General features: G+C 39.5%; 4 protein-coding genes, 1 long non-coding RNA gene and 34 other non-coding genes across 46 annotated transcripts in view; 12 read left to right on the plus strand and 27 right to left on the minus strand.

Moving 5' to 3' along the window:
* The first annotated feature begins 450 nt into the window (after positions 1-450).
* On the plus strand, positions 451-521 carry trnag-ccc (transfer RNA glycine (anticodon CCC)). Its single transcript has one exon. It is a non-coding gene; the product is annotated as a tRNA-Gly (tRNA).
* A 3,018-nt stretch (positions 522-3,539) lies between these two features.
* trnag-ccc (transfer RNA glycine (anticodon CCC)) lies at positions 3,540-3,610 on the plus strand. Its single transcript has one exon. It is a non-coding gene; the product is annotated as a tRNA-Gly (tRNA).
* A 782-nt stretch (positions 3,611-4,392) lies between these two features.
* On the plus strand, positions 4,393-4,463 carry trnag-ccc (transfer RNA glycine (anticodon CCC)). Its single transcript has one exon. It is a non-coding gene; the product is annotated as a tRNA-Gly (tRNA).
* Positions 4,464-5,872: 1,409 nt separating this feature from the next.
* On the plus strand, positions 5,873-5,943 carry trnag-ccc (transfer RNA glycine (anticodon CCC)). The gene has a single exon. It is a non-coding gene; the product is annotated as a tRNA-Gly (tRNA).
* Positions 5,944-6,880: 937 nt separating this feature from the next.
* Positions 6,881-6,951, plus strand: trnag-ccc (transfer RNA glycine (anticodon CCC)). Its single transcript has one exon. It is a non-coding gene; the product is annotated as a tRNA-Gly (tRNA).
* Positions 6,952-7,888: 937 nt separating this feature from the next.
* trnag-ccc (transfer RNA glycine (anticodon CCC)) lies at positions 7,889-7,959 on the plus strand. Its single transcript has one exon. It is a non-coding gene; the product is annotated as a tRNA-Gly (tRNA).
* A 2,767-nt stretch (positions 7,960-10,726) lies between these two features.
* Positions 10,727-10,797, plus strand: trnag-gcc (transfer RNA glycine (anticodon GCC)). The gene has a single exon. It is a non-coding gene; the product is annotated as a tRNA-Gly (tRNA).
* Positions 10,798-12,151: 1,354 nt separating this feature from the next.
* Positions 12,152-12,222, plus strand: trnag-gcc (transfer RNA glycine (anticodon GCC)). The gene has a single exon. It is a non-coding gene; the product is annotated as a tRNA-Gly (tRNA).
* Positions 12,223-13,572: 1,350 nt separating this feature from the next.
* Positions 13,573-13,643, plus strand: trnag-acc (transfer RNA glycine (anticodon ACC)). The gene has a single exon. It is a non-coding gene; the product is annotated as a tRNA-Gly (tRNA).
* A 35,110-nt stretch (positions 13,644-48,753) lies between these two features.
* LOC103910817 (uncharacterized) lies at positions 48,754-56,653 on the minus strand. 2 transcript variants are annotated; one of them, XM_073948727.1, is made up of 3 exons: positions 56,614-56,653; positions 56,016-56,165; positions 48,754-51,494 (listed from the first exon to the last, which is right to left on the minus strand). In XM_073948727.1, the coding sequence occupies exon 3, from the start codon at positions 51,329-51,331 to the stop codon at positions 50,204-50,206; it is 1,128 nt and encodes a 375-aa protein (XP_073804828.1). In that variant the 5' UTR covers positions 51,332-51,494; positions 56,016-56,165; positions 56,614-56,653; the 3' UTR covers positions 48,754-50,203. The 2 variants fall into 2 exon arrangements, with proteins under 2 accessions (XP_073804828.1, XP_073804829.1); XM_073948728.1 differs by having other exon boundaries at positions 56,438-56,653.
* Positions 56,654-57,246: 593 nt separating this feature from the next.
* On the plus strand, positions 57,247-64,637 carry znf1078 (zinc finger protein 1078). Of its 2 annotated transcripts, XM_073948745.1 has the most exons (4): positions 57,247-57,297; positions 57,735-57,886; positions 62,601-62,641; positions 62,727-64,637. In XM_073948745.1, the coding sequence occupies exon 4, from the start codon at positions 62,732-62,734 to the stop codon at positions 63,728-63,730; it is 999 nt and encodes a 332-aa protein (XP_073804846.1). In that variant the 5' UTR covers positions 57,247-57,297; positions 57,735-57,886; positions 62,601-62,641; positions 62,727-62,731; the 3' UTR covers positions 63,731-64,637. The 2 variants fall into 2 exon arrangements, with proteins under 2 accessions (XP_073804846.1, XP_009299032.1); XM_009300757.5 differs by lacking the exon at positions 62,601-62,641.
* Positions 64,638-66,190: 1,553 nt separating this feature from the next.
* On the plus strand, positions 66,191-72,964 carry si:dkey-220a11.5. 5 transcript variants are annotated; one of them, XR_012402644.1, is made up of 20 exons: positions 67,161-67,298; positions 67,399-67,503; positions 67,618-67,808; positions 67,887-68,028; positions 68,387-69,022; positions 69,099-69,140; positions 69,238-69,435; positions 69,503-69,622; positions 69,694-69,741; positions 69,873-69,953; positions 70,031-70,108; positions 70,245-70,342; positions 70,572-70,632; positions 70,738-70,788; positions 70,888-70,932; positions 71,140-71,204; positions 71,948-72,146; positions 72,298-72,486; positions 72,578-72,666; positions 72,753-72,964. It is a non-coding gene; the product is annotated as a si:dkey-220a11.5 (transcript). The 5 variants fall into 5 exon arrangements; XR_012402642.1 differs by lacking the exons at positions 70,245-70,342; positions 71,948-72,146 and having other exon boundaries at positions 66,967-67,808; positions 72,753-72,813; positions 72,902-72,964; XR_012402646.1 differs by lacking the exons at positions 70,245-70,342; positions 71,948-72,146; positions 72,298-72,486; positions 72,578-72,666; positions 72,753-72,964 and adding an exon at positions 71,328-71,880 and having other exon boundaries at positions 67,161-67,503.
* Positions 72,965-73,788: 824 nt separating this feature from the next.
* Positions 73,789-73,861, minus strand: trnak-cuu (transfer RNA lysine (anticodon CUU)). Its single transcript has one exon. It is a non-coding gene; the product is annotated as a tRNA-Lys (tRNA).
* A 1,196-nt stretch (positions 73,862-75,057) lies between these two features.
* Positions 75,058-75,130, minus strand: trnak-cuu (transfer RNA lysine (anticodon CUU)). The gene has a single exon. It is a non-coding gene; the product is annotated as a tRNA-Lys (tRNA).
* Positions 75,131-76,996: 1,866 nt separating this feature from the next.
* trnan-guu (transfer RNA asparagine (anticodon GUU)) lies at positions 76,997-77,070 on the minus strand. The gene has a single exon. It is a non-coding gene; the product is annotated as a tRNA-Asn (tRNA).
* Positions 77,071-77,842: 772 nt separating this feature from the next.
* On the minus strand, positions 77,843-77,916 carry trnan-guu (transfer RNA asparagine (anticodon GUU)). The gene has a single exon. It is a non-coding gene; the product is annotated as a tRNA-Asn (tRNA).
* A 350-nt stretch (positions 77,917-78,266) lies between these two features.
* Positions 78,267-78,340, minus strand: trnan-guu (transfer RNA asparagine (anticodon GUU)). Its single transcript has one exon. It is a non-coding gene; the product is annotated as a tRNA-Asn (tRNA).
* A 534-nt stretch (positions 78,341-78,874) lies between these two features.
* trnak-cuu (transfer RNA lysine (anticodon CUU)) lies at positions 78,875-78,947 on the minus strand. Its single transcript has one exon. It is a non-coding gene; the product is annotated as a tRNA-Lys (tRNA).
* Positions 78,948-79,115: 168 nt separating this feature from the next.
* Positions 79,116-79,189, minus strand: trnan-guu (transfer RNA asparagine (anticodon GUU)). Its single transcript has one exon. It is a non-coding gene; the product is annotated as a tRNA-Asn (tRNA).
* Positions 79,190-79,541: 352 nt separating this feature from the next.
* trnan-guu (transfer RNA asparagine (anticodon GUU)) lies at positions 79,542-79,615 on the minus strand. Its single transcript has one exon. It is a non-coding gene; the product is annotated as a tRNA-Asn (tRNA).
* Positions 79,616-80,386: 771 nt separating this feature from the next.
* On the minus strand, positions 80,387-80,460 carry trnan-guu (transfer RNA asparagine (anticodon GUU)). The gene has a single exon. It is a non-coding gene; the product is annotated as a tRNA-Asn (tRNA).
* A 350-nt stretch (positions 80,461-80,810) lies between these two features.
* On the minus strand, positions 80,811-80,884 carry trnan-guu (transfer RNA asparagine (anticodon GUU)). The gene has a single exon. It is a non-coding gene; the product is annotated as a tRNA-Asn (tRNA).
* Positions 80,885-81,416: 532 nt separating this feature from the next.
* On the minus strand, positions 81,417-81,489 carry trnak-cuu (transfer RNA lysine (anticodon CUU)). The gene has a single exon. It is a non-coding gene; the product is annotated as a tRNA-Lys (tRNA).
* Positions 81,490-82,690: 1,201 nt separating this feature from the next.
* On the minus strand, positions 82,691-82,763 carry trnak-cuu (transfer RNA lysine (anticodon CUU)). The gene has a single exon. It is a non-coding gene; the product is annotated as a tRNA-Lys (tRNA).
* A 168-nt stretch (positions 82,764-82,931) lies between these two features.
* On the minus strand, positions 82,932-83,005 carry trnan-guu (transfer RNA asparagine (anticodon GUU)). Its single transcript has one exon. It is a non-coding gene; the product is annotated as a tRNA-Asn (tRNA).
* Positions 83,006-83,357: 352 nt separating this feature from the next.
* trnan-guu (transfer RNA asparagine (anticodon GUU)) lies at positions 83,358-83,431 on the minus strand. Its single transcript has one exon. It is a non-coding gene; the product is annotated as a tRNA-Asn (tRNA).
* Positions 83,432-84,195: 764 nt separating this feature from the next.
* trnan-guu (transfer RNA asparagine (anticodon GUU)) lies at positions 84,196-84,269 on the minus strand. The gene has a single exon. It is a non-coding gene; the product is annotated as a tRNA-Asn (tRNA).
* Positions 84,270-84,619: 350 nt separating this feature from the next.
* Positions 84,620-84,693, minus strand: trnan-guu (transfer RNA asparagine (anticodon GUU)). Its single transcript has one exon. It is a non-coding gene; the product is annotated as a tRNA-Asn (tRNA).
* Positions 84,694-85,227: 534 nt separating this feature from the next.
* trnak-cuu (transfer RNA lysine (anticodon CUU)) lies at positions 85,228-85,300 on the minus strand. The gene has a single exon. It is a non-coding gene; the product is annotated as a tRNA-Lys (tRNA).
* A 1,443-nt stretch (positions 85,301-86,743) lies between these two features.
* On the minus strand, positions 86,744-86,817 carry trnan-guu (transfer RNA asparagine (anticodon GUU)). The gene has a single exon. It is a non-coding gene; the product is annotated as a tRNA-Asn (tRNA).
* A 771-nt stretch (positions 86,818-87,588) lies between these two features.
* trnan-guu (transfer RNA asparagine (anticodon GUU)) lies at positions 87,589-87,662 on the minus strand. Its single transcript has one exon. It is a non-coding gene; the product is annotated as a tRNA-Asn (tRNA).
* A 534-nt stretch (positions 87,663-88,196) lies between these two features.
* Positions 88,197-88,269, minus strand: trnak-cuu (transfer RNA lysine (anticodon CUU)). Its single transcript has one exon. It is a non-coding gene; the product is annotated as a tRNA-Lys (tRNA).
* Positions 88,270-89,712: 1,443 nt separating this feature from the next.
* On the minus strand, positions 89,713-89,786 carry trnan-guu (transfer RNA asparagine (anticodon GUU)). Its single transcript has one exon. It is a non-coding gene; the product is annotated as a tRNA-Asn (tRNA).
* Positions 89,787-90,557: 771 nt separating this feature from the next.
* Positions 90,558-90,631, minus strand: trnan-guu (transfer RNA asparagine (anticodon GUU)). Its single transcript has one exon. It is a non-coding gene; the product is annotated as a tRNA-Asn (tRNA).
* A 532-nt stretch (positions 90,632-91,163) lies between these two features.
* Positions 91,164-91,236, minus strand: trnak-cuu (transfer RNA lysine (anticodon CUU)). The gene has a single exon. It is a non-coding gene; the product is annotated as a tRNA-Lys (tRNA).
* A 1,017-nt stretch (positions 91,237-92,253) lies between these two features.
* On the minus strand, positions 92,254-92,327 carry trnan-guu (transfer RNA asparagine (anticodon GUU)). The gene has a single exon. It is a non-coding gene; the product is annotated as a tRNA-Asn (tRNA).
* Positions 92,328-95,150: 2,823 nt separating this feature from the next.
* Positions 95,151-104,791, minus strand: LOC141381861 (uncharacterized). Its single transcript, XM_073949029.1, has 3 exons — positions 104,648-104,791; positions 97,333-97,986; positions 95,151-97,300 (listed from the first exon to the last, which is right to left on the minus strand). The coding sequence occupies exons 1-3, from the start codon at positions 104,730-104,732 to the stop codon at positions 96,777-96,779; spliced, it is 1,263 nt and encodes a 420-aa protein (XP_073805130.1). The 5' UTR covers positions 104,733-104,791; the 3' UTR covers positions 95,151-96,776.
* Positions 104,792-126,556: 21,765 nt separating this feature from the next.
* The window catches only part of LOC103909906 (NLR family CARD domain-containing protein 3-like), a 46,591-nt gene continuing 30,906 nt past the window's right edge, over positions 126,557-142,241 (minus strand). For both annotated transcript variants that reach the window (XM_073948281.1, XM_073948282.1), the window contains one exon: positions 126,557-128,215. In XM_073948281.1, the coding sequence (XP_073804382.1) occupies positions 127,689-128,215 (527 nt within the window). In that variant the 3' untranslated portion in view covers positions 126,557-127,688. The remainder of the gene's footprint in view (positions 128,216-142,241) is intronic.
* Positions 136,850-142,241, plus strand: part of LOC101885465 (uncharacterized) — a 10,935-nt gene continuing 5,543 nt past the window's right edge. Inside the window, exons 1-4 of the long non-coding RNA XR_002458205.3 lie at positions 136,850-136,899; positions 137,626-137,767; positions 140,583-140,649; positions 141,509-141,659. This is a non-coding gene — a long non-coding RNA (uncharacterized lncRNA). The remainder of the gene's footprint in view (positions 136,900-137,625; positions 137,768-140,582; positions 140,650-141,508; positions 141,660-142,241) is intronic.

The raw sequence follows: 142,241 nt of genomic DNA on the forward strand, positions 1-142,241 counted from the left end.
TTGCCTGCCACGTGGGAGACTCGGGTCTGATTCCTGGCCAATGCAAGTCCTGTTTTGTGTTGCTACTCTTCCAGCTCTGGGTAACAGCCTTGCAGCAATCACACTGCACTAGGACAATAGTATGAGCATATCAGCATTGGTGGTTCAGTGGTAGAATTCTCTCCTCACACGCGGGAGACCCGGGTCCGATTCCCGGCCAATGAAATTCCTATTTTGTATTGCAAATCTTCCAGCTCTGGGTAACAGCCTTGCAGCAATCACACCCCACTAGGACAGTAGTATGAGCATATCAGCATTGGTGGTTCACTGGTAGAATTCTTGCCTGACACTCGGGAGACCCGGGTCCGATTCCTGGCCAATGCAAATCCTGTTTTGTGTTGCTACTCTTCCAGTTCTGGGTAACAGCCTTGCAGCCATCACAACCCACTAGGACAGAAATTGAGCATATCAGCATTGGTGGTTCAGTGGTAGAATTCTCGCCTCCCACGCGGGAGACCGGGGTCCGATTCCCGGCCAATGCAATTCGTATTTTGTGTTGCTAATCTTCCAGCTCTGGGTAACAGCCTTGCAGCAATCACACCCCACTAGGACAGAAGTGTGAGCATATCAGCATTGGTGGTTTAGTGGTAGAATTCTCGCCTCCCACGCAGGGTACCCAGCTTTGATTCCTGGCCAATGCCATTCCTCTTTTGTGTTGCTACTCTTCCTGCTCAACAGCCCTGCAGCAATCACAACCCACTAGGACATCAAAAGAAGCATATCTGCATTGGTGGTTCAGTGGTAGATTTCTTGCCTCCCACGCGGGAGACCCGGGTCCGATTCCCGACCATTGCAATTCCCGTTTTGTGTTGCTACTCTTCCAGCTCTGGGTAACAGCCTTGCAGCAATCACAACCCACTAGGACAGATCTATGAGCATATCAGCATTGGTGGTTCAGTGGTAGAATGCAAATCCTGTTTTGTGTTGCTACTCTTCCAGCTCTGGGTAACAGCCTTGCAGCAGTCACACCCCACTAGGGCAGCAATATAAGCATATCAGCATTGGTGGTTCAATGATAGAATCTCGCCTTCCACGTGGGAGACCCGGGTCCGATTCCCGGCCAATACAAATCCAGTTTTGTGTTGCTACTCTTCCAGCTCTGGGTAACAGCCTTGCAGCAATCACATCCCACTAGGGCTGCAGTATTAGCATATCAGCACTGGTGGTTCACTGGTAGAATTCTTTCCAGCTATGAGGGAGACGTGGGTTCCATTCCCAGCTGATGCAATTGCTGTTTTGTGTGGCTCCTGTTACAACTCTGGTTGACGGCCTTTTAGCACTCACATAACACAAAGGCAAAGAACAACATGGGTCAGCATTGGTGGTTCACTGGTGGAATTACTGCCTGCCATGCCGGAGACTTGGGTCGGATTTCTGGCCATTGCAAATCCTGTTTTGTGTTGCTACTCTTCCAGCTCTGGGTAACAGCCTTGCAGCAATCACACCCAACTAGGACAGCAGTATGAACATATTATCATTGGTGGTTCACTGGTAGAATTCTTGCCTGCCACGCGGGAGACCAGGGTCCGATTCCTGGCCAATGCAAGTCCTGTTTTGTGTTGCTACTCTTCCAGCTCTGGGTAACAGCCTTGCAGCAATCACACTGCACTAGGACAGTAGTAAGAGCATATCAGCATTGGTGGTTCAGTGGTAGAAGTCTCTTCTCCCACGCGGGAGACCCTGGTCGGATTCCCGGCCAATGCAAATCCTGTTTTGTGTTGCTACTCTTCCAGCTCTGGGTAACAGCCCTGCAGCAATCACACCCCACTAGGACAGAAATACGAGCATATCAGCATTGGTGGTTCAGTGGTGGAATTCGTGCCTGCCACGCGGGAGACCCGGGTCCGATTTCCGGCCAATGCAATTAGTCTTTTGTGTTGCTACTCTTCCAGCTCTGGGTAACAGCCTTGCAGCAATCACACCCCACTAGGGCAGCACTGGTAGAATTCTTTCCTGCTATGATGGAGACCTGGGTTCCATTCCTGGCTAATGCAATTGCTGTTTTGTGTGGCTCTTGTTACAACTCTGGTTGACGGATTTTTATCACTTACATAACACAAAGGCAAAGAACAACATGGGTCAGCATTGGTGGTTCAGTGGTGGAATTCTCACTTGCCAGGCTGGAGACCAGAGTCCGATTCCCGGCCAATGCAATTTCTCTTTTGTGTTGCTACTCTTTCAGCTCTGGGTAACAGCCTTGCAGCAATCACACCCAACTAGGACAGCTGTATGAGCGTATCAGCATTGGTGGTTCAGTGGTAGAATTCTCGCCTGCCACGTGGGAGACCTAGGTCCGATTCCCAGCCAATGCAAATCCTGTTTTGTGTTGCTACTCTTCCAGCTCTGGGAAACAGCCTTGCAGCAGTCACACCCCACTAAGGCAGCAATATAAGCATATTAGCATTGGTGGTTCAATGATAGAATCTCGCCTGCCACGCGGGAGACCAGGGTCTGATTCCTGGCCAATGCAAATCCTGTTTTGTGTTGCTACTCTTCCAGCTCTGGTTAACAGCCTTGCAGCAATCACACCCCATTAGGACAGAAGAATGAGCATTTGAGCATTGGTGGTTCAGTCGTAGAATTCTCGTCTGCGACGAGGGAGACCCTTGTCTGATTTCCAGCCAATGCAATTACTGTTTTGTGTTGCTACTCATCCAGCTCTAGGTAACAGCCTGGCAGCAATTACTCCCCTCTAGGACAGCTGTATGAGCATATCAACATTGGTGCTTCAGTGGTAGAATTCTCGCTTGCCACGCGGGACGCCTGGAGTTGAGTCCTGACTAATACAGAAGTGGTTTTATGTGGCGTCTGTTCCAGCTCTGGTTGATGGACTTTTAGCACTCACACAAAGGCAAGGAACAGGGTAGGTCAGCGTTGGTGGTTCAGTGGTAAACTTCCCGTTTGTGACGCGGGAGACCTGTGTCTGTTTTCTGGCCAATGCAAATCCTGTTTTTTGTTGCTACTCTTCCAGCTCTGGGTAACAGCCCTGCAGCAATCACACCCTACTAGGACAGCAATATAAGCATATCAGCATTGGTGGTTCAGTGATAGAATCTCGCCTGCCACGCAGGAGACCCGGGTCCGATTCCTGGCCAATGCAAATCCTGTTTTGTGTTGCTACTCTTCCAGCTCTTGTTAACAGCCTTGCAGCAATCACACCCCATTAGGACAGCAGAATGAGCATTTCAGCATTGGTGGTTCAGTGGTAGAATTCTCGCTTGCCACGCGGGACACCTGGAGTCGAGTCCTGACTAATACAGAAGTGGTTTTATGTGGCATCTGTTCCAGCTCTGGTTGATGGACTTTTAGCACTCACACAAAGGCAAGGAACAAGGTAGGTCAGCGTTGGTGGTTCAGTGGTAAACTTCCCGTTTGTGACGCGGGAGACCCGTGTCTGTTATCTGGCCAATGCAATCCTGTTTTGTGTTGCTACTCTTCCAGCGTTGGGTAACAGCCTTGCAGCAATCACACCCCACTAGGACAGTAGTATGAGCATATCAGCATTGGTGGTTCAGTGGTAGAATTCTCGCCTCCCACGCGGGAGACCCGGGTCCGATTCCCGGCCAATGCAATTCCTATTTTGTGTTGCTAATCTTCCAGCTCTGGGTAACAGCCTTGCAGCAATCACACCCCACTAGGGCTGCAGCATTAGCATATCAGCACTGGTGGTTCACTGGTAGAATTCTTTCCTGCTATGAGGGAGACCTGGGTTCCATTCCTGGCTAATGCAATTGCTGTTTTGTGTGGCTCCTGTTACAACTCTGGTTGACGGATTTTTAGCACTAACAGCCTTGCAGCAATCACAACCCACTAGGACATAAGTCCTAGTGGGTTGCAAGGCCCACTAGGCCCGCTAGGACATAAGTACAAGCATATCAGTGTTGGTGGTTCAGTGGTAAAATTCCCCTTTGTGACGCGGGAGATCCGTGTCTGTTTTCCAGCCAATGCAATTCCTGTTTTGTGTTGCTACTCTTCCAGCTCTGGGTAACAGCCTTGCAGCAGTCACACCCCACTAGGGCAGCAATATAAGCATATCAGCATTGGTGGTTCAGTGATAGAATCTCACCTGCCACACTGGAGACCCGGGTCCGATTCCTGGCCAATGCAAATCCTGTTTTGTGTTGCTACTCTTCCAGCTCTGGTTAACAGCCTTGCAGCAATCACACCCCATTAGGACAGCAGAATGAGCATTTCAGCATTGGTGGTTCAGTGATAGAATCTCGCCTGCCACGCAGGAGACCCGTGTCTGTTTTCTGGCCAATGCAAATCCTGTTTTGTGTTGCTACTCTTCCAGCTCTGGGTAACAGCCTTGCAGCAATCACACCCCACTAGGACAGTAGTATGAGCATATCAGCATTGGTGGTTCAGTGGTAGAATTCTCGCCTCCCACGCGGGAGACCCGGGTCCGATTCCCGGCCAATGCAATTCCTATTTTGTGTTGCTAATCTTCCAGCTCTGGGTAACAGCCTTGCAGCAATCACACCCCACTAGGGCTGCAGCATTAGCATATCAGCACTGGTGGTTCACTGGTAGAATTCTTTCCTGCTATGAGGGAGACCTGGGTTCCATTCCTGGTTAATGCAATTGCTGTTTTGTGTGGCTCCTGTTACAACGCTGGTTGACGGATTTTTAGCACTAACAGCCTTGCAGGAATCACAACCCACTAGGACATAAGTCCTAGTGGGTTGCAAGGCCCACTAGGCCCGCTAGGACATAAGTACAAGCATATCAGTGTTGGTGGTTCAGTGGTAAAATTCCTGTTTGTGACGAGGGAGACCCTTGTCTGATTTCCAGCCAATGCAATTACTGTTTTGTGTTGCTACTCATCCAGCTCTAGGTAACAGCCTGGCAGCAATTACTCCCCTCTAGGACAGCTGTATGAGCATATCAACATTGGTGCTTCAGTGGTAGAATTCTCGCTTGCCACGCGGGACGCCTGGAGTTGAGTCCTGACTAATACAGAAGTGGTTTTATGTGGCGTCTGTTCCAGCTCTGGTTGATGGACTTTTAGCACTCACACAAAGGCAAGGAACAAGGTAGGTCAGCGTTGGTGGTTCAGTGGTAAACTTCCCGTTTGTGACGCGGGAGACCTGTGTCTGTTTTCTGGCCAATGCAAATCCTGTTTTTTGTTGCTACTCTTCCAGCTCTGGGTAACAGCCTTGCAGCAATTACACCCCACTAGGACAGCAATATAAGCATATCAGCATTGGTGGTTCAGTGATAGAATCTCGCCTGCCACGCAGGAGACCCGGGTCCAATTCCTGGCCAATGCAAATCCTGTTTTGTGTTGCTACTCTTCCAGCTCTTGTTAACAGCCTTGCAGCAATCACACCCCATTAGGACAGCAGAATGAGCATTTCAGCATTGGTGGTTCAGTCGTAGAATTCTCGTCTGCGACGAGGGAGACCCGTGTCTGATTTCCAGCCAATGCAATTACTGTTTTGTGTTGCTACTCTTCCAGCTCTGGGTAACAGCCTGGCAGCAATTACTCCCCTCTAGGACAGCTGTATGAGCATATCAGCATTGGTGGTTCAGTGGTAGAATTCTCGCTTGCCACACGGGACACCTAGAGTTGAGTCCTGACTAATACAGAAGTGGTTTTATGTGGCATCTGTTCCAGCTCTGGTTGATGGACTTTTAGCACTCACACAAAGGCAAGGAACAAGGTAGGTCAGCGTTGGTGGTTCATTGGTAAACTTCCCGTTTGAGACGCGGGAGATCCGTGTCTGTTTTCTGGCCAATGCAAATCCTGTTTTGTGTTGCTACTCTTCCAGCTCTGGGTAACAGCCTTGCAGCAATCACACCCCACTAGGACAGAAGTATGAGCATATCAGCATTGGTGGTTCAGTGGTAGAATTCTCGCCTCCCACGCGGGAGACCCGGGTCCGATTCCCGGCCAATGCAATTCCTATTTTGTGTTGCTAATCTTCCAGCTCTGGGTAACAGCCTTGCAGCAATCACACCCCACTAGGGCTGCAGCATTAGCATATCAGCACTGGTGGTTCACTGGTAGAATTCTTTCCTGCTATGAGGGAGACCTGGGTTCCATTCCTGGCTAATGCAATTGCTGTTTTGTGTGGCTCCTGTTACAACTCTGGTTGACGGATTTTTAGCACTAACAGCCTTGCAGCAATCACAACCCACTAGGACATAAGTCCTAGTGGGTTGCAAGGCCCACTAGGCCCGCTAGGACATAAGTACAAGCATATCACTGTTGGTGGTTCAGTGGTAAAATTCCCCTTTGTGACGCAGGAGATCCGTGTCTGTTTTCCAGCCAATGCAATTCCTGTTTTGTGTTGCTACTCTTCCAGCTCTGGGTAACAGCCTTGCAGCAGTAACACCCCACTAGGGCAGCAATATAAGCATATCAGCATTGGTGGTTCAGTGATAGAAGCTCACCTGCCACACGGGAGACCCGGGTCCGATTCCTGGCCAATGCAAATCCTGTTTTGTGTTGCTACTCTTCCAGCTCTTGTTAACAGCCTTGCAGCAATCACACCCCATTAGGACAGCAGAATGAGCATTTCAGCATTGGTGGTTCAGTGGTAGAATTCTCGCTTGCCACGCGGGACACCTGGGGTCGAGTCCTGACTAATACAGAAGTGGTTTTATATGGCATCTGTTCCAGCTCTGGTTGATGGACTTTTAGCACTCACACAAAGGCAAGGAACAAGGTAGGTCAGCGTTGGTGGTTCAGTGGTAAACTTCCCGTTTGTGACGCGGGAGACCCGTGTCTGTTTTCTGGCCAATGCAAATCCTGTTTTGTGTTGCTACTCTTCCAGCTCTGGGTAACAGCCTTGCAGCAATCACACCCCACTAGGACAGTAGTATGAGCATATCAGCATTGGTGGTTCAGTGGTAGAATTCTCGCCTCCCACGCGGGAGACCCGGGTCCGATTCCCGGCCAATGCAATTCCTATTTTGTGTTGCTAATCTTCCAGCTCTGGGTAACAGCCTTGCAGCAATCACACCCCACTAGGGCTGCAGCATTAGCATATCAGCACTGGTGGTTCACTGGTAAAATTCTTTCCTGCTATGAGGGAGACCTGGGTTCCATTCCTGGCTAATGCAATTGCTGTTTTGTGTGGCTCCTGTTACAACTCTGGTTGACGGATTTTTAGCACTAACAGCCTTGCAGCAATCACAACCCACTAGGACATAAGTCCTAGTGGGTTGCAAGGCCCACTAGGCCCGCTAGGACATAAGTACAAGCATATCACTGTTGGTGGTTCAGTGGTAAAATTCCCCTTTGTGACGCAGGAGATCCGTGTCTGTTTTCCAGCCAATGCAATTCCTGTTTTGTGTTGCTACTCTTCCAGCTCTGGGTAACAGCCTTGCAGCAGTAACACCCCACTAGGGCAGCAATATAAGCATATCAGCATTGGTGGATCAGTGATAGAAGCTCACCTGCCACACGGGAGACCCGGGTCCGATTCCTGGCCAATGCAAATCCTGTTTTGTGTTGCTACTCTTCCAGCTCTTGTTAACAGCCTTGCAGCAATCACACCCCATTAGGACAGCAAAATGAGCATTTCAGCATTGGTGGTTCAGTGGTAGAATTCTCGCTTGCCACGCGGGACACCTGGAGTCGAGTCCTGACTAATACAGAAGTGGTTTTATATGGCATCTGTTCCAGCTCTGGTTGATGGACTTTTAGCACTCACACAAAGGCAAGGAACAAGGTAGGTCAGCGTTGGTGGTTCAGTGGTAAACTTCCCGTTTGTGACGCGGGAGACCCGTGTCTGTTTTCTGGCCAATGCAAATCCTGTTTTGTGTTGCTACTCTTCCAGCTCTGGGTAACAGCCTTGCAGCAATCACACCCCACTAGGACAGTAGTATGAGCATATCAGCATTGGTGGTTCAGTGGTAGAATTCTCGCCTCCCACGCGGGAGACCCGGGTCCGATTCCCGGCCAATGCAATTCCTATTTTGTGTTGCTAATCTTCCAGCTCTGGGTAACAGCCTTGCAGCAATCACACCCCACTAGGGCTGCAGCATTAGCATATCAGCACTGGTGGTTCACTGGTAGAATTCTTTCCTGCTATGAGGGAGACCTGGGTTCCATTCCTGGCTAATGCAATTGCTGTTTTGTGTGGCTCCTGTTACAACTCTGGTTGACGGATTTTTAGCACTAACAGCCTTGCAGCAATCACAACCCACTAGGACATACGTCCTAGTGGGTTGCAAGGCCCACTAGGCCCGCTAGGACATAAGTACAAGCATATCAGTGTTGGTGGTTCAGTGGTAAAATTCCCGTTTGTTACGCGGGAGACCCTTGTCTGATTTCCAGCCAATGCAATAACTGTTTTGTGTTGCTACTCATCCAGCTCTAGGTAACAGCCTGGCAGCAATTACTCCCCTCTAGGACAGCTGTATGAGCATATCAACATTGGTGCTTCAGTGGTAGAATTCTCGCTTGCCACGCGGGACGCCTGGAGTTGAGTCCTGACTAATACAGAAGTGGTTTTATGTGGCGTCTGTTCCAGCTCTGGTTGATGGACTTTTAGCACTCACACAAAGGCAAGGAACAAGGTAGGTCAGCGTTGGTGGTTCAGTGGTAAACTTCTCGTTTGTGACGCGGGAGACCTGTGTCTGTTTTCTGGCCAATGCAAATCCTGTTTTTTGTTGCTACTCTTCCAGCTCTGGGTAACAGCCTTGCAGCAATCACACCCCACTAGGACAGCAATATAAGCATATCAGCATTGGTGGTTCAGTGATAGAATCTCGCCTGCCACGCAGGAGACCCGGGTCCGATTCCTGGCCAATGCAAATCCTGTTTTGTGTTGCCACTCTTCCAGCTCTTGTTAACAGCCTTGCAGCAATCACACCCCATTAGGACAGCAGAATGAGCATTTCAGCATTGGTGGTTCAGTCGTAGAATTCTCGTCTGCGACGAGGGAGACCCGTGTCTGATTTCCAGCCAATGCAATTACTGTTTTGTGTTGCTACTCTTCCAGCTCTGGGTAACAGCCTGGCAGCAATTACTCCCCTCTAGGACAGCTGTATGAGCATATCAGCATTGGTGGTTCAGTGGTAGAATTCTCGCTTGCCACGTGGGACACCTGGAGTCGAGTCCTGACTAATACAGAAGTGGTTTTATGTGGCATCTGTTCCAACTCTGGTTTATGGACTTTTAGCACTCACACAAAGGCAAGGAACAAGGTAGGTCAGCGTTGGTGGTTCAGTGGTAAACTTCCCGTTTGTGACGCGGGAGAACCGTGTCTGTTTTCTGGCCAATGCAAATCCTGTTTTGTGTTGCTACTCTTCCAGCTCTGGGTAACAGCCTTGCAGCAATCACACCCCACTAGGACAGTAGTATGAGCATATCAGCATTGGTGGTTCAGTGGTAGAATTCTCGCCTCATAAGTCCTAGTGGGTTGCAAGGCCCACTAGGCCCGCTAGGACATAAGTACAAGCATATCAGTGTTGGTGGTTCAGTGGTAAAATTCCCGTTTGTGACGCGGGAGATCCGTGTCTGTTTTCCAGCCAATGCAATTCCTGTTTTGTGTTGCTACTCTTCCAGCTCTGGGTAACAGCCTTGCAGCAGTCACACCCCACTAGGGCAGCAATATAAGCATATCAGCATTGGTGGTTCAGTGATAGAATCTCACCTGCCACACGGGAGACCCGGGTCCGATTCCTGGCCAATGCAAATCCTGTTTTGTGTTGCTACTCTTCCAGCTCTGGTTAACAGCCTTGCAGCAATCACACCCCATTAGGACAGCAGAATGAGCATTTCAGCATTGGTGGTTCAGTCGTAGAACTCTCGTCTGCGACGAGGGAGACCCGTGTCTGATTTCCAGCCAATGCAATTACTGTTTTGTGTTGCTACTCATCCAGCTCTGGGTAACAGCCTGGCAGCAATTACTCCCCTCTAGGACAGCTATATGAGCATATCAGCATTGGTGGTTCAGTGGTAGAATTGTCACTTGCCACGCGGGACACCTGGAGTCGAGTCCTGACTAATACAGAAGTGGTTTTATGTGGCGTCTGTTCCAGCTCTGGTTGATGGACTTTTAGCACTCACACAAAGGCAAGGAACAAGGTAGATCAGTGTTGGTGGTTCAGTGGTAAACTTCCCGTTTGTGACGCGGGAGACCCGTTTCTGTTTTCTGGCCAATGCAAATCCTGTTTTGTGTTGCTACTCTTCCAGCTCTGGGTAACAGCCTTGCAGCAATCACACCCCACTAGGACAGTAGTAAGAGCATATCAGCATTGGTGGTTCAGGCAGAATTCTCGCCTCCCACGTGGGAGACCTGGGTCTGATTCCCGGCCAATGCAATTCCTATTTTGTGTTGCTAATCTTCCAGCTCTGGGTAACAGCCTTGCAGCAATCACACCCAACTAGGGCTGCAGCATTAGCATATCAGCACTGGTGGTTCACTGGTAGAATTCTTTCCTGCTATGAGGGAGACCTGGGTTCCATTCCTGGCTAATGCAATTTCTCTTTTGTGTGGCTCCTGTTACAACTCTGGTTGACGGATATTTAGCACTCACATAACACAAAGGCAAAGAACAACATGGGTCAGCATTGGTGGTTCAGTGGTGGAATTCTCACTTGCCACGCTGGAGACCTGAGTCCGATTCCCGGCCAATGCAATTTCTGTTTTGTGTTGCTACTCTTTTAGCTCTGGGTAACAGCCTTGCAGCAATCACACCCAACTAGGACAGCAGTATGAGCATATCAGCATTGGTGGTTCAGTGGTAGAATTCTCGCCTGCCACGCGGGAGACCCGGGTCCGATTCCCGGCCAATGCAAATCCTGTTTTGTGTTGCTACTCTTCCAGCACTGAGTAACAGCCTTGCAGCAATCACAACCCACTAGGACATGAGTACGAACATATCAGTGTTGGTGGTTCAGTGGTAAAATTCCCGTTTGTGACGTGGGAGATCCGTGTCTGTTTTCCAGCCAATGCAATTCCTGTTTTGTGTTGCTACTCTTCCAGCTCTGGGTAACAGCCTTGCAGCAGTCACACCCCACTAGGGCAGCAATATAAGCATATCAGCATTGGTGATTCAGTGATAGAATCTCACCTGCCACACGGGAGACCTGGGTCCGATTCCTGGCCAATGCAAATCCTGTTTTGTGTTGCTACTCTTCCAGCTCTGGTTAACAGCCTTGCAGCAATCACACCCCATTAGGACAGCAGAATGAGCATTTCAGCATTGGTGGTTCAGTCGTAGAACTCTTGTCTGCGACGAGGGAGACCCGTGTCTGATTTCCAGCCAATGCAATTACTGTTTTGTGTTTCTACTCATCCAGCTCTGGGTAACAGCCTGGCAGCAATTACTCCCCTCTAGGAAATCTATATGAGCATATCAGCATTGGTGGTTCAGTGGTAGAATTCTCGCTTGCCACGCGGGACACCACGAGTCGAGTCCTGACTAATACAGAAGTGGTTTTATGTGGTGTCTGTTCCAGCTCTGGTTGATGGACTTTTAGCAATCACACAAAGGCAATGAACAAGGTAGGTCAGTGTTGGTGGTTCAGTGGTAAACTTCCCGTTTGTGACGCGGGAGACCCGTGTCTGTTTTCTGGCCAATGCAAATCCTGTTTTGTGTTGCTACTCTTCCAGGTCTGGGTAACAGCCTTGCAGCAATCACACCACACTAGGACAGTAGTATGAGCATATCAGCATTGGGGGTTCAGTGGTAGAATTCTCGCCTCCCACGCGGGAGACCCGGGTCCGATTCCCAGCCAATGCAAATCCTATTTTGTGTTGCTAATCTTCCAGCTCTGGGTAACAGCCTTGCAGCAATCACACCCCACTAGGGCTGCAGCATTAGTATATCAGCACTGGTGGTTCACTGGTAGAATTCTTTCCTGCTATGAGGGAGACCTGGGTTCCATTCCTGACTAATGGAATTGCTCTATTGTGTGGCTCCTGTTACAACTCTGGTTGACGGATTATTAGCATTCACATAACACAAAGGCAAAGAACAATATGGGTCAGCATTGGTGGTTCAGTGGTGGAATTCTCACTTGCCACGCTGGAGACCCGAGTCCGATTCCCGGCCAATGCAATTTCTGTTTTGTGTTGCTACTCTTTCAGCCCTGGGTAACAGCCTTGCAGCAATCACACCCAACTAGGACAGCAGTATGAGCATATCAGCATTGGTGGTTCAGTGGTAGAATTCTCGCCTGCCACGCGGGAGACCCGGGTCCAATTCCCGGCCAATGCAAATCCTGTTTTGTGTTGCTACTCTTCCAGCTCTGGGTAACAGCTTTGCAGCAATCACAACCCACTAGGACATAAGTACGAGCATATCAGCGTTGGTGGTTCAGTGGTAAAATTCCCGTTTGTGACGCGGGAGATCCGTGTCTGTTTTCCAGCCAATGCAATTCCTGTTTTGTGTTGCTACTCTTCCAGCTCTGGGTAACAGCCTTGCAGCAGTCACACCCCACTAGAGCAGCAATATAAGCATATCAGCATTGGTGGTTCAGTGATAGAATCTCGCCTGCCACGCGGGAGACCCGGGTCCGATTCTTGGCCAATGCAAATCCTGTTTTGTGTCGCTACTCATCCAGCTCTGGGTAACAGCCTGGCAGCAATTACTCCCCTCTAGGACAGCTGTATGAGCATATCAGCATTGGTGGTTCAGTGGTGGAATTCTCGCTTGCCACACGGGACACCAAGAGTGTCACTTCTGACTAATACAGAAGTGATTTTATGTGGCTTCTGTTCCAGCTCTGGTTGATGGACTTTTAGCACTCACACAAAGGCAAGGAACAAGGTAGGTCAGCGTTGGTGGTTCATTGGTAAACTTCCCGTTTGTGACGCGGGAGATCCGTGTCTGTTTTCTGGCCAATGCAAATCCTGTTTTGTGTTGCTATTCCAGCTCTGGGTAACAGCCTTGCAGCAGTCACACCCCAATAGGACAGCAGCAGGAGTATGTAAGCATTGGTGGTTCAGTGCTAGAATTCTTGTCTGCCATGTGGGAGATCCGGGTTTGATTCCCTGCCAATGCGATTCCTGGTTTTTGTTGCTACTCTTCCAGCTCTGGGTAACAGCCTTGCAGCAGTCACACCCCACTAGGGCAGCAATTTAAGTATAACAGCATTGGTAGTTCAGTGGTAGAGCTCTCACTTGCCACGTGGGAGGACCGGGTGTTCGATTCCTGGCCAATGAAATTCCTGTTTTGTGTTGCTACTCTTCCAGCTCTGGGTAACAGCCTAGCAGCAATCACACCCCACTAGGACAGCAGTATGAGTAGTCAGCATTGGTGGTTCTGTGGTAGAATTCTCACCTGCCACGCGAGAGACCTGGCATCGATTCCCAGCTATTACAATTGCTGGTTTGCTTTTTTACAAAAGCTCTGGTTGTCGGCCTGTTAGCACTCACACAACACAAAGGCAAGAAACAACATGGATCAGCATTGGTGCTTCAGTGGTAGAATTCTCGCCTGCCACGTGGGAGACCCAGGTCTGATTCTCGGCTAATGCAAATACTGTTTTGTGATGCTACTCTTCCAGCTCTGGGTAACAGCCTTGTAGTAATCACACCCCACTAGGGCAGCAATTTGAGTATATCTGCATTGGTGGTTCAGTGGTAGAATTCTCGCCTACCATGCGGGACACATGAGTTCAATTCTTGTCTAGTGCAGTTGCTGTTTTGTGTGGCTCCTTTTCCAGCTACATGTAACTGCCTTTCAGCACTGACTCCCCACAAGGGCAAAAGAACATATGTGCCAGCGTTGGTGTTTCAGTAGTAGAATTTTCGCCTGCCTTGTGGAAGACCTGGGTCTGATTGCCAGCCAATGCAGTTGCTGGTCTGTGTTGCTACTCTTCCAGCTGCATGTAACAGCATAGCAGCAATCACACCCTACAAGGGTAGGATAACATGTGTTTCAGCATTGATGGTTTAGGGCTCTATCATATGCGCAGCGCAACAGTATTTTGCTAGTTTAAGCTTGACACAAGAGTCGTTTTGAGGCGTTGCGCTACGCTGTTTAAATAGCAAATGCATTAGTGCTCACATGTGCACCCAAAGGCGTTCTGGTCTAAAAAAAGAAGGTGTTCTGAGGCGCACTGCTGGCGCGTTGCTATTTTGAGAAACTAAAACATATTTTTCATTAGACCAAAACAAACCCGGTCTAAACACCTGCACAGAGTTGCACCTTGCTTACACACTGCTTAATATGCACAAGAGAGCAATAGGCAAATATCTTTACATATGAAAAAAATTTAATATTAAGGATATATATAGGATATAATAAGAATAGATATAGGATATAAATATTAAGGATTAAAATATTACAAAACATATTATTTTCTAGCCTACATAAATATGAAAAATCACAGCTTTTATGTCTTCTTCATCTCGGGAGGCTTTTTCAGTTTATTCATAACAATTTGCTTTTGTATAATGTTATTATTATTAGCAGTATTATTTATTATATCCATATTTATCTTTGTTTTATTAAAAACAAGCTTACATTTGCCCACCTGTCAGGTTTTAAACCATATGGGGCACAGCATGTGTTTTAGGATATAACTCAGGTTTTTGAACACACTTCGTTATTGTTGTTCATTTATTAGTTTGCTGAAAATTAGAACTGAATTTAGAAATAGTTTTGAAATGAATATTTGCGCTTAACAAATACAATTAATTATTTATAGACTAATTGATGTCTGTGCGTAAAGGTTTCCATATCCAAGAGCGAAAGTGAAAGTAGATCATTTATCTCTCATTCTCACGCAGTAGATGCTCTGTTTAACAGTTTTCTTTTTAAAAAAAACAGTTAACTGTTTGCTTGTGAAATGCTCAGTTTTTCCACTTAGACTTACTTTGCATCCTGTAAATAGCAAATGTGCTTATGGCGCAACGCAGCTGGCTCTTAAAGGTAATGGGAGATGAGGCTCTAATTGGTTTGTTCTCAAAACACACCTATAACTCATTAAGAAAATAAACTCAACCCTTTTAGACCATGCGCCTTGGCGCAAAGCGGATTTTCCCGTCCTTAAATTATCAAAAATGCATTCTGACACATCCTGAAAGCGTTTGCACCCTGCATTTTGCGCTCTGCGCATGGACCGTCAAAATAGAGCCCTTAGTGGTAGAAATCTCGCCTGCTATGTGGGTGACCCAGGTCAGATTCCCGGCCAATGCAGTTCCTGTTTTGTGTTGCTCCTCTTCTAGCTGTGTCTAACAGCCTTGCAGCACTCACGCCCCACTAGGGCAACAGCATAATTTTATCAGCGTTGGTGGTTCAGTGGTAGAATTCTCACCTGCCACGCGAGAGATCGGGGTACAGTTCTTAGCCAATGCATTAAAGCACCCACTCCCTAAAAAGGCAGGGGAACATGCATGACAGCAGTGGTGGTTCACTGGTAGAATTCTCACCTCCCATGCGGGAGACGGGTCTGATACCCGGCCAATGCAGTTCCTGTTTTGTGTTGCTTCTCTTCCAGCTACATGTAACAGCCTTGCAGCACTCACACAACACCGATTCCCATTCAGTGTAAGTCCTGTTTTGTGTTGCTACTCTTCCAGCTCTGGTTGACGGCCTTTTAGCACTCACAACACAAAGGCAAGGAGCAACATGGGCCAGCACTGGTGGTTCAGTGGTAGAATTCTCACCTGCCACGTGGGAGATTCGGGTCCGATTCCTTGCCAATGGCAAAATAATAAGCAGGTCAGCATTTGTGGATTCGGGTAGATTCCTGGCCAATGCAATTTATGTTGCTCCCCTTCCAGCTGCATGTAACCGCCTGGCAGCACTCAGAGCCCACAAGGGCAGGTGAACATGTGAGGCAGCATTGGTGGTTCAGTGGTTGAATTCTCGCCTCCCATGCAGGAGACCCGGGTCTGATTCTTGGCCTATGCAGTTCATGTTTTGTGTTGCTCCTCTTCCAGCTGCATGTAACAGCCTTGCAGCACACACACACCACAAAGGCAAGGAAAGACATGTGTCAACATTGGTGGCTCAGTGGTAGAATTCTTGCCTGCTTATAGCCGTACCCCCCTGGGAACAGTAGAGGACACTAGTGAGCGATTCAGGGAGTGAACAGCTGCAGTTCGGAAAAAGGGTCTCCTTCATTTTGGAATTTTTGTTTTGTGTTTGTTTGTGTTGTTTTTGTGGAGTGAAATAGAGTCTATTTTATTTTATTATTTTAAACCACAGCAGCATCTTGCTAACTGGAGGGTGTTTTTTTTTTTTTTTTTTTTTGCACTTTTCCTGGGCATAAAATGGACGGTTCTTTGGCAAACGAAACTGGGCTGGATGGAGGGGCAAGAATGGTTAATGACAATGGACTGGACGATAGACAACGAGCTGGACAAAGGAAAAACTTGGTGGAAGAAAATATTTAAAAGAAGTAACAGTAATAGTGAATGCCGAAGAAGTAAATGAGGTAAGAGCTGTGGACATCATTAAAGCAGTGACAGACAAGTGTGGTCATGGGAAGATTCTGGCTTTGAGACCAAGGCAAGGAAAACAGTTTGAACTAACTATGGAAAAGCAAGAACCATGTGAGGAATTGATCTATGAACTGTTGATTAAGGAAATGAACTGTTAAAATCAAAGAGCTGCAAAACAGGGATTATGTTGTTTCTTTCGTGCACCTGCCAGTCTATCTTGATGACAGAGAAATTTTAGAAAAATTAGAAGGATGGGGAGTTTATCCCATATCAAAAATAAAAAGAAGAGTTTACACAGGCACTGACATTGAGGACGGAACAAGGTTCCTAGAAGTAAGGTTCCCTAAGGAGGTGGCATCATTGCCATATAGCACAAAGCTGGAAACAGCAGAAGAGCAGCAGTACTTCAGGGTAATGCACAGCCATCAAGTGAAGACCTGTAGGCTGTGCATGAGCCCTGAGCTCCTGTCAATGTGTGGAATGTACTAAAAAGAAAAATGGAAAGATGCATAGAAAGACTGTACTGGTATTTTAAAGAAGATATGTTACCAAGCTTTTATGATGTGTTTAATGATGAAGTGTATAATGTTTTAAATGGTTTAAAGTGGAAGATGCCCAAAGAGGATATTATTTTATGAAGAATGTTTATTTTAATGTATTTGTTTTGTGAAATTTCTGGAGTTTTTAAATGTTAATGTAATGTGATGATTTAAAAAAAAAGCACCTGTTAATGGATTGCAAAGATTTTAAGTGCTATAAATGTGAAGAAAAGGGACACTTTGCAAGGAATTGGTATACTGTCAAATGTCCAGAATTTATACAATTTATAAACAAGTGTGAATGTTGGATGGAAGGAGAGGAAGGAGGGGGAGCAAAACAAGAGGACGGACAGGTGCATGAAAGAAACAAGGAAGATTTAAAAACAAGGGTAATGGAGGAGGAAACAAACAACATAAGGGAAGAGGAAAGAGAAATGTGAACAAAAAACAGACGTCAGAACAAGAACAGTGGACACACATGGAAATAACTGACAGTCTTAAAAACTTTTTAAATATGGTGGAAAACGATGAACAAAATAAGACTGATCAAGCCGAAGAAATGGAAAGTAATGGAGAAAAACTGACAAATTATGTAGAGAAGAACAAAGTGGAAAGAGGACTAATAAGAAGAAGAACAATAAATGTAAAACAAAATGTGGACAGTGCAAGAAAAAAGATGTTGACAAAGGTGTGAATAAAAAATGTAAATAGGTATGAAGTGTAAAGAGGGCTGGAAGAAGATGATGAGAAATAATGTTTTTTAAACCATTTTATTTATTTTTAACATGATTTTAATTTGTGTTTCTTTTTATAGAAGGGGCTGTTAGTTAAGTGACAAAAATGGGTATGCAGATGTAGAAGATGAGACTAAAAATAATGGTTGGTTTTAATATTTTAATATCTTTCATTACATTTTTTAACATTTTATCATGGAATGCAAGAGGTTTTTTAAATGTGGAGAAATCTGAAAAAATGTGTTATGTAAAGAAGCTGATGTGATTGTTTTGCAAGAAACAAATTGGAAAAATTAAAGTGTTGAAATGGTTCAAAGTAAATGGGATGGTCAAATATATTTTAACAATAGAGAGGATAAAGTGAGTTGTGGAGTAGTGATTTTAATAAAAAGAGTTACATATGAAAAAGAAAAAGTAATATTTGAGGATGGAGTTGGGAAAAGCATGGCGATGAAATTAGTAAAAGGTGAAGATAATTTTATAATTTATAATATTCATGCACCCAATGAAGAAAATGAAAAAGTGAACTTCTTTAAAAACGTTAGTATAAATGTAAATAATGGCAGAATGTTATTGTAATTGGAGATTTTTATAGCTGATCACAGAGATGAAGGAAACATGGGTAATACAAGAAAACTTATTAAATCAATTAATGTGTGATTAGTGTGTTAAGGCGCATTGTTGATGCCTTGCTATTTTGAGGAACTAAAAAAAAGTGTGTAATAGACCAGCTGAAAGCAGTGCATATATCTTTACAAATGAAGACGAATTAAAGGATTAAAATATTACAAAAATTATTATTTTCTACATCAATATAAAACACCAGTGCCTTCATCTTGGGGAGCTTTTATTTCAGTTTATTTAGACAACTTGCTTTGTATAATGTTATTATTATTATTATTAATTATATGCATATTTATATGTGTTGTATTTAAAACAAGCTTAGATTAGTCCACTTGAGGGTTTTTAAAATATATGGGGCATAAGAACAGGACGTGTGTTTGGATACAACTCAGTTTTCTGACCACACTTCTATATTGTTGCTTATTTATTCGCTTGTTGGAAATTAGAATTGAATTTAGAAGTAGTTTGGAAACAAATTTTTGCGCTTCGCAAACGAAAATAACTATGTAGGCTTATGAATGTCTTCAGTGGAGTGTGTAACACCGTTTTCTTATCAAAAGATATTTGAGTGGCAGTTCTTTAAAAATAGATAAGTGGGATGTAGATGTGGAGATTTATATATTTTTTTAAAATTCAAAATACTGAATAAAAATATTAATTTTGAATTATTTTATGAGACTCAAGCACCACTGTGTACACCTGAAAGTAAAAAAAAAATTAAATAGAAAGTAAGTAAACCTATTTGTAAATATTGTTAATTAGGGGGTCAAGCGCGAAGCGCTGAAACCCTATTGTTTTTGTTAAGATTTTTAGGGGGTCAAGCGCGAAGCGCTGAAACCCTATTGTTTTTGTTAAGATTTTTATTATTATTATTATTATTATTATTATTATTATTATTATTATTATTATTATTATTCTGCCGAAGTCACTATTGCCCAGACCAAACCGTAAGGCCGAGAGAGCTGAAACTTGGCCAGATGGTAGTACCCCGGTACACTACGTTCTGGCCAAAGATCAGCCAAATCAGACCATAGGTGGCGCTATGACGCCAAAAAAACACTTTTTGGACATTTTTGGCCGCTATACGTTCACCGTTTGTCGTAGACTCAAAAACTTTACATTTTTTGAATCCTTGGGTTAACCTGAACAAAAGTGTATACCAGAAATTTTTGCTCTACGACGCACCGTTTTCCCGCTACATCGCGATTTGTCCGAAACCTACTTTTGCGAACTAGTCCTAGGTTTTACACTCAATCTAAACCAAACCAGCTCTCAAATGTTCTCTGGACACTGACTATCAATAATTATCAAAAAAAAGTTGACATTTTTATTCTCACGCGAAACAGTGCACAACAATGTTCAATGCTAATTGAAGCTAAATGCTAATTGGAGCTATAACTTTTGAACGAAATGAGATATCATCACCAAACTTGGTGCACACATGCATAAGTTCAATTTGAGGTGACACTGCAAAACCCGCAGACTTTAGCCACATGGTGGCGCTATAAAGCTAAAAAAACATAAAAAGTACTCTAACCTTACAGCCGTTAGTCCGATCAGCTTGAAATTTGGCATGCAGTGTCTTTGACCAAGTTGTCATAACATACTATAAGGACATTGGCATATCTCAAAAAACATGGCCGCCATTGGCCAATTAAAATTGAGCAGCCATTTAACAAGGTTAACGATGAGTGATCAAAACGAAACTCGCTGGGCATGTTCGACTCATGGTCCTAGAGGTCTGTAAGAATTTTGAAAGAAATCGGCCACTAGGGGGCGATTTTACGTATTTTTAGTGTGTAATGGGTTGTGTATCACACAACCTTTTGCGCAACCACAAAAAATACATATCATATGATAGGCCTGCTCATACCGAACAGTTTGACACTCAAATCACTGCTGTCACTTATACCGTTCGTTAAATATTCATCAATATAGGAAAAACCTACTTTTGCGAACTAGTCCCTGGTTTTTCACTCAATCGCGACGAAACCACTGTTGTTAGAATCTCTGGACTGTGTAGATCAATAATTATCAAAAAAAAGTTGAACTTTTCACTTTGGCTAGATGTAACAGGCTAATTTACAAAAGGGGCTTGTCCACACGAACCTACATGCCTGTAAACCAATAAGGAAAGCCCAAAACATCACAGAAATTGGTGAGCACATGTGGCATATCAACAAGATGAAACTTGAAAAATTTTGTGAAGATCAAACCATAGGTGGCGCTATAATAGCAAAAATAGTCTTTAAATAATGCTAAATCGCTTAAAAATAAAGTAAATGTGCTTCATTTACACACTATTTCACAAAAAACACTCAATCTACATATCATATGATAGGTCTGCTCATACTGAACAGTTTGACACTAAAACCACTGCTGTTACTCAAACTGTTCATTAAAAAACCATCAATATAAACAAAACCTACTTTTGCGAACTAGTCCCTGGTTTTTAACTCAATCGCAACGAAACCAGTGTTGTATGAACCTCTGGACTGAGTAGATCAATAATTATCAAAAAAAAGTTGAACTTTCCATTTTAGATAGCTGTAACAGGCTCATTTACAAAAGGGGCGTGTCTACACGAACCTACATGCCTGTAAACCAATAAGGAAAACCCAAAACATCACAGAAATTGGTGAGCAGATGTGGCATATCAATGTGAATAAACTTGCAAAATTTTGTGGAGATTGGGCAATAGGTGGCGTTATAATAGTAGAAATGGTTCTAAAAACATGCTAAAATGGCTTAAAAATGCAGTAAATGTACTTCATTTACACACTTTTCACTGAAATGATTTATAAGTTATTTTTTTGTCCATCTTGGATGTTTAAAGGTCTCAAAAACACATATTTTCAATATTCTATCATTTTAGCCACTATAACACAGACTTTTAACTGTCACCTACCATTTCTAACCACTAGATGTCACAACAAGACCACTTATTTATTGTTCATAACATTTGCATACCTTTGCTGTTTTACATTTTTTGAGTTTAAAGTCAGGGAAATTGCATTTAGGATCATTCTGAATCATATTTTGACCTGATGCAAACACTGTTATGCATTAAACATCTAATTTGGTCCCAGTTAACCTCTTCATAATAATTCTAATAGGCAAAACTGGTTCTATAATTAAACACCTTGTTTTAAAACATGTAAAGAAAATCACAACTGTGGCTTCTAGATGGCAGTAACAGACCACTTATTGTTTATTTTACTGCTCTATAGCAAAGAATGTGATGTAATGTTATGTAATGCATTCTGAATCCCAAACTGACATGGCATGAACACAGTTAATGCATTTAAGACCAAATTTAGTCAAAGCTTGTCACACTTTTTACTCTGTAGATTTTTAATTATTTTAATAAAATACAAATTTTTCATTTTATACAGTTAGAACATGCTCAATTATAGAAGGGATATGTTTATGCACACCTAAATGGCTGTAATCACATAAATAAATTACACCGTGGCCACTAGATGGCAGTAGGAGATCACTAATAGCTAATTCACTGCTCTTTTGTCATTTTTATTAAGAAGAGCTAAAATAGCCATAACTCATGAAGGAATTAAAATATCTTCACCAAACTTGTTACACATATGCAAGAGGTCAGTCTAAGCACATAGGATGAAACACATAGACATTGGCCACATGCTGGCGCTATACATTGTAAAATCACTGTATCTGAGTAACCATTTATCTGATTAACTTAAAATTTGACATGCCGTGACTTTGTCTAAGGTGCCATGACTCGATCTACACATTATATCATAGGGCTGCTTATACTGGTCACTTTGACATAAAAGCGGTCACTCGAAATGTTCATAAGAAATTTGTCAATATGTAAAAACTGATGTTTCATTTCTGGAGTGTTTAATCAAACGTTTGTTAGCTCAATCTATAAACTCTAACACTCTAATCGTATATTTCATTGTCAAATAAACTACTTACAGGCGTCCTAACTGCTATATGACCTTACCCTGCTAAACTGCTTGACCCCCGTTAATTGCTGCTTGCAGCTATATTTATTATTATTAGGGGGTCAAGCGCGAAGCGCTGAAACCCTATTGTTTTTGTTAAGATTTTTATTATTATTATTATTATTATTATTATTATTATTATTATTATTATTATTATTATTATTATTATTATTCTGCCGAAGTCACTATTGCCCAGACCAAACCGTAAGGCCGAGAGAGCTGAAACTTGGCCAGATGGTAGTACCCCGGTACACTACGTTCTGGCCAAAGATCAGCCAAATCAGACCATAGGTGGCGCTATGGCGCCAAAAAAACACTTTTTGGACATTTTTGCCCGCTATACGTTCACCGTTTGTCGTAGACTCAAAAACTTTACATTTTTTGAATCCTTGGGTTAACCTGAACAAAAGTGTATACCAACTATTTTTGCTCTACGACGCACCGTTTTCCCGCTACATCGCGATTTGTCCGAAACCTACTTTTGCGAACTAGTCCTAGGTTTTACACTCAATCTAAACCAAACCAGCTCTCAAATGTTCTCTGGACACTGAATATCAATAATTATCAAAAAAAAGTTGACATTTTTATTCTCACTCGAAACAGTACACAACAATGTTCAATGCTAATTGAAGCTAAATGCTAATTGGAGCTATAACTTTTGAACGAAATGAGATATCATCACCAAACTTGATACACACATGCATAAGTTCAATTTGAGGTGACACTGCAAAACCCGCAGACTTTGGCCACATGGTGGCGCTATAAAGCTAAAAAAACATAAAAATTACTCTAACCTTACAGCCATTTGTCCAATCAGCTCGAAATTTGGCATGCAGTGTCTTTGACCAAGTTGTCATAACATACTATAAGGACATTGGCATATCTCAAAAAACATGGCCGCCATTGGCCAATTAAAATTGAGCAGCCATTTAACAAGGTTAACGATGAGTGATCAAAACGAAACTCGCTGGGCATGTTCGACTCACGGTCCTAGAGGTCTGTAAGAATTTTGAAAGAAATCGGCCACTAGGTGGCGATTTTACGTATTTTTAGTGTGTAATGAGTTGTGTATCACACAACCTTTTGCGCAACCACACAAAATACATATCATATGATAGGCCTGCTCATACCGAACAGTTTGACACTCAAACCACTGCTGTCACTTACACCGTTCGTTAGATATTCATCAATATAGGAAAAACCTACTTTTGCGAACTAGTCCCTGGTTTTTCACTCAATCGCGACGAAACCAGTGTTGTTAGAATCTCTGGACTGTGTAGATCAATAATTATCAAAAAAAAGTTGAACTTTTCACTTTGGCTAGCTGTAACAGGCTAATTTACAAAAGGGGCGTGTCCACACAAACCTACATGCCTGTAAACCAATAAGGAAAACCCAAAATATCACAGAAATTGGTGAGCACATGTGGCATATCAACGAGATGAAACTTGCAAAATTTTGTGAAGATCAAACCATAGGTGGCGCTATAATAGCAAAAATATGCTAAATCGCTTAAAAATAAAGTAAATTTGCTTCATTTACATACTATTTCACAAAAAAACATTTGATTCACATATCATATGATAGGTCTGCTCATACTGAACAGTTTGAGACTAAAACCACTGCTGTTACTCAAACTGTTCATTAAAAAACCATCAATATAAACAAAACCTACTTTTGCAAACTAGTCCCTGGTTTTTAACTCAATCGCAACGAAACCAGTGTTGTATGATCCTCTGGACTGAGTAGATCAATAATTATCAAAAAAAAGTTGAACTTTCCATTTTAGATAGCTGTAACTGGCTCATTAACAAAAGGGGCGTGTCTACACGAACCTACATGCCTGTAAACCAATAAGAAAAACCCAAAACATCACAGAAATTGATGAGCAGATGTGGCATATCAATGTGAATAAACATGCAAAATCTAATGGAGATTGGGCAATAGGTGGCGCTATAATAGTGGAAATGGTTCTAAAAACATGCTAAAATGTCTTACAAATCCAGTAAATGTGCTTCATTTACACCCTTATCACTGAAATGATTTATAAGTTATTTTTCTGTCCATCTTGGATGTTTAAAGGTCTCAAAAACACATTTTCAATATTCTATCATTTTAGCCACTATAACAGACTTTCAACTGTCACCTACCATTTCTAACCACTAGATGTCACAACAAGACCACTTATTTATTGTTCAAAACATTTGCATACCTTTGTTGTTTTACATTTTTTGAGTTTAAAGTCAGGGAAATTGCATTTAGGATCATTCTGAATCACATTTTGACCTGATGTAAACACTGTTATGCATTAAACATCTAATTTGGTCCCAGTTAACCTCTTCATAATAATTCTAATAGGTAAAACTGGTTCTATGATTAAACACATTGTTTTAAAACATATGTAAAGAAAATCACAACTGTGGCTTCTAGATGGCAGTAACAGACCACTTATTGTTTATTTTACTGCTCTATAGCAAAGAATGTAATGTAATGTAATGCATTCTGAATCCCAAACTGACATGGCATGAACACAGTTAATTCATTTAAGATCAAATTTAGTTAAAGCTTTTCACACTTTTTACTCTGTAGATTTTTAAATATTTTTTCATTTTATACAGTTAGAACATGCTCAATTATAGAAGGGATATGTTTATGCACACCTAAATGGCTGTAATCACATAAATAAATTACACCGTGGCCACTAGATGGCACTAGGAGATCACTAATAGCTTATTCACTGCTCTTTTGTCATTTTTATTAAGAAGAGCTAAAATAGCCATAACTCATGAAGGAATTAAAATATCTTCACCAAACTTGTTACACGTATGCAAGAGGTCAGTCTAAGGCCATAGCATAAAACTCGTAGACAATGGCCACATGATGGCGCTATACATTGTAAAATCACTGTATCTGAGTAACCATTTAACTGATTAACTTACAATTTGACATGTCGTGTCTTTGTCTAAGGTGCCATGACTCGATCTACACATTATATCATAGGGCTGCTTATACTAGTCACTTTGACATAAAAGCGGTCACTCGAAATGTTCATTAAAAATTTGTCAATATGTAAAAATCGAAGTTGCTTCTCTGGAGTGTTTAATTAAACATTTGTTAGCTCAATCTATAAACTTTAACACTCTAATCGTATATTTCCTACTTACAGGCGTCCTAACTGCTATATGACCTTACCCTGCTAAACTGCTTGACCCCCGTTAATTGCTGCTTGCAGCTATATTTAGGGGGTCAAGCGCGAAGCGCTGAAACCCTATTGTTTTTGTTAAGATTTTTATTATTATTATTATTATTATTATTATTATTATTATTCTGCCGAAGTCACTATTGCCCAGACCAAACCGTAAGGCCGAGAGAGCTGAAACTTGGCCAGATGGTAGTACCCCGGTACACTACGTTCTGGCCAAAGATCAGCCAAATCAGACCATAGGTGGCGCTATGGCGCCAAAAAAACACTTTTTGGACATTTTTAGCCGCTATACGTTCACCGTTTGTCGTAGACTCAAAAACTTTACATTTTTTCAATCCTTGGGTTAGCCCCAACAAAAGTGTATAGCAGAAATTTTTGCTCTACGACGCACCGTTTTCCCGCTACATCGCGATTTATCCGAAACCTACTTTTGCGAACTAGTCCTAGGTTTTTCACTCAATCTAAACCAAACCAGCTCTCAAATGTTCTCTGGATACTGAATATCAATAATTATCAAAAAAAAGTTGACATTTTTATTCCCACTCGAAACAGTACACAACAATGTTTGATGCTAATTGAAGCTAAATGCTAATTGGAGCTATAACTTTTGAACGGAATGAGATATCATCACCAAACTTGGTAAACACATGTATAAGCTCAATTTGAGGTGACAGTGCAAAAACAGCGGACTTTGGCCACATGGTGGCGCTATAAAGCTTAAAAACCATAAAATGACCCTAACCTTACAACCGTTAGTCCGATCAGCTTGAAATTTGGCATGCAGTGTCTTTGACCAGTTTGCCATAACATATTATAAGGACAATAACACATCTCAAAAAACATGGCCGCCATTAGCCAATTAAAATTGTGCAGCCATTTAGCAAGGTTAACGATGAGCGATCGGAACGAAACTCACTGGGTATGTTCGACTTATGGACCTAGAGGTCTGTAAGAATTTTGAAAGAAATCGGCCTCTAGGGGGCGATTTTACGCAATTTTAAGGTGTAATGGGTTGTGTATCACACAACCTTTTGCAAAACCACACAAAATACATATCATATGATAGGCCTGCTCATACCGAACAGTTTGACACTCAAACCACTGCTGTCAGTCACACCGTTCGTTAAATATGCATCAATATAGGAAAAACCTACTTTTGCGAACTAGTCCCTGGTTTTTCACTCAATCGCGACGAAACGAGTGTTGTTAGAATCTCTGGACTGTGTAGATCAATAATTATCAAAAAAATGTTGAACTTTTCACTTTGGCTAGCTGTAACAGGCTAATTTACAAAAAGGGCGTGTCCACACGAACCTACATGCCTGTAAACCAATAAGGAAAACTCACAACATCACAGAAATTGGTGAACACGTGTGGCATATCAACGAGATGAAACTTGCAAAATTTTGTGAAGATCAAACCATAGGTGGCGCTATAATAGCAAAAATAGTCTTTAAATAATGCTGAACCGCTTAAAAAAAAGTAAATTTGCTTCATTTACATACTATTTCATAAAAAACACTTAATCTACATATCATATGACAGGTCTGCTCATACTGAACAGTTTGACACGAAAACCACTGCTGTTACTCAAACTGTTCATTAAAAAACCATCAATACAAACAAAACCTACTTTTGCGAACTAGTCCCTGGTTTTTAGTTCAATCGCGACGAAACCAGTGTTGTTAGAATCTCTGGACTATCTAGATCAATAATTATCAAAAAAAAAGTGGAACTTTTCACTTTGGCTAGCTGTAACAGGCTAATTTACAAAAGGGGCGTGTCCACACAAACCTACATGCCTGTAAACCAATAAGAAAAGCCCAAAACATCACAGAAATTGATGAGCACATGTGGCATATCAATGTGAATAAACATGCAAAATCTTGTGGAGATTGGGCAATAGGTGGCGCTATAATAGTGGAAATGGTTCTAAAAACATGCTAAAATGGCTTAAAAATGAAGTAAATGTGCTTCATTTACACACTTCTCACTGAAATGATTTACAAGTTTGTTTTTTTTGTCCATCTTGGATGTTTAAAGGTCTCAAAAACACATATTTTCAATATTCTATCATTTTAGCCACTATAACACAGACTTTTATCTGTCACCTACCATTTCTAACCACTAGATGTCACAACAAGACCACTTATTTATTGTTCAAAACATTTGCATACCTTTGTTGTTTTACATTTTTTAAGTTTAAAGTTAGGGAAATTGCATTTAGGATAATTCTGAATCATATTTTGACCTGATGTAAACACTGTTATGTATTAAACATCTAATTTGGTCCCAGTTAACCTCTTCATAATAATTCTAATAGGTAAAACTGCTTCTATAATTAAACACCTTGTTTTAAAACATATATAAAGAAAATCACAACTGTGGCTTCTAGATGGCAGTAACAGACCACTTATTGTTTATTTTACTGCTCTGTAGCAAAGAATGTCATGTAATGTTGTGTAATGCATTCTGAATCCCAAACTGACATGGCATGAACACAGTTAATGCATTTAAGATCAAATTTAGTCAAAGTTTGTCACACATTTTACTCTGTAGATTTTTAATTATTTTAATAAAATACAAAATTTTCTTTTTATATAGTTAAAATATGCTCAATTATAGAAGGGATATGTTTATGCACACCTAAATGGCTGTAATCACATAAATAAATTACACCGTGGCCACTAGATGGCAGTAGGAGATCACTAATAGCTTATTCACTGCTCTTTTGTCATTTTTATTAAGAAGAGCTAAAATAGCCATAACTCATGAAGGAATTAAAATATCTTCACCAAACTTGTTACACATATGTAAGAGGTCAGTCTAAGGTCATAGCATAAAACTCGTAGACATTGGCCACATGGTGGCGCTAAACATTGTAAAATCACCGAATCTTAGTAACCATTAATCAGATTAACTTGAAATTTGAAATGATGTGTCTTTGTCTAAGGTGCCATGACTCGATCTACACATTATATCATAGGGCTGCTTATACTGGTCACTTTGACATAAAAGCGGTCACTCGAAATGTTCATAAAAAATTTGTCAATATGTAAAAACTGAAATTGCTTTTCTGGAATGTTTTATCAAATATTTGTTAGCTCAATCTATAAACTCTAACACTCTAATCGTATATTTCATTGTCGAATAAACTACTTACAGGCGTCCTAACTGCTATATGACCTTACCCTGCTAAACTGCTTGACCCCCGTTAATTGCTGCTTGCAGCTATATTTATTATTATTATTATTAGGGGGTCAAGCGCGAAGCGCTGAAACCCTATTGTTTTTGTTAAGATTTTTATTATTATTATTATTATTATTATTATTCTGCCGAAGTCACTATTGCCCAGACCAAACCGTAAGGCCGAGAGAGCTGAAACTTGACCAGATGGTAGTACCCCGGTACACTACGTTCTGGCCAAAGATCAGCCAAATCAGACCATAGGTGGCGCTATGGCGCCAAAAAAACACTTTTTGGACACTTTTGGCCGCTATACGTTCACCGTTTGTCGTAGACTCAAAAACTTTACATTTTTCGAATCCTTGGGTTAACCTGAACAAAAGTGTATACCAGAAATTTTTGCTCTACGACGCACCGTTTTCCCGCTACATCGCGATTTGTCCGAAACCTACTTTTGCGAACTAGTCCTAGGTTTTACACTCAATCTAAACCAAACCAGCTCTCAAATGTTCTCTGGACACTGAATATCAATAATTATCAAAAAAAAGTAGACATTTTTATTCTCAATCGAAACAGTACACAACAATGTTCAATGCTAATTGAAGCTAAATGCTAATTGGAGCTATAACTTTTGAACGAAATGAGATATCATCACCAAACTTGGTACACACATGCATAAGCTCAGTTTGAGGTGACACTGCAAAACCCGCAGACTTTGGCCACATGGTGGCGCTATAAAGCTAAAAAAACATAAAAATTACTCTAACCTTACAGCCACTAGTCCGATCAGCTTGAAATTTGGCATGCAGTGTCTTTGACCAAGTTGTCATAACATACTATAAGGAGATTGGCATATCTCAAAAAACATGGCCGCCATTGGCCAATTAAAATTGAGCAGCCATTTAACAAGGTTAACGATGAGTGATCGAAACGAAACTCGCTGGGCATGTTCGCCTCACGTTCCTAGAGGTCTGTAAGAATTTTGAAAGAAATCGGCCACTAGGGGGCGATTTTATGTATTTTTAGTGTGTAATGGGTTGTGTATCACACAACCTTTTGCGCAACCACACAAAATACATATCATATGATAGGCCTGCTCATACCGAACAGTTTGACACTCAAACCACTGCTGTCACTTACACCGTTCGTTAAATATTCATCAATATAGGAAAAACCTACTTTTGCGAACTAGTCCCTGGTTTTTCACTCAATCGCGACGAAACCAGTGTTATTGGAATCTCTGGACTGTGTAGATCAATAATTATCAAAAAAAAGTTGAACTTTTCACTTTGGCTAGCTGAAACAGGCTAATTTACAAAAGGGGCGTGTCCACACGAACCTATATGCCTGTAAACCAATAAGGAAAGCCCAAAACATCACAGAAATTGGTGAGCACATGTGGCATATCAATGAGAAGAAATTTGCAAAAGTTTGTGAAGATCAAACCATAGGTGGCGCTATAATAGCAAAAAAGTCTTTAAATAATGCTAAATCGCTTTAAAATAAAGTAAATTTGCTTCATTTACATACTATTTCACAAAAAACACTTAATCTACATATCATATGATAGGTCTGCTCATACTGAACAGTTTGACACTAAAACCACTGCTGTCACTCAAACTGTTCATTAAAAAACCATCAATATAAACAAAACCTACTTTTGCGAACTAGTCCCTGGTTTTTCACTCAATCGCAACGAAACCAGTGTTGTATGAACCTCTGGACTGAGTAGATCAATAATTATCAAAAAAAAGTTGAACTTTCCATTTTAGATAGCTGTAACAGGCTCATTAACAAAAGGGGCGTGTCTACACAAACCTACATGCCTGTAAACCAATAAGGAAAACCCAAAACATCACAGAAATTAGTGAGCAGATGTCTCATATCAATGTGAATAAACATGCAAAATCTTGTGGAGATTGGGCAATAGGTGGCGCTATAATAATGGAAATGGTTCTAAAAACATGCTAAAATGGCTTAAAAATGAAGTAAATGTGCTTCATTTACACACTTATCACTGAAATGATTTATAAGTTTTTTTTTTTTTTGTCCATCTTGGATGTTTAAAGGTCTCAAAAACACATAATTTCAATATTCTATCATTTTAGCCACTATAACACAGACTTTTAACTGTCACCTACCATTTCTAACCACTAGATGTCACAACAAGTCCACTTATTTATTGTTCAAAACATTTGCATACCTTTGTTTTTTGAGTTTAAAGTCAGGGAAATTGCATTTAGGATCATTCTGAATCACATTTTGACCTGATGTAAACACTGTTATGCATTAAACATCTAATTTGGTCCCAGTTAACCTATTCATAATAATTCTAATAGGTAAAACTGGTTCTATGATTAAACACATTGTTTTAAAACATATGTAAAGAAAATCACAACTGTGGCTTCTAGATGGCAGTAACAGACCACTTATTGTTTATTTTACTGCTCTATAGCAAAGAATGTAATGTAATGTAATGCATTCTGAATCCCAAACTGACATGGCATGAACACAATAAATCCATTTAAGATCAAATTTAGTTAAAGCCTTTCACACTTTTTACTCTGTAGATTTTTAATTATTTTAATAAAATACAAATTTTTCATTTTTTTACAGTTAGAACATGCTCAATTATAGAAGGGATATGTTTATGCACACCTAAATGGCTGTAATCACATAAATAAATTATACCGTGGCCACTAGATGGCAGTAGGAGATCATTAATAGCTTATTCACTGCTCTTTTGTCATTTTTATTAAGAAGAGCTAAAACAGCCATAACTCATGAATGCATTAAAATATCTTCACCAAACTTGTTACACATATGCAAGAGGTCAGTCTAAGGTCATAGCATAAAACTCGTAGACATTGGCCACATGATGGCGCTATACATTGTAAAATCACTGTATCTGTGTAACCATTTATCTGATTAACTTAAAATTTGACATGCTGTGTCTTTGTCTAAGGTGCCATGACTCGATCTACACATTATATCATAGGGCTGCTTATACTGGTCACTTTGACATAAAAGCGGTCACTCGAAATGTTCATTAAAAATTTGTCAATATGTAAAAATCGAAGTTGCTTCTCTGGAGTGTTTAATCAAATATTTGTTAGCTCAATCTATAAACTCTAACACTGTAATCGTATATTTCATTGTCGAATAAACTACTTACAGGCGTCCTAACTGCTATATGACCTTACCCTGCTAAACTGCTTGACCCCCGTTAATTGCTGCTTGCAGCTATATTTAGGGGGTCAAGCGCGAAGCGCTGAAACCCTATTGTTTTTGTTAAGATTTTTATTAGGGGGTCAAGCGCGAAGCGCTGAAACCCTATTGTTTTTGTTAAAATTTTTATTATTATTATTATTATTATTATTATTATTCTGCCGAAGTCACTATTGCCCAGACCAAACCGTAAGGCCGAGAGAGCTGAAACTTGGCCAGATTGTAGTACTCCGGTACACTACATCCTCACCAAAGATCAGCCAAATCGGACCATAGGTGGCGCTATGGCGCCAAAAACCCACTTTTTGGACATTTTTGCCTGCTATACGTTCACCGTTTGTCGTAGACTCAAAAACTTTACATTTTTTCAATCCTTGGGTTAGCCCCAACAAAAGTGCACAGCTGAACTTTTTGCTCTACGACGCACCGTTTTCCCGCTACATCGCCATTTGTCCGAAACCTACTTTTGCGAACTAGTCCTAGGTTTTTCACTCAATCTAAACCAAACCAGCTCTCAAATGTTCTCTGGACACTGAATATCAATAATTATCAAAAAAAAGTTGACATTTTTATTCTCACTCGAAACAGTATACAACAATGTTTGACGCTAATTGAAGCTAAATGCTAATTTGAGCTATAACTTTTGAACGAAATGAGATATCATCACCAAACTTGGTACACACATGCATAAGCTCAATTTGAGGTGACACTGCAAAACCCGCAGACTTTGGCCACATGGTGGCGCTATAAAGCTAAAAAAACATAAAAATGACTCTAACCTTACAGCCGTTAGTCCAATCAGCTTGAAATTTGGCATGCAGTGTCTTTGACCAAGTTGTCATAACATACTATAAGGACATTGGGATATCTCAAAAAACATGGCCGCCATTGGCCAATTAAAATTGAGCAGCCATTTAACAAGGTTAACGATGAGTGATTGAAACGAAACTCGCTGGGCATGTTCGACTCATGGTCCTATAGGTCTGTAAGAATTTTGAAAGAAATCGGCCGCTAGGGGGCGATTTTACGTATTTTTAGTGTGTAATGGGTTGTGTATCACACAACCTTTTGCGCAACCACACAAAATACATATCATATGATAGGCCTGCTCATACCAAACAGTTTGACACTCAAACCACTGCTCTCACTCACACCGTTTGTTAAATATTCATCAATATAGGAAAAACCTACTTTTGCGAACTAGTCCCTGGTTTTTAGTTCAATCGCGACGAAACCAGTGTTGTTGGAATCTCTGGACTGTGTAGATCAATAATTATCAAAAAAAAGTTTAACTTTTCACTTTGGCTAGCTGTAACAGGCTAATTTACAAAAGGGGCGTGTCCACACGAACCTACATGCCTGTAAACCAATAAGGAAAGCCCAAAACATCACAGAAATTGGTGACCACATGTGGCATATCAACGAGATGAAACTTGCAAAATTTTGTGAAGATCAAAGCATAGGTGGCGCTATATTAGCAAAATTAGTCTTAAAAACATGCCAATTGGCTTAAAAATAAAGTAAATGTGCTTCATTTACACACTATTTCACAAATACACTTAATCTACATATCATATGATAGGTCTGCTCATACTGAACAGTTTGAGACTAAAACCACTGCTGTTACTCAAACTGTTCATTAAAAAACCATCAATATAAACAAAACCTACTTTTGCGAACTAGTCCCTGGTTTTTAACTCAATCGCAATGAAACCAGTGTTGTATGAACCTCTGGACTGAGTAGATCAATAATCATCAAAAAAAAGTTGAACTTTTCATTTTAGATAGCTGTAACAGGCTCATTTACAAAAGGGGCGTGTCTACACGAACCTACATGCCTGTAAACCAATAAGAAAAACCCAAAACATCGCAGAAATTGATGAGCACATGTGGCATATCAATGTGAATAAACATGCAAAATCTTGTGGAGATTGGGCAATAGGTGGCGCTATAAAAGTGGAAATGGTTCTAAAAACATGCTAAAATGGCTTAAAAATGAAGTAAATGTGCTTCATTTACACACTTATCACTGAAATGATTTATAAGTTTTTTTTTTGCCCATCTTGGATGTTTAAAGGTCTCAAACACATTTTCAATATTCTATCATTTTAGCCACTATAACACAGACTTTTAACTGTCACCTACCATTTCTAACCACTAGATGTCACAACAAGACCCCTTATTTATTGTTCAAAACATTTGTATACCTTTGTTGTTTTACATTTTTTGAGTTTAAAGTCAGGGAAATTGCATTTAGGATCATTCTGAATCACATTTTGACCTGATGTAAACACTGTTATGCATTAAACATCTAATTTGGTCCCAGTTAACCTCTTCATAATAATTCTAATAGGTAAAACTGGTTCTATGATTAAACACCTTGTTTTAAAACGTGTAAAGAAAATCACAACTGTGGCTTCTAGATGGCAGTAACAGAGCACTTGATGTTTATTTTACTGCTCTATAGCAAAGAATGTAATGTAATGTTATGTAATGCATTCTGAATCCCAAACGGACATGGCATGAACACAGTTAATCCATTTAAGATCAAATTTAATTAAAGCTTTTTTACACTTTTTACTCTGTAGATTTATTATTATTTTAATAAAATACAAATTTTTCATTTTATATAGTTAGAACATGCTCAATTATAGAAGGGATATGTTTATGCACACCTAAATGGCTGTAATCACATAAATAAATTACACTGTGGCCACTAGATGGCAGTAGGAGATCACTAATAGCTTATTCACTGCTCTTTTGTCATTTTTATTAAGCAGAGCTAAAATAGCCATAACTCATGAAGGAATTAAAATATCTTCACCAAACTTGTTACACATATGCAAGAGGTCAGTCTAAGGTCATAGCATAAAACTCGTAGACATTGGCCACATGCTGGCGCTATACATTGTAAAATCACTGTATCTGAGTAACCATTTATCTGATTAACTTAAAATTTGACATGACGTGTCTTTGTCTACGGTGCCATGACTCGATCTACACATTATATCATAGGGCTGCTTATACTGGTCACTTTGACATAAAAGCGGTCACTCGAAATGTTCATTAAAAATTTGTCAATATGCAAAAATCGAAGTTGCTTCTCTGGAGTGTTTAATCAAACATTTGTTAGCTCAGTCAATAAACTTTAACACTCTAATCGTATGTTTCGTTGTCGAATAAACTACTTACAGGCGTCCTAACTGCTATATGACCTTACCCTGCTAAACTGCTTGACCCCCGTTAATTGCTGCTCGCAGCTATATTTATTATTATTATTATTATTATTATTATTATTATTATTATTATTCTGCCGAAGTCACTATTGCCCAGACCAAACCGTAAGGCCGAGAGAGCTGAAACTTGGCCAGATCGTAGTACCCCGGTACACTACATTCTCACAAAAGATCAGCCAAATCGGACCATAGGTGGCGCTATGGCGCCAAAAACCCACTTTTTGGACATTTTTGCCCGCTATACGTTCACCGTTTGTCGTAGACTCAAAAACTTTACATTTTTCCAATCCTTGGGTTAGCCCCAACAAAAGTGCACAGCTGAACTTTTTGCTCTACGACGCACCGTTTTCGCGCTACATCGCGATTTGTCCGAAACCTACTTTTGCGAACTAGTCCTAGGTTTTTCACTCAATCTAAACCAAACCAGTTCTCAAATGTTCTCTCGACACTGAATATCAATAATTATCAAAAAAAAGTTGATATTTTTATTCTCACTCGAAACAGTACACAACAATGTTCGATGCTAATTGAAGCTAAATGCTAATTGGAGCTATAACTTTTGAACGGAATGAGATATCATCACCAAACTTGGTACACTCATGCATAAGCTCAATTTGAGGTGACACTGCAAAACCCGCAGACTTTGGCCACATGGTGGCGCTATAAAGCTAAAAAAACATAAAAATTACTCTAACCTTACAGCCATTTGTCCAATCAGCTTGAAATTTGGCATGCAGTGTCTTTCACCAAGTTGTCATAACATACTATAAGGACATTTGCATATCTCAAAAAACATGGCCGCCATTGGCCAATTAAAATTGAGCAGCCATTTAACAAGGTTAACGATGAGTGATCGAAACGAAACTCGCTGGGCATGTTCGCCTCATGGTCCTAGAGGTCTGTAAGAATTTTGAAAGAAATCGGCCACTAGGGGGCGATTTTACGTATTTTTAGTGTGTAATGGGTTGTGTATCACACAACCTTTTGCGCAACCACACAAAATACATATCATATGATAGGCCTGCTCATACCGAACAGTTTGACACTCAAACCACTGCTGTCACTTACACCGTTCGTTAAATATTCATCAATATAGGAAAAACCTACTTTTGCGAACTAGTCCCTGGTTTTTCACTCAATCGCAACGAAACCAGTGTTGTTAGAATCTCTGGCCTGTGTAGATCAATAATTATCAAAAAAAAGTGGAACTTTTCACTTTGGCTTGCTGTAACAGGCTAATTTACAAAAGGGGCGTGTCCACACGAACCTACATGCCTGTAAACCAATAAGGAAAGCCCAAAACAACACAGAAATTGGTGAGCACATGTGGCATATCAACGAGATGAAACTTGCAAAATTTTGTGAAGATCAAACCATAGGTGGCGCTATAATAGCAAAAATAGTCTTTAAATAATGCTAAACTGCTTAAAAATAAAGTAAATTTGCTTCATTTATACACTATTTCACAAAAAACACTTAATCTACATATCATATGATAGGTCTTCTCAAACTGAACAGTTTGACACTAAAACCACTGCTGTTACTTAAACTGTTCATTAAAAAACCATCAATATAAACAAAACCTACTTTTGCGAACTAGTCCCTGGTTTTTAACTCAATCGCAACGAAACCAGTGTTGTATGAACCTCTGGACTGAGTAGATCAATAATTATCAAAAAAAAAGTTGAACTTTCCATTTTAGATAGCTGTAACTGGCTCATTTACAAAAGGGGCGTGTCTACACAAACCTACATGCCTGTAAACTAATAAGGAAAACCGAAAACATCACAGAAATTGGTGAGCAGATGTGGCAAATCAATGTGAATAAACATGCAAAATTTTGTGGAGATTGGGCAATAGGTGGCGCTATAATAGTAGAGATGGTCCTAAAAACATGCTAAAATGGCTTACAAATGCAGTAAATGTGCTTCATTTACACACTTTTCACTGAAATTATTTACAAGTTAATTTTTTTGCCCATCTTGGATGTTTAAAGGTCTCAAAAACACATATTTTCAGTATTCTATCATTTTAGCCACTATAACACAGACTTTTAACTGTCACCTACCATTTCTAACCACTAGATGTCACAACAAGACCACTTATTTATTGTTCAAAACATTTGCATACCTTTGTTGTTTTACATTTTTTGAGTTTAAAGTCAGGGAAATTGCATTTAGGATCATTCTGAATCACATTTTGACCTGATGTAAACACTGTTATGCATTAAACATCTAATTTGGTCCCAGTTAACCTCTTCATAATAATTCTAATTGGCAAAACTGGTTCTATGAATAAACACCTTGTTTTAAAACATGTAAAGAAAATCACAACTGTGGCTTCTAGATGGCAGTAACAGACCACTTATTGTTTATTTTACTGCTCTATAGCAAAGAATGTGATGTAATGTTATGTAATGCATTCTGAATCCCAAACTGACATGGCATGAACACAGTTAATCCATTTAAGATCAAATTTAGTCAAAGCTTTTCACACTTTTTACTCTGTAGATTTTTAATTATTTTAATAAAATACAAATTTTTCATTTTATATAGTTAGAACATGCTCAATTATAGAAGGGTTATGTTTATGCACACCTAAATGGCTGTAATCACATAAATGAATTACAACGTGGCCACTAGATGGCAGTAGGAGATCATTAATAGCTTATTCACTGCTCTTTTGTAATTTTTATTAAGAAGAGCTAAAATAGCCATAACTCATGAAGGAATTAAAATATCTTCACCAAACTTGTTACACGTATGCAAAAGGTCAGTCTAAGGTCATAGCATAAAACTCGTAGACATTGGCCACATGATGGCGCTATACATTGTAAAATCACTGTATCTGAGTAACCGTTTATTGAGTAACTAGAAATTTGACATGTCGTGTCTCTGTCTAAGGTGCCATGACTCGATCTACACATTATATCATAGGGCTGCTTATACTGGTCACTTTGACATAAAAGCGGTCACTCGAAATGTTCATTAAAAATTTGTCAATATGTAAAAACTGATGTTGCATTTCTGGAGTGTTTGATCAAACGTTTGTTAGCTCAATCTATAAACTCCAACACTCTTAACGTATATTTCATTGTCGAATAAACTACTTACAGGCGTCCTAACTGCTATATAACCGTATCCTGCTAAACTGCTTGACCCCCGTTAATTGCTGCTTGCAGCTATATTTATTATTATTATTATTATTATTATTATTCTGCCGAAGTCACTATTGCCCAGACCAAACCGTAAGGCCGAGAGAGCTGAAACTTGGCCAGATCGTAGTACCCCGGTACACTACATTCTCACCAAAGATCAGCCAAATCGGACCATAGGTGGCGCTATGGCGCCAAAAACCCACTTTTTGGACATTTTTGCCCGCTATACGTTCACCGTTTGTCGTAGACTCAAAAACTTTACATTTTTCCAATCCTTGGGTTAGCCCCAACAAAAGTGTACAGCTGAACTTTTTGCTCTACGACGCACCGTTTTCCCGCTACATCGTGATTTGTCCGAAACCTACTTTTGCGAACTAGTCCTAGGTTTTACACTCAATCTAAACCAAACCAGCTCTCAAATGTTCTCTGGACACTGAATATCAATAATTATCAAAAAAAAGTTGACATTTTTATTCTCACTCGAAACGGTACACAACAATGTTCAATGCTAATTGAAGCTAAATGCTAATTGGAGCTATAACTTTTGAACGAAATGACATATCATCACTAAACTTGGTACACACATGTATAAGCTCAATTTGAGGTGACACTGCAAAACCCGCAGACTTTGGCCACATGGTGGCGCTATAAAGCTAAAAAAACATAAAAATTACACTAACCTTACAGCCATTTGTCCAATCAGCTTGAAATTTGGCATGCAGTGTCTTTGACCAAGTTGTCATAACATACTATAAGGACATTGGCATATCTCAAAAAACATGGCCGCCATTGGCCAATTAAAATTGAGCAGCCATTTAACAAGGTTAACGATGAGTGATCAAAACGAAACTCGCTGGGCATGTTCGACTCACGGTCCTAGAGGTCTGTAAGAATTTTGAAAGAAATCGGCCACTAGGGGGCGATTTAACGTATTTTCAATGTGTAATGAGTTGTGTATCACACAACCTTTTGCGTAACCACACAAAATACATATTACATGATAGGCCTGCTCATACCGAACAGTTTGACACTCAAATCACTGCTGTCACTTACACCGTTCGGTAAATATTCATCAATATAGGAAAAACCTACTTTTGCGAACTCGTCCCTGGTTTTTCACTCAATCGCGACGAAACCAGTGTTGTTGGAATCTCTGGACTGTGTAGATCAATAATTATCAAAAAAAGTTGAACTTTTCACTTTGGCTAGCTGTAACAGGCTAATTTACAAAAGGGGCGTGTCCACACGAACCTACATTCCTGTAAACCAATAAGGAAAGCCCAAAACACCACAGAAATTGGTGAGCACATGTGGCATATCAACGAAATGAAACTTGCAAAATTTTGTGAAGATCAAACCATAGGTGGCGCTATAATAGCAAAAATAGTCTTTAAATAATGCTAAATCGCTTAAAAATAAAGTAAATGTGCTTCATTTACATACTATTTCACAAAAAACACTCAATCTACATATCATATGATAGGTCTGCTCATACTGAACAGTTTGACACTAAAACCACTGCTGTTACTCAAACTGTTCATTAAAAAACCATCAATATAAACAAAACCTACTTTTGCGAACTAGTCCCTGGTTTTTAACTCAATCGCAATGAAACCAGTGTTGTATGATCCTCTGGACTGAGTAGATCAATAATTATCAAAAAAAAGTTGAACTTTCCATTTTAGATAGCTGTAACTGGCTCATTTACAAAAGGGGCGTGTCTACACGAACCTACATGCCTGTAAACCAATAAGGAAAACCCAAAACATCACAGAAATTGGTGAGCAGATGTGGCATATCAATGTGATTAAACATGCTAAATCTTGTGGAGATTGGGCAATAGGTGGCGCTATAAAAGTGGAAATGGTTCTAAAAACATGCTAAAATGGCTTAAAAATGCAGTAAATGTGCTTCATTTACACACTTTTCACTGAAATGATTTACAAGTTATTTTTTTGTCCATCTTGGATGTTTAAAGGTCTCAAAAACACATATTTTCAATATTCTATCATTTTAGCCACTATAACACAGACTTTTAACTGTCACCTACCATTTCTAACCACTAGATGTCACAACAAGACCACTTATTTATTGTTCATAACATTTGCATACCTTTGTTGTTTTACATTTTTTGAGTTTAAAGTCAGGGAAATTGCATTTAGGATCATTCTGAATCATAATTTTGACCTGATGTAAACACTGTTATGTATTAAACATCTAATTTGGTCCCAGTTAACCTCTTCATAATAATTCTAATAGGCAAAACTGGTTCTATAATTAAACACCTTGTTTTAAAACATATGTAAAGAAAATTACAACTGTGGCTTCTAGATGGCAGTAACAGACCACTTATTGTTTATTTTACTGCTCTATAGCAAAGAATGTGATGTAATGTTATGTAATGCATTCTGAATCCCAAACTGACATGGATTAAACACAGTTAATGCATTTAAGTCAAAGCTTGTCACACTTTTTACTCTGTAGATTTTTAATTATTTTAATAAAATACTAAATTTTCTTTTTATACAGTTAGAACATGCTCAATTATAGAAGGGATATGTTTATGCACACCTAAATGGCTGTAATCACATAAATAAATTACACCGTGGCCACTAGATGGCAGTAGGAGATCATTAATAGCTTATTCACTGCTCTTTTGTCATTTTTATTAAGAAGAGCTAAAATAGCCATAACTCATTAAGGAATTAAAATATCTTCACCAAACTTGTTACACATATGCAAGAGGTCAGTCTAAGCACATAGGATGAAACACATAGACATTGGCCACATGCTGGCGCTATACATTGTAAAATCTTTGTATCTGAGTAACCATTTATCTGATTAACTTAAAATTTGACATGCCGTGTCTTTGTCTAAGGTGCCATGACTCGATCTACACATTATATCATAGGGCTGCTTATACTGGTCACTTTGACATAAAAGCGGTCACTCGAAATGTTCATAAGAAATTTGTCAATATGTAAAAACTGATGTTGCATTTCTGGAGTGTTTAATCAAACGTTTGTTAGCTCAATCTATAAACTTTAACGCTCTAATCGTATATTTCGTTGTCGAATAAACTACTTACAGCCGTCCTAACTGCTATATGACCTTACCCTGCTAAACTGCTTGACCCCCGTTAATTGCTGCTTGCAGCTATATTTAGGGGGTCAAGCGCGAAGCGCTGAAACCCTATTGTATTTGTAAGGATTTTTAGGGGGTCAAGCGCGAAGCGCTGAAACCCTATTGTATTTGTAAGGATTTTTAGGGGGTCAAGCGCGAAGCGCTGAAACCCTATTGTTTTTGTTAAGATTTTTATTATTAGGGGGTCAAGCGCGAAGCGCTGAAACCCTATTGTTTTTGTTAAGATTTTTATTATTATTATTATTATTATTATTATTATTAGGGGTTCGAGCGCGAAGCGCTGAAACCCTATTGTTTTTGTAAGGATTTTTATTATTATTATTATTATTATTATTATTTTACTTCTGCCATAATCACTATTGCCCAGGCCAAACCGTAAGGCCTATTGGCTTCAAACTTGGTCAGATGGTAGTACTCCTCACCGCTACTCAGATCCAAAGGCTCGTCAAAATCGGGCCATAGGTGGCGCTACATCGCTAAAAACAAAAATTTTTTAGTAATTTGGCCGCCATTTCTAATCCGTTTGTCGTAGGCTCAAAAACTTTACATATTTGCAATGGTTGGGTCAGCACGAACAAAAGTGGAGTGACTCAGATTTTCTCTACGACGCACCGTTTTTCCGCTACATCGCGATTTGTCCGAAACCTACTTTTGCGAACTCGTCCTAGGGTTTTTGCCCAATCTGAGCCAAACCAGTGTAGAAATGTTCTCTAGACACTGAATAGCAAAAGTTATTGAAAGAAAGTTGAAATGTTGATTTCACGCGAAACCGTACACAAAAACGTAACATGCTAATGTAAGCTAAAAGCTAATTGTAGCTGTAACTTTTGAACGGATTGAGATATCTTCATAAAACTTGGTACACACATGTATAAGGTCAATTTGAGGTCACAGTGCAAAACCCGCAAACTTTGGCCTCATGGTGGCGCTATAAAGCTTCGAAAACATAAAAATTACTCTAACCTCACAACCATTAGTCCAATCAGCTTGAAATTTGGCATGCAGTGTCTTTGTATAACGTGTCATGACATACTATAAGGACATTGGCATATCTCAAAAAACATGGCCGCCATTAGCCAATTAAGATTAAACAGCCATTAAACTAGGTTAACGATAAGTGATCGGAACGAAACTTGGTGGGCATGTTCGACTCATGGTCCTAGAGGTCTGTAAGAATTTTGAAAGAAATCCGCCACTAGGGGGCGATTTTGTGTTTTTTGAGGGTGTAATTGATTGGTTATTACACAAAGTTTTGCACAGCCACACAAACTACATATCATATGATAGGCCTGCTCATACCGAACAGTCTGACACTAAAACCACTGATGTCACTCAATCTGTTTATTAAATTTTAATTAATAAATGAAAAACCTACTTTTGCGAACTAGTCCCTGGTTTTTTGCTCAATCACCACGAAACCAGTGTTGTATGAATCTCTGAACTGAGCTGATCAATAGTTATTGAAATGAGTTGAACTTTCCTCTTTTGGTAGCTATAAATGGCTCATTTACAAAAGGGGTGTGTCTTATATTGACCTAAATGCATGTAAATGCATAAGGAAAACTCAAAACTTCGTGAAATCAGGTTTGCACATCTGAGATGTGATTCATAACAAGCATGCAAAATTTTGTGAAGCTATGTCAATAGGTGGCGCTACAACAGTAGAAAAGGTCTCAAAAACACTGATTTCCATTGCTTTTTATTGCTATTTGACCATAATTTGTATAATATGTGTTTATTGTAGACAGCTTTTCACAAATATACTTGATCTGACATAATATATGATAGGCCTGTATATTCTGATCACTTTGGCATGAAATCCACTGCTGTAACTATAACCATCAATTTATTATTCACCATTATTTTAAACAATACTTTTAGGAACTCGTCCCTGCTTTTTTGCTCAAACTGAACAAAATCAGTGTTGTACAAATGTCTGGACTGTCTAAATCAGTAATTATGAAAAACAATTGAACTTTTGTGCATAAATGAGCTTGATATATTTATCTAAAAGGCAGAGTGTTCATATGCTTCCACAAAGGATCTAAACATGCATTACTAATATAAACCACTAGATGACAGCACAAGACCTCATAATGTTGGTTCAAAGTCACTAAAATTCCATTTAAGATCATTCTGAATCACATCTTGACATGGTATAAGCTCTGTTGTTGCATTTAAAAGATGATTTAGGCCCAGGTTACCACTTCATTCATGTAGGCTTTATATTTTTTCCATTTATTACATTCCATCATGGATTTCTTTTGGGTCAGCCTTAAATTTTGGGTTGTCCTAAATCTAAATTGCCTAAATGGCAATTAGGTTGCCAAATGCTCGAACCCCGTTAATCGCCGCTTGCGGCTATATTTATTATTATTATTATTATTCTGCCGAAGTCACTATTGCCCAGACCAAACCGTAAGGCCGAGAGAGCTGAAACTTGGCCAGATGGTAGTAGCCCGGTACACTACGTTCTGGCCAAAGATCAGCCAAATCAGACCATAGGTGGCGCTATGGCGCCAAAAAAACACTTTTTGGACATTTTTGGCCGCTATACGTTCACCGTTTGTCGTAGACTCAAAAACTTTACATTTTTTGAATCCTTGGGTTAACCTGAACAAAAGTGTATACCAAAAATTTTTGCTCTACGGCGCACCGTTTTCCCGCTACATCGCGATTTGTCCGAAACCTACTTTTGCGAACTAGTCCTAGGTTTTACACTCAATCTAAACCAAACCAGCTCTCAAATGTTCTCTGGACACTGAATATCAATAATTATCAAAAAAAAGTTGACATTTTTATTCTCACTCGAAACAGTACACAACAATGTTCAATGCTAATTGAAGCTAAATGCTAATTGGAGCTATAACTTTTGAACGAAATGAGATATCATCACCAAACTTGATACACACATGCATAAGTTCAATTTGAGGTGACACTGCAAAACCCGCAGACTTTGGCCACATGGTGGCGCTATAAAGCTAAAAAAACATAAAAATTACTCTAACCTTACAGCCACTAGTCCGATCAGCTTGAAATTTGGCATGCAGTGTCTTTGACCAAGTTGTCATAACATACTATAAGGACATTGGCATATCTCAAAAAACATGGCCGCCATTGGCCAATTAAAATTGAGCAGCCATTTAACAAGGTTAACGATGAGTGATCAAAACGAAACTCGCTGGGCATGTTCGACTCACGGTCCTAGAGGTCTGTAAGAATTTTGAAAGAAATCGGCCACTAGGGGTCGATTTTACGTATTTTTAGTGTGTAATGGGTTGTGTATCACACAACCTTTTGTGCAACCACACAAAATACATATCATATGATAGGCCTGCTCATACCGAACAGTTTGACACTCAAACCACTGCTCTCACTTACACCGTTCGGTAAATATTCATCAATATAGGAAAAACCTACTTTTGCGAACTAGTCCCTGGTTTTTCACTCAATCGCGACGAAACCAGTGTTGTTGTAATCTCTGGACTGTGTAGATCAATAATTATTAAAAAAAAGTTGAACTTTTCACTTTGGCTAGCTGTAACAGGCTAATTTACAAAAGGGGCGTGTCCACACGAACCTACATGCCTGTAAACCAATAAGGAAAGCCCAAAACACCACAGAAATTGGTGAGCACATGTGGCATATCAACGAGATGAAACTTGCAAAATTTTGTGAAGATCAAACCATAGGTGGCGCTATAATAGCAAAAATAGTCTTTAAATAATGCTAAATCGCTTAAAAATAAAGTAAATGTGCTTCATTTACATACTATTTCACAAAAAACACTCAATCTACATATCATATGATAGGTCTGCTCATACTGAACAGTTTGAGACTAAAACCACTGCTGTTACTCAAACTGTTCATTAAAAAACCATCAATATAAACAAAACCTACTTTTGCGAACTAGTCCCTGGTTTTTCACTCAATCGCAATGAAACCAGTGTTGTATGATCCTCTGGACTGAGTAGATCAATAATTATCAAAAAAAAGTTGAACTTTCCATTTTAGATAGCTGTAACTGGCTCATTTACAAAAGGGGCGTGTCTACACGAACCTTAATGCCTGTAAACCAATAAGGAAAACCCAAAACATCACAGAAATTGGTGAGCAGATGTGGCATATCAATGTGATTAAACATGCAAAATCTTGTGGAGATTGGGCAATAGGTGGCGCTATAATAGTGGAAATGGTTCAAAAAACATGCTAAAATGGCTTAAAAATTAAGTAAATGTGCTTCATTTACACACTTATCACTGAAATGATTTATAAGTTATTTTTTCTGTCCATCTTGGATGTTTAAAGGTCTCAAAAACACATTTTCAATATTCTATCATTTTAGCCACTATAACACAGACTTTTAACTGTCACCTACCATTTCTAACCACTAGATGTCACAACAAGACCACTTATTTATTGTTCATAACATTTGCATACCTTTGTTGTTTTACATTTTTTGAGTTTAAAGTCAGGGAAATTGCATTTAGGATCATTCTGAATCATAATTTGACCTGATGTAAACACTGTTATGCATTAAACATCTAATTTGGTCCCAGTTAACCTCTCCATAATAATTCTAATAGGCAAAACTGGTTCTATAATTAAACACCTTGTTTTAAAACATGTAAAGAAAATCACAACTGTGGCTTCTAGATGGCAGTAACAGACCATTTATTGTTTATTTTACTGCTCTATAGCAAAGAATGTAATGTAATGTTATGTAATGCATTCTGAATCCCAAACTGACATGGCATGAACACAGTTAATGCATTTAAGATCAAATTTAGTCAAAGCTTTTCACACTTAATACTCTGTAGATTTTTAATTATTTTAATAAAATACAAATTTTTCATTTTATATAGTTAGAACATGCTCAATTATAGAAGGGATATGTTTATGCACACCTAAATGGCTGTAATCACATAAATAAATTACACCGTGGCCACTAGATGGCAGTAGGAGATCACTAATAGCTTATTCACGGCTCTTTTGTCATTTTTATTAAGAAGAGCTAAAATAGCTATAACTCATGAAGGAATTAAAATATCTTCACCAAACTTGTTACACATATGCAAGAGGTCAGTCTAAGGTCATAGCATAAAACTCGTAGGCAATGGTCACATGATGGCGCTATACATTGTAAAATCACTGTATCTGAGTAACCATTTATCTGATTAACTAGAAATTTGACGTCGTGTCTTTGTCTAAGGTGCCGTGACTCGATCTACACATTATATCATAGGGCTGCTTATACTGGTCACTTTGACATAAAAGCGGTCACTCGAAATGTTCATTAAAAATTTGTCAATCTGTAAAAATCAAAGTTGCTTCTCTGGAGTGTTTAATCAAACATTTGTTGGCTCAATCTATAAACTCTAACGCTCTAATCGTATATTTTGTTGTCGAATAAACTACTTACAGGCGTCCTAACTGCTATATGACCTTACCCTGCTAAACTGCTTGACCCCCGTTAATTGCTGCTTGCAGCTATATTTATGCTTTGTTTCCGGCAGCAGAAAGACAACTGGACGATAGAGAACGTGACTAAAAGACGCACACAAACACACACGGACACAGCATATTAAAAATTAAATTGTTTGACAAATGCTTTATGTTTTCTGCCCACAAAGCCAATTTTAGTATCATTTTATTGATTGAGCTCTTTCTGTCTCTAACATTCAGCACAAGAAAATAACATTGTGATGGTCCGCAAAATAACGTCCCTCACACCTTTAAAGAATTCCACTTGTAAAGTAATCTTGACCTTCTGGGAACGTTACTAGACAACGGCCTTAACACCAACAAGCACGTTATGAGAACGTTGTGAGAAAGTCACATTTTCCAATAAAGTGTGGTCCACTTAACATTCTGAGAACGTTCTGAATGTTCTTTAAAGGTCCCCTAAATAACGTCCTCCATACATTTAAAGAACTTAACATTGTGACCTTCTCAGAACGTCCTTAACACTGACAGGGAACCTTCTGGGAACATCAAATTTCTGGGTAGGCACTCGAGAACGATTGTCCCTCTACCTGTTGTTTCAATCCCCTGAAAACTTTGCTTATCTTCAGAATTTTGAGACCCCGAGCACTAGCTATTAGAATTAGTGCTGCGGGAGTGCTCTTTGTAATGTTATTATGTGACCATAGAATGACAAAAACAGAACTTCCTCCTTAAGTCATATTGGAAACTTTATTATATGACTAAAGGAGGACCATGTGAAAACGTTCTGTTAATGTTAGAAAGGTACTCTTTGTAATGTTATTATGTGACCATTACAGGACCAAAACAGAACATTCTCCTAAAGTCATACTGGGAACGTTATTTTATGACTAAAAGAGAACGTTTTAAGAACATCCCTAATGTTCTGTAAAGGTTCTGGACTTTCATTACCTTTAGGGAACATTGCGCAAGGTCGCGAGAACGTCGCCTCCTACCTGGGACATCGTAACAGCCAGTTGATAAAAAAGGGTTGGGGCTTCCTGAGCATTTATTTTATTATTACGCCTTCAGTCTGAGACTTCTTGCGCACTGCTCTATCCCTCCTGAGAAAGCTCCATCTTGGTTTATGGTTGAACAAGCCATCCTACTTCCCCTTCCACCACTTTAATGTCTATCCATGCATCTATTTATTCATTTTATTTTGTAAATGTGTTATTTTTTAGGCTGCTCTCAAAAATATATTTTTACTGACAGAATTTTAGATTCAGGCTAGGACTGTATCTGCCATTTGTAGATAACGTTGTCCTTTTGGCTTCATAGGACATGGACCTTCACCATGCAGTTGGACAGTTTGCTGCTGAGTGTGACAAGGCAGGGAAAAAACAGCACTTCAGAAACCATGGTGCTTGACTGGAAAAAGGTGGCCATCTGCAGTTTGGAGGAGAGTCTTTACCCCAAAAGGAGTTCAAGTATCTGTGTCTTTTTTTCATGAGGAATGGAATGTGAGATTTAAAAATGGATCAGTGCAGCGGCAGCAGTAATGCAGTAGATGTGATTGTCTGTTATGGTGAAGGAGCTGAGATGAAAGGCAGTGTTCTCAATTTACTGCTCAATCTAGGTTCCTACTCTCACGTATGGTCAAGACTGAAAGGACAAGATTTCGGATACAACCGGACACATTTTACAAAGCGTTATGACCCGCTTGTTTGAGTTGCAACATAAAAGAGAGATGAACCTACAAAATGGCCTGAATGCTGATTATTTACTATAAAATGTACTTCATAGAACAATCAATCAAAGCAACCAACAAATGTCTATGTATAATAATGAAGATAAAAACTTAGAATATAAATCACAACAACTCTTTAACTACATGATATTTTATTTATTGACATGGACATCACAATTACACTAGACAACCAAATGCATTTGTTTAAGTGTTTTAGCAAACTTGCTTATTCTAAACACCTGTCCAAAGGAGGCTTAAAAATTGACAAAATAAAAATATAATAAAAACATACACAACATTACAATCATTTACATAAAATTACTGCAGGCAAAAGCAAAGGCAACATGATCCAACCAACTAACAGTAGACTATTTGTGCAAACATTGCTGTTTTATTTTTAACCACTTTTTAAAAGCACTACTAAAAATATTAATATTGCTTTCTGATTTTAATCTAACCAGTAAATCAATCGACAGTTTAGCTCCCTTTACAGAGAAGACAGATTGACCAAACGAGGTCTTACACTTTGGCACTAGACAGTCACCATTAGCAGTTGCCCGTGTAACTCTTTGGGAGGTTTGATGCCGATTGATTAGCTCAAAAAACAGGATTGGAACATGATTATTTAAACATTTAAAACCAATTTAAGATAACTAAATTGAATAAAACTATTAAAACTAAAAAGATTGTTTACATAAAACTTGACAGTGATGCCATCGCATAGGCTTTAAGTCCATAATTTTAACTGCTTGTTTATAAATTGAGTCAATAGGCTTCAATGTAGTTAAAGAGGCTTGTGACCAAGATGTAATGCTATACGTCAAGTAGAGAATATCATTGTGTGCATGTATAAATTTGCAGTGTGATATGTTAAAACCTTCTAATAATACGATTAAATGATTAACTGATTAAATCTCTTGTCACAGTGTAAACACTTGTACGGTCTCTCCAGTGTGAATCGTCTGGTGCAGTTAAAATTTTGGAGCTTTAATAAAAGTCTTACACCCAAGCACATATAATCTTTCACACCAGTGTGGATCTTCATGTGTTTATTAAGGTCTGATCATTGGTTGAAACTTCCCACACTGAGTTCAAGCGAATGGTTTCTCTCCAGTGTGGATCCTCATGTGTAGATTAAGGTTTGATGATTGGCTGAAACTCTTCCCACACTGAGTGCATGTGAATGGTTTCTCTCCAGTGTGATTTCTCATGTGTCGATTAAGGTGTGATGAACGAGTGAAACTATTCCCACACTGAGTGCATGTAAATGGTTTCTCTCCTGTGTGGCTCATAATGTGTAGATTAAGGGATGATGAGCGGATGAAACTCTTCCCACACTGAGTGCATGTGAATGGTTTCTCTCCAGTGTGATTTCTCATGTGTCGATTAAGGTGTGATGAACGAGTGAAACTATTCCCACACTGAGTGCATGTAAATGGTTTCTCTCCTGTGTGGCTCATAATGTGTAGATTAAGGGATGATGAGCGGATGAAACTTTTCCCACACTGAGTGCATGTGAATGGTTTCTCTCCAGTGTGGATCTTCATGTGTTTATTAAGGTCTGATCATTGGTTGAAACTTCCCACACTGAGTTCAAGCGAATGGTTTCTCTCCAGTGTGGATCCTCATGTGTAGATTAAGGTTTGATGATTGGCTGAAACTCTTCCCACACTGAGTGCATGTGAATGGTTTCTCTCCAGTGTGATTTCTCATGTGTCGATTAAGGTGTGATGAACGAGTGAAACTATTCCCACACTGAGTGCATGTAAATGGTTTCTCTCCTGTGTGGCTCATAATGTGTAGATTAAGGGATGATGAGCGGATGAAACTCTTCCCACACTGAGTGCATGTGAATGGTTTCTCTCCAGTGTGATTTCTCATGTGTCGATTAAGGTGTGATGAACGAGTGAAACTATTCCCACACTGAGTGCATGTAAATGGTTTCTCTCCTGTGTGGCTCATAATGTGTAGATTAAGGGATGATGAGCGGATGAAACTCTTCCCACACTGAGTGCATGTAAATGGTTTCTCTCCTGTGTGGCTCATAATGTGTAGATTAAGGGATGATGAGCGGATGAAACTTTTCCCACACTGAGTGCATGTGAATGGTTTCTCTCCAGTGTGGATCCTCATGTGTAGATTAAGGTTTGATGATAGGCTGAAACTCATCCCACACCAAGTGCATGTGAATGGTTTCTCTCCACTGTGGATCATCAAGTGTAGATTAAGGTTTGATGATTGGCTGAAACTTTTGCCACACTGAGTGCATGTGAATGGTTTCTCTCCAGTGTGGATCCTCATATGTTGATTAAGGTGTGATAAGCAGTTAACACTCTTCCCACACTGTGTGCATGTGAATGGTTTTTCTCCAGTGTGGATCATCATGTGAATCTTAAGTTTGCTTTTGCTTACCAAACTCTTTCCACACTGAGTGCATGTGAATGGTTTCTCTCCAGTGTGGATCCTCATATGTTGATTAAGGGATGATGATTGGCTGAAACTCTTCCCACACTGAGTGCATGTGTAAGGTTTCTCTCCAGTGTGAATTCTCATGTGTTGAATAAGGGAGGATGAGCAGTTAAAACTCTTCCCACACTGAGTGCAAGTAAATGGTTTCTCTCCAGTGTGGATCCTCATGTGTCGATTTAGGTGTGATGATTGGCTGAAACTCTTCCCACACTGAGTGCATGTGAATGGTTTCTCTCCAGTGTGGTTCATCATGTGAATATTAAGTTTGCTTTTGTTTGGCAAACTCCACACTGAGTGCAGGTGAAACAATTCTCATCTCCCCTTTTCAAACAACCATCAGTCTGTAAATGAGTATGTTCCTCAATTTTGACATGATGTTCCTCCTCTTTAGTCCCCTTATTCTCTTTAATTAGGTCTGAAATATAAAAAAAAAAACATTAGTTTTCATTAAGTCTTAAAACTTAAATCAAAAACTGTAAAGTGAAAAGGCACTGGAAACATTGGCTACACACTGTAATTTTGATGCACATTAAATGTAAAATAAATCAGATCATATTTTGTTCAGTCTTTTAATGTGTACACATTTAAGCAGATTTAATTAAATTCATCTTTCAAGAATTCACACTTATCTGATGATTGATTATAAGCACGTTTACCATGCTGTCCCGGGAGCGAGCCCAGAGCTCAAAAGGTCCTGAGCCCTGGACTCCCTCCTGTTTGCAGGGCGAGAGGGGAGCTCTGAGCTCAGGTAGGTCTAAAGAACTCCCCAAAATACTCTGCTCGGGACAGCAGCCGCGTATTTGAAGAGCCTCCCCAAAAGGCAATGAAGATCAATGCAATACCTGGCTGCTGGGTATAAAAAGATGTTACAAATTGTGCTAGAAAAGCTTGTAGGAGCAAAAACGGGGCCGTTGCGGGTGTAAATTGTGAGATAAGAGTGGTCGTTCCTACTGGATTGGTGTTCTGGTTGACTGAATATGTACAACTATGTGTGCTCCCAGGGGAGTGTTAATTGCATGGACTGGGCGGGAGAGTGAGGTAAGTGTAATTATTTGAAGCATGTATGCCTGAGCTCTGTTAGAGAGGCTTACTATGGCAGTGGTGAAATGTAGCTATAAAGTTCAGCAGAGTGTCTCTGCTGCTGCACACGTGCGAAGAGTGTCAGTATCATGAAATTATTAAAAGGTAACTATGCATCCACAGAGGCGTTTAAACTACTGTGGCAGAGCAGAGTATCAGTATAAAAATTTGGAAGTGTAACAAAGCTCAGGCAGAGCATCACTGCTGCAGTAGTGGTGCAGAGGGGAATGAAGCTCAGCGGAGCGTCTCTGTTGTGGGAGGTGTGATGGAAGTCACTAATAAAAGGTAAAACTATGCTTTTGCAGAAGCGTCTTAACTGCTTTGGCAGTGCTGGGGGTGTGTCAGTAGTGGTATGAATGAATGATTGTGGAAATGAGCTCAGGCAGAACGTCACTGCTGCAGCAGTGGTGCAGAGGGGAATGAAGTTCAGCGGAGGGTCTCAGCTGCAGAGGTGCAATGGATGTCAATATTGGAAGGGAAATAAGCCTCCGCAGAGATGTTTTAACTGCTGTGGCAGTGCTGGGGAGTGTATCAGTAGTGAATGGCTAAATGGAAGTGTATATGAGCTCAGCAGATCATCACTGCTGCAGCATTGGTGTAGAGGGAAATGAAGCTCAGCGGAGCATTTCTGCGACTGCAGAGGTGCGATTAAAGTCAGTATTAGAAGAAAAGTACGGCTCTGGAGAGACGTTTTAACTGCTGTGGCAGTGCTGGGGAGTGTGTCAGTAGTAAATGATTAAATCAAAGTGTATGTGAATTCAAGCAGTGTGTTACTTTTTCGGCTGTGTTGCAGAGGGGGAATGAGGCTCAGCAGAGTGACTCTGCGGCTGCAAAGATGCATTGGTAGTCAGTGTCAGGAGTGTTATGTGTGGTCTTACGGAAATGTTATAATGTTATAATTCTCGGCACAGTTAGACAACTGTGCTGACACATTACATGTTGACGTCGCGGCTCTGTTGCCAAGCTACCACAGCTGGCTCAGCAGAAGCGCATTAGTCATCAGACATCCACAATAAACTACACTACAGTTTGAAAAGGGTTTTTTAAGCATAGACCGGTCTCTAGAAGAGAACTGAATAACTCATCATATTCTTACGAAGATATTTTATTTATTAAAGTTATTATTTCATTGACGTAAATACAATTAATGTGTGATATAATTACTAACCTGTCATCTAAAATCTTAAAAATAAAAAAAATAGCCTATTGTTTTTTTTCATGGCTAGAGCTTGATTAATTTGATTGACAAGGCAATGAGACTTTTAATTCGCCTGACTGAATGTGAGTTTATTGCTGCATTTGACAGCACAAAACTCGCTCTGATACGGGAGAGAAATTTACCAACGACTGCATTTGTTGCTGAAAGACTTTTTTTTCTGCTGCACATCAAGTAAAGCGAATAAAGACACGCTTATTATCATCGATGTCCAAATTCCACAACACCATCACTATATCCATGGAACATGAACATGTAGACTTGTTTTGACAACGAGGAAATAATTGCACTTTTTAATTCAAAGCTCAGACGGCTTGTTAATTTAATACCAGGGAGACCACCTGAAGGACGGTTACAGCGTGTTGTAATGTCGACCATTCAAAAGTCTACGGTAGAAAGTCAACTCTTTATAATATTTTTGGACTTTGCTTGAAAGCTTGATGGAGTGGCACTGTAACTGTGCAAGGTACTGTTGTATGACTTATATAATAACCTATATATGCACCAATAAACAAGTCAAATGGGTGAGTAAATTAAATAAACATGCATTCTTTAATCTCGGTATTGCTTTTACTCAAAAATATCACTGGGTTTTGACAAATGTTTTATAAAAATAAAATGAGCAATTTTCATCATTTCAGCTATAGGCCATTATTGACCTTATTCTAAAATGCGGAAGTGCGCCCGTTTTTGCGATTGTCTTAGAACTTCCGATTCAGTCGCCTATGGGAGAAATGACTAGGAATAATAAACCGCAGAAAATGGCCAAACTACTTGCTCAACAAACAAATGTTTGCATGACTACACAGACCAACTAGCATAATATAATAAGAAAATATTACATTGCAACATCAAGCAGCGTAACGAGCAGTTGTTAACGTCAAAAATGAATGGAAGTGAATGTGACCGGAAGTCATGAGACAAAAAGATTCAAATGGCAGCGCCCACTCGACAGCTGAGAATAAGGTGAATATGATTCAGTTATACACACATTTGACAATTATGCATGCAACATGTTTCTGTGTTATTGTTTTTTGTTCTCTGGGATCTTTAATATAGTTAAGCAAATATATTCTAAAACGTCAAGCAATAATTTGCCTACAGCTTGTTAGTTATGGTAATAAAATGATAAAAATACAAAAAATAAAAGAGCAGCATTTTGCTAAACATAATAGTCCTTTCTATGCTTTAAATCCTGATATATGTGTTGTTTCATATTCATTTTTTATTTCACTTGCTGCATTCGTTTTTTAAAGTTTGAATACTGAAACAAATAACAGCAATCGCTTAAAGGGTTATATTTTACCATCAAAATGTAGTATATTTTATATTTTAAACTTTTAATATAAAACCGCTGTGTAATTTAATTCATTGTTAAAAATGAAATAATATAAGTTAATATAAATAATATAATTTAAAACAGGGTTTCTGCATATTTCGCCAAGTAAAAAGCAAGACTTTTTTGACATTTTTAAGACCATTATGAATGAACTTTAAGATTCATAAAGGGGTAAAGGCAAAGGAATTTTTCAAATGGCCCAGATGGAAAAGATTTTTATTTGTTCTATCAAAAAATATTATAATTTTATACATTTAATAATACAATAATAAATTAATAATAAAAAATACAATATTTTAGATATTTATTAGCAAAAGATTTTTTAATATTGTGTAAAAACAAGCAAGCTTTACTTGTATCCATACACTTTTCCAAACATGACCTTTCTTTAAAAAAATAATAAAAAACGAACAAATGTTTTAAAAGTTGTAAAAACTATAATAAACTAAATCTATGGTCAACAATCTGTCCAGGTCGATGTCCTCAGCAGTAAATACATGGAGCACATTTAAACAAATGTTATTATAAGGAAAATAATTAATCCATTTTGATAAATAGAGTTACAATGACCTTTTTGAATAAAGTTTAAAGTTTTATTGAGATGGATTGTTGGTGATTGTATGGATTTTGTGTCAGACCTACAACACAATATTTCAGTAAATTTCAGACTTTTTAAGGCCTAAACTTTTAGATTTTGGAATTTAAGACATTTTAAGACCCAACAGAAACCCTGTTTAAACACAATAGCCCTGGAAATTAGTTATTATAATAATGATGTAATTCTAACTCAGATAATATCTGTGAGAACTAATAACAACTACTATAAACAAGTTTAAACCCATAAAGAAGTTGATGAAAAAAAGGAATTGTGATCAACTTGACAAATGCAAATGGAAAGTACTAAACCAACACTATAACCGTAATAGCAGATATCTTCTATAAGAATACTGTAGGTCAAATATCGTCAGCTCAGTTAAACTATTTTTTAAATTTAATGTTTTTATTTATTTAATAAAGCGCCAGTGCTCAAGGACGCTTTACAAACAGTAAGAGAACAAGAAAAGCAATAACCTTAAGAAGGTAGATAAAATAAGAGACTAATAATGCATAAAAGAATGACAAAAGAGATAAGAACAAGAAAGAAACTTATTCCTGTCTTTCAATAAGTGCTTATGTGCATTTAGGAGAACTAGGCAGCACACTCAGGGCTGCAAGATGGATTTAATTTAGTATTCTTATTATTAAAATATAACTGAATCAAGATCAAATGACTGAGTTGGTCTTTGAGAATGTAAACCAACCTGTTTGTTCCTGCAGATCTTCCTGTTTGACTGTGAATGTTTCTTCAATCTTCACATCTTCACTCTCCTCTTTAATAAATGCCATCTTTATAACAGTGTGGAGATCAGTCGCTTCAGCAGGAGTTTTTCTCTGTGTTTGGACACTTTATCCTGTTTAAAATGAACAAAACATTAAAAAATGTCCTGTACAAAATGAATAAAACAATGAACAGAAACAAAATAACTTCTCTTCAACACTTGCTTCAACAGTTTCTTTATATGAGAGTCATTAACAAACAGATATCAGGTGAGTCTGAGCAAGAAACAAAATACCACAAATGACCTGAACAAAATTAGTACTCTATTTCTTATAAAGTGATGTATACTTAGAATGAAATGACATTATGCTATTTAATAAATTAAACCTTCATTAAAACACTTACAGACTTTTCTGTTGCTTTATTCAAACAATAGCCCTTATTACTAGGAGTAAAATAGTAATACGTTGTATAAATAGTTAAAATAATATTGTTCATAGCAGGTACATAATTTAGTATGAGGTAAAAACCTGAAACTTTAATCAATTGCTTTATATTCATGTAAAAGCTTTAAAACAAACCTCTTTCCAGTAAAATCACAGTGCAGGAGCGGCGCAGCCTTATGAAGTCACACACAACACCAAAATAAAAGTTTGTTTAGCTTTTTATTGTCACTTACTGGTGCAGTCATGACTTGTTGATACATTTCTACACAGCCACACATATATTCAGTATTTGGAGTTGATCAAAACCTTTACTCTAAACATTTGTAAAACAATTAAAAAAACGTTTTAATCCACTAAGACTAATTAAAAATGTAGGCAATACATTAGATTAATTTTATTTAACACATATTATCATATTTTTCAATTGTGCCTTGACTGCACTAAAACTAGATATAGCCTATGAAGTTGTAGAAAAAGGAAAGTTGATTTCATAATTACGAGGACGAGATTTGGATATTAATAGTAATGTGCTTTAGACCTGCAAGTCATCATAAAGTAGATTAAAAAGTTTTTCAAAATTGTTCTAGAAATCTTTAGATTTTCTGTTTATCTGTGCGTGTGTCTGTGTGTGTGTGTGTGAGAGAGAGAGAGAAAGAGAGAGAGCGAGAGAGAGAGTGGAAAGTGGAAAACGAGGGAGAATTGTACACGACTGCAACATTAAGTGGCAAAAAAAGCTAAACAAAAAAGACTTTTATTTTGCCGTGGTGTGTGACGTCATAAGCCTGCGCCGCTCCTGCGCTGGGATTGAACTGGAGAGAGGTTTGTGTTTAAAACTTTTAGACAGATATAAACTAATGGATTAAATTTTCATCCAATGCTAAATTATGAAGCTGCTGTTGAAAATATTAACCCTTTATAAAACGTATAACTATTTTACTCACAGTAATGAGGGCTATTGTTTGAATAAGTTAACAGAAATGTGTCTAATAAGTGTTTTAATGTAGGTTTAATTTATTAAATAGGATAATGTCATTTCATTCTAAGTATACTTCACTATATAAGAAATGGAATACTAGTTTTAATCAGGTCATTTGTGGCTATTGTTTCTTGCTCAGACTCACCTGATATCTGTTTGTTAATGACTCTCATATAAAGAAACTGCTGAAGCAAGTGTTGAAGAGAAGTTACTTTGTTTCTGTTCATTGTTTTATTTATTTTAAACAGGACATTTATATTGTTTTGTTCATTTTAAACAGGATAAAAAGTGTCCAAACGCAGAGAAAAACTCCTGCTGAAGCGACTGATCTCCACACTGTTATAAAGATGGCGTTTATTAAAGAGGAGAGTGAAGATGTGAAGATTGAAGAAACATTCACAGTCAAACAGGAAGATCTGCAGGAACAAACAGGTTGGTTTTCATACTGATATTTTTTTATAATAATAAATACGAAATTAAATCCATCTTGCAGCCTTGAGTGTGCTGCCTAGTTCTTCTAAATGCACATAAGCACTCATTGAAAGACAGGATTAATTTTCTTTCGTTACTTGTTCCCATGTCTTTTGTCATTTATTTTATGTATTAGTCTCCCATTTCGTCACCTTGGAATTTTAGGTTCTATCTGCGTTCTGAATGATTTTGAGATATTGAGCTTGTTTTTGCATTCCATAGCAAACAGGATGTGTGTAACAACTAATAAAAAAAAACATCCCATATTGTAAATAAGATGTCATTTAAAGGGCCATGACACACCCCACTTTCGGTTAAAGTCTACTTCAGATTTTTTTCAAAAGATATATGATTAATGGGCGTGGAGCTCCGCGAGCATAGGGCAGGAGTTGGCGTGGCCAGCAGGGGAGAGAACAACTGCTGTTGACAGTTAGCTCACAAAATGAGACACAAACCGTGAGGAGACGCATGAGTTTATAGTTCACAAAGTTAAAATGCAAAGACATAAACAGTAATTTATTGCCCTGCTACATTTGTTATTCGTGATTTCATATACATATAACCATAATTTATATCATTATAAAGATAAGTGTGTTCATGTAAACACTATAAATGAGGATTCTCCCTCGATCCCCGGGTCTATTTTAGATCTGAATGCAGACTCAGTGCAGCAGGTCTCCTGACCTGCCTATTTTAACCGATAGCCCTGCTGGTAATCTGGAGGATTTAGGCAAACACAGCAGCACGGCGGTGTGTCTGAATGTGAACGAACTCTTGATAGAAGTCAACGTCCGCCATTCTCTAATTCTCGTGCTGCTCTCCCGACAAAAATGCTTGCAGCACACTCACAGCTTTGCTGTATGATCGGCCCTGACAAGATCGCGGGGAAAAAACATGCAACAAACCCCGTGGATCATGGAAACAAACACATACGAACCTTCATGAACGCTTCTGCATGCCGTGCGTCAGTGTCTCACAGCTTGCTTGAAACTGGCAGGTCTGTCTTGCCTTCGGAAAGCACGTGCTCTCATGAATAATTAAGCAGCCGGCTCTTCTCATAGGATAAGAAAACTCCGCTATGAATAATAATGAGAAACCGACGCGTCATCATTGCACTTGCAGTACTGCACTACGTCGCCGATTTTGATCCCGCCCCAAAAATCATTTTAAACCCGAAAGCTGAAATTAGCTGACAAAAGCTCAAAATTATCCAGTTTTCCCCACAATTAAAGCTGATAGGTGCTAACATTGTCTTAACTGATGTTCAACACACACACATCTGTTAATATAAAAAAAAGTTCTCCAGGGTGTCCTGAACCTTTAATAAGAAAATGTCAATAACTTAATTTTGACAAAAATGTCAGATAGAACCTTATAATTCTAAGGTGACGATTTTCTCTACCTTCTTAAGGTTATTGCTTTTCTTGTTCTTCTACTGTTTTTAAAGCGTCCTTGAGCACTGGCGCTATATAAAATAAAAACAATAAATTAAAAAAGTTTACTGAGCTGAGGATATTTGACCTACAGTATTCTCATAGAAGATATCTGCTATTACAGTGATAGTGTTGGTTTAGTACTTTCCATTTGCATGTCATGTTGATCACAATTCCTTTTTTCATCAACTTTTTTATGTGTTTAAACTTGTTTTTGTAGTTGTTACTTGTTTTCACAGATAGTATCTGAGTTAGAATTACATCATTATTATTATAAAAACTTATTACCAGGGCTATTGTGTTTAAAGTATGTCAATAAACGTGGATGCCCCCAATTTGAAATATACTGAATGAAATGGACACTAAAATAATTAATTGTTATTAATTGCTATTTTAAATAGGGTTTCCTTAAAATGTCGTAAATTCCAAAATCCAAATTTCACGCCTTTAAAAGTCCTAAATTTACTGAAATATTGTGTTGTAGGTCTTAAATCTTTTTTTAAACAAGTCTTCATTTTCAATTGTTCATGTTTTGCTACCCAATCTGGCCAAAACCCACACAATCACCAACAATCCATCTCAATAAAACTTTCCACTATTAATTCAAAAAGGTCATTTTAACTCTATTTATCATAATGGTTTAATTATTTTCCTTACAATAACATTTAATCTGCTCCATGTATTTACTGCTGAGGACATCGACCTGGACAGATTGTTGTGCATAGATTTAGTTTATTATAGTTTTTAAAACATTTTTATTATTTTGTTTTAAATAAAGTGTATGTTGGAAAAAAAGTGTGTGGATGCAAGTAAAGCTTGCTTGTTTTTACACAATATTTAAAATATTTTGCTCAGAAATATCTAAATATATATTTTTTAGTTTTATTATTCATTTATTATTTTATTATTAAATGTAATAAATTATATTATTTGTTGATAGGGCAAACAAAAATCTTTTCCATCTGGGCCATTTGAAAAATACCTTAGCCTTATGAGTCTAAAATTTCATTTATAATGGTCTTAAAAAGTCTTACATTTAACTTGGTAAAACCTGCAGAAACCTTTGTTTAAAATGTCAGAAAACATGGATGCCCCCAATTTTAAATATGCTGAATGAAATGAACACTTAAATAATTATTTATTTTAAAACATTGTACAGTATTCTAAACTTTATGATGTTGTTGTGGGACGACATGAGGCAAAACGAACAAATTATAGAGGAACTATAACGTTTAGCATTGCACTGACTACAGCTGGCCAACAAACTAGTCTAAAAATGACTTTTGCTGCTTAAGAAATGGATTACAGCATGCTGATGTTATGCTAAAATTGGTTAACCCTGGGTCATTCCAACTCTGGATAAACAGAATCCTGTGTTATCTGTAATCACCTTCCACACTGCTCATGCTATACCTGGGGTTTAAAAATAATCCTGGGTGTTCATTAACAGACGGTTCACATTCCCAAACCACGGGTTAATATTATTATTTCTATATTTACATTGTCACTGTCCCTAAATTGGACAAACAGCAGGAAACCCTTTTTAGATGGCATTTCTGCATCTTGTCGGGTATATACAATGTCATCATGTAGGTCTTCAGCTATATCTCAGGACATGCACAAAGGCAAGAAAACAAAGACAAAAATACAAATGAAGGAAAACAAGTAGCAAAGTATGTCATCTCGCCATCTCCTCATCACTCCAGTTTACACCAAACGTGGCATTAAGCATTTGCATGAGTTTTATACAATAATGCAAACTCCCAAACATAAGTGTGAATCATGCGCACTTGCTACGAACATGCAGGATTTGTCTCAAATGGGTCTTCCAAGCAGGTTAAAAATGTTAAAATCGAGTGGTGGATACACATGAGGGAACATATCACGAGTAATCTAGAGCGAGTACATTTGATCGCTTGCTTTTAAAGCAGGGAGCAGGGAGGGATGCATTGGAGAAGGGTGCGCAACATATTTGAGGACAGGGGGGAGACACACAATTTACTGGAGATTATCATTCGATCATTTGTTTGCGGGCACTCCGGAGTCCCTATGCATATGCGGGAGACTCCTGGAACTTCCTGGAGACTTGGGATGTCTAAAATAGTCTGTAGTAGTCTGACCTTGATCAGTTGGATCAGCTGTATTTGATTGGGTTTGTAGCAAAACTGTGCAGAGCACTCAAGGAATCAAGTTTGAGACCCATGCTTTAAAGTGATAGTTCACCAAGAAATGAAAATTGCCTCACCATTTATTCATTCTTCTCAGGATCATTACAGGACATCATTTCATTTACACACAGTCTAATAACCATCAGTGATTCTACCATTCTCAACCCTTGGGTGCACACAAAGGTTGGGATAATATTACCTTGGCATATAAAACACACACACATTCATTCACTCGTCACTACATCTGTTGATGTTCCCAATATACACACACAGACACCAAATAGGTTACACATCCATATTTATTGAACTATTGCAAGCTTCAGGTCTCATCTTTCGTTGTTGTTTTGTGTTGCAGTCCAGGTTACCGGAAGCAACTGGCAAACTCCGGTAGCTGCCTAGAAAGCTTGATAACGCTAAACTTCCACACCGCGCATGCGGGATCACTCAGATAACTGGATTTCCTTAATGTTGCCTGTTTTTGGGGAGAGCTTGGAATACAAAACCAGCGAAAGAAGACAATACATAATAATAATATTGTTAAATACACCTGGTATGATACTGGAGATGATCTGAATGTGATGTATTGGATCATCTATAAAGGTGCAATATTTTATCTAGTATAAAAGCCAGTAATAGAGGGCATTTAGTCTAAAAGCCAAACCAGTTGGTTGTTAAGGAGGTCTTTTGCAGTAGGAGGCAAATAGTGCTAGTGTACCGGACCTTTTTGTGGAAGGTTGAACAGCAAAGAGCGGTCATTTCTACATGTAAATATTTATATTCTAGTTTGTTTGTTTTGATTTTTGTTTCTTTATTTTTGCTATCTTTTTTACGGATATAATTTGTACATATTTATGAGCAGTTTTGAATGGACTGTAATAAGGAACGGACACTGTCAATAAATTACATTTTGCATATAAGTGCTCTGCCATATTCTTTGTGACCTGTATTCTATCATGCCTCATCACACTCTCCCTTGTGTGGTTTTAAACCTTTATTAGTTTTTTTTAATCTTGTTGAGTACAAAAGAAGATATTTAAAATAAAATTAAAACTGCTGGCTTTCTTTACGTTCCAGAAGAAAGGAAATGTTTAAAACCACATGACGGAGAGTAAATGGTAAGGTCATTGTCATTTTTGGGTTAAACAACCAGTTAATGCTTGTTGCTTTGTGCCTTCATACTAAAGTTCACTTTTTTTTAAGATCTGATGGTGCTGAAAGAAGAGACTCATCAATGGAATGAAAGGGAAGAGAAACAGTTTAAGAAACACCAAGAAACAACAACTGATGAAAAACCCACACTGACTGAAAAGACTTCATCATGCGGAGGACCTCGGAAATCCAAATCTGCGTGTAATTTTACTTGTCTTCAGTGTGGAAACTGTTTCACTCGGAAACACAACCTTCAAGTCCACATGAGAGTTCACACTGGGGAGAAGCCTTACTCTTGCCCTCAGTGTGGAAAGAGTTTTAAGCAAAATGGCTACCTTAAAGTCCACATGAGAACTCACACTGGAGAGAGGTGCTACACATGCCAACAGTGTGGACAACGCTTCTATACTACAGGAAACTTTGCACAGCACATGAGAATTCACACTGGAGCGAGACTGTACACATGCCTACAGTGTGGAAAAAGCCTCTATCAATCAGCAAACTTGGCAGCGCACATGAGAATTCACACTGTGGAAAAGCCTTACTCTGGCATTCAGTGTGGAAAGAGTTTTAAGCAAAATAGTACCCTTGAAGCCCACATTAGAGCTCACAATGATGGCAGAATTTTTTCTTGCCCACAGTGTGGGAAAAGTTTTGCTCAAAAGCAAGACATTGAGATCCACATGAGGATTCACACTGGAGAGAAACCTTACACATGCACAGAGTGTGGTAAAAGTTTCAGATTTAAAAGCACACTCAAACAACACATGATAAGTCACACCAGAGAGAAGCCGTTTACATGTGCTCAGTGTGGAAGGAGCTTCACAACCAAATCTAGCCTCATGAACCACATGAATGTTCACACTGGAACCATAGTGTTCACATGTGATCAGTGTGGAAAGACTCTCACACGCAAAGACTCCATTAAGAACCACATGAAGACTCATTCAGTAGAGCGTTTTAGATGCAGTGAATGTGGAAAAGGCTTTAAATCTAAAAGAAGCCTCAACAGTCACATGAACCTTCACAATGGAGAGCAGAGTTCTCAAAATTGAGGCCTTGTCCACCGGAGCTTGGGGCTCTCTCCTGGTACAGCATGCCAAACAAGTGTGAACTCTTGAATACATATCAAGTTACTGAAAATGAAACCCTTTGAACACCTGAAGATTTAAACTCAATAACTGAAGACGGGGTGAAGATTTTTTTTTTTTGTAGTGTAGATCATGGGTCACAGCGCAGTACCAGGTTGTAAGAGTTTCAACTTTATGATGAACCAATAACCATATTTATGCACATTGCACACTTCAAATGGTTGGCACTGAGAAGAAAAATAGAAAGATTAGGGATGAGAAACTGTCCTACACCCTTAAATTGTGTTTTTAATCATTCATATTATTTGATTGTCACTCGTGTGAACAAACACCGATTTGCCTCCAAGTTTTGGGCTTTTGTCTGCACTTTATAAAACCTGTTGGCGAATGAAAGTCCGGCTAAACTTGTGCGGTGTGAACTCGCCATAAGGTATTGACAGTGACTGACTGATGCAGACTCCCTAAACCCTGTTCAGACTACACAATGACATTTCCCAGTTGCAACAGATCAGATTTGTGTCAGATTATTATGTGGTTTTGGGTAACAAATTAAGACTTTGGTTTAAGAACACTGCACATTTATTTTGATGGACTGATTTAAGAAAGGAACAAGTTTTTTTATGAAGACCATTTAATTTCTGTATGCAACTGGTTACCTTTAAAGATATGTTCATGTGAGAACTCCCACATTACTACAGATAAATCGGTGTATGGGAAACCCAGTGTGCTATTGTGAATAAGAACATGAGTGATTTGTTAGCTTAAATGCTAATTCCAGAACTCAACAGACCACTAAAGCACTTCAGCTTTTTGTTCATTTAAATTATTATTTATATGCAATACATATTGCACTGCTCATGTGCGCTGATTATATTGTGTACTGTCTGTAAGTGGTGTGTGTGTTAGGTGTATGTAGACAGCCTAATATGAGTCTATTAATCTCGAAGTCACACTTTAAAAGAAACTGTATACCACCAACGTTTTCATAATTTTGAAAATCCAAAAAAAAAAAAAAAAAAAGATTTGGGATTATATACTAGATCTCATTTTTATGTTATTATATATTTTTTTATTAAATGTTCAAAATAAATGTACAAACACAGTAGGCCTTACATTTATAAACAAGCATGAACTAATTGAATTACAACAATAGGCAGACACAAACATAGAAAATGTATATATATATATATATATATATATATATATATATATATATATATATATATATATATATATATATACACACACACACACACACACACACACACACACACACACACACAATATAAAGCTTGAAAGGGTTGTTAAGGGGCTATAGGGTACAGCATTTGCTGACCAAAAATAGTTACTTTAGTGACTTTATTATTTGACAAAGTACTAAAAGATGAAGCCATAATAGCAAGTTCATTATTAATGTGTAAAATAGAGAAGAGGGGGTTCAAAAGCCTACATTTATGAATGAAGAATTTTCCAAAGCATAAACGGTTATTAACCAGGTAATGCTGTGTACAATTTTCTTTAGTTACACCAAATTTAACTTGTTTATACAAAAATGGTTTACATGGATATTGACATGAGACATTCTGTCATGTACATGAGCCCAAAATAACTCTTGAATATATGCAATTGTAGAAAATAAGCTCAGTGATTTCAATATCACTCTCACAACATTGACAAGAGTTGTCTTCAGTATCAAATTTTAATCCCAGGGATTCTTTTGATGAATACACATCAATGATTGTAAACTGAAACTCTTTCATTTTGAGAAAATTAGATAAGAAATGTAAATTGTTCTTATTTTTTCTAATTCCTGCAAATTAAAATCTTTAAAAAAATAAAATGAGGTCTGAGCTGATCAGGATTAACCCTTTGAATAAGAATATTCCTTAAAAACTTATAATTACATTTTGTGTCTCTAAAACAAAAAGTCCTCAAAAACAGAGATGGAAGAGAAAACATTACAGAATAGTGTGAAGGAAAACCTCTGATCAATACTGTGATGTTTTTAGGAAAAGCATTAATAATTGTGTAAAACTCTTTAGTTGACAAACAAAACCATGTTTTAAGCAGAAGTTATTGTAATTAGGAATGTCACCATGGCTATCCATCATATCCAATATAGAAAAAAAATATTATTTTTAACCTAATTTTTCTAAAATAAAAACTTATTTTAATATAAAATAAAATGATTGTTCCATAAACATGCTTTATGAGGACTGGAATTGTGGGAAAGTGCTAGTTTCAGCACAATAGGACCTGCAAACAAAGACAGTTCAAAATCACATCTGATCAAAAAGTCAAAACCACCTATTTTGCAAAATACTGCAGAAGTAACTTTAAGCCATATACTGTTTGTGTTACAAAGAAATGATCTTAGCCACTGCGTTTTTAGAACCCTGTTCATTAATTCCAGGTCAATAACATTTAGGCCCCCTTCTTTATATCTGTGAACCAAGTCATTTTTGTTTTTGTTGTGATACGTACTTTACCAGACAAAATTACAAATGACACTCCTCTGTATTATTTTATTAAATGTGGGGATAGCTAATGACGAGGCTGGGTAAACAAATCTAAATACCAATTCCATTTTGGTTAATATAATACATTCAAATATTGAGACATCCCTTTCCAACCAACCTTTAAGAATGGTTTTGCTTTTAGAAATTGATTTATAATATTATTCTGAATATTAAGATTACTGTCTTTAGTAACAGTAATTCCTAAGTATAGACTTTCCTCAGTAAAGATTCTAAATCACTGCCATGAATTGCAATTAATTCACATTTTATTTATATTTAGATGTAGTCCAGATGCATAGGAGAAGAGATTAACTAGCAGAATGGCTTTGTCAATTCAAATTTTGTTCTTTGAAGAGCCCCTATTATGCATTAAAAAATATAATATTTTGGTTTTGGGGGTCTCCAACAACAGTCTGAAATGCATGTAAGGTCAAATAAAACTTTCAGTGTTTTATAATATGCATATATTTTTACCTAATTATCCCAATGACTCACATATGAATCATTCAGCGAAAATTAAATAAATAAAAAAAGTCAAACTGAGACAAAAAATGACTCATGATGGGAATGGGTCAGAACCCTTCAATTCTGGTGGATCAAGCAAGTCATCTAACAATAAAAAAAGAAAGTACTTGAAAGATCGCATTCACTCCGGTAAAATTCTAAATATGTGCATTAAAAGTTGCATAAACTGCTTTGAAACTTGCAATGTTTGTAAGGAAACTGTATCTTTTCATACTTACTCAAGGTTCTGCCTTGGCTACGTTCCGATTGGGACAGATTATCCCTAACTTGTGTGTTAAAAGTGTCACGTGGGACGCCCCCGTCCAGGTTCAGCCTTGGTTGATAGCTCATAGGGGGAATTAATCCCTTTTGCAGCACAAGGAGGTGCTGGGCTGGACAAATCTGTCCAGGTCAGCAAATGCTTTGAACGCCCAGAAGGCCTTGAGTCCAATTCTGTATATTAGCAAGCTTCTCCCGGGACAGCTCGGTCCTTTGAGATGCATGAATAGGTCAGGACAGGGCAGCTGTGGAGTGGAGGTTAACTTTATGGAGGTAAGTCTTATTAGTAAAACTATTAGTAAGTTTATAGTATGTATTTATTTTCTTTAGTGAGTGATCTTTCACAGCCTCCACAAGATTTTAATGGAGAGGTGGATTTAGATATGTTTTGAAAGGCACTGACAGAAGAACGAATTGCTCGAGAATTTTTTTCAAGTAAGGAAATTTATTATATCAGGAATGGCATGTCATCATTATTTAATTTCATAAGTGTTTTCAGGAGTACAATCTAAATTCACTGATGTACTAACATTTTTGTTTGTCCTAAAGGTCAAAAAAACAATCCATTTTGTGTTACACCTAGTTACAACTTTTGGGCACCCTGGATCGGGAGTAAGACTCGCATAGCGAATGTTGTTCTCAACACTGAATTTGAGAAAGTGCCCAAAGCAAAAACTGCAGAACGAACAGAAATAACTGTCTCTGAAGATCGCTTAAAGGACGAACTTTCAAAACAGAAAGTAAAATATTTAATGCTAATTATATGTATTATTTGTCAGTGTTGGCATTTCATTTAACATGTGTGTTTTATGTGATAGGTGGGAGTGATAAGAAGACTGTGTCAAGAGTGTGGTTTAGATGCCAAAGGCTCTCGCACAGATCTACTCCTGCGACTTTCGGAGGAGATGAGGTCAAGGGAGGCCTATGACAAGGTTTTTGAAAAGATTTGGGCTGCTTCAGGTAAACCTCAATGTTGCACATTAAAATATTACAAATAAATCAGAAATGTACAAAGTCACATAGACATAATGGGTCCTGTTTTCTGCTTGGCACTGATTGGGGAGTGACTGGTGGTGTACAGCTCTGGGGGGTGTTGGAGGTGGCCTTGTCTGACACCAGGGTGTATTGTTGCTTTCCGTGTAGGGGAGTGTATTTACATCTCTGAGGCACTGCATCTTTAAATTTTTTAAAAGTATACTTTGTTAAGGTTAATGCCACTGCCCTCCATCATAACCTATGGTCATTTAAGTCCCAATGTCATTAATGGGATTTGATTATGTTTTCTTAACTATTTGCTTATCTTTTTTGTCTGTTCCAGGAGGTTGGGCTGTCATCATGTGTCCTTGTGGCATAGTTTACAGTATAAAATGTAATCTGCGAGCAGAAAGTCCACGGGATTTTGCAGATATGCTTCTGTCTTGGAAGCATCTGCCTAATGTTGTTATTTATGACTTTGCCCGTGGACTGTCCGCCCACACAAATTTGAGGCAACCCATAACTTTCACACCTTTCAAGGGAAGGTTACTCGAACCAACCACTGAAAATATTGCAAAAGCAAAATCAGGAAAATTACAGGTAACTCTGCCATGGCTCACTGCAAAAAAGCAAAGTCCAGATCCGGATGGTCATCCAATAACTGGTCCTGCAGAACACTATGTTCTGTATGACCGCTTTCACGAAGACAACACAAAAGATCCTCGTGATTCACTGAGGAAGCTTCGTCTTGTGCCTCAACTAGCTGGCAAAGTTAACAATCAGGCTGCAGAACAGCTTTTTTCAAAGCTAAAGAAAAATAACTACTTTATGAACATGGCATTGCCATCCACACATGTTTTCCTCATGCGAAACATCATCCACCATTACAACGTCAGAAAAAACGAGAAACGTCTTCATGACATAAAAAAGGAATTCAACACAAACATTCACATGAATGACCACAGCCAGGTTGTGTTAGGTAATGTTTCCCTTACTTTGTAACAAATACATCACTATATCCATAACTGTACTTATGTGTATATTTGCATTTATAGAAAATCCATCCTCCACAGAGAAATGCATGGACATGTCACTTGGTAATTTGACTGTTCTTTCCAGTTGATCAGTGTCAAGTTTCTGTTCTCTAATTATTATGTGTTATTTTCTAATTTTGATGCTTTAATGTACTCTAAGGACCACTGACAGCACTGCCAGAAAATATTGTGACTTTACAAACGACCGCTGCATCACCAGGCATAACATCAGTCCCATCTCCTCTGTCATCAGTACCAATTACAGAAAAAAACAGCTTGTGAACCTACCACTCTTCTGAATTTTTTGGAACCTACTAAGCCTTGGGAGAGGGACTGGCATCCATTACAAGAGAAACTGGTGAACAATTACAATTACATACAAACGCACACACACACACACATATTTATTGTTATTATTATTACAGCTTGATTATGTGCTGGACCGAAATCGCCCTGGCAGTGAAATAATTTTGAAGGAGGGGCAAGTGTGCCTTATTCGAGAAGAATTTTGGAGCCTTGGATTGTTGAGGGACATGGACTCGCATGTAAGCAGTCTGTTTTTTATTATAACTTTTTTTTTATTAAAAACATTGACTTATCAAAGTATTTATTGCAGATTGGAAACGCCTGCATAAAGCTTATTTGTGAAATGGCTCGACAAATTGTATGTACTATAAAACATAATATTTATATAGATTGTTTTAACTTGATCCAAATTTAAAAAAAAAAAAAACAATTTCTAAACTGTGTGAAAATGTTCATGTCATTGTCAACAGTTTCTTTTTATTCATGTAGGGCAAGGACATATACATTGAGGACTTTTATGTTGTCCCTGTGTGGAAAGAAACTCCTAACAACATTGTTACTGGATTACCGGTGCGTGTATGTACTGTATTTACTGTGTGAGAAGTACAAACTAAATTAAACAACATAACTGTCCTGATCAATTCTAGGAAGATGCAGACTTGAAAGACCTGTTAGCCTTTCCAGCATGGACAAATGCCAATGGACCAGACCACTTTGTTGTCTGTGTAAGAAAATATTGAAATGTCTAGTGCATACATTAATTGATATTGCAATGTGTGTGTTTCTAAAATAAAACACTGAAAAATCTTGGAAGAAGCAATAATGTTGAAATGAAATATTTTTACACCTTTAACATTGTAGATAATGATGCCGCTTCGAAGAGAGATGGTGTTTTTAGACTCTCTGTACGCAGAGCATGAATCAGGATTTGGAGATGAGGAATACAGGGCAATTTTTAGGTCTATCAATAAACTAAGACGTTTCAGCCTTTATGTGATATATGGCTACGTTCCTATAGCCATTTCTATTTATTTCCTAACCGTGTATTATAGTTCTGTCACTTTTGGCTACGTTCCTATAGCCGTTTCTTGAACTTCTGGCTATGTTCATCTAGCCTTTTTTATGCATGGTGTTCTAGAGTTGAGGTGAGCTGTAATTGTTAGTATTACGACTATGTTTTGTTTACAGGAAAATTGCTTACCAAGTGGATCATGGGACATGGTCTGAAAAGACTGGATATGATTTTCCAGTGAGGAATCAACTTAAAAAAATATATATATTATTTGGCTTTTACAACAATTAAATTTTTTGTACATTATTCTAAAATAAAATTGATTTGCTTTGCCTATTTTAGGCTTTGCCACGTCAGACAAGAGGGAATGATTGCGGTGTTTTTGTACTCATGGTAAGATATAAATTTCACTATATATTGACTATACTATACTATAAATTGATTTAAAGATTTTGTAAACATTGTAAATGACTGTGGCTTCTCTCTTTTCAGTACACCCTCTCAATGGTGTGTGGCATTGGGTTTCAATTCCAGGAGGTATTATTTTATTATTTATGTAACTTTATTTTGTTGGTGCTTTTTTAATCATAGCTAAAATGTAACTATTTTAGTGTATATTATCTTGCTTTCTTCTAAGCAACATATCTTTTAAAAAAAGGGGCATGGTTATTGCAAGCACACCCAACATCATGTATTAACAAAAACATGTTGGTTAACTGTCAGACTAAACGGTCTTTCTTTCAGATGGATATACCTATCATCCGTCAGTGGTGGTGCCTTCTACTCATGGAACAATTTCAAACTGATGGGTATGTCAGTATTTATTTATTTTTCTTGTAAATCTGTAAAATTAAAAATTTATATTGTGTCAATACAACAACTTGTAACATGAATAACAAAACATACTTAAAATCTCTCTTACCGGTGACCAGTATATCATCGACTCGGTCCCAGTAACTCCCCTCGCTGGCCAGCAGAGGCCACCATCTCCGGACTTTTAGCATTACATCATCCATCTACACTGATTGCGCATACACCTGATTGGAATCTGGCTAATGACCCACGTACCTCTTATAAGCCGCACTCAAACACTCGTTCAAGGCGAAGTCTTGTTTAGCCCCGGCCAGCATTTCTGAGCATTATTTCCAGCCTGATCTCCTGTGCACGACTCCAGCCTGTCTCTTACTTTGCTTCGCCTTCTGCCTGCCCACGACCCACGCTTGTTATACGGACTCTGACTCTCTCTCTGCCTGCCCACGAACCACGCCTGTTATACGGACTCTGATCCTTGCTGCCTGCCCTTGACCCAAGCCTGCATAACGGATCCTGGTTCTCGCTCACTCCCTTCCACTCATGCCTGGTAACTCACTCTGTGTCTGTTCATCATCAGTCTTGATACCCATACTACTACTGTGGATGTGTGTGTGCACTCCGGTGCATATTGTGTGTTTGAGTGAAGTTGTGATTAATAAATACTGCATAATGGATCCCTCTGTGTCAGTCTCCTCGTTACACAGTAATTATGGATTTTGTCTTGTCTTGTTATTAAAAGCTATGGGCACAGATTTGCTTTCTGGACTGAGGAGGCAAGAAGTGTCTTGGATGGAAAGATTCTGCTCCTTTTTAGGGTGAAAAGAAAAACCACATCCAATCTTCCGGCACATGTCCAAGCAGTTCAAGATCGGGAAAGGAATGACAAAAGATTAGTGGACTTGATTATCACATCAAAATCAGCAAAGCAGCATTTGGTGGTATAGATGGTTCCACTTTAAATTACTCCTCTAGACTCTGAGTATGGTTGACTTAAATATAGTCAAGTGACAATTTAACTATTATTTGCCAAATATAATTAATTACTTGTGCATTTACATATGAAATATAATTTCCTTCTATGGCCCAAAGGATATACTCGATGGGAAAAGGTGAAATTGGTTTCCACTAAAACCCCGTTCTCAAGTGCCTGTCTACATTGAGAATGAGCAGTCCCAGTCAATCATTTGTGACTACATCAGAGGAATTCTTAATAAAACCAAAACACAGCTGACCTTCAATGATGAGGTGGAGTTCATTTGTGGATGTCTCCTCCCAGAGGTAATCACAAAACATGTATGTACATGAGCATGCTTATGTTCTGCAGTGTGTGTTTTATTTTATTAATTGGTTTATCTGTATGTTTGTACAGGCCATAACTCATGGCATTTCCGAGTTACAAGGCTTGTCTTGGCAGGAGGCTGAAGATGTCTTCCTCCAGGGCCCCATTTATCACGCAAGGTATGTTTACATTTTTTTTTGGTACAAAAGCTGTTAAGTTTTTATGTTAAACACAATTTCTGACAACAGCATTTATTTTTTTTTAGTGAAGTTGAGGAATTTAACAGAAGAATTGCTTGAGAAATGAAAAATCTCCCCAACAAAAATGTAAAGCATTTTATTTTATTTTATATGTAATAAATACATTATTAATCCAAGTATTGTTTTTCACAATTTTTCTCTGCATTTTTTACAGCTCGATGACTTGTAGGACCTCATAAAAATTTATAAAAAAATAAAGTTTGGTGTGAGAAAATTACTCCGAGTACTATCATTTATTCTGTGAATAATAAGATAATGTTCATTCCCTCAACTCAATACTAAAGAGTTTGATAAATCCTTAATGATTTAAAAACAAAAAACAACAACAAAAACAATAAATGACTGAAAATATTTAGGTAACTGAACAATATCTATTTACAAATACAGTTAATTAAAATACAACAGACTTAATGCATTAAATCATAATCTAGTATGTTTAATATTTTATATAATAATGTATTCAATCATAGTGCAATATTTTATAGTAGAAAAATAGTGTAATTTACAATTTATAAATCAATGAATTCAGGTTAGGCAATTTTTCCAACAGCAGGTGGCACTGTCTGAGAAAACGATAGGTCTGGAAGTGCTGGTCTGAGCGAGCAGGTCTGAGCATGCGGTTGGGTCTCGGGGCCTGCAGCTTCATAATGTTGCCACAGAGACTTAGGGAATGGTCACCTACAGTGGTAGAAACGCGGAACTTTGTCTAGACACTGTTAACAGTGATACCTTCCCTACCCATGACAATGTTCTGCTAAATCCTGATTTCATCTTGTAACGCTGGACAGAATGTGGCCCAGGATCTTTGTACAGTGCACGTGTTAGCAGTAGCAAGGCAGCAAAATGATTGATCCATCCCTGGGTGGGCTTGAACCACCAACCTTTCAGTTAACAGCCGAACGCGCTAACCGATTGTGCCACAGAGACTTATTGAAAAGTCACCTACAGTGGTAGAAACGTGGAACTTTGTCTCAAATGGTCTGCTATATGAACCCTAATGTAAGTTTGCTGAGAGAGAGAGAGAGAGAAAAGTAACAGAAACGCCCAACGTGGGGCCCGAACCCACGACCCTGAGATTAAGAGTCTCATGCTCTACCGACTGAGCTAGCCGGGCTGATGAGAAGCTCTTTTAGGAACCAGAAACCGTTTACAGTAAAACCTTCCTACCCGTGAAAATCTTCTGCTAAATCCTGATTTCATCTTGTAACGCAGAGACAGAATGTGGCCCAGGATCTATGTCCAGTGCACGTGTTAGCAGTTGCAAGGCAGCAAAATGCCTAATTCGTCCCTGGGTGGGCTTCAACCACCAACCTTTCAGTTAACAGCCGAACGCGCTAACCGATTGCGCCACAGAGACTTAGTGAAAGGTCACCTACAGTGGTAGAAACGCGGAACTTTGTCTCAAAGTCTGCTACATAAAACCTAATGTAAGTTTGCCGGGAGAGAGAGAGAAAAGTAACAGGAACGCCCAACGTGGGGCTCGAACCCACCACCCTGACATTAAGAGTCTCATGCTCTACCGACTGAGCTAGGCAGGCGAATGAGGAGTCACCACTAGAACTAGACACTGTTAACAGTAATACCTTCCCTACCCGTGAAAATCTTCTGCTAAATCCTGATTTCATCTTGTAACGCTGCACAGAATGTGGCCCAGGATCTATGTCCAGTGCACATGTTAGCAGTTACAAGGCAGCAAAATGCTTGATCCGTCCCTGGGTGGGCTTGAACCACCAACCTTTCAATTAACAGCCTAACGCGCTAACCGATTGCGGCACAGAGACTTAGTGAAAGGTCACCTACAGTGGTAGAAACGCGGACCTTTGTCTCAAAAGGTCTGCTATATGAACCCTAATGATAGTTTGCTGAGAGAATGAGAGGTAACAGAAACGCCCAATGTGGGGCTCTAACCCACGACGCTGAGATTAAGAGTCTCATGCTCTATCGACTGAGCTAGCGGGGATGATGAGAAGCTCTTTTAGGAACCAGAAACCGTTTACAGTAATACCTTCCTACCCGTGACAATGTTCTGCTAAATCCTGATTTCATCTTGTAACGCTGGACAGAATGTGGCCCAGGATCTATGTCCAGTGCACGTGTTAGCAGTTGCAAGGCAGCAAAATGCCTAATTCGTACCTGGGTGGGCTTGAACCACCAACCTTTCAGTTAACAGCCGAACGCGCTAACCGATTGCGCCAAAGAGACTTACTGAAAGGTCACCTACAGTGGTAGAAACGCGGAACTTTGTCTCAAAGTCTGCTACCTGAACCCTAATGTAAGTTTGCTGGGAGAGAGAGAGAAAAGTAACAAAAACGGCCAACGTGGGGCTCGAACCCACGACCCTGAGATTAAGAGTCTCATGCTCTACCGACTGAGCTAGCCGGGCTAATGATAAGCTCTTTTAGGAACCAGAAACCGTTTACAGCAATACCTTCCCTACCCGTGACAATCTTCTCCTAAATCCTGATTTCATCTTGTAACGCTGCACAGAATGTGGCCCAGGATCTATGTCCAGTGCACATGTTAGCAGTTGCAAGGCAGCAAAATGCCTAACTCGTCCCTGGGTGGGCTTGAACTACCAACCTTTCAGTTAACAGCCTAACGCGCTAACCGATTGCGCCACAGAGACTTAGCGAAAGGTCACCTACAGTGGTAGAAACGCTGAACTTTGTCTCAAAAGGTCTGCTACATGAACCCTAATGTAAGTTTGCTGGGAGAGAGAGAGAAAAATAACAGGAACGCCCAACGTGGGGCTCGAACCCACGACCCTGACATTAAGAGTCTCATGCTCTACCGACTGAGGTAGCCGGGCTGATGAGATAAACTTTTAAGAGCTAAAGACTGTTTACAGTAATACCTTCCCTACCCGTGACAATGTTCTGCTAAATCCTGATTTCGTCTTGTAATGCTGGGCAGAATGAGACCCAGGATCTATGTCCAGTGCACGTGTTAGCAGTTACAAGGCAGCAAAATGCTTGATCCGTCCCTGGGTGGGTCTGAACCACCAACCTTTCAGTTAACATCCTAACGCGCTAACCAATTGCGCCACAGAGACTTAGTGAAAGGTCACCTACAGTGGTAGAAACGCGGAACTTTGTCTCAAAAGGTCTGCTATATGAACCCTAATGATAGTTTGCTGAGAGAATGAGAGGTAACAGAAACGCCCAATGTGGGGCTCTAACCCACGACGCTGAGATTAAGAGTCTCATGCTTTATCGACTGAGCTAGCGGGGCTGATGAAAAGCTCTTTTAGGAACCAGAAACCCTTTACAGCAATACCTTCCCTACCCGTGACAATCTTCTGCTAAATCCTGATTTCATCTTGTAACGCTGCACAGAATGTGGCCCAGGATCTATGTCCAGTGCACATGTTAGCAGTTACAAGGCAGCAAAATGTTTGATCCGTCCCTGGGTGGGCTTGAACCACCAACCTTTCAGTTAACAGCCTAACGCGCTAACCAATTGCGGCACAGAGACTTAGTGAAAGGTCACCTACAGTGGTAGAAACGCGGAACTTTGTCTCAAAAGGTCTGCTATATGAACCCTAATGATAGTTTGCTGAGAGAATGAGAGGTAACAGAAACGCCCAATGTGGGGCTCTAACCCACGACGCTGAGATTAAGAGTCTCATGCTCTATCGACTGAGCTAGCGGGGATGATGAGAAGCTCTTTTAGGAACCAGAAACCGTTTACAGTAATACCTTCCTACCCGTGACAATGTTCTGCTAAATCCTGATTTCATCTTGTAACGCTGGACAGAATGTGGCCCAGGATCTATGTCCAGTGCACGTGTTAGCAGTTGCAAGGCAGCAAAATGCCTAATTCGTACCTGGGTGGGCTTGAACCACCAACCTTTCAGTTAACAGCCGAACGCGCTAACCGATTGCACCAAAGAGACTTACTGAAAGGTCACCTACAGTGGTAGAAACGCGGAACTTTGTCTCAAAGTCTGCTACCTGAACCCTAATGTAAGTTTGCTGGGAGAGAGAGAGAAAAGTAACAAAAACGGCCAACGTGGGGCTCGAACCCACGACCCTGAGATTAAGAGTCTCATGCTCTACCGACTGAGATAGCCGGGCTGATGAGATAAACTTTTAAGAGCTAAACACTGTTTACAGTAATACCTTCCCTACCCGTGACAATGTTCTGCTAAATCCTGATTTCGTCTTGTAACGCTGGACAGAATGTGGCTGGCCCAGGATCTATGTCCAGTGCACGTGTTAGCAGTTGCAAGGCAGAAAAATGCCTATTTCGTCCCTGGGTGGGCTTGAACCACCAACCTTTCGGTTAACAGCCGAACGCGCTAACCGATTGCGCCACAGAGACTTAGTGAAATGACACCTACAGTGGTAGAAATGCGGAACTTTGTCTCAAAGTCTGCTACATGAAGCCTAATGTAAGTTTGCCGGGAGAGAGAGAGAAAAGTAACAGGAACGCCGAACGTGGGGCTCGAACCCACCACCCTGACATTAAGAGTCTCATGCTCTACCGACTGAGCTAGCCGGGCTGATGAGAAGCTCTTTTAGGAACCAGAAACCGTTTACAGTAATACCTTCCCTACCCGTGACAATCTTCTGCTAAATCCTGATTTCATCTTGTAACGCTGGACAGAATGTGGCCCAGGATCTATGTCCAGTGCACATGTTAGCAGTTGCAAGGCAGCAAAATGCCTAATTCGTAGCTGGGTGGGCTTGAACCACCAACCTTTCAGTTAACAGCCGAACGCGCTAACTGATTGCGCCACAGAGACTTAGTGAAAGGTCACCTACAGTGGTAGAAACCCAGAACTTTGTCTCAAAAGGTCTGCTATATGAACCCTAATGATAGTTTGCTGAGAGAAAGAGAGGTAACAGAAACGGCCAATGCGGGGCTCTAACCCACGACGCTGAGATTAAGAGTCTCATGCTCTATCGACTGAGCTAGCGGGGATGATGAAAAGCTCTTTTAGGAACCAGAAATCGTTTACAGTAATACCTTCCCTACCCGTGAAAATCTTCTGCTAAATCCTGATTTCATCTTGTAATGCTGGACAGAATGTGGCCCAGGATCTATGTCCAGTGCACGTGTTAGCAGTTACAAGGCAGCAAAATGCTTGATCCGTCCCTGGGTGGGCTTGAACCACCAACCTTTCAGTTAACAGCCGAACGCGCTAACCGATTGCGCCACAGAGACTTAGTGAAAGGTCACCTACAGTGGTAGAAACGCGGAACTTTGTCTCAAAGTCTGCTATATAAAACCTAATGTAATTTTGCCGGGAGAGAGAGAGAAAAGTAACAGGAATGCCCAACGTGGGGCTCGAACCCACCACCCTGACATTAAGAGTCTCATGCTCTACCGACTGAGCTAGCCAGGCTGATGAAAAGCTCTTTTAGGAACCAGAAACCGTTTGCAGTAATACCTTCCCTACCCGTGACAATATTCTGCTAAATCCTGATTTCATCTTGTAACGCTGGACAGAATGTGGCCCAGGATCTATGTCCAGTGCACATGTTAGCAGTTGCAAGGCAGCAAAATGCCTAACTCGTCCCTGGGTGGGCTTGAACCACCAACCTTTCAGTTAACAGCCGAACGCGCTAACCGATTGCGCCACAGAGACTTAGTGAAAGGTCACCTACAGTGGTAGAAACGCGGAACTTTGTCTCAAAGTCTGCTACATAAAACCTAATGTAATTTTGCCGGGAGAGAGAGAGAAAAGTAACAGGAATGCCCAACGTGGGGCTCGAACCCACCACCCTGACATTAAGAGTCTCATGCTCTACCGACTGAGCTAGCCGGGCTGATGAGAAGCTCTTTTAGGAACCAGAAACCGTTTACAGTAAAACCTTCCCTACCCGTGACAATCTTCTGCTAAATCCTGATTTCATCTTGTAACGCTGGACAGAATGTGGCCCAGGATCTATGCCCAGTACACGGTTTAGCAGTTGCAAGGCAGCAAAATGCCTAATTCGTCCCTGGGTGGGCTTCAACCACCAACCTTTCAGTTAACAGCCGAACGCGCTAACCGATTGCGCCACAGAGACTTAGTGAAAGGTCACCTACAGTGGTAGAAAGTCAGAACTTTGTCTCAAAAGGTCTGCTATATGAACCCTAATGTAAGTTTGCTGAGAAAGAGAGAGAAAAGTAAAAGCACCGCCCAACGTGGGGCTCGAACCCACGACCCTGAGATTAAGAGTCTCATGCTCTACCGACTGAGCTAGCCGGGCTGATGAGAAGCTCTTTTAGGAACCAGAAACCGTTTACAGTAATACCTTCCTACCCGTGACAATCTTCTGCTAAATCCTGATTTCATCTTGTAACGCTGGACAGAATGTGGCCCAGGATCTATGTCCAGTGCACGTGTTAGCAGTTGCAAGGCAGCAAAATGCCTAATTCGTCCCTGGGTGGGCTTGAACCACCAACCTTTCAGTTAACAGCCGAACGCGCTAACCGATTGCGCCACAGAGACTTAGTGAAAGGTCACCTACAGTGGTAGAAACGCGGAACTTTGTCTCAAAAGGTCTGCTATATGAACCCTAATGATAGTTTGCTGAGAGAAAGAGAGGTAACAGAAACGCCCAATGTGGGGCTCTAACCCACGACACTGAGATTAAGAGTCTTATGCTCTATCGACTGAGCTAGCGGGGCTGACGAGAAGCTCTTTTAGGAGCTAGAAACCGTTTACAGTAATACCTTCCCTACCCATGACAATGTTCTGCTAAATCCTGATTTCATCTTGTAACGCTGGACAGAATGTGGCTGGCCCAGGATCTATGTCCAGTGCACGTGTTAGCAGTTGCAAGGCAGAAAAATGCCTATTTCGTCCCTGGGTGGGCTTGAACCACCAACCTTTCGGTTAACAGCCGAACGCGCTAACCGATTGCGCCACAGAGACTTAGTGAAATGACACCTACAGTGGTAGAAATGCGGAACTTTGTCTCAAAGTCTGCTACATGAAGCCTAATGTAAGTTTGCCGGGAGAGAGAGAGAAAAGTAACAGGAACGCCGAACGTGGGGCTCGAACCCACCACCCTGACATTAAGAGTCTCATGCTCTACCGACTGAGCTAGCCGGGCTGATGAGAAGCTCTTTTAGGAACCAGAAACCGTTTACAGTAAAACCTTCCTACCCGTGACAATCTTCTGCTAAATCCTGATTTCATCTTGTAACGCTGGACAGAATGTGGCCCAGGATCTATGTCCAGTGCACATGTTAGCAGTTGCAAGGCAGCAAAATGCCTAATTCGTAGCTGGGTGGGCTTGAACCACCAACCTTTCAGTTAACAGCCGAATGCGCTAACTGATTGCGCCACAGAGACTTAGTGAAAGGTCACCTACAGTGGTAGAAACCCAGAACTTTGTCTCAAAAGGTCTGCTATATGAACCCTAATGATAGTTTGCTGAGAGAAAGAGAGGTAACAGAAACGCCCAATGCGGGGCTCTAACCCACGACGCTGAGATTAAGAGTCTCATGCTCTATCGACTGAGCTAGCGGGGATGATGAAAAGCTCTTTTAGGAACCAGAAATCGTTTACAGTAATACCTTCCCTACCCGTGAAAATCTTCTGCTAAATCCTGATTTCATCTTGTAATGCTGGACAGAATGTGGCCCAGGATCTATGTCCAGTGCACGTGTTAGCAGTTACAAGGCAGCAAAATGCTTGATCCGTCCCTGGGTGGGCTTGAACCACCAACCTTTCAGTTAACAGCCGAACGCGCTAACCGATTGCGCCACAGAGACTTAGTGAAAGGTCACCTACAGTGGTAGAAACGCGGAACTTTGTCTCAAAGTCTGCTATATAAAACCTAATGTAATTTTGCCGGGAGAGAGAGAGAAAAGTAACAGGAATGCCCAACGTGGGGCTCGAACCCACCACCCTGACATTAAGAGTCTCATGCTCTACCGACTGAGCTAGCCAGGCTGATGAAAAGCTCTTTTAGGAACCAGAAACCGTTTGCAGTAATACCTTCCCTACCCGTGACAATATTCTGCTAAATCCTGATTTCATCTTGTAACGCTGGACAGAATGTGGCCCAGGATCTATGTCCAGTGCACATGTTAGCAGTTGCAAGGCAGCAAAATGCCTAACTCGTCCCTGGGTGGGCTTGAACCACCAACCTTTCAGTTAACAGCCGAACGCGCTAACCGATTGCGCCACAGAGACTTAGTGAAAGGTCACCTACAGTGGTAGAAACGCGGAACTTTGTCTCAAAGTCTGCTACATAAAACCTAATGTAATTTTGCCGGGAGAGAGAGAGAAAAGTAACAGGAATGCCCAACGTGGGGCTCGAACCCACCACCCTGACATTAAGTGTCTCATGCTCTACCGACTGAGCTAGCCGGGCTGATGAGAAGCTCATTTAGGAACCAGAAACCGTTTACAGTAAAACCTTCCCTACCCGTGACAATCTTCTGCTAAATCCTGATTTCATCTTGTAACGCTGGACAGAATGTGGCCCAGGATCTATGTCCAGTGCACGTGTTAGCAGTTGCAAGGCAGCAAAATGCCTAATTCGTACCTGGGAGGGCTTGAACCACCAACCTTTCAGTTAACAGCCGAACGCGCTAACCGATTGCGCCAAAGAGACTTACTGAAAGGTCACCTACAGTGGTAGAAACGCGGAACTTTGTCTCAAAGTCTGCTACCTGAACCCTAATGTAAGTTTGCTGGGAGAGAGAGAGAAAAGTAACAAAAACGCCCAACGTGGGGCTCGAACCCACGACCCTGAGATTAAGAGTCTCATGCTCTACCAACTGAGCTAGCCGGGCTGATGAAAAGCTCTTTTAGGAACCAGAAACCGTTTACAGCAATACCTTCCCTACCCGTGACAATCTTCTGCTAAATCCTGATTTCATCTTGTAACGCTGCACAGAATGTGGCCCAGGATCTATGTCCAGTGCACATGTTAGCAGTTGCAAGGCAGCAAAATGCCTAACTCGTCCCTGGGTGGGCTTGAACTACCAACCTTTCAGTTAACAGCCTAACGCGCTAACCGATTGCGCCACAGAGACTTAGCAAAAGGTCACCTACAGTGGTAGAAACGCTGAACTTTGTCTCAAAAGGTCTGCTACATGAACCCTAATGTAAGTTTGCTGGGAGAGAGAGAGAAAAATAACAGGAACGCCCAACGTGGGGCTCGAACCCACGACCCTGACATTAAGAGTCTCATGCTCTACCGACTGAGGTAGCCGGGCTGATGAGATAAACTTTTAAGAGCTAAACACTGTTTACAGTAATACCTTCCCTACCCGTGACAATGTTCTGCTAAATCCTGATTTCGTCTTGTAATGCTGGGCAGAATGTGGCCCAGGATCTATGTCCAGTGCACGTGTTAGCAGTTACAAGGCAGCAAAATGCTTGATCTGTCCCTGGGTGGGTTTGAACCACCAACCTTTCAGTTAACATCCTAACGCGCTAACCAATTGCGCCACAGAGACTTAGTGAAAGGTCACCTACAGTGGTAGAAACGCGGAACTTTGTCTCAAAAGGTCTGCTATATGAACCCTAATGATAGTTTGCTGAGAGAAAGAGAGGTAACAGAAACGCCCAATGTGGGGCTCTAACCCACTACGCTGAGATTAAGAGTCTCATGCTTTATCGACTGAGCTAGCGGGGCTGATGAAAAGCTCTTTTAGGAGCTAGAAACCGTTTACAGTAATACCTTCCCTACCCGTGACAATGTTCTGCTAAATCCTGATTTCATCTTGTAACGCTGGACAGAATGTGGCCCAGGATATATGCCCAGTACACGGTTTAGCAGTTGCAAGGCAGCAAAATGCCTAATTCGTCCCTGGGTGGGCTTCAACCACCAACCTTTCAGTTAACAGCCGAACGCGCTAACCGATTGCGCCACAGAGACTTAGTGAAAGGTCACCTACAGTGGTAGAAAGTCAGAACTTTGTCTCAAAAGGTCTGCTATATGAACCCTAATGTAAGTTTGCTGAGAAAGAGAGAGAAAAGTAAAAGCACCGCCCAACGTGGGGCTCGAACCCACGACCCTGAGATTAAGAGTCTCATGCTCTACCGACTGAGCTAGCCGGGCTGATGAGAAGCTCTTTTAGGAACCAGAAACCGTTTACAGTAATACCTTCCTACCCGTGACAATCTTCTGCTAAATCCTGATTTCATCTTGTAACGCTGGACAGAATGTGGCCCAGGATCTATGTCCAGTGCACGTGTTAGCAGTTGCAAGGCAGCAAAATGCCTAATTCGTCCCTGGGTGGGCTTGAACCACCAACCTTTCAGTCAACAGCCGAACGCGCTAACCGATTGCGCCACAGAGACTTAGTGAAAGGTCACCTACAGTGGTAGAAACGCGGAACTTTGTCTCAAAAGGTCTGCTATATGAACCCTAATGATAGTTTGCTGAGAGAAAGAGAGGTAACAGAAACGCCCAATGTGGGGCTCTAACCCACGACACTGAGATTAAGAGTCTTATGCTCTATCGACTGAGCTAGCGGGGCTGACGAGAAGCTCTTTTAGGAGCTAGAAACCGTTTACAGTAATACCTTCCCTACCCATGACAATGTTCTGCTAAATCCTGATTTCATCTTGTAACGCTGGACAGAATGTGGCTGGCCCAGGATCTATGTCCAGTGCACGTGTTAGCAGTTGCAAGGCAGAAAAATGCCTATTTCGTCCCTGGGTGGGCTTGAACCACCAACCTTTCGGTTAACAGCCGATCGCGCTAACCGATTGCGCCACAGAGACTTAGTGAAATGACACCTACAGTGGTAGAAATGCGGAACTTTGTCTCAAAGTCTGCTACATGAAGCCTAATGTAAGTTTGCCGGGAGAGAGAGAGAAAAGTAACAGGAACGCCGAACTCGAACCCACCACCCTGACATTAAGAGTCTCATGCTCTACCGACTGAGCTAGCCGGGCTGATGAGAAGCTCTTTTAGGAACCAGAAACCGTTTACAGTAAAACCTTCCTACCCGTGACAATCTTCTGCTAAATCCTGATTTCATCTTGTAACGCTGGACAGAATGTGGCCCAGGATCTATGTCCAGTGCACATGTTAGCAGTTGCAAGGCAGCAAAATGCCTAATTCGTAGCTGGGTGGGCTTGAACCACCAACCTTTCAGTTAACAGCCGAACGCGCTAACTGATTGCGCCACAGAGACTTAGTGAAAGGTCACCTACAGTGGTAGAAACCCAGAACTTTGTCTCAAAAGGTCTGCTATATGAACCCTAATGATAGTTTGCTGAGAGAAAGAGAGGTAACAGAAACGCCCAATGCGGGGCTCTAACCCACGACGCTGAGATTAAGAGTCTCATGCTCTATCGACTGAGCTAGCGGGGATGATGAAAAGCTCTTTTAGGAACCAGAAATCGTTTACAGTAATACCTTCCCTACCCGTGAAAATCTTCTGCTAAATCCTGATTTCATCTTGTAATGCTGGACAGAATGTGGCCCAGGATCTATGTCCAGTGCACGTGTTAGCAGTTACAAGGCAGCAAAATGCTTGATCCGTCCCTGGGTGGGCTTGAACCACCAACCTTTCAGTTAACAGCCGAACGCGCTAACCGATTGCGCCACAGAGACTTAGTGAAAGGTCACCTACAGTGGTAGAAACGCGGAACTTTGTCTCAAAGTCTGCTATATAAAACCTAATGTAATTTTGCCGGGAGAGAGAGAGAAAAGTAACAGGAATGCCCAACGTGGGGCTCGAACCCACCACCCTGACATTAAGAGTCTCATGCTCTACCGACTGAGCTAGCCAGGCTGATGAAAAGCTCTTTTAGGAACCAGAAACCGTTTGCAGTAATACCTTCCCTACCCGTGACAATATTCTGCTAAATCCTGATTTCATCTTGTAACGCTGGACAGAATGTGGCCCAGGATCTATGTCCAGTGCACATGTTAGCAGTTGCAAGGCAGCAAAATGCCTAACTCGTCCCTGGGTGGGCTTGAACCACCAACCTTTCAGTTAACAGCCGAACGCGCTAACCGATTGCGCCACAGAGACTTAGTGAAAGGTCACCTACAGTGGTAGAAACGCGGAACTTTGTCTCAAAGTCTGCTACATAAAACCTAATGTAATTTTGCCGGGAGAGAGAGAGAAAAGTAACAGGAATGCCCAACGTGGGGCTCGAACCCACCACCCTGACATTAAGAGTCTCATGCTCTACCGACTGAGCTAGCCGGGCTGATGAGAAGCTCTTTTAGGAACCAGAAACCGTTTACAGTAAAACCTTCCCTACCCGTGACAATCTTCTGCTAAATCCTGATTTCATCTTGTAACGCTGGACAGAATGTGGCCCAGGATCTATGTCCAGTGCACGTGTTAGCAGTTCCTGATTCCAGCAAAATGCCTAATTCGTACCTGGGAGGGCTTGAACCACCAACCTTTCAGTTAACAGCCGAACGCGCTAACCGATTGCGCCAAAGAGACTTACTGAAAGGTCACCTACAGTGGTAGAAACGCGGAACTTTGTCTCAAAGTCTGCTACCTGAACCCTAATGTAAGTTTGCTGGGAGAGAGAGAGAAAAGTAACAAAAACGCCCAACGTGGGGCTCGAACCCACGACCCTGAGATTAAGAGTCTCATGCTCTACCAACTGAGCTAGCCGGGCTGATGAAAAGCTCTTTTAGGAACCAGAAACCGTTTACAGCAATACCTTCCCTACCCGTGACAATCTTCTGCTAAATCCTGATTTCATCTTGTAACGCTGCACAGAATGTGGCCCAGGATCTATGTCCAGTGCACATGTTAGCAGTTGCAAGGCAGCAAAATGCTTAACTCGTCCCTGGGTGGGCTTGAACTACCAACCTTTCAGTTAACAGCCTAACGCGCTAACCGATTGCGCCACAGAGACTTAGCAAAAGGTCACCTACAGTGGTAGAAACGCTGAACTTTGTCTCAAAAGGTCTGCTACATGAACCCTAATGTAAGTTTGCTGGGAGAGAGAGAGAAAAATAACAGGAACGCCCAACGTGGGGCTCGAACCCACGACCCTGACATTAAGAGTCTCATGCTCTACCGACTGAGGTAGCCGGGCTGATGAGATAAACTTTTAAGAGCTAAACACTGTTTACAGTAATACCTTCCCTACCCGTGACAATGTTCTGCTAAATCCTGATTTCGTCTTGTAATGCTGGGCAGAATGTGGCCCAGGATCTATGTCCAGTGCACGTGTTAGCAGTTACAAGGCAGCAAAATGCTTGATCTGTCCCTGGGTGGGTTTGAACCACCAACCTTTCAGTTAACATCCTAACGCGCTAACCAATTGCGCCACAGAGACTTAGTGAAAGGTCACCTACAGTGGTAGAAACGCGGAACTTTGTCTCAAAAGGTCTGCTATATGAACCCTAATGATAGTTTGCTGAGAGAAAGAGAGGTAACAGAAACGCCCAATGTGGGGCTCTAACCCACTACGCTGAGATTAAGAGTCTCATGCTTTATCGACTGAGCTAGCGGGGCTGATGAAAAGCTCTTTTAGGAGCTAGAAACCGTTTACAGTAATACCTTCCCTACCCGTGACAATGTTCTGCTAAATCCTGATTTCATCTTGTAACGCTGGACAGAATGTGGCCCAGGATCTTTGTCCAGTGCACGTGTTAGCAGTTGCAAGGCAGCAAAATGCCTAATTCGTACCTGGGAGGGCTTGAACCACCAACCTTTCAGTTAACAGCCGAACGCGCTAACCGATTGCGCCAAAGAGACTTACTGAAAGGTCACCTACAGTGGTAGAAACGCGGAACTTTGTCTCAAAAGGTCTGCTATATGAACCCTAATGATAGTTTGCTGAGAGAAAGAGAGGTAACAGAAACGCCCAATGTGGGGCTCTAACCCACGACACTGAGATTAAGAGTCTTATGCTCTATCGACTGAGCTAGCGGGGCTGACGAGAAGCTCTTTTAGGAGCTAGAAACCGTTTACAGTAATACCTTCCCTACCCATGACAATGTTCTGCTAAATCCTGATTTCATCTTGTAACGCTGGACAGAATGTGGCTGGCCCAGGATCTATGTCCAGTGCACGTGTTAGCAGTTGCAAGGCAGAAAAATGCCTATTTCGTCCCTGGGTGGGCTTGAACCACCAACCTTTCGGTTAACAGCCGATCGCGCTAACCGATTGCGCCACAGAGACTTAGTGAAATGACACCTACAGTGGTAGAAATGCGGAACTTTGTCTCAAAGTCTGCTACATGAAGCCTAATGTAAGTTTGCCGGGAGAGAGAGAGAAAAGTAACAGGAACGCCGAACGTGGGGCTCGAACCCACCACCCTGACATTAAGAGTCTCATGCTCTACCGACTGAGCTAGCCGGGCTGATGAGAAGCTCTTTTAGGAACCAGAAACCGTTTACAGTAAAACCTTCCTACCCGTGACAATCTTCTGCTAAATCCTGATTTCATCTTGTAACGCTGGACAGAATGTGGCCCAGGATCTATGTCCAGTGCACATGTTAGCAGTTGCAAGGCAGCAAAATGCCTAATTCGTAGCTGGGTGGGCTTGAACCACCAACCTTTCAGTTAACAGCCGAACGCGCTAACTGATTGCGCCACAGAGACTTAGTGAAAGGTCACCTACAGTGGTAGAAACCCAGAACTTTGTCTCAAAAGGTCTGCTATATGAACCCTAATGATAGTTTGCTGAGAGAAAGAGAGGTAACAGAAACGCCCAATGCGGGGCTCTAACCCACGACGCTGAGATTAAGAGTCTCATGCTCTATCGACTGAGCTAGCGGGGATGATGAAAAGCTCTTTTAGGAACCAGAAATCGTTTACAGTAATACCTTCCCTACCCGTGACAATATTCTGCTAAATCCTGATTTCATCTTGTAACGCTGGACAGAATGTGGCCCAGGATCTATGTCCAGTGCACATGTTAGCAGTTGCAAGGCAGCAAAATGCCTAACTCGTCCCTGGGTGGGCTTGAACCACCAACCTTTCAGTTAACAGCCGAACGCGCTAACCGATTGCGCCACAGAGACTTAGTGAAAGGTCACCTACAGTGGTAGAAACGCGGAACTTTGTCTCAAAGTCTGCTACATAAAACCTAATGTAATTTTGCCGGGAGAGAGAGAGAAAAGTAACAGGAATGCCCAACGTGGGGCTCGAACCCACCACCCTGACATTAAGAGTCTCATGCTCTACCGACTGAGCTAGCCGGGCTGATGAGAAGCTCTTTTAGGAACCAGAAACCGTTTACAGTAAAACCTTCCCTACCCGTGACAATCTTCTGCTAAATCCTGATTTCATCTTGTAACGCTGGACAGAATGTGGCCCAGGATCTATGTCCAGTGCACGTGTTAGCAGTTCCTGATTCCAGCAAAATGCCTAATTCGTACCTGGGAGGGCTTGAACCACCAACCTTTCAGTTAACAGCCGAACGCGCTAACCGATTGCGCCAAAGAGACTTACTGAAAGGTCACCTACAGTGGTAGAAACGCGGAACTTTGTCTCAAAGTCTGCTACCTGAACCCTAATGTAAGTTTGCTGGGAGAGAGAGAGAAAAGTAACAAAAACGCCCAACGTGGGGCTCGAACCCACGACCCTGAGATTAAGAGTCTCATGCTCTACCAACTGAGCTAGCCGGGCTGATGAAAAGCTCTTTTAGGAACCAGAAACCGTTTACAGCAATACCTTCCCTACCCGTGACAATCTTCTGCTAAATCCTGATTTCATCTTGTAACGCTGCACAGAATGTGGCCCAGGATCTATGTCCAGTGCACATGTTAGCAGTTGCAAGGCAGCAAAATGCTTAACTCGTCCCTGGGTGGGCTTGAACTACCAACCTTTCAGTTAACAGCCTAACGCGCTAACCGATTGCGCCACAGAGACTTAGCAAAAGGTCACCTACAGTGGTAGAAACGCTGAACTTTGTCTCAAAAGGTCTGCTACATGAACCCTAATGTAAGTTTGCTGGGAGAGAGAGAGAAAAATAACAGGAACGCCCAACGTGGGGCTCGAACCCACGACCCTGACATTAAGAGTCTCATGCTCTACCGACTGAGGTAGCCGGGCTGATGAGATAAACTTTTAAGAGCTAAACACTGTTTACAGTAATACCTTCCCTACCCGTGACAATGTTCTGCTAAATCCTGATTTCGTCTTGTAATGCTGGGCAGAATGTGGCCCAGGATCTATGTCCAGTGCACGTGTTAGCAGTTACAAGGCAGCAAAATGCTTGATCTGTCCCTGGGTGGGTTTGAACCACCAACCTTTCAGTTAACATCCTAACGCGCTAACCAATTGCGCCACAGAGACTTAGTGAAAGGTCACCTACAGTGGTAGAAACGCGGAACTTTGTCTCAAAAGGTCTGCTATATGAACCCTAATGATAGTTTGCTGAGAGAAAGAGAGGTAACAGAAACGCCCAATGTGGGGCTCTAACCCACTACGCTGAGATTAAGAGTCTCATGCTTTATCGACTGAGCTAGCGGGGCTGATGAAAAGCTCTTTTAGGAGCTAGAAACCGTTTACAGTAATACCTTCCCTACCCGTGACAATGTTCTGCTAAATCCTGATTTCATCTTGTAACGCTGGACAGAATGTGGCCCAGGATCTTTGTCCAGTGCACGTGTTAGCAGTTGCAAGGCAGCAAAATGCCTAATTCGTACCTGGGAGGGCTTGAACCACCAACCTTTCAGTTAACAGCCGAACGCGCTAACCGATTGCGCCAAAGAGACTTACTGAAAGGTCACCTACAGTGGTAGAAACGCGGAACTTTGTCTCAAAAGGTCTGCTATATGAACCCTAATGATAGTTTGCTGAGAGAAAGAGAGGTAACAGAAACGCCCAATGTGGGGCTCTAACCCACGACACTGAGATTAAGAGTCTTATGCTCTATCGACTGAGCTAGCGGGGCTGACGAGAAGCTCTTTTAGGAGCTAGAAACCGTTTACAGTAATACCTTCCCTACCCATGACAATGTTCTGCTAAATCCTGATTTCATCTTGTAACGCTGGACAGAATGTGGCTGGCCCAGGATCTATGTCCAGTGCACGTGTTAGCAGTTGCAAGGCAGAAAAATGCCTATTTCGTCCCTGGGTGGGCTTGAACCACCAACCTTTCGGTTAACAGCCGATCGCGCTAACCGATTGCGCCACAGAGACTTAGTGAAATGACACCTACAGTGGTAGAAATGCGGAACTTTGTCTCAAAGTCTGCTACATGAAGCCTAATGTAAGTTTGCCGGGAGAGAGAGAGAAAAGTAACAGGAACGCCGAACGTGGGGCTCGAACCCACCACCCTGACATTAAGAGTCTCATGCTCTACCGACTGAGCTAGCCGGGCTGATGAGAAGCTCTTTTAGGAACCAGAAACCGTTTACAGTAAAACCTTCCTACCCGTGACAATCTTCTGCTAAATCCTGATTTCATCTTGTAACGCTGGACAGAATGTGGCCCAGGATCTATGTCCAGTGCACATGTTAGCAGTTGCAAGGCAGCAAAATGCCTAATTCGTAGCTGGGTGGGCTTGAACCACCAACCTTTCAGTTAACAGCCGAACGCGCTAACTGATTGCGCCACAGAGACTTAGTGAAAGGTCACCTACAGTGGTAGAAACCCAGAACTTTGTCTCAAAAGGTCTGCTATATGAACCCTAATGATAGTTTGCTGAGAGAAAGAGAGGTAACAGAAACGCCCAATGCGGGGCTCTAACCCACGACGCTGAGATTAAGAGTCTCATGCTCTATCGACTGAGCTAGCGGGGATGATGAAAAGCTCTTTTAGGAACCAGAAATCGTTTACAGTAATACCTTCCCTACCCGTGAAAATCTTCTGCTAAATCCTGATTTCATCTTGTAATGCTGGACAGAATGTGGCCCAGGATCTATGTCCAGTGCACATGTTAGCAGTTGCAAGGCAGCAAAATGCCTAACTCGTCCCTGGGTGGGCTTGAACCACCAACCTTTCAGTTAACAGCCGAACGCACTAACCGATTGCGCCACAGAGACTTAGTGAAAGGTCACCTACAGTGGTAGAAACGCGGAACTTTGTCTCAAAGTCTGCTACATAAAACCTAATGTAATTTTGCCGGGAGAGAGAGAGAAAAGTAACAGGAATGCCCAACGTGGGGCTCGAACCCACCACCCTGACATTAAGAGTCTCATGCTCTACCGACTGAGCTAGCCGGGCTGATGAGAAGCTCTTTTAGGAACCAGAAACCGTTTACAGTAAAACCTTCCCTACCCGTGACAATCTTCTGCTAAATCCTGATTTCATCTTGTAACGCTGGACAGAATGTGGCCCAGGATCTATGTCCAGTGCACGTGTTAGCAGTTGCAAGGCAGCAAAATGCCTAATTCGTACCTGGGAGGGCTTGAACCACCAACCTTTCAGTTAACAGCCGAACGCGCTAACCGATTGCGCCAAAGAGACTTACTGAAAGGTCACCTACAGTGGTAGAAACGCGGAACTTTGTCTCAAAGTCTGCTACCTGAACCCTAATGTAAGTTTGCTGGGAGAGAGAGAGAAAAGTAACAAAAACGCCCAACGTGGGGCTCGAACCCACGACCCTGAGATTAAGAGTCTCATGCTCTACCAACTGAGCTAGCCGGGCTGATGAAAAGCTCTTTTAGGAACCAGAAACCGTTTACAGCAATACCTTCCCTACCCGTGACAATCTTCTGCTAAATCCTGATTTCATCTTGTAACGCTGCACAGAATGTGGCCCAGGATCTATGTCCAGTGCACATGTTAGCAGTTGCAAGGCAGCAAAATGCCTAACTCGTCCCTGGGTGGGCTTGAACTACCAACCTTTCAGTTAACAGCCTAACGCGCTAACCGATTGCGCCACAGAGACTTAGCAAAAGGTCACCTACAGTGGTAGAAACGCTGAACTTTGTCTCAAAAGGTCTGCTACATGAACCCTAATGTAAGTTTGCTGGGAGAGAGAGAGAAAAATAACAGGAACGCCCAACGTGGGGCTCGAACCCACGACCCTGACATTAAGAGTCTCATGCTCTACCGACTGAGGTAGCCGGGCTGATGAGATAAACTTTTAAGAGCTAAACACTGTTTACAGTAATACCTTCCCTACCCGTGACAATGTTCTGCTAAATCCTGATTTCGTCTTGTAATGCTGGGCAGAATGTGGCCCAGGATCTATGTCCAGTGCACGTGTTAGCAGTTACAAGGCAGCAAAATGCTTGATCTGTCCCTGGGTGGGTTTGAACCACCAACCTTTCAGTTAACATCCTAACGCGCTAACCAATTGCGCCACAGAGACTTAGTGAAAGGTCACCTACAGTGGTAGAAACGCGGAACTTTGTCTCAAAAGGTCTGCTATATGAACCCTAATGATAGTTTGCTGAGAGAAAGAGAGGTAACAGAAACGCCCAATGTGGGGCTCTAACCCACTACGCTGAGATTAAGAGTCTCATGCTTTATCGACTGAGCTAGCGGGGCTGATGAAAAGCTCTTTTAGGAGCTAGAAACCGTTTACAGTAATACCTTCCCTACCCGTGACAATGTTCTGCTAAATCCTGATTTCATCTTGTAACGCTGGACAGAATGTGGCCCAGGATATATGTCCAGTGCACGTGTTAGCAGTTACAAGGCAGCAAAATGCTTGATCCGTCCCTGGGTGGGCTTGAACCACCAACCTTTCAGTTAACAGCCGAACGCGCTAACCGATTGCGCCACAGAGACTTAGTGAAAGGTCACCTACAGTGGTAGAAACGCGGAACTTTGTCTCAAAAGGTCTGCTATACGAACGCTAATGTAAGTTTGCTGAGATAGAGAGAGAAAATAACAGAAACGCCCAACGTGGGGCTCGAACCCACGACCCTGACATTAAGAGTCTCATGCTCTACCGACTGAACTAGCCAGGCGGATGAGGAGTCCCCACTGGAACTAGACACTGTTAACAGTAATACCTTCCTTACCCGTGACAATGTTCTACTAAATCCTGATTTCATCTTGTAATGCTGGACAGAATGTGGCCCAGGATATATGCCCAGTGCACATGTTAGCAGTTGCAAGGCAGCAAAGTGCATAATTTGTCAGTGGGTGGGCTCGAATCACCAACCTTTGGGTCATTATATCTTGTTTAATACCCATTTTATTCATTTATACTATTCATTTTATTTATTTACTCATTTATATTAATATGCGAATATGTCTCAATAAATAATTAAAATTTTGTTAATTAGTTGAGTGCTATAGGTCTTACAAAAGCCTTTTATCTAAAAATAGCGTAAAAACTCTTAACTGTACATAAGCTCATTGATCTCTCTATTTTTCCTCCTAAAATAGGTCTCTGGTAATTCATCTTCATCGCCCAACTATTTTTTTTTTTCAATTATTACAATGCAGTCTTTTGGTATTGCTTTTTTCAACTCATGACATTGTCTTTGTAATTTTGCTTTAACAACTCTTTTATACCCATCCTCCACAATTACTTTTAATGGTACAAATCCTTTTATTACTTCATATAATACATCTTTAACTTGTCTTAATCCTCCGTCCCACCATTCCTTAAAATATAAAACATTTCCTTCACTTAAAATTGTTTAATTCAGTAAAAGTGGTTGTTCTAGAATCTGCGCCCTTGCTTTCGGTATAATCAACACATTTTCTAAAAATCCCCCTCATGATTCTAAGACCTCAACATAAAATTTTGGCAGACCTGCTATCATCTGTTTCTTCATCTTCATCAATAAAACATTACATCCCATATTAAAATGTCCACATTTCTTCAAATAATAATCCAACACACTTTTCCAAATCACACCCATTTTCCCTTCGCAAAACCTTTGAATAATCTTAATTGTTAATGTTTTCATTTTTAAAAAACTATCCAAAAGTCCCAGACCTCCTTCTTTTACCTCCCCAATCAAAGTATAATAAGCAATCTTGGCTCTTCCATTTCCCCACAAAAACTTTAAAACTACATCATTTATTTTTTCATAGTATACTTCAGGCAACGCAGTTACACTTAACACATACCAGACCTTTGACAACATTAAAGCATTTAAGATGAATACTTTCTCTTTTATCGTCAAATTTTAGCTTTCCAAAATCTCAGTCTTTTCTCAATTCCATTCAAAACTCTCTCCCAATTTAAAATATCTGCTTTATTAGAATCCATCCCCACCCAAATTCCGAACATTTTTGTATGTTCCTTTTCTTCTTTAAAGGGTATATGTTGTGTTATTTCTTTTACTCTTCCCACCCTCATGCATAAACTTTTTCCAACATTAACCGTAGCTCCTGATGCTTTACAATATCGCTCTAAAATCCCCAACGATGTAGTATCATCAGCGTATTGATACACAGCTTCTCTGTTGTCATTGTTTTCTATTTGTATCCCTTTAATGCTTCTATCTGATTTTATTGCCAATCCCAGTGGCTCAGCTTCCAGTGTGTATAATAAAGCAGTCAATGGACATCCTTGCCTTATTGATCTAGTTGGTTGAAGACATTCTGTTAAAAAAAATACATTTAATACAAGTTAAAATACCTGTATAAAAAAATTTGAATCCATTTTCTAAAATTTTCCCCAAAACCAAACTCCTTAAGAACTGCAAATAAAAAATCATGCTTTACCCTGTCAAAAGCCTTCTCCAGATCTAAACCTATTAAAACACCCCCTTTCTCTTTTTCTTGCATATAGTAGACAATTTAGCTTACCCAATTCACCTGTACCGCATGTTTTTTTCGATTGTGGGGAAAACCAGAGCACCCAGAGGAAACCCACGTGAACACTGGGAGAACATGCAAACTCCACACAGAAATGCCAACTGACCAGCGCACAGTACTGTGTGTGTGTGTGTGTGTGTGTGTGTGTGTGTGTGTGTGTATGTATACATATATTGCATAAACTTTTCTAATATATTTGTTTTTGTTTTATTATTAATTTAATTTGTATTTATTTACTTTTTTACGGAAAATACAAGTGTCATTACTATACGCAATTTTTTTCCTATATTTGTGTCTGCCTATTATTGTAATTGTATTACTTCTTCCTTGTTTATGCATGTAATGCCTACTTGGTTTGCATATTTTTTGAACATTTAATAAAAATAAATAAATTAATAAAAACATAAAAATTAGATGTAGTGTATAATCCCAAATCTTATTTTAAAAAAGTTGGTGGTATGGAGTTTCTTTTAAAGTGTGACTTTAAGATTCATAAACTCATATTAGGCTAAAAAAAAGTCTCCTCTTTCTCTTTTCTTCTGGAGAAAGTATTATTTGTTTTATTTCAGCTCGAATAAAAGCTGTTTTTTATTCTAAACTTTATACTTAAACCATTTTAAAGACAAAACCATTAGCCCCTTTAAGCTATTTTTTCCCCAATAGTCTACAGAACAAACCATCCTTATACAATAACTTGTCTAATTTAATGTCATCATGGCAAACATAAAATAAATCAGTTATTAGAGATTAGTTATTAAAACTATTATGTTTAAAAATGTGCCGAAAAAATCTCATCTCCATTATACAGAAATTTTTTTTTTTTTTACTTGTTCAAACTACTTATTTAAAATGTGCTGAAATAACACAATTATTGAGATTTCATTGGGACAACTTAATGTTCAGTCGACATACATTTTTTAAAAGTGTTAAGTTAACTTAATTTGTGTTGTGACAACATGAAAGAATTGTATGGAACTCTGCACAAATATGGTGATCGGTTCATAATAAGTTGAAGCAAATTTTCAGATTTTGCCTTACTTGGCTTAACCGTTCTTGGGTGGCTCGCCAATGTATAGATGACTCTAATACATCAAATAAGTAAGCTGACCAAAGTTCTTAAAGGGAGAAGACTTTCTGAAGACAATTAATTGTGCAGTTCATCAGCAGTGATGTTAACTTGTCCGTCTTCAAGTAACTTAAACCAAAGTACTGTCTGTGAGACACTAATTTATAACAAAGGATGAAACCCCCCTGGAGATTACCCAACTGCTTTGGTTGGGTCACATCTCTTGAGTTCCTGTAGGTTATTTGGTTCACACCTTACCAGAAGCAGATACTTGTTGCATATGAAACAAGCCAATACAATATATCAACATATAGAGTTATTTTGCCTTCTTGACCCCTGATCTACACTACAAAACAGCTGGCAAAATCTTCACCCCTCTTCAGTTGAGTTTAAATTTTCAGGTGTTCAAAGGGTTTCATTATCATTAACTTGATATGCATTCAAGAGTTCACACTTGTTTGGCATGCTGTCCCGGGAGAGACCTAAGCTCATAAGATCCTCAAGCCCTGGGCTCCCTCCCGTTAGCAGGACGAGAGGGGAGTGTGAGCTCAGGTAGATCGGCTAAAGGGAGATATAAGGCTTACTAAGAGCTCGACTATGGTGCCAATTTAATGTTCAGTTTACTTAGGTTGTGTGTTTTTGGACTGTGGGAGAAAACCAGGGGAAATCCACGCGGGCACAGGGAGAATGAGCAAACTCTGCACAAAAAGTCAACTGGTTAGCAGCGACTTTAACCTGCGATATTCTTACTGTGAGGCAACTGTGCTAACCACTGGCTAATCATTGGCTGCTGTGTTGCCCAATCTAGAAAGGGGGGGAAGTAAGGGTGGGAGAGGGATTCTTCAAGACAAGGATAACTGAGTTAAGCTACGGTCACACTGGGCTTTTCCTCCCTTAGACTTCCATTCATACGCACACGAATGCGTCAGACTAGAAACAGGGTCATGCGTCAAGTTTCACCGGTTGCTGAGGTGCAAAGTTCATGCTTGGTGAACTCTGACCTGCGAAATCGCATCACTTGACTGCGTGAGACCAATCGAGGATCAAAACATGACCTCTCTGGACAGAAATTTAAACCATGGAGCAATTGCTCACTTTTTTAATTTCTAAAAATCTTGTTTGATCCCGCCCCTTTCCACAGCGCCGTATGGCAGAATTTCACAATCTCAAAGTCCAGTGTGACCGCAGCTTTGTGTTCTGGTTATCTATAGTGAGTCAGGAATCATCTGATTGGTGAATCATGTTTTAGCTAATGCTGGACCAGCCGTTGACAATCATAAGCATGTGATCCTCTCGAAAGTAGTTTATAAATAATCTTCACTTGAATGAACAGACAAACTACATGAACAAGCTGCCGTTTTGAATATACCCGTGTTTGTGTGGACAAGGCCTCAATGTTGAGGACTCTGCTCTCCATTGTGAAGCTTCATGTGAGTGTTGAGGCTTCTTTTACTTTTAAAGCCCTTTCCACACTCACTGCATCTAAATCGATCCTCTCTTGAGTGAGTCTTCATGTGTTGCTTAATGGTGTCTTTCCGTGTGAGACTCTTTCCACACTGATCACATGTGAACACTATGGTTCCAGTGTGACCATTCATGTGGTTCTTGAGGCTAAATTTGGTTGTGAAGCTCTTTCCACACTGATCACATGTAAACGGCTTCTCTCCGGTGTGTGTTCTCATGTGGTGATTGAGTGTGTTTTTATGTGGGAAACTTTTACCACACTCTGTGCATGTGTAAGGTTTCTCTCCAGTGTGAATCCTCATGTGGATGTAAAGGTCTTGTTTTTTACCTAAACTCTTTCCACACTGTTCGCAGGTGTAAGGTTTCTCCCTAGTGTAAACTCTCATGTGAGCAATCAGGTTCAGCTTTTTACTGAAACTCTTTCTACACTGTTTACAGCTGAAAGGCTTCTTTTACCACACTCTGTGCATGTGTAAGGTTTCTCTCCAGTGTGAATTCTCATGTGCACATCCAAGTTTCTTGCATGGCGGAAGCTTTTTCCACACTGTTGGCATGTGTACGGCCTCTCTCCAGTGTGAATTCTCATGTGGGTTTTAAAGCTTTGTTTTTGACTAAAACTCTTTCCACACTGTTCGCAGGTGTAAGGTTTCTCCCCTGTGTGAACTCTCATGTGAACATCAAGGTTTGGCTTTTGACTGAAACTCTTTCCACACTGTTTACAGCTGAAAGGCTTCTCCCCAGTGTGAATTCTCATGTGTGCTGCAAAGTGTCCAGCATGATAAAAGCTTTTTTCACACTGTTGGCATGTGTATGGCTTCTCTCTAGTGTGAATTCTCATGTGAGCTTTAAAGCTTTGTTTTTGACCAAAACTCTTTCCACACTGTTCGCAGGTGAAAGGTTGCTCCCTAGTGTGAACTCTCATGTGAACATCAAGCTTTGACTTCTGACTGAAACTCTTACTACACTGTTTACAGCTGAAATTACACCCAGATTTGGATTTCCGAGGTCTTCCGTGTGATGAAGTCTTTTTAGTCAGTGTGGGTTTTTCATCAGTCATTATTTCTTGGGGTTTCTCAAACTGCTGTTTCTCATCTATTTCATTCTGTCCATGAGTCTCTTCTTTCAGCACCATCAGATCTAAAAAAAAAATTAGCTTTAGTATGAAGGCTCAAAGCGACAAGCAAGAAATGGATGTTTCACCCACAAATGAAAATGACCTTACCATTTACTCTCCGTCATGTAGTTTTAGACATTTCCTTTATTGTGGAACACAGTAAGCCAGTAGTTTTTTTTCTTTTTTTTATATCTTCTTTTGTGTTCAACAGGATTAAGAAACTCATAAAGGTTTAAAACCACACGAGGAAGAGTAAATGGTGAGGCTATTGTCATTTCTGCATCAACTATCCCTTTAAAAGTTTCCTACAATTACCCATTTTTTAAAAGATGTAAAATAATTCTTTGGTGTTCCCAGAATGTGTCTGAGGTTTCAGTTCAAAATCAGATCGTATACCTTGTAGAATATTTAATTTTGGGGGTCAGAGGAAAACCAAGCTCTTTTTGTGCCTGTGGCTTTAAAATGCAAATAACCAAATGCACTCGCTCTAGATTACTCGTGTTGTTTCATCGATTGAGATAAATTCTGTATGTTCATAGCAAGTATGCATAATTCACACTTAAATTTGCAAGTTTGAATTATTGTATAAAACTTATGCAAATGCTTAATACCACGTTTGCTTTAAACTGGAGTAATGAGGAGACGGCAAGATGACACGCTTTGCTACTTGTTTCCATTTATTTGTACTTTTGTTTTTGTTTTCTTGTCTTTGTGCATGTCCTGAGGCTTAGCTGAAGACCTACTTGGTGACATTGTATATACCTGACAAGATGCAGAAATGCCATCTAAAAAGGTTACTTGCGGTTTGTCCAATATACAAATATAAATATACAAAATAATAATGATAACCCAGGGTTTACGAATGTGAAATGTCTGTTAATGAACATCCAGGATTATTGTTTAACCCCAGGTATAGCATGAGCAGTGTGGAAGGTGACTACTGATAACCCAGAATTTATCCAGGGTTAGAATGACCCAGGGTTAACAATTTGAAGTGTGAAAAGCCCTAAGAATACTCCGCATCAGCTCTCAGGATAAACAGAGTATAATGACAAACAGCGACAATTGTCAATCATGTCATGATGACCTGGGGCCAGTTTCAGTAAGGAGGTTCAACCAACTCAAGAGTTTAAACTTGAACTCTGAGTTGATTTACAGAGAGATTAAATACTCAGAGTTTTCAATTTCAGAAAAACATTTGAGCTACAAAAGTCTTTTAGTCAAGAGCAGTGAGGGATTTTCTCCTTTTGTTGTTTGATTAATGCTAAAAACAGTCGGCAGCAGGAATATTGCGCACTGTCACTTTAAGAATAGTGCGGCTCTGATATGGTTTCTCTTTCAAGTGTCTTTTGATTCTCAACTTGTTTGTATATTATACTAACAAGGGTTAATATGACTAATCACTAAACACTACACAAATTTGCATGTACTTGATCATTAAAGCGCTCACATTAAGAAAATAGGAATGATGCGCGTCCCGTGCTGCAAAAGCTACATTACAGCACATGCTTTTAGTCATTTTCAAGTGGAACTGAGCTTTGCAGAGCAACAAGTGTGTACAACTGGAAAGGGAGCGGTATATGATGGAATAATCGTTTATCTCGATTAAGGAATTTTCATAATCATTAGAAGCCAAAATCGAAATTGAAACCAGATTTTCGATTAATTGCACAGCACTATCAAGTGGTAGAGGTTGATATGACATTTAGAATGTTAGCAGGACTAAAAAATCTTTTTAGAACGAGTAATAATCCTATTAATCTAGTTACAGTACATATTCGTCGAAGGTCATTGAATTTAAGTAAATTATTCATTAAGAAAGTACAAGCCATTCTGCTACGTGACTTTGTTGTTTGTGTTACTGAAATGTAGGCAATAGCTATGATTCCATCCAAAAATGCAAATTAAATTTATGCGCAAAACTGGGATGTCACATAAAAGATGTGCGAATAAAGCAGCGTTTCCATCCAATGAATCAAAGAGAACAAAATCGTCACTTCCTGATTAACAGGCCCCAAATATTAACAGTAAAAACAGAATTTCCTGCAGTAGAAGAAACTACATGAATCTTTTATTTATTTAATAAATGACTTTCACCTCAGAGGACAATGCTGGCACAAAATGAACACGTGTTGGCGTTTGAAGCCATAAGACGCAGTGAACAGACGCTCTGGAGGTCATTAATAATACAATAACATGAATACTGAAACGGTTCAGGTGTTTTAGAATGACCAAAACAACATTTCAGATGTTTATAATGTTCTCAGCCTGCTGGTTTGTGCATTCACACACATTTTCATCATCATATAATCTCTTTTAACAAACCCTTTTAAACAAACCAATTTTTTATGGTCATAGCCTATCCAAAAAGCACATAAAAATATGTGGCTGAATATGTAAGGCTAGGTGAGAAATACTGCTTTATCTTTTAAAAAGGGGAGGAGACCGACAGAAAACTCTCTTTCAGAGACAGGCTCTCTTGCTCTCGAAACAAGTGTGTTCATGACTATACATACAAAGAAAAACAATAAAATTAGAAAATATTACTTTGCAACATCAAGCAGCATTAGGCATGGGCCAGTATAAGATTCCGACAGTATGATAACCTTGAATAAAATATATCACAGTTTCATGGTACTGTGATTACTCCTCTAAAATATATTCTTTTAAATGTCTCGGTAAAAAAAAAAAACACTTTTTTCTCTTTGAACACAAAACATTTTCTTTTGAGAAACTTTTGAAGTATTTTGGAGCAGTAAACATGTCAGGCTTAAATCACTCAATTGAATACTTGACTTCTGCTGTCTTCAATTGTTTCATAAACACAAATTTCTTTACAATTTAAAATGGCATCTTTGGTGATCTTTTCTGCTGGAGATACTGTTGTCCTGAAAAACTTAAAACAAAATGTAAAAAAAACAACTTACATATAGCGATGAACGGTACAGCAGAAAATATTGGCGGTTTTAAAACCTTGACTTTTTTCAAACTGCGATATACCTTGAAAACGGTTATCGTCCCATGCCTCAGCAGCACAACACTGTTTTTAGTATCTAAAATTATTTCTTTAATAAAAGTCAAGAGCAAAAAGATTCAAATGGCGGCGCCTGCTGGTACGTGAAGAATATGGTCAATACTGATGAACTTTACACTCAAACCTCGGCATTATATCAGCATGCTGTAATCCATTTCTAAAGCAGCAAAAGTCATTTTTTGGCTAGTTTGTTGGCCAGTTGTAGTCAGCCAATGTTAAACGTTATTGTTCCACAATAGTTTGTTCATTTAGTCTCACGTCGCCCTGCAGCAACATCATATAGTTTAGAATTATGTACAATGTTTTAAAATAATTTATTACTTTAGTGTCCATTTCATTGTTGGCATCCACGTTTTTTTTATACTTTAAACCAGAGTTTCTGCAGGTTTCACTAAGTTAAATGTAAGACTTTTAAAGACATTTTTAAGACCATTATGACAATTTTAGACTCATAAAGGGCTAAAGGCTAAGGGATTTTTCAAATAGCCCAGATGAAAAAGATTTTAATTTGCCCTATTTAAAAATTTTGATAATTTAATACATTTAATAATACAATAATAAATAAATAAAAAAATATATATTATAGATATTTCTTAGCAAAAGATTTTAAATTGTGTAATAACAAGCAAGCTTTACTTGTATCCACACACTTTTTTCCTAAATAAACTTTTTTTTTTAAATAATTAAAAATGAACAAATGTTTTAAAAACTATAACAAACTAAATCTACACAACAATCTGTCCTCGATGTCTTGAGCAGTAAATACATGGAACACGTTTAAACAAATGTTTTTGTAAGGAAAATTATTAAACCATTATGATAAATAGAGTTAAAATGACCTTTTTGAATGAAAAGTGGAAAGTTTTATTGAGATGGATTGTTGGTGATTGTATGGGTTTTGGCCAGATTGGGTAGCAAAACATGAACAAAGGAAAATGAAGACTTGTTTAAAAAGATTAAAGACCTACAACACAATATTTCAGTAAATTTGAGACTTTTTAAGGCCGAAAATTTAGATTTTGGAATTTAAGACATTTTAAGACCCCGCAGAAACCCTGTTTAAACACAATAGCCCTGATAATTAGTTATTATAATAATGATTTAATTCTAACTCTAATACTATCTTTGAGAACTAGTAACATCTACTAGAAACAAGTTAAAACCAATAAAGAGGTCGATGAAAAAAGTTAATTTGGATCAATGTGACATATGCAAATGGAAAGTACTAAGCCAACACTATCACCATAATAGCAGATATCTTCTATGAGAATACTGTAGGTCAAATATCTTCAGCTCAGTTTAAGTTTTTATTTATTTTATATAGCGCTGGTGCTCAAGGACACTTTACAAACAGTAGGAGAACAAGAAAAGCAATAGCCTTAAGAAGGTAGAGAAAATGGGAGACTAATAATAAATAAAATAATGACAAAAGACACGAGAACAAGTAACAAGAGAGAAACTCATTCCTGTCTTTCAATAGTTATGTTTCCATCCACCTATTTTTATGCACATAAAAAAACGGTTTATGGAAACACCATGATGCAAAAACAAAACAAAACAACGTATGCGCATAACTGAGTTGGATAAACGTTTTATTCGATAAGAAAAGATGAAAAATCACGATGGAAAACACGATACAAACTCCAGTATGTGCATTTAAAAAGGTCATGTGATTTTGTTATAAGAGATCATGTGATGATACAAATGTGTATGAATGGACAAACCAGACGGCTCAGTACATGATAAAACATCTGAACTCTTGTTTTGGTCATTCTTAAACGCCTTACAGTTTAAGTATTAGTGTTATTATATTATTCATGACCTCCAGAATTAAGAGCATCTTCGTGTCTGACACCTTTAAACGCCACCGCGCGTTCACTGCGTTTCAGGATTACCCTCTGAGGCGCAAGTCATTTATTAGATGAAGAAAAGATTAGCCGCATTTCCACTGTCGGGCATGTGCAAGCCAGGGCTTTTATCAAGCAGGGCCGGGCCAATCGCAAGGGGGGGTTGAGTAGTGAGGCAGAAATCATGTCACGTTTCCACTGTCGGGCTAGTACCTCGCAGAGTGTCATGCAAACCCCGCCCCCAGAACGTCCCCCTGAATCAAACGTCACACAACCCGCCCACTTCAGCGGGAATCAGGCGGATAATGCATGCATGACAGAAAAAAAAGGTAGCCAAGTTTCTGCTTTCACTCACCCATAAAAGGCTCTGTTTACATGATTTGATTAATATCATTGTATCCATATACTTTATAAATAATATTTCAAACCTCCTCCGGTGTTTATTGTTTAAGAAAATATCTAAAATCTTTTTTTCAGATAGGCCTTTGTAAAATGAAAGTTTAATATGGCTTTAAAATGGTTTGATTTATGTACTGTTTATAGGCTACCTAAATTATTATAAATAGATTTTATTTGTTTTATATTGGTTTATTTATTTTATGTGATTTTATTATATCTGATATTTGTAATTATTCAAATTATTTTAAAATATCTTTGGCTATTTTATTAGGATATGACACTATTGTTTTTCAGTCTACAAAAATGGTCACAAAATTTGTAAAGTTTAATGTCTTTCTGTTGTATTTATGTAATGTATTATCTTCAAAATAAATAAAAACAGAAGCCGCTCGCAGCATCAACAGTGCTGTGAAAGAGCGGTCTTTTTCTCGGTCTCACATTCACATCCAGGCATCTAAACGTGCACAAACACCTTTTAAACTTGACAAAAACTCTCAAAAACCTTTACTGTCTGCTGTGTCTTTAATATGGTGTAAAGATTATTATGCGTTATTGAAACATCAAGGAGGATGCAGCAAAGTCACTTATAAATGAAAACTTTATTATTTTATGCAACAGCCTTACATTTAAAAGGGAAACATAAGGGCGATCATACGCAAAAAAAAAACCCCAGCCTAAATGGCTATATGCATGTACTCGTGTGCGATTGGAAAACTAGTGTCTGTCTCTCCTTTCACTCCGCCCCGAAGCCCCAGCTGGCCCTCTTTGGCCCAAGGTATTCGGCGGGCCAAAAAAGGCCGGTCGCTGGCCCCGAGAAAGCCCCACTTTGGCTCGATTAGGCCCAGGAAGTGACAGTGGAAACGTGACTGGCCTTGGCTCGCCCTGTCTCGCTCGCTTTAGACGAGATAGTGGAAACGCGGCTATTGATGCAGCTTCTCTTATCGCAGCAAATTCCATTTTTACTGTTGATATTTGGCACCAGTTAATCAGGAAGTGATGATTTTGTTCGCTTTGACTCTGTCATTGTATTTGCACTGTCTGTATTTTGCACTGTTGTTGTATTTGTACTGTCTGTATTTTGTACTGTCTGGAGCCAGCACCTAAGCTTTCCACTCATCATAGCACACGTGCTGCTGATGATGTGACAATAAAAGTGATTTGATTTCATTTGAATGGAAATCATTGAGCTTTATTTGCATATCTTTTATGCAATAATCCAGTTTTGTGCATAAAGTTTATTTGCATTTTCGGATGGAAACATAGTACTTGAGTGCTTATGTGCATTTAGGAGAACTAGGCAGCAACACTCAGAGCTGCAAGATGGATTTAATTAAATATTCTTATTATTAAAATATCTGAATGAGGATCAAATGACTGAGTTGGTCTTTGAGAATGAAAACCAACCTGTTTGTTCCTGTGGATCTTCATGTTTGACTGTGAATGTTTCTTCAATCTTTACATCTTCACTCTCCTCTTTAATAAACGCCATCTTTATAACAGTGTGGAGATCAGTCGCTTCAGCAGGCGTTTTTCTCTGCGTTTGGACACTTTATCCTGTTTAAAATGAACAAAACAATAAACAGAAACAAAATAACTTCTTAACACTTACTTCAACAGTTTCTTTATAGGAGAGTGATTAACAATAAGAAATCAGGTAAGTTTGAGCAAGAAACAATAGCCACAAACAAATGACCTGATTAAAGCTAGTAACATTACTCCATTTCTTATATAGTTGTAAACTCAGAATGGAATGACAATATACTATTTAATAAATTAAACCTTCAATAAAGTTATTAAACTTATTACACACATCTCTGTAACCTTTTTTTAAAACTTCATTCTTTATGTATGTTCTTAATGGTTTTGTTTGTTTTATTTAGCTTATTGTCTGCTTACAGCAATGTGTAGCACTTTTTTGCACAAGACAAATTTCCTCTTGAGGACAAAAAGTTTATCCTATCTTTATTCAAACAATTGTACTAAACTAATATTGACACTAATATCGTCAACAGCATGTACATAATTTAGCACTGAATGAAAAAAAACTGAAACTTTAATCAATCGGTTTATAGTGTAAACGCTTTATAACAAACCTTTCTCCAGTTGAATAACAGCGCTTGAACGGCGCAGGCTTATGACGTCACACGCCACGCCAAAAATAAAAGTCTTTTTAAACCTTTTTTGCCACTTACTGTTGCAGTCATGACTTATAGATACATTTCTCCTTCGTTTCCACTTTCTCACAGACGCATATATATTCAGTATTTGGAGTTGATCAAAACCTTTACTCTAAACATTTTAAGATAATTAAAAAAACTTCTTTAATCCACTAAGACTAAGTGTTTAAAGCAAAAATCTCAACATTCTAACAGGTATAACAAATAATTTAATGAGTGTTTGGAGCTGAAACTTTACAGAAAAGGAGGTAAAATAGGTGTCCTTCATGTAAAAAGTATTCATTACTACCACACATTTTAGTTCTTTTAACTAGTCATGACTTATAGTTTTTCTCTGCGTTTGGAAACTTTATCCTGTTAAAAATTAACAAAGCAATAAAAATGTAAAATGAATAAAACAATGAACAGAAAGAAAATAACTTCTCTTCTTCTTATATGAGAGTTATTAACAAAAAGAAATCAGATAAGTCTGAGCAAGAAACTATAGCCACAAATTAGCTGATTAAAACTAGCACTCTATTTCTTATATATAGTGATGTAAACTTAGAATGTAATGACATTATACTGTTTAATAAATTAAAGCTTCAGTAAGACACTTATTACACACACGTTGTTCAATAGTCCTCATTACTGTGAGTAAAATAGTACTTCGTTGTATAAAGGGTTAAAATAATACTGTCAACAGCAGGTTCATAATTTAGTATCAGATGAAAAACCTAAAACTTTAATTAATCGGTTTCTTCTTCTTTTTCTTTGGGTTTTACTGGCGGTTGGCTACCAGACTTGTAGGTGCATTACCGCCTCCAACTGGAATGGTTGAACAATAACTGAAGTGTAAAAATAGAGTGGAGGGGGAGAGGGGGAGGAAAGAGAAAAATATAAAAATAAATGATTAAATAAAAAATGTGGGGTGGAGTGGGCTAACAATTAATTCCTCAGATTATATTATCTTTATATTCTTTTCTCTGAATGGGTTTCTTAAACAAATTTAATTATATCGTCATATACCTCACTAGATTTATTCCCTAATAAACCTGCCAATGTGAAATCCTGAAGTTTGCTCTTTTTAACTGATTGAATAAGATCGTATCGTTCTTTATTATATTTACTGCAGTGGAATAAAACATGTCATATTGTTTCTTGTTGATTACAGTGTATACATTGTCCAGTTGGGTGTTTCCCTATTTTATATAAAATATGGTTGAGTCCAGTATGACCTATTCTCATCTGAGTTATAATCGTGCTTCCCTATGATTTCTGTTCTCCCTCCTTCCAGCAACGACTTGTTTATGTATATTTTATAGATGTCTGCCTGTTTCATTGTTATCCCAGTATAATTGCCATACCGATTGTTCTTAGTTTGATTTTAGCTTCTGCTTTACTCAATGGGACTTCTAGATCTACTTCACTAATTCTGAGAGCTTGTTTGGCCGCCTTTTCATTGCCTTCCACACCTACGTGGGCAGGAACCCAAATTAAATATACAGATTTGCCCATCTTTTTAATATAATATGTATTACAGAGTATGTTATTAAGAATATCCATCCTAAATGATGACCTTCCAGATCTTATACTTTCAAGTGATGGAAAACTATCTGATGCAATTACTACACTATTTATGTCATTCTCCTCAATCCACTGCAGGCCAATTAAGATAGCAATTAACTTTGTTGTATATACTGATATATTATTAGTTATTCTTAATATGAGATTAATTAACTGGGATATGTACTGCTGCTCCTGTATGACCTGTTTGTGGGTCTTTGGATCCATCTGTAAATAAAAATATTGATTCTTTATAATGTTTCTCTAAATAACACTGCACTATACATTTTGTTGGAAGATTATTGTTGTCTTTTAACTCCTGTTGTATACTGAGGTCAACATTAGGTAATGGAAAACCATGGCAAAATACGGGGTTGGGACTGACTTACAGTATTGTAACTGATCTAATCCAATAATTCTGGCTTTTGACGCGGCTATCCATCCAAAACTTATGATATTGGTTTCCTCATGCTCCCAACATTCTAATAACATACTTTTTGCTGGATCTGATTCAATTTGTCCCTGAATATTAACCCAATACGCCATCATTTATTTCATTCTTCTAATGCTTAAGGGCATTTCTCCCATTTCAACCTGCATAGATGAAACTGGTGAGGTTGTAAATGATCCACTACAGATTCTAAGTGCCTGCGCCTGTAATATATCTAATTTCTTGAGGTTTGAGTCTGCTGCCGACATGTAAGCTATACACACATAATCATGGACAGACCTCATGAGGGCCCGGTATATATTTTGTAATGATGTCCTACTCGCTCCCCACTCTTGCCCATACATTAATAACCTTTTTACCTTTGTCTATGATTTTATTCAGATGATTCTTCCATGTCAGCTTTTCATCAAACCAAACCCCAAGAAACCTTACAGTTTTTACTTGCTCTGGTTGCCCAAACAGTTTTAAAGCGAGTGATATGGTTTTTTGCCGTCTTGAGAAACAAATTACCTTTTTGCAACAGATTAAATCCCCATTTATTTGCCAATTTTTCCACCTGAAATACTGCATTCTAAACTTTCTTTTAAACAAATACACATTCCGGCCTCTTATCCATAATGCCCCATCATCTGCATACAACGATTTTCTTACACTTTGTTCAACCTGAAAGAAAATGTAATTTATCATTATATTGAACAACAATGGGATTCAAACACTACCTTGAGGAGTTCCATTCTCCACGGTGTCTTCATTTGAATATTCTTATACTACCCTAACTTCCATGACCCTATTAAACGTTTTACCAGTGACTCCTAAGGGTTTTATTTAATCAGCAATCACTCCTTCCAGAGCATATCGTATGATTTTTCTACATCAAAAAAGATATATAACAACTTCTTTATTAGTCTGTGCTTTCCTGATGTCTGATTCCAAACATAATCCTGAGACCATTGTATTTCTGTCTCTGCAGAACCCACTCTGCTAAGTAGAAAAAAATATTTTTGCTATTCTAAAAATGGGTAATTCTTTCTGTAATCTTTCTTTCCATTCTTTCCTGGTTTAAGTATAGGTACTACTATAGTTTGTTTTACATACTAAAGGTAATTGACCGGTGACCCAAATTTGATTAAATAAATTCAGTACTATTTCTAGTGATGTATACGACATGTATGCCAACATTTTATAGCACATTTCATCCTTACCATTTGTCTAGCGCTAATGATTGCTTCTTTTTTATTCAAACATATTAAATTGTAAATCTAACAGATTTTCTGTTGTTTTTTTCTTTCTTTGAAAGATCAGGAAATTTAATTAATGTAGAGTTTCTGCAGTTCCTAGTCTCTTCAAAAAGATTAACTAAACTATGGATATTTTTGAATTATATTATATAATTATATATATTATATATATATTGAATATTTTTGGACTAATTCTGCCACACTTTAACACTGGTAATTCATAACTCCTTCTAACACCTGCCATTCTTTTAACCATACCCACACCTCTGATAATTGTACTTCTCGTCCAAGACTATCGCAATATTCCTTCCACAATATATGCTTTTGTACTTTAATAGTTTTCCTTAATATTGGCTGAGTCTTTTTAAACAGAATCATAGCTTCCTGCAAATGATGTTTTTAAAGTTGTCTAAATGCTTTATTTCTTGCTTTTATAGCTACTTTACTATCATTATTTCACCATGGTACATTTTTAGTACTACCAACTAATTTATTTTTAGGTATTACTTCCTCGGCTGCTAGAATTATTCCATTAACAGTTTTAGTATATAAATGTTTACATCTGTCTGGTTCATTATTTGTATTGTCATAATTCTCTTTTCACATATTCTTGCAATTCTTTCCAATTTACTTTCTCCAGTTTCCATCTTGGAATTCTCTCTTCTTTTTCATACATTATCTTTATTTCTATTTAAGTCACTACTGGGTAATGGTCACTACCTACTGTACTTGTGCTTGAGAGCTTTTAACCATGTTTCTATTATGCATATTATATGTGGTCTCTCTGTAAAATTATCTATGAACTTCTTAAATTCTTGGCCATTTGCAATTAAGCTACTAGCATTCCATTGAAGAATGATTAACATTTAAAATGTTCCTCCCCAAGGCTTGGATGATTGTGTCTCTTCATTGAGGATGTCTCTAACTGTTTTCCAGAGCAGATCCTTCACATTCAGGTATTTTTCTGCTGATTTGACTATTATTTTAATCCTTTCATTCTTACTTTTTGTTTGAGCTAAAAAAAAATTATCTCTGCCATGAATAATACAAATAATTTTTGCTCACTATCAGAGTTTCTGCTTTCAATTGTTCACATTTTTGACATGTCTCTGCAATTTTGTTCCTGCTTTCATTTTGTTTAAACAAAGTTAGAATTTCTGAAAGCTTTTTCGCTGCTTCTGCATAACTGATTCCTTGAATAGTTTTGACTCTTTGTACTCCTGCCTGCCTTTTACTAACCTTACAATACGCTGAGCTTTGTTCCCCTCCGCAGTTACAACATCTCAGCTTTGTGGCCTCTTCACATTTGCCACTTACTGTTGCAGTCATGACTTATTGATACATTTTTCCCTCGTTTTCCACTTTACACAACATATCTGCTATCTTTCCTACATACACAGACACACATATATTCAATATTTGGAGTTGATCAAAATCTTTACTCTAAACATTGTAAGACCATTTTGAAAAACTTGTTTAATCCACTAAGACTAAGTGTTTGAAGCAGAAAATCCCAACATTCTAAAATGTATAACAAATAATCTGATGAGTGTTTTGAGCTGAAACTTTACAGACACATTCTGGAGACACAAAAGACGCATCTTAAATCTTGAAAAAGGGGTAAAATAGGTGCCGTTTAGGTAAAAAGCAACTATTACTACTACTACTACTACTACTACTACATGTTTTAGTTACACTAGCTGGGTCATTATCACTATGAAGTGACTTTGATGTCCCACAAGATTGAATCAGTCCTATTTAAACATAATGTGCAATAATGAAACTCTGATGATTTAATATAATTGGTTAAACCTTTACACACATGCAGGTAGAATTATCAGTGTTTTGAAATATGTTTTTATCAATTTTTACCTTATTATTTCATTGTGTTTGCCATGTCCCACATACTGCTTAGCCAACTTCAGTGAGTCTATAACGTAGGTGAATTAGATCAAATTAAAAAGATTTATAAATATTCTTATTGTCTTTAACAAGTTATTTGATAAAAAGTCATTTTAATAACTTTTATTTTGTTTTCATAATATTATTAATAACTTTGCACATGTCCTTAAAATTGCCGTCCACCCTGTCATGATGTGGTGAATGTCCCTTTAAGAAACCCTCTGATGTACTCATTGGCATCACCGTGCCCATTTTGCTTTTCTTCAGAGGAGGTTAAAACATCTGCTGTGCACACATTAACTATCTACACTTATGTTTACTATTTTTCCTCATATTGTGTTTGAAACTGAATGGTGTCAAGCTTAAAGGTTCAGGACACCATGTGTAACCCGCACGATATAGAAACCAAGGAGATTACAATATTATACTATCAACTTTGGACCAAGTTATCAGAAGTTTAAGTTCGCTCTGGAGCCAACTTTGCAGCAAGACAAGGGAAATGATGACACAAGACAGGAATTTTTGTATCAAAATATATATGATTTATATTGTAAATATTAGTGAGAAATGAAATAAATTAAATAAAATAACAAACTAATTATTCTCAAATTTGGACTTTGAAATGTATATTTCCCCAAATATAAAGTAATAAAATAAAATAAAGGCTTTTCACACTATGTCAAGTGTTTTCTTCACAAAAACAAAATGTAAAAGGTAAATATAAACAACTTCAGCACTCCTCAGGTAAGTAAGACCATAGTAATAATTGAAACACTTCAATTAGGAAAAAAAACGGCTAGAAAATTGAACCCAGAAAATAATTTCTTGTCAGATACCAAAGTGATTCGGCAAAATGATTCACTAGTCCATCAAACAAATATGATTGATCACCTGTTTGGTTGCGAAATGTTCAAGTTCAGTTCAATAAACTCAAATGTATATAATGCACCCGTTGCAGTGTTGTGTTTTAACACTGATTAGTAGCTCAGTTCCAGAAAAATAGAACTAAATATGACTGGCTTCCAGTCGTTCCTGTGTCCGATAGACGATGGAAAATATAAACTCAAATTTCCTACCAATCAGATGAATTGGGCAACACGAAATATTGGTTCCATAAAACCGGGCGGCTCGCCAGTTTCCACCAACAGCGAATGTCCTCCAAGATGGCAGAAACAAGAATACTTTGGACTTCTAGAACTCCACACTCCAAATGTCAGGTGTCAGGATCACGAACAGAGGAGATGGAAAAACAAAAACAGAGGAAAAGAACACACAAAAAAAAACCAACCAAGAAATATAGTAGTTATAGTTGAAGAAAAAATCCCTTATGAACCAAAAAAAAATACAGCCTAATCAGATCTGTGCTTCAGACGATTCCTGTCCTTGGTCCAAACGCGATTGGGGGTTTGAGTACGGACAGTAGTATATTACAGCAACTAAATCAAGTTTCAACTGCTTGTTTTACTTCTAATTTCTCAAATTTTACAGCTATACACGACGCGGGCCGCGAGCTCGCTCCAGCTGTTCACGTTTCTCTCGTTTCACTCCTCTCTCACGCTGTGACTCTGCCTCTCTCTCAACTCAACGCGCGCAGATGACGTCATTCCGGGAGGCGGAGCTAGTATTTTTTTCACTTGCAGTTAAATAGATGCATTTAATTTTATCTGCATTCTACGATTATATAATGTTTCTTTTTTTCTTTTTGATAACATTGTGACTATTACAAAATACAAATAAAATTATTTTACATGTACTCCAGTTATTGTTCTTATTTATTTATTTGGTTAAAGGGCTTGATAAGGACTACAGTAACCTGGGTTACACCCTCCCCTCTCGAATACATGCAAGTCCCTTTGCATTGCACAGCAAACAGCATTCACAGATGACGCACTGGAGCAACAACTGACTTCTCTAAAGAAGAACAGAGAGCTGTATCAAGGCCTTGTAACAAAGACTGTATAACTAAGGTAAGTGGATTCCCTAACTGGGGATATTCAAACTTCTTGGGAGGCCGTCGCTCCCTCTGTAATCGTCTGAGTAAAATATCATCCGGTTCATTACAAGTGGGTTGCTCATTCTGCAAAATTTCAGTATGTCCCACATTGCTGGGTATCAGATTTTGTTCAGTTTCCCACTCAAAACTATCTGGCACATTCTTGGCTGTTTGATCAGGGGACTCACTCCAAAGCTCTGAGGATTGCTCTGACTCTGAGTTTTTCTCAGTCAGGACACATGGCACAGTGTTACTTGACTCAAGTGCATTGGCATTTTTTTCTACTTTAATTAACTCATTTGTTTCTTTTTCCACAGGTTCCACACCAGGTAAGTGTTTCTTTGCAGGTTCTTCTGGATTACTTACTACAGATTCCGGAACAGACACGTCTTCCACAGCAGGATCGAGGACTGTTAAGCTAACACCAGACTCCCCAACTGGTATGTACTCAGGACCAACAACAATTTGAGTTTCAAAACTTAATGTTCCTTCAGGCACATTACTGACGATGTGTTCCTCCTCAGATTCTGAGTTTTCGGAAATCAAGTCTGATTCCTGCATCTCATTGTTAAGGGAAAATCTGGTTAGAGGCTTCCTGGCTGGTTTCTGTTTTGGTGGTTCTACAAGCTTATTTGATTGCAAAAATCCACAGGGTAACAAGAGGTCACGGTGTAAAGTTCGTAACGGACCATCCTTTCCTTCTGGTTTGACAGTATACACCGGTAGGTTATGTGCTTTCTTGACAACAACATGAACATTTTGCTCCCATTTGTCAGCTAATTTATGTTTGCCTCGCAAACGCACATTCCTCACTAGAACTCGGTCACCTTCTTCCAGAGTTAAGGCAACTACATGCTTGTCAAACCTTTGCTTGTTACGTTCTGCAATCTTTCCAGCATTTTTGGTAGCCATCTCGTAACTTTCACGTAAACGATTCTTCAAGTTTTCCACATACTGTGAGTGAGACTTGTTGGGAGTGTCCACTGGCAACCCGAATGCCAAGTCAACAGGAAGACGAGGTTGTCGCCCAAACATGAGCTCGTAGGGAGTATATCCAGTTGTGTCATGCCTGGTGCAATTATAGGCATGCACTAGGGTTTTTACATACTCCTTCCACCTAGATTTCCTCTCATTTTCCAGTGTTCCAAGCATTTGGAGCAGTGTACGATTAAATCGTTCCACTGGATTCCCCCTAGGGTGGTATGGGGTTGTTCTGACCTTGTGTATTCCTGCAACCTTACACAGCTCCTTGACAGTACGTGACTCAAAGTCGGCTCCTTGGTCACTATGCAGCTTCTCGGGAAACCCATAGTGTATTAAGAAGTGGTCCCAAAGACTTTTTGCCACTGTTTGGGCAGTTTGGTTTCGAGTAGGTATGGCCATAGCATACTTTGTAAAATGGTCAGTGATGACCAGAATATTCTTAGTGTTGCTTTGGTCCGGCTCTAAGGATAGAAAAATCAATGCACACCAACTCAAGGGGCCTACTTGTTTGAATATTAACCAAAGGAGCTGCTTTTTCAGGAGGTGTTTTCCGCCGAACACAGCGTTCACAGGTTTTTACCTTCTGTACCACTGCATGAGACATTTTCGGCCAAAAGAATCTTGTCCTCACAAGATCCAGTGTTCGTTCAATACCAAGATGACCCATGTCATCATGGAGACTCTGTAATACGGTGTTTCTAAGTGAGGTAGGTAAAGCCAACTGGTATGATGAAGCTCCGTGTTCCTGCCTCTTTCTGTACAGAACATTACTCCTCAACTCAAAATGCTTCCATTCCTTTAACCATAAGCTCACAGCAGAAGATAGTTCTCTTAACTTACAAGGCTTAACCCCACTTTCCACTCTTTCAATGACAATTTTCAACTCTGGATCCTTTCTCTGCAACTCTGCCAAAGCAGCTTGTGAGAGATGAGGGAGACTTGGGAGACCATGTTCATCCTCATGCTGGAACTCGTATGGAAGGACATCCACACAGTGGGTAAGAGACTCAACCAAAGTAACCGAAGGGATACAACGGAGTCCTTGGGGTGACCCAACTACTTGATGCTTTTCGCAGATCGATTTCACTACTTCTGCCATCACAACAGGTGACTCATCTTCTGACTCCATAAGATGGTGCAAAGTGAATTGCCTAATCCTTTCCCTCTCTTTTAGTGAGGTTAGGTCATCCACTAGCTCACCATGTGGCCTTCGAGAGAGACCATCTGCATCTTGGTTTTGACTCCCTGCCCTGTACTGCAGCTTAAAATTATAAGTCGATAGACTGGACAACCAGCGGTAACTGGTAGCGTCAAGTTTTGCCGAAGTTAATATATATGTTAGAGGGTTGCTATCTGTCACAACAGTAAATTCTGCACCGTAAAGGTAGTCATTAAACTTGGAAGTTACAGCCCATTTTAGCGCTAAAAATTCAAGTTTATGTGCAGGGTACCTGCTTTCACCTTTAGTCAACCCTCTACTAGCATAAGCTATGACTCGCAGCTGCCCCTCTTGTTCTTGGTACAAAGCTGCACCAAGCCCGGTGGTACTTGCATCGGTGTGTAGCACATAGGGATGTTTGGGGTTTGCAAAGCCCAATATAGGTGCAGATGTGAGATTGTCGATTACGGAGTCAAATGCATCCTGACAGTCTGTAGTCCATCGAGTGTCAAATTCCGCTTTGGGGTTAAAATATTCACAGTCTTTCTGCTTTGTGTTACAACTCTTTCTAAGAGGAGGATATCCTGCAGTAAGGTCAGTTAACGGTTTAACTATCTTTGAAAAGTCACGCACAAACCTCCTGTGATATCCAGCGAAGCCTAAAAAGGACCTTAGCTCTTTTAGGTTTCTTGGCCTTGGCCAGGTCTTTAAAGCTTCTACCTTTGCAGGGTCTGTTTCCACCCCATTGTGGGAAACAATGTGGCCAAGGTACTTCACTGAGGTTTGGAAGAACCGGCACTTCTCAGGTGACAATTTCAATCCATACTCCTTAAGTCGGTTTAGGACTTGCAACAACCGGGACTCATGTTCCTCTAAAGTATCAGAAAAAACAATGAGGTCATCAATAAAGACAAGGACTTGCTTCCGATTTAGATCTCCCATGCACCATTCCATAATCCTTTGAAAGGTGCTAGGGGCATTTGTAATTCCCTGTGGCATACGGTTGAACTCCCAGAAGCCAAGTGGACAGACAAATGCAGTCTTGGCCTTATTAACTTCCTCCATCTCTATTTGATAAAACCCAGACTTCAGATCGAGCACAGAAAACCATTTTGAGCCTGTCAGTGTGGAGAAAGCCTCCTCTAAATTTGGTAACGCATAGGCGTCTTTTATTGTCTGTGCATTTAGCTTCCGGAAGTCAACACATAGCCGCACTGAGCCATCCTTTTTCCGGACAACAACTATGGGTGAAGCAAATGGAGAATCAGACTCCCGGATAACACCAGTAACTAGCAACTCTTGGAGGTGCCTCCTCACAGCGTCTATGTCTTGGGGATGTATGGGCCTGGCCCTTTGTTTGAATGGTGTCTCGTCGTTTAACTTTATTTGGTGCTTGACCTTCTTTGTGTGACCAAAATCCAAATCATGCAGGGAGAAAACTTCCGGCATAGAGTTTAACAGTTTTGTTATCCTTTCTTTCCAGGTCGTAGGCAGAGAATCGCCAAAGTCAAATGTTAAGTTGGCACAGGTGGGTATTGACTCTTCAGCTTCAGCATCTGAACTCTGATGATGCTGGTTCAGGACACTTTGAATAGCATGAATCTCGGCTAACATGACTTTAGGAGGAACTGCTATGTCAGTTTGCGTGGTATTTCTTAACAGAACTGACAGCTTGGAAAGACGTTTATTCGGTGATGTGTGCAAGCAACTAGCAATAAGAAGACCATTGGGCAAAGGAACGGAGGGTGGTTCGAGTGTTACCAGTTTTTCTGTGTGGGGACCATGAAAATGGGCTTGACCCTCTAACACCACCATTCCTCCTGCAGGTACTATCTCAGGGGAGTTTCCCTTGAATTTTACATAACCAAGGGTTTCACTGCTGGCCTGCCTCCATCTAGCTTCCAACACTTTAAGCACAGCTTGATAGCCAGGAAAACTAGACTTGACATCAGCTGCACAATCTTGAGCACATTTACCATAAAGCACATCTAACGAGTTTGTTCCAACTAAAATTTGGGAAAAACTGGTTAAATCTGGAACAACTAAAGCTAATGTAGGAACCTCAACCTCTGCCCCGATGAATTCTTTGGGGAATTTCAAGGTAAGTTCGATGTACCCTAAATATGGCACAGCCTGTCCATTAGCTCCTTCTACCTCCAGTAGATTTTTCAAGGGCTCCAAAGGGAAATCAGATAAATGTGCTTTGTAAAACGAATGGGGTATTGTGGTGACCTGCGACCCCGTGTCTAAAAGGCAGTTTACCTCCATCCCCCCAATGGTGACTTGGGATGTACATTTGGTTCCTACCAGACCTTTGGGTAAATGTTTGAAAGACACAGTGCTTTGACTGAGCTCGGGTATCTGTTTATAACATCCAGGGCGGCTATTATAAAGTTTGGCCTCCATATGCCCCGCTATAGAGACCTCACCTAGTTTAAAAACTGGGCGGGACTTCCATGTAGCATATCCCACTGATGCTGCTGCTCTCTCAGCTTGAGCCGCTTTTCCTCAACTTTTGGAGGATTTGCAGGGTTTTCACAGTTGACTGCCAAATGCCCATCATCTCCGCATCGAAAACAGTACCCTGGCCTAGGTCTGTTAGTTCTTAAAGGCTCTTTCTTGAGAGCTCTGCCAATTTCAGTTCCAGGGAATCTCTGCATATGAGGAGCTTGATATGCTTTCTGTACAATACCTTGTGCTTGTAGCTCTGCTACCTGTCGCTGCAATCTGGCAATTTCTGATTGCTCTGGATTGTTCCCTTTTAGTCCCTCAGCAACAGATGCTTTTACAGCAGCCACCTGAACGCAAAGATCTTCAACAGTCCTCTTTAAAGCAACTAACTCAGCCCTTTCTGACTAACCTTTAATACTCTTTTTATCAGGAGACTGTTTTAAAGTGGCGACTTGAGCTTGAATTTCTGCGACTTGTTTCTTTAAAGATCCTGCTTCGGAACTATAAGGGCTAGACACGTCGCATGCACAAGCTGACACTTGGTTTGAGATAGCTCGTGTCTTTGGGTAAACATTTGCTGGCTTTGTCATCCCAAAGTGTTTCCTCATACGCTCCTCCTTAGAAGCATTTTTGTCTTCCTGAGTTCGAATTAGTATGGTTAGTTCAGCGAAGGTAAGTAACTGGCCCTCTTTTTTCTCAAGCTGAAGATCAACAATGAGGCGGCTATCCCAGCACCCTCTACAGAACTGTTTTAAAAGATAACGGTCACGTTCACTCTCTTTTATACCACCTCGCCTGATTACTGCACTTAACAGGACTTGAAGGCGATGGAGATAGTCGGATGATTTTTCATTTTGATTCTGAAAAGTACCCATTAGTTTTGCTAACAGTTCGTCTCCATCCTCAACAGAACCATAAACGGACTCCAGCAACTCAAGATAGACAGCAGGAAGGGCTGGGGGACGCACATGTTTAACTACATCTGCGGCTGGAGGTAAGAGACTGTCCAGGATTTTACGTGTTCTATGCAGGTCTGAAATAGATGGGTCATTAAGCAAATAGTCAACACTGGCACGCCAGGTGTCATAATCAGGTTCGTTAGGGGGGCAGGGACTCTTCCCTGAAAAGACCCTAAGACGAATGGATGTCTGCTGAGACATCATTGCATCACTCGTTTTTACTACATGCTCAACTACCATTCTTTGAACCTGGGCATCGCCCATTATGTTTGTCGAAGAGGAAGGAAAAACTGTTGTAAGGTTATCATCAGCGGTAGTTTCGGGTGAAGGCGGGGACACATAAATGATTCTATTCTTGGTTGGGTTTTTGGATTCGGAATCTTGGGGGTCTATCTCTGCTACATTAGGTGACTCAGAAATCAGAGTGTTATCTCTAGACTGTGTGTCAGCAACCTCTATCTTTTGAGATTCTGCTAGAGTTTGGTCTACTGAATGAGTTTCTTTAAGTTTCTCTAACTCCTCCTGCAACACGGTTTGGAAAGGCCTTCCACTCTCTTTGGCTATGGCCTTCAATTGCTCAAGGTACCCTTCAGTGGCAGTGCTAACGACAGGTGGGTCACACACAGCGGCTAAAGCGCGTACGCGAAAGGTAATGCTTGGATCAGAAAGACTTCCCAAAGTCAGGGGCAAATGGGGATGCAAAGTTTGAAACGCAGAGTTTTCATTAAACTCCACAATCAGCAGCTTGTGAAAGTCTGATGCTGGGTCATCAATTATCACGTTGCGACGGATAGAGCCGTATCTCAGCAAATATGCTTCCAGCTCATTATCTAACTCAGTTAACGTTAGACCACTTACTATGAGAGAGTTCGCTACAGTTATATTTTCTCGTCTTACGACATCCATTATGACAGCTCAAATTTTTAAAACGGTTTGCTACTGATACAATTCCCTTTTTCTTGTCGTTTGACACCCTTGCTGCAATAATTAGACTCCTGGCTGGCTCGCCAACTTTACTGTAACCCGCACGATATAGAAACCAAGGAGATTACAATATTATACTATCAACTTTGGACCAAGTTATCAGAAGTTTAAGTTCGCTCTGAAGCCAACTTTGCAGCAAGACAAGGGAAATGATGACACAAGACAGGAATTTTTGTATCAAAATATATATGATTTATATTGTAAATATTAGTGAGAAATGAAATAAATTAAATAAAATAACAAACTAATTATTCTCAAATTTGAACTTTGAAATGTATATTTCCCCAAATATAAAGTAATAAAATAAAATAAAGGCTTTTCACACTATGTCAAGTGTTTTCTTCACAAAAACAAAATGTAAAAGGTAAATATAAACAACTTCAGCACTCCTCAGGTAAGTAAGACCATAGTAATAATTGAAACACTTCAATTAGGAAAAAAAACGGCTAGAAAATTGAACCCAGAAAATAATTTCTTGTCAGATACCAAAGTGATTCGGCAAAATGATTCACTAGTCCATCAAACAAATATGATTGATCACCTGTTTGGTTGCGAAATGTTCAAGTTCAGTTCAATAAACTTAAATGTATATAATGCACCCGTTGCAGTGTTTTGTTTTAACACTGATTAGTAGCTCAGTTCCAGAAAAATAGAACTAAATATGACTCTGGCTTCCAGTCGTTCCTGTGTCCGATAGACGATGGAAAATATAAACTCAAATTTCCTACCAATCAGATGAATTGGGCAACACGAAATATTGGTTCCATAAAACCGGGCGGCTCGCCAGTTTCCACCAACAGCGAATGTCCTCCAAGATGGCAGAAACAAGAATACTTTGGACTTCTAGAACTCCACACTCCAAATGTCAGGTGTCAGGATCACGAACAGAGGAGATGGAAAAACAAAAACAGAGGAAAAGAACACACAAAAAAAAAACCAACCAAGAAATATAGTAGTTATAGTTGAAGAAAAAATCACTTATGAACCAAAAAAAAATACAGCCTAATCAGATCTGTGCTTCAGACGATTCCTGTCCTTGGTCCAAACGCGATTGGGGGTTTGAGTACGGACAGTAGTATATTACAGCAACTAAATCAAGTTTCAACTGCTTGTTTTACTTCTAATTTCTCAAATTTTACAGCTATACACGACGCGGGCCGCGAGCTCGCTCCAGCTGTTCACGTTTCTCTCGTTTCACTCCTCTCTCACGCTGTGACTCTGCCTCTCTCTCAACTCAACGCGCGCAGATGACGTCATTCCGGGAGGCGGAGCTAGTATTTTTTTCACTCCCAGTTAAATAGATGCATTTAATTTTATCTGCATTCTACGATTATATAATGTTTCTTTTTTTCTTTTTGATAACATTGTGACTATTACAAAATACAAATAAAATTATTTTACATGTACTCCAGTTATTGTTCTTATTTATTTATTTGGTTAAAGGGCTTGATAAGGACTACAGTAACCTGGGTTACACATGGAGAACTTTTTTTTTATATTAACAGATTTGTGTGTGTTGAGCATCAGTAAAGACAATGTTAGCACCTGTCAGCTTTAATTGTGGGGAAAACTGGATAGTTTTGAGCTTTTGTCAGCAAATTTTAGCTTCCGGGTTTAAAATGATTTTTCGGGCGGGATCAAAATCGGCGACGTAGCGCAGAACTGCAAGTGCAATGATGACACGTTGGTTTCTCATTATTATTCATAGCGGAGTTTTCTTATCCTATGAGAAGAGCCGGCTGCTTAATTATTCATGAGATCTGCCAGAGTCAAGCCCTAGCTGTGGGACACGTCACAGACCCACGGCACGGGCACACAGTATTTAGCCGCTCATATACGTTTGTTTCCATGATCCACGGGGTTTGTTGCATGTTTTCCCCCGCGATCTTGTCAGGGCCGATCATACAGCAAAGCTGTGTGTGTGTTGCTAGCATTTTTGTCAGGAGAGCAGCACGAGAATTAGAGAATGGCGGACGCTGACTTTTATCAGGAGTTCGTTCACATTCAGACACATCACTGTGCTGCTGTGTTTGCCTAAATCCTCCAGATTACCAGCAGGACTAATGGTTAAAATAGACAGGTCAGGACACCTGCTGCACTGAGTCTGCTGGATACGGGGATTGAGGGAGAAGTCCTCATTTATAGGGTTTACATGAACACACTTATCTTTATAATGATATAAATTTTGGTTATGTGTATATAAAAATTACGAATAACATGTAGCAGGGCATTAAATCACTGTTCATTTTTTTGCATTTTAACTTTGTAAACTATAAACTCATGCGTCTCCTCACGGTTTGTCTCATTTTGTGAGCTAGCTTCGTTCGCTCACGTTCTCCCCTGCTGGCCACGCCCACTCCTGCACGATCTCGCGGAGCTCCACGCCCATTAATCATGCATCTTTTGAAAAAATTCTGAAGTAGACTTTAACCGAAAGTGGGGGGTGTCATGGCCCTTTAAGAAACAAAAATTATGAAAGGAATGTGACGCGAGGGAATATGGGGGCAGAGTAGGGATTAACAAATTATTCACAAAGCAAATCCGACTACGCCACCTGAGAGGTTTTCTCCCAGGAAATAGAAACTGGCTTAAACATTACTCTTAGGCCACACAGGTTCAGTTCTCATATGGATAGGCAAGAGACGTGAGTATAGTATAAAAGTACAAAATTTATTTTCACAATTTGTGGCAGATTAAAATATAGTCACATAAAATTCTCTGAACATTCTGCCAGCACCTCCCTCCAACGTAACTGCAGTAAATAAAAAAAATAAAGAAAACAAATTTATAGAAAACAACAACGACTTCCGGTGACGTCATGTGGCTAGTAGTAGCTTGAAGAAATTGCTCCGTTCAAATACGAATATAATTCCTAACTAAAATTACATAAAACTCGGCGAATCTTTATTTAAACAAAATGGCATCATCCCTGAGAGGTAAGGGATCGCAAAAACAGGAACAAGTTAAGGACAAGGGGGACAACTTGAAACAGTTGACTCTGAAACAAGCCTCGTGTTCACCGGCGGCTCCAGATGCTAGCCCGCATGACTCTGGGTCAAGAATATTGGAGGAACTCGAGAAAATGAGGAAAGATAACCAAGAGGGACACATGCAAACTCAGCTCTCCTTAACGAGACTAGAAACGGCTTTTAAAGGACTAAAAGATGACGTGATAAATTTGGAAAAGAGAACTTCGGAGGCGGAGGACCGTATTAGCGCTAACGAGGATACTGTGAAGCGCCATGAGCAGGCCATCCGACACCTGTTGCAGCGCGAAATGCTGCTGACTGGGCGCTGCGAGGACATGGAGAATAGACTACGGAGAAACAACCTGAGAATTTACCGTGTGCCAGAGGGAAGTGAAGGAACAGATGTAAAACTTTTCGTACAAGAGATGCTTAAATCTGTCCTTCAACTACCCCCAGAGATGAGCATCAGTATCGAGAGAGCCCACAGAGCACTTACCGCCAGACCTAAAAACCCAGACGCTGCCCCGCGATCCCTGATTGTGAAGTTTCTGGACTACTCCGTCAAAGAGTCTATTCTAAGGAAAGCATGAGAGCTAAAAAAAGTCATGTATAAAGAAGGACAAATATACTTGGACCACGACTTCTCACCCGAATTGCAGAAGAAAAGATCGCTTGTGCGTGACGCAGTTAAGCAGCTGCGAACGAAGAACATCAGAGCCAGGTGTATTTTTCCTTCACAGCTGAGAGTGGGCCTAGAAGACGGTGAGAAAATCTTTCCGACGATGGCAGATGCTCAACCTGTACTTGAGAAGATGGGGGTGAAGGTGCGCGTGGACGAGAGGGAGCGGCTGGAAGCGGAGCTGTCCAAACGCGTATGGAGCACTGCGGGAGCGAAAGCGTGGAGCGGCCCTCAAACACGTTCATACGCGGGGATTGAATCCTTTTTCACCACAAAGGAGTGAGATGTTTCTTTCTTCTTTTCTTTTTCTTTTTTTATTTAGTGTTTCTTTGCCGAGTACATCTCATGTTTGAGACTGTAAAAACGAGTGGAGTTTCATCCTTCCACGGCTTGGTGTGCAACAGACTGCCCTAAGAACCGGACGCAGCGACGCAAAACGTTTAGTTTTGTTTTCCACGGAGGACCAGTCACCAACCTCTGCCCAGGAAACATCGGGGACTGGATTTTTCAGGTTTGATAACTGATTGATCCAGTCTGGTATGTGGAAGTCTACATTGTTCTGTTCACTTTTGTTCTGTTATGTTCTTAATGTTCTTTATGTCCTGAGATTGAAAATGAGCCAATCCCTACTAATATGTAAAAAACATTTTTCGTTTTGCTCCATGATGAATAAGTTCATAGTACAAGATGAACAATCTAATTTGTGTTACTTATAATGTTAAAGGGCTGTGTAGCCACATTAAGAGGAAAAAGGTATTCAACCAATTAAAGAAATTTAACTGTGCTATAGCTATGCTTCAGGAGACTCATCTTTCAGAAAAGGAGCATTTGAAGCTGAGGAGAGAATGGGTTGACCAGCAATTTAGCTCCTTATACCACAATGGGAGAAAGAGGGGTGTCGCAATTCTTTTCAATAAATCTATTTATTTTTGTCATGAAAAACATTTTTGTGATAAAGAGGGGCGGTATGTGATGGTAATTGGAAGTATAGGGGGCATTAAAATAACTTTGCTTAATTTATATGCTCCAAATGAGGACAACCCAATTTTTTTCAAGAAGATGGCATCATTGATAGCAGATAAAGCAGAAGGTACTATTCTAATTGGCGTGGACTTTAATTGTGTTTTGAGAGCAGCGGTTGATAGGCTCCCTGCAGGTTCAGGTTCAAAATCCCAAAAGTCTCTAGCTCTTTTAGCACTGATGGGGGAATTAGGCTTGGTTGATGTCTGGCGCAGCTTACATCGCAAGGAAAGAGATTTTACATTTTTCTCACAAGTTCACTGTGCCCACTCAAGGTTGGATATGTTCCTGATGTCGGGAACAGACTCCTTTAGAGCCACAGAATGTAATATAGAAGCAAACACCATCTCAGACCATGCTCCAGTATGTTTGAAGTTAAAGATGAGCCCAAATAATAATTTTAAATATTGGAGAGCCAATGTATCTATATTAAATAAAGAAATAGTTAAACAGGAGCTACAAAAAAGCATTATTGACTATCTTGAATTTAATGATAAGGATGGGGTGTCTCCAACAGTTTTATGGGAGGGAGCCAAATGTGTTCTAAGGGGCAATATTATTGCAATTTGTTCCAGATTTAAAAAAAAGAGAATTGCAGAACAATTAGTATTAGAAAATAAAATCAGAACATTGGAAAGAGAATTTCAGACAACTCGGACGGATGATTTACTAGACAAACTAAATGAGACTAGACAACAACTGAACAACTTGTTAACCTATAAAGCAGAGGGGCAGCTGAGATTTACAAACCAAAAATATTATGAATTTAGTAATAGGGCTAGTCGTTTGTTAGCATTTCAGCTGCGTAAATCGCAATCAAGCAGAGTGGTGCATAAAATAAAGTGCCCAAAATCGGGGGATATGATGCACCAACCGAAGGAGATTGCAAAGGCATTTGCTAACTATTACCAGGAGTTATATAGGGAAGAGGACTGCCCAAATAAGATGGAAAAGACTGAAAATTTCCTTAAATCAATTCATCTTAGTAAACTGACCGAGGAGGAAGCTGACCAAATAACAAGCCCAATAACAAAAGAAGAAATTAAAAAAAGCATTATGAAACTTAAAAATAACAAATCTCCAGGAGTAGATGAACTCCCTGGAGAATATTACAAAGTGTTTGAAAAAGAGCTGACGCCGATTTTGCATAAGGTTTACAATTATGCCCTCTCAGAAGGTGTTCCCTCCCGGTCATGGTCTGAAGCCATTATTAGTGTCATCCATAAAGAGGGCAAAGACGCAACACTCTGCACCTCTTATCATCCCATCAGCCTTCTATGTGTTGATCTGAAAATACTTACGGCCATCATTGCAAACAGAATTCAAAACCACATAAGAAAACTTGTAAAACCTGACCAGACTGGTTTCATTACACGAGACAAGGAACAGATAATGTCAGAAGAGCCTTAAATTTCCAAATAATAGCGCAAAAAAGAAATATCCCATCAATGCTTCTCAGCTTAGATGCTGAGAAGGCGTTTGACAGAGTGGACTGGGCCTTTCTACAGCAGACTCTCAAACATATGGGTTTTAATGACACCTTTATCAAATGGATCCAAATATTTTATAAAGACCCCAGGTCAAGAGTAAGGGTTAATGGCCACTGCTCTGATTTTTAGACAGGCACTAGACAGGGTGAAGTCCTCTCCCCCTCTTTATTTGCACTTAGCATAGAGCCACTGGCTGAACTGATTAGATCCAATCCTCTTATACAGGGAATAAGAGACGAAACCAATGCTCCCCATAAGTTGTCTCTTTTTGCTGATGATATTTTATTATTTTTGGAAAATCCAATTACCACCATCCCTGCCCTGCTCCAAAGCCTTAATGAGTATAGTACTGTATCGGGATATAAAGTTAATACAAACAAATCTGAAGCATTAATGATTGTTGGGAACTGGCCATCAAAGTTAGATAATTTGGTCTCATTTAGACACCCCACACAGAGGTTTAAATATCTGGGAGTAACAATTACCCCTAAGACCACTCAGTTGTTTTCATCTAATCATGAAAAGTTATTTAGGGAAATTAAAACCGATTTGAATAGATGGGATATACTTCCACTTTCTCTCCTAGGAAGAATTGAAAGTATTAGAATGAATGTTCTACCAAGATTATTGTTCATTTTTCAAAGCCTTCCTGTTGTTGTACCACAATCTGCATTCAAATCATTAGAAGTGCATTTCAAAATTTATTTGGCAGAACAAAAGGCCAAGAGTGCGCCTTAAAATTCTGATGTCAGATAAGGGTAATGGTGGTCTGGGGCTGCCTAACATAAAAATGTATTATTGGGCTGCCCAAATAAGAGCAATCGTGGCCTGGATCATTCGTGATCCAGAAACAGTATGGGTCTCCATGGAGGAGGTGTCAATGCCTGGAATATCTCTATCGAGGCTCCCATTTGTTGGTCTAGAGACAAAGAAGAAATTAAAGATAGAAAATGTATGGGTTAAAAACACTCTAAAAATCTGGAACCAGGTACAAAAACAATCAAGAGGATTGGTGGCCCTCTCACGAGCCATGTCCATAAGTCAGAATATTGAGTTTCTTCCATCTCTAACGGACAGGGGCTTTGGGATGTGGGCGGAAAAAAAGCTTTTTACTGTAAACCAACTCTTTGAGGGAAATATAATGAAATCTTTCTCCCAACTAAGAAACAAGTTTAATCTACCCTCAGGGGACCATTACAGATATTTACAAATAAGGGACTATTTAACAAAACATAAGAATTGGGATCAGCTCAGAAGAGAACCAACAAACATAGAAAAACACTTGATTCATCAGATTGAAAACAAGGGTGTAATGAAAAAACAAGTGTCCTTAATTTATTGCAAACTGATGATGGATATGTCGGATAACACACAACATATAAAACAACAATGGGAAATGGAACTCAATGTGACATTGGATGATGATACTTGGGTAGATGTTTGTTCTGGTTGCCATAAGGGAGTGGGGAGTCAAATGTGGAAGGAGTTTGATTGGAAGTCTAAAATTCGATTTTTCAGGACACCACTAAAGTGTTTCCGTTCTGGTAATAGTGGCAGCAATAAGTGCTGGAGAAACTGTGGACTGGTGGGTGATCAAACGCACATATTTTGGGACTGTCCCATTGTTCAACACTTTTGGACTGAAGTTAAGGGGATTGTGGAAAAGCTCCTTAAAGTGAATCTCTCTTGAGACCCTTTAACGTTTTTACTGGATAAATTTCCAGAGGATCTGTCCCATGACCAGGAAACTTTGCTACATCTCCTGCTAATGGCTGCAAGAAAAAATATAACAATTAACTGGTTTAAACCTGAACCACCCACGGTTTCACAGTGGATACAAAAAATCAGACAGTTATATTCAATGGAACAGTTGACAGCACAAATACAGCTGAAGACTCAAATCTTTGAAAGAAGATGGGGACCAGTTCAAAGCCTCATTGGATAGGTCACTTATGTCTCTAAGTTTGTATTTTTGCTTGAAGTTTGTCTATTTACTTTTATTTATTTTTTTTTTCCTCAGACCTATATTGTCATTATATATATCTTTATTTGTATGCTCGGGCCCAATCTCAGGACTGTTCTTATTACTGTTTGTATTTATGTTGACTGCTGTCAATAAAAGTTCAAAAAAAAAAAAGAAAAAGAAAACAACAACAAGTTATTACAAAGTAAATATGAAAATTAAATTAACCGGAGAAATAAATTGAATAAACTAACTTACAGGGCTGAGGTCACACATAGGAGGGATCACCAGTGCTCTATTGTGTTCAAAAAGCACACTTACACACGCACACTTACACACACACACACACACACAAGCAGTAATGAATATGCACACACACACGCTCTCTATCTCTCTCTCTCTCACACACACACATGCACACACACACACACTACTGCTGTCTGCTCCTGCAGAGGATTCTGGGTAAATCTCTCATCAGTCTTCAGCTCAGTTTCACTGATGATCCAGGAGAATAAAGCTCAAACCCAGGGCAGAGCGGCTCAGTGAATGTGGTCTGGACTGAGTGGATGAGGCTCATTGTGTCTCCATAGATGTTGTAGAAGATCAGAGTTCCTGCACTGTGATCCACAAACACTCCTATTCTCCTGCTGAGCCGCTCTACTGGGAGAACAGTCTCTGTGTTATTGTGACTGAATGAGAATCTGGAGGAAGAGCAGATCAAACTCCAGGACTGAGCATTACATACAAACAAACACTCAACACCTCTTCCCTTCCTCCTGATGCTCTTATAAGACACTGATATACACACAGCACCTCCACTCCATTCAATCTCCCAGTAACAGCGTCCACACACACTCTCTCTGCACAACACCTGAGGACAACAGTCAAATCTGTCTGGATGATCAGGATACGGCTGATACTCTCTCACACGCTTCACCTCTCTGTTCTCCTCAGACAGAATGAGTTGAGTGTGTGCTGTGTTTGGATCCAGAGTGAGGAAACAGACATCTGAACACAAGAACACACACATTAATAACCACAGCTCTGTGTGTGTGTGTGTGTATGTGTGTGCGTCTGTTTGTTTGTGTGTGATTGTGTGTGTCTGTTTGTTTGTGTGTGTGTGTGTGAGAGAGTGTGTGTGTGTGTGTGTGTGTGAAAGTGTGTGTATGTGTACTTGCTTATGTCCAAAATGAGGACTTTCGCCAGAGTACACACCAGTAAAATGAGGACCACCTTGACAAATGAGGACTTTTTCTTGGTCCTCATTTGTCTGACCATATAGCAGTATTCAGCATGCTTCAAAATGGTGTCCTGGCTTAAAATCTCACTTGTCCTCAAAATGCACTTTTACATGATTTGTGTATCTAAGTGTGTATCCCCCCACCCCAAAAGTGTGTATAACACAGCGCCCTCTAGGAGAACTGCAATGACGCAATGATACACACTTTTGGGATCTGGCCAATCAGAAAGATACAAGGAGGATGTCACGCCCCCTATTGATCTGACGAATCAGAGGCGAAGTGCGTAAAAATAAAGATGGCGGCAGCAAGTTACTATGGTTACTTCACAGAATAAAAGAGACAGTATGAATAAAATTGCACTTTAATTAGTATTTAAATGAAAATGACCAAACTGCGTCAAGAAAGCCTTATATTTGGTGTCCTTAAGCACGGTACTTTATTCTAGGTTTGAATCGTACTGTTTCTGCGCAGATCGCGTTGTATCCCCGAGGGAATGGATAACACGGAAGTAAGTTACAGTATGTAACTTAGGCGGTACAGTAGCAGATCCGAGAAATACTGTGGCATAATAGCGCGAAACGGCCCGCGAGAGCGACACGCAACAGAATCAAACGTTTTCCTGGTTTGTGTGTTGTTTGAACTGTCTGTCTGTCCTACACTGTCAGCGACCGCACCGCGCACCTCCCCCGCCCGCAGCTACGCTCCCTCCGGCTACAAAGAGCTCAGCTGCCCAGGAACGAAAGGAGGAGAGGAGCTCCGAGTCCAACCGGGAGGAAATTAGGCGGAATATAATATATAATTTGATGTATATCCGTGTATAATAAATGGTATCATCACTTGGAAACTTTTTGTATACATGTTTAACTTTTTTTCCAGAGTTCTGTTTATCTAAATAACATGTTAATAAGTATTTGTTTAAGTTAAGAAAGCTAAAATGCCAGGTTTAAATCATTTTTCTAAAGAATGAAAAGTGTATTATTTATATTTTCTTTGCACTGAGATTTACATATATTATAAATAGTATGAGTGAATAAATTTCTTATTGAGTAATTTAATTACATTTTAGATAAAGATAAATATAATCAGTGATGGGAGTATAGTCCAAAATAATCAGTTTAATTACTGTAACGAAATCACAAAGTGAATATATATTTTTTCTAAAACTTAAAAAATGTAAAAAATAATAAAATAAGAAATACTTCAAGCCTGTTTATTTCATTCAAATGTAAACAATGAATTAAGACATTTGCCAGGTCTATAATATAATATAATATATATATATATATATATATATATATATATATATATATATATATATATATATATATATATATATATATCTATAGTATAATATATAGTTAAATCACTTGGAAACTTTTTATATGTTTAACTTTTTCCAGAGTTCTGTTTGTTATCTAAATAACATGTTGATAATAAAGTATTTGTTTAAGTTAGGAAAGCTAAAAGGCCAGGTTTAAATTATATTTAAAGAATAAAAAATGTTTGATTTATATTTCCTATGCACTGAGATTTATAGAGATTCTGATAGTATTGAGTGAAGTGATTACATTTCTTCTTGAGTAATTTAATTATATTTTAGATATGGTAGAAAAGCAATTTACAGCCTTTTTTAAATGCTCAGACACTAAACGTGAAAACTGACACAGACTCACTGAAACTCTTCACTCTTACCTTATTAACACCAATTCTACAAAACTACAAGTCCATTGCTGTAGTGTATTTGTGGATATTTGTTTGTGTGTTCAGTTACTAGTTTCAAGAAATATTGATAAGTATTCTGGAAGAGCTGTAAATACAACTTTAATGTTGTAGTAATTCATTACTTTTTTTAAATCGTTTACCCAACACTGATAATAATAATAATCTATTAATACTACATGCATTTGATATTTTTCAGCCAAATTCTTAATGGAATAAAGCCATGGTCTTTCTGTAATAACTTAAGCTCAGGCAGTTTCAGACACTCTTTACACAAAAGTCTAAACAGATGTGTGTCCACTATAACAGATTTGCACTGTGATGCTCTTGTTACAAAACACCACACAAAAAGAGTGACAGTTAAAAACAAATAAAACACTTGGAATGATACGATAGCTGTATGAATGTGTGCCAGTTCTGTATTATTTTTTTCACAGCTGCATGTGCAAAATATGAGCCAGAATAGACACAGGTGTTACAATTTTAGATATGAACAATGGCGACAACCTAAAAAGAGGGAAGGAAAAGAAGGAGGATGAGGAGGATGAAAGAGCCTGATCAGCATGGTCAGAGGGTAGGCCTCAGACTGAGCTCTGTATGAACACAGTCAGTCTCTCATTGACAGAAGTTTTAGTTGCCTTGCTTTGCATTCACTGTTTCTATTAAACTTGTGCTTTTTGCATAATGAGAGTGCTGAATACACAGATATTGTGATTTCACCTAGTGGAACATGTTCTTGGATCAACATCTCACATGTGTGAAACTCTTCCTGGAAGGCTACAGGTCACAGTTCAGCTTTACTTCAATGAAACATCCCTGATCAAACTAATTGAGTCCTCCAGGCTTGTTTGAAACAGACATTATAATATATAGATGCCCCATTAACAAGCCTTGATATCACTTTTATGAACTTGAAAAGTATAACTTTGTTATAACTAATTCATTGTTTGGTACAACAACTATACCGTTTTACCATGAAGAGTTTTTACTGTGGGACAGCTATTTAGAGCCATTTATACAGTATATGCATTACAAAAAACTAAACTCATAACAAAATTAATTATGGGATGTTGATCTCTGCTCTGTCCACTTTTTTGATGTTGAAAATTCAACTCTACAGTTTAACAAAGTGACTTTTATTGACATTTCAGTATTTGAATGATGAAGTGTATAAGAAATAATATCTAGAGAAATACGTCTGTAAAATAACAGGAAATGTACTGGCAGCTTATTACAAGCTAGTTTAAATTGGATATACAACACCAACCCAGACAATAGATCACTTTAAACCAGGGGTGTCCAAACTTGGTTATGGAGGGCCATAATCCTGCTGAATTTAGCTCCAACAGACCTGCCAGGAAGTTTTTTTTTTTTTTTTTTGACACCATAAAATTATAATCAGTTAAGAAAATATACTGTTCTTATATTTTATATCAGGCAAAACAGCAGCTCCTCTGTTCAGTTGCCTCTGTTTATAGCGCAGTCATAACCGGATTAACCTCGTTGATTTATCGGAACAACGGACTGAAGCGGACCATGAGGCGTTTAGCTTTCTATTATAATGTCTATGGTTTGAAACCTAAAGGTTTGTTGAAGCAGGCTGGGAACTAAACTGTGCAGGGCTGTGGCCCTCCAGGAACTGAGTTTGACACCCTTGACCTGTTGAACCTGGAACAACATTTCTATTAGTCAATCAGATTGATGAATAAGTTCACATTTTATGTTAAGGTTGATTTACATTGAGGCTTACATGCTTCTACATCATTGTTGTACGACTAATCATCCTCTCTGATATTGAGAATAATTTACAGTTATGGCTAGGTTTATGCCGACAAGAAGTTGTCTAACAGCAAGAAGGTCGCTGGTTCGAGTGTCATCTGGGCCAGTTGGCATTTCTGTGTGGAGTTTGAATGTTCTCCCCGTGTCGGCGTAGGTTTCCTCCACAGTCCAAACCCATGCGCTATAGTGGTACTGATCAACTACATTAGCAGTAGTGTATTAGTGTGAGTGAAAATGATGGGCCCACTGTATAAAATATGCAGTGGCGTAGCAAATGGGCCCGCTGTATGAAACATGCCAGAGTAGTTAGCGGTTCATTCCGCTGTGGCGACCCCTGATGAATAAGTAACTATGCTGAAGGATAGTGAGTGAGTGAGTGTGTGAGTTAGGTTTAGCGGTAGGGATTAAGCAGTGGCGTAGCGGATGGGCCCGCTGTGTGAAACATATGCCAGAGTAGTTAGAGGTTCATTCTGCTGTGGCGACCCCTGATAAATCAGTAACTATGCTGAAGGACAGTGAGTGAGTGAGTGAGTGAGGTTTAGGGGTAGGGATTAAGCAGTGGCGTAGCGGATAGGCCCGCTGTGTGAAACATATGCCAGAGTAGTTAGAGGTTCATTCTGCTGTGGCGACACCTGATAAATCAGTAACTATGCTGAAGGACAGTGAGTGAGTGAGTGAGTGAGTGAGGTTTAGGGGTAGGGATTAAGTAGTGGCGTAGCGGATAGGCCCGCTGTGTGAAACATATGCCAGAGTAGTTAGAGGTTCATTCTGCTGTGGCGACACCTGATAAATCAGTAACTATGCTGAAGGACAGTGAGTGAGTGAGTGAGGTTTAGGGGTAGGGATTAAGCAGTGGCGTAGCGGATGGGCCCGCTGTGTGAAACATATGCCAGAGTAGTTAGAGGTTCATTCTGCTGTGGCGACCCCTGATAAATCAGTAACTATGCTGAAGGACAGTGAGTGAGTGAGTGAGGTTTAGGGGTAGGGATTAAGCAGTGGCGTAGCGGATGGGCCCGCTGTGTGAAACATATGCCAGAGTAGTTAGAGGTTCATTCTGCTGTGGCGACCCCTGATAAATCAGTAACTATGCTGAAGGACAGTGAGTGAGTGAGTGAGGTTTAGGGGTAGGGATTAAGCAGTGGCGTAGCGGATGGGCCCGCTGTGTGAAACATATGCCAAAGTAGTTAGAGGTTCATTCTGCTGTGGCGACCCCTGATAAATCAGTAACTATGCTGAAGGACAGTGAGTGAGTGAGTGAGTGAGTGAGTGAGTGAGGTTTAGGGGTAGGGATTAAGCAGTGGCGTAGCAAATGGGCCAGCTGTATAAAACATGTCAGAGTAGTTAGTGGTTCATTCCGCTGTGGCGACCCCTGATAAATCAGTAACTATGCTGAAGTGAGTCAGTGAGGTTTAGGGGTAGGGATTAAGCAGTGGCGTAGCGGATGGGTCCGCTGTGTGAAACATATGCCAGAGTAGTTAGCGGTTCATTCTGCTGTGGTGACCCCTGATAAATCAGTAACTTATCTGAAGGATAGTGAGTGAGTGAGTGAGTGAGGTTTAGGGGTAGGGATTAAGCAGTGGCGTAGCAAATGGGCCCGCTGTATAAAACATGTCAGAGTAGTTAGTGGTTCATTCCTCTGTGGCGACCCCTGATAAATCAGTAGCTATGCTGAAGGACAGTGAGTGAGTGAGGTTTAGGGGTAGGGATTAGGCAGTGGCGTAGCGGAAGGGCCAACTGTATGAAACATGTGCCAGAATAGTTAGCGGTTCATTCTGCTGTGGTGACCCCTGATAAATTAGTAACTATGCTGAAGGACAGTGAGTGAGTGAGTGAGTGAGGTTTAGGGGTAGGGATTAAGTAGTGGCGTAGCGGATAGGCCCGCTGTGTGAAACATATGCCAAAGTAGTTAGAGGTTCATTCTGCTGTGGCGACCCCTGATAAATCAGTAACTATGCTGAAGGACAGTGAGTGAGTGAGTGAGGTTTAGGGGTAGGGATTAAGCAGTGGCGTAGCGGATGGGCCCGCTGTGTGAAACATATGCCAAAGTAGTTAGAGGTTCATTCTGCTGTGGCGACCCCTGATAAATCAGTAACTATGCTGAAGGACAGTGAGTGAGTGAGTGAGTGAGTGAGTGAGTGAGGTTTAGGGGTAGGGATTAAGCAGTGGCGTAGCAAATGGGCCAGCTGTATAAAACATGTCAGAGTAGTTAGTGGTTCATTCCGCTGTGGCGACCCCTGATAAATCAGTAACTATGCTGAAGGACAGTGAGTGAGTGAGTGAGGTTTAGGGGTAGGGATTAAGCAGTGGCGTAGCGGATGGGCCCGCTGTGTGAAACATATGCCAAAGTAGTTAGAGGTTCATTCTGCTGTGGCGACCCCTGATAAATCAGTAACTATGCTGAAGGACAGTGAGTGAGTGAGTGAGTGAGTGAGTGAGTGAGGTTTAGGGGTAGGGATTAAGCAGTGGCGTAGCAAATGGGCCAGCTGTATAAAACATGTCAGAGTAGTTAGTGGTTCATTCCGCTGTGGCGACCCCTGATAAATCAGTAACTATGCTGAAGTGAGTCAGTGAGGTTTAGGGGTAGGGATTAAGCAGTGGCGTAGCGGATGGGCCCGCTGTGTGAAACATATGCCAGAGTAGTTAGCGGTTCATTCTGCTGTGGTGACCCCTGATAAATCAGTAACTTATCTGAAGGATAGTGAGTGAGTGAGTGAGTGAGGTTTAGGGGTAGGGATTAAGCAGTGGCGTAGCAAATGGGCCCGCTGTATAAAACATGTCAGAGTAGTTAGTGGTTCATTCCTCTGTGGCGACCCCTGATAAATCAGTAGCTATGCTGAAGGACAGTGAGTGAGTGAGGTTTAGGGGTAGGGATTAGGCAGTGGCGTAGCGGAAGGGCCAACTGTATGAAACATGTGCCAGAATAGTTAGCGGTTCATTCTGCTGTGGTGACCCCTGATAAATTAGTAACTATGCTGAAGGACAGTGAGTGAGTGAGTGTGTGAGGTAGGTTTAGGGGTAGGGATTAGGCAGTGGCGTAGCGGATGGGCCCGCTGTAGGAAAAATATGTCATAGTAGTTAGCGGTTCATTCTGCTGTGGCGACCCCTGATAAATTAGTAACTATGCTGAAGGACAGTGAGTGAGTGAGTGAGTGAGTGAGTGAGTGAGTGAGGTTTAGGGGTAGGGATTAGGCAGTGGCGTAGCAGATGGGCCTGCTGTAGGAAACATGCCAGAGTAGTTAGCAGTTCATTCCGCTGTGGCGACCCCTGATAAATCAGTAACTATGCTGAAGGATACTGAGTGAGTGAGTGAATGAGTGAGTGAGTGAGTGAGTTACTAGAGATTGATTTTATCACTGGTGATACTGTGTCAAACCAGTTCTGGAAGCTCAAATTAGTACGATCAGATGTGTTTAGAGGTTAAATTGAGGGTCTGCTGTCCCCTCACTTTCATTTACTTAAAAAACCTATAATAAAAATGTGTATGTGATCTATCAAGCATGTAGTTTGTATTTCATTTTTTTACTATATAAGTTGGCAGTTCATTCCGCTGTGGCGACCCCATGAATGAATGAATGAATGAATATATATAGTAAAAAAAAGAAATACAAACTACATGCTTGATAGATCAGGAATCCCTGTTTTTATATCAGTTGTTTATTATTAATAAATAAATATATAATAAATAAAGAAATGTATTAATTTGTTTGGAGATTAAATTTAAGTGCATTGTTATCAAAGAAATCGGGTTTTCTAAAAAAAAAGTCAAATGAAAAGAGCATGTTTAATGTGAAACAAATATGTGAAAACTTCAACACGTGGATGCATACATTTAGCAAACTCCAAGTTGAAGTGTGTTACCTGCTGCAATTCCCCTCCCCCACCCCTCTGTTCGTGTGTATGTGTGTGTGTGTGTTTGTGTTTTAAGCACCCATCCCCCACTGTCAACTCACAGAAGCCTCAAGAGAGCTGCCCTGGGGTAGACTACGACTATAACAATAATATTAAATTAGTTTGTAAATGTAATTCAAGTTTACAACACCTATCAGGTTTCCCCTCACTTTTATTTTACTTAAAAAAATAAATATATATATATAGTAATAAAAACATGTTTGATGGATCAGGAAGCATGTTGAAAACATGCCTTAAGATTGTGTTAAAACGCTAAAAATCTCTGTTTTTATATCAATTGTTTTTATTAATTAATAAATTATATATATATATAATTTATTTATTTGTTTGGAGATTAAAGTGCACCATCAAAGAAATCGGATTTTCTAAAAAAAAAGTCAAATGAAAAGAGCATGTTTAATGTGAAACAAATATGTGAAAACTTCAACACGTGGATGCATACATTTAGCAAACTCCAAGTTGAAGTGTGTTACCTGCTGCAGCTCCCCTCCCCCACCCCTCTGTTCGTGTGTATGTGTGTGTATGTGTCTTGAGCACCCATCCCCCACTGTCAACTCACAGACGCCTCGTGAGAGCTGCCCTGGGGTAGAGACTATGACTATGATGACGACGACAATAATATAAAATTAGTTTGTTAACGTAATTCTAGTCTACAACACCTATCAGGTTTCCCCTCACTTTTTTTTTACTTTAAAAATATTTTTATTATTATATATATATATTTATTTATTTAGTTATTTGGAGATTAAATTAAAGTGCACCATAATCAAAGAAAATCAGGTTTTCTAAAAAAATGTAATATGTGCACAAATATGTGAACACTTCAACACGTGGATGCATACATTTTGCAAACTCCAAGTTGAACCTGCTGCAGTTTCCCTCCCCCACCCCTCTGTTCATGTGTATGTGTGTGTGTGTGTTAAGCACACATCCCTCACAGCGCCTCATTCAACTCATGAACGCGCGGCATTTGCAAACACGTGCTAATGACGCAATCAATTGGAGACGCCTTTTCCCGCGAACTCATCTCTCCTGGGAGAGCAGGTAAATCAATTTATGTATTTAAATGCATAATTACTGCTTACACGACAAAACATTGCCTTTGTAAGATGTATGTTTAGTGCTTATATTCCTTTGTCGATTATATTTGTTGAAATGTATTTAATAGCAATGTTAGCTGTATACTGTTTAACACACTACATTTCTGTTGATCAAAATAGTGCTTGCGTGTGCTTGTGTGGTTGCCCCAAAAATAAAATCTTTATTTTTTGTTTAATATGGTGATTATTTTAAATTAATTTAAGTAAATAAGCCTTTTAATGATGTTAATTAGCTTGCCCAAACGCACAGAACATTATATATATATATATATATATATATATATATATATATATATATATATATATATATATAACGTCTTTATTATATCACAGTATATATAATTTTGAGGTGTGTAAAGTTACAAAAACATGAAAATGGTTCATGTGGGTCTAGCCCTGTTTTCAGTCTAAATAACAATGTATTTATAGCTTTGTTTAACGAATATAGGAAAATTAATCTTGGATGTGATTTACATCCTACCTATTCTGTTTTTAATTACATTATGATTTAATTTCTGATTTAAATTTTTAGATAGAAGTACATTACTAGATCTATGTGAAATCATTTGGGTTCAGCAGAACAATAGACAATATATAAAATGTATTATGCTATTATTATTATGTTATTTATTAGCATAATATAATTTATTATATTTATTTTTTCGTAAAGTCTTTATAGGAAACATGCCCTTTGTCTTCATGCTGGGATTAAGAAAAAACAGAAAGCGTAAAATACCTCAAGAGGATGCAGAACATTACATTTGTTGTAAAAGTGACAAACCTGCAAGTGCAATTCATCAACAATTACAAAGGTAAGTTATACTCACAAACACTCTATCTCTCTGTCTATATCTCTCTATGCAGTGGTTCAATATAGAATGATAATGAACATGTACAATATTGACATTATGGGAACTCAAAATACATTGAATAATTATTTATTATGTAAACTTTTACAGTTCTTTTTAGTAAAATCCATGTTGTGTTGCAGTGGTATTGTTAACAGTGCAACATTCTAAGAGACTTAATTGTTTTTCAATAATATTTTCAAGTTCATCTGGCCTACTACAGGTTGAAATATTAACTGAAACTGTTACTAAAATTTAAAACATTTATAGGTCAGTTGTACTGTACATTAACTCTGTGCAAGAAGGCTTCAATAGTAAACATTAGTTAATTAAAAGTATTGGTAAAGTTTAATGTTAATCTTAGGTGATGATAATTTCTTAATGCTGATGTATGTGTTAAAATTATAGTAATCTGATTACAATCGTTTTACTAAAGTCAGTCGTTTTACTAAATGGGGATAATCACTAATAATATTCAGTTGTATTATTTTATCCTTTATAAGCACAGTAACTGTAATGAATCTAGCTTTTTTCTCCCTGTTGACTTTAATCCATTAATTTTATTTTAAAGTGTTACCTGTTGTACTTTATCATACTTTTGCAATTAAATTGGGTTGAAACATTTATTAACTCTGAACATGTATATACAACAAAGCACTACATTAATTATTTTTGCTATTATAATTGTTAAAGTAACCAATGCAAACCATACACACACTTAAATTAGTTTTTAATGTATCTGTAATGTTGTAAAATATTTTACAGATTACCAGACTTTTAATTTTCAGCCAGGCACTCCAATGGCTTCCAATGACATCTTTCCATTTCAAAATTGTCACGTTTAAGATCTGATTTCTTTAAAAATCAGTAATCTTCACTACCTGTTATATATGATATGAAGTGGGTTTCAGATCGGACAAGAGGCACTGCATTAAAGTCCATTTCCCCCCGCCATGTCTTTAAAATATGACAGTTTTTTTCCCCTATATTTTGGTTGTTGGTAGATCAGATATGGTTGCAGCCGAAAGTTAACGAAAACTATTTATATTATTTCTTAAATTTCACATTTGTTGTATTTTATTAACGTCTATCCCCACCCCAACCCTAAATCCAACTGTCACAGTAACGTAAAAACAGTAGTTGTATTGAGTATTATTTATGCTGCTATCTATTAAAATACCCAATACATTTTATTTTTTAAAGCCTACCTTCACCCCAACCTTAAACCCAACCGTCACAGTACTGTAAAAATATTCATTATTGTTATACATTCATTCATTCATTTTCTTTTCAGCTTAGTCCTTTTATTAATCTGGGGTCGCCACAGCAGAATGAACCGCCAACTATTCCAGCATATGTTTTACACGGCGGATGCCCTTCCAGCTGCAACCCATCACTAAGAAACCCATACACATTCATTCACACTCATACACTTCAGACAATTTCTATCCTACCCAGTTCACCTGTACCGCATGTCTTTGGACTGTGGGGGAAACCGGAGCACCCCGAGGAAACCCACGCGAATACAGGGAGAACATTCAAACTCCACACAGAAACACCAACTGACCCAGGCTTGAACTAGCGACCTTCTTGTTGTGAGGCGACAGCACTACCTACTGTGCCACCGCGTCGCCTATTATACAGTGTCATAAAAATGCTGCTATATGGATGTGCATAGCACATACCAGCCGGCCACGTATTCGATTTAGACTTTACCCAGTATTTTCAATGGAATATCTGCGCTAGCCTTTTGCTATACTGACGGCGCTAGTGGTTATACCATCGTTCATCTAATTTTACGCTTGAACAACTAAATGAATGCTTTAGTCTGTTTAACTGAATGTATTGTAATTACATTACAACATTGATGATGTACAAACAACTTTGTGAAATTGCAAATATCCACATTAAGCTATCACCGGAAGTTTATCGTTGGCTTTAAAACTCTAGCTGTGCAGAGAGCCCATTGTGCATAAACAATTTTGTTCCAAATCCCCGTTAATATCTAATCTTTGTGCTAACAAACAATAGCGAACACAGTTGGGCAAGTTACTTCCAAAATGTAATGCATTACAGTATATATATATTAAAAGTTACTGCCATTTCTTTTTTTGTAATTGGTTACATGACAATATTAATATCTCAGAAATGCATTACACTACTTTTGTATTACTTTTAGGTTACTTTAACCAAAATACCCACAGAAGTACGACTCTAATGAATTAAAGTATTAATTTTCAATAGTATGTCTATGTTTTCAAATACATTTAGCTATATATTGTAATTATTCAGAGAAATTTTTGTTTGCACAAGGAGTCTGACAACAGCCAGTGCTCCACACAGAGATCTGATCATTTATTTGACATATTTTCTTTTAAATATATATTCATAGTGCTTCATCTTTTACACATTTATATATATATGACTGTGTAACCTTAATCACTTCTGGGGATAGGGACTTTTTACAGTAAAAAGTAGCAATTTTATTTTATCCAATAAATGCATTGATAATATCCACAGATTTTTAAATAGTCAATCAAATGAACTTAAACTATTAAAATTGCAACAAACATTACAGGCGATTGCCCTCTGAGTGCACCTGAAAAGACATGAATGACACTTCTCATAAAGCTTGAGAAGCATACAGGACAAGTAGAACAATTAGTTCAAATAAAAACACAAAAGTCTGTAGAATTTAATGCAAACTAAAAAAATGCAATTATGAACCTATAATAATTAATTTTCAAGAAACTGCAGCTAATGAACGTCTTTTGTTTAGGAGGATGAGTTTTCACCACTGAAGCTTTATTCAGAGGGGATTTTGTTCTTGAGTCCAAGTTTGGGTGGTGAGTATGATTAGCCGAAAGGTTATTAAATATGTTTAGATGTGGTTAAATAAATGAGCAAATAAGCAAACATAACACTGCCGTGCCCCTATGCCAGGGATCACCAAACTTGTTCTTGGAGGGCCGGTGTTCTGCTGATTTTAGCTCTAACCCAAATCAAACACACCTGAACAAGATAAACAAGGTCTTACTAGGTATACTTGAAACACCCAGGCAGGTGTGTTAAGGCAAGTTGGAGCTAAACCCTGCAGGGCACTGGACCTCTAGAAATAAGATTGGTGACCCCTGGCCTATGCTATAGTATCATGATCGGTGATCTCAAAGGTGGATGATATGAAAATTGTGTATCACCCAACAATAATGTCCAAGCACTGCACAACTCTGAACAAGTTCGACCCACGCATGTGCAAGGCAGGTAATTCTGTAATCTATCAGCTTAAATATATCGGCCATATTTTGATATCAGACTGATGACCATAACATTAAAAAAATAGCATTTATCGGCTGATATCGATATGGCCGATAATATATTATGCGTCTCAAAATTTAAGTATTTCTGATTCTGATCATTCTGATTACAATCAGTTCCCAAATTTGATTGCAATTTCATAAAAAATGTTCCTCACAGACATAAAAAATATATTACAGGAATTGGGAAGTGAAATGTAAATTAACACTTCTAATCAAATCTGTAGTTTTTAGTGAAATAATTAGCAAGTTTTAAAATAGAATTAATTCTCGATACTATTGTTAACACCTCTTTGAAGATGGTCACAGAAAAAAAAATAGTACATCTTAAATGTATAAACTTTAAAAATTGTTTGTATTTTATGCTTAGTGATTGTTTTATGTTTTTCAGCATGGATGCATCGAAAGAAGATGGGTCTTTAGGGAGACTTGTAAATGATGACCACAAAGCTCCTAACTGCAAAATGAAAATCATATCTTTGCTGTGTGCAACATACTTCCAGGAGAAGATATAACCTACAATTATGGAGATTCTGGTTATGGTGAGTAGGGGTCAGTAGTATGAGTCTGCAGAAATCAGTAGGTTCACTTACCAATTGTCTATATTATGAAACATAAAATTCAACCATAATTATACGGATGCTTTATTCTGTAATATTGACAGTCAAAATAGCAATACTGACTGACATGTATAAGTAGAAAGTCTGGTCAGAAGGAATATACAGGGTTTCCGCGGGGTCTTAAAAATTCTAAAATTAAAAAATCGAAATTTAAGGCCTTCAAAAGTCCTAAATTCACTGTTCTAAGTCTTAAATATTTTTGCACAGGTCTTATTTTTGCGATGTCCATGTAACGCTACATCTAAAACTCATTTAAATTCTTTTTTTGTTGTTGTTGCTAGGTTTTCAGGGTGTTGTAGGACTATTTCACTAGTCCAATTGTAATTTGCGTTATTACAACTACAAATAAGACCGACATGCCCTATACCGACAATTGCCAATCAGCTTTCTGTTATTGAACTCAGTGCGCGCGGTAAATGTGATGTCATCACTGTGTTTATAGAGGTCCGCCAGCCGCGACATGATTTTGGCTGGCAGAGCTCACAAAATGTTTTTTCAGTTCGT

This window comes from Danio rerio, chromosome 4 (assembly GCF_049306965.1).
Source record: "Danio rerio strain Tuebingen ecotype United States chromosome 4, GRCz12tu, whole genome shotgun sequence".
Lineage (NCBI taxonomy): Eukaryota > Metazoa > Chordata > Actinopteri > Cypriniformes > Danionidae > Danio > Danio rerio.

Coding starts and splice junctions, on each gene's coding strand:
- LOC103910817 (XM_073948727.1), bottom strand. CDS start 51,331: ATGATGAACCACACTGGAGAGAAACCATTCACATGCACTCAGTGTGGG.
- LOC141381861 (XM_073949029.1), bottom strand. CDS start 104,732: ATGGCGTTTATTAAAGAGGAGAGTGAAGATGTAAAGATTGAAGAAACA. Junction 97,987..104,647: donor AGATCCACAGGAACAAACAG/GTTGGTTTTCAT, acceptor TTTTTTTTTTAG/ATCTGATGGTGCTGAAAGAA. Junction 97,301..97,332: donor CATGAGAATTCACACTGGAG/AGAAACCTTACA, acceptor GAGTGTGGTAAA/AGAAGCCTTTCAGCTGTAAA.
- znf1078 (XM_009300757.5), top strand. CDS start 57,802: ATGGCGTTTATTAAAGAGGAGAGTGAAGATGTGAAGATTGAAGAAACA. Junction 57,887..62,726: donor AGATCTGCAGGAACAAACAG/GTTGGTTTTCAT, acceptor CTTTTTTTTAAG/ATCTGATGGTGCTGAAAGAA.